The sequence below is a fragment of the Gorilla gorilla genome, chromosome 13 (genome assembly GCF_029281585.2).
Source record: "Gorilla gorilla gorilla isolate KB3781 chromosome 13, NHGRI_mGorGor1-v2.1_pri, whole genome shotgun sequence".
Taxonomy (NCBI): domain Eukaryota; kingdom Metazoa; phylum Chordata; class Mammalia; order Primates; family Hominidae; genus Gorilla; species Gorilla gorilla.
The window spans coordinates 38,965,394-39,109,572 of NC_073237.2; the positions used below are offsets into that span (position 1 = coordinate 38,965,394).

Genomic DNA, 144,179 nt, shown 5'->3' on the forward strand with positions numbered 1-144,179 from the left:
GATAACTCCAGGTATGGGAAGAATCAAGGCAACCAGAGTTTAGAGCAGACCCCCAGCAAACTGCAACAGCCCTATGAAAGACTGGCAGGACTGTTAGGAAAAACAAAAGCAAACAAACAGAAAACAACTAAAACAACAACAATAACAACAAAACCACAAAAAACCCATCATAAGGTTAGCAATCTCAAAAATTGAAGGTAGATAAGCACACAAAAATGAGAAAGAATCAATGCAAAAATGCTAAAGACTCAAAGAACCAGAGTGCCCTTATTCCTCCAAATGACTACAATACCTCTCCAGCAAGGGTCCACAACTGGGCTGAGGCTGAGATGGCTGAAATGACAGAAGTAGTCTTCAGAATATGGATAACAACAAACTTTGCTGAGCTATAGAAACTTGTTGTAACCCAGGGCAAAGAAGCTAAGAATCATGATAAAACAATGCAGGAGCTGAGAGCTAAAATAGCCAGTTTAAAGAGGAACATATCTGACCTATTAGAGCTGAGAAACACACTATAAGAACTTCACAATGCAATCACAAGTATGAATAGCAGAATAGACCACGTGGAGGAAAGAATCTCAGAACTGGAAGACTGGTTTTCTAGATTAAAACAGGCAGACAAAAATAAGGAAAAAAGAATGAAAAGAAATGAACAAAAACCTCAGAGAAATATGAGATTATGTGAAGAGACTGAATCTATGACTAATTGGGGTACCTGAAAGAGATGGGGAGAATAGAACCAAGGTGGAAAACATTCTTCAGAATATCATCCAGGAGAACTTCCCCAACCTAGGAAGACAGACAATCATTCAAATTCAGAAAATGCAGAGAACCCCAGTGAGATACTCAATAAGAAGATCATCCACAAGGCACATAAACATCAGATTCTCCAAAGTCAAAATGAAAGGAAAAATGTGAAGGGCGGCCAGAAAGAAAGGTCAGGTTACCTACAAAGAGAAGCCCATCAGACTAATCATGGACCTCTCAGCAGAATCCCTAGAAGCCAGAAGAGATTGGGGGAATGTTGAATATTGATTCAACATTCTTAAAGAAAAGATTTTCCAGCCCAGAATTATATATCCAGCCAAACTAAGCTTCATAAGCAAAAGAGAAAAAAGATCCTTTTTGTACAAGCAAATGCTGAGACAATTTGTTACCACCAGAACTGCCTTGCAAGAACTCCTGAAGGAAGTACTAAATATGGACAGGAAAAATTGTTACCAGACAATACAAAAACACAGTGAAGTAGACAGATCAGCAAAACAGTGAAGAAAGCACATAAACAAGTCTGCAAAATAAGCAGCTAGTGTTATAATGACAGGATCTAATTCAAACATAATAATACTAACCTTAAATGTAAATGGACTAAATACCCCAGTTAAAAGACACAGTATGGTAACCAGGATTAAGAACAATGACCCATCAGTATGCTGTCTTCAAGAGACCCATCTCACATGCAGAGATACAAATAGGCTCAAAACAAAGGGATGGAGGAAAATTTATCAAGCAAATGGAAAACAGAAAAAAGTAGGAGTTGCAATCCTAGTTTCTGACAAAACAGACTTTAACAAAAATTTAAAAAGTCAAAGAAGGGCATTACATAATGGTAAAGGGATCAATTCAACATGAAGAGCTAACTATTCTAAATACATGTGCACCCAGCCAGGCACCGTGGCTCACGCCTGTAATCCTAGCACTTTGGGAGGCCGAGGTGGGTGGATCGCCTGAGGTCAGGAGTTTGAGACCAGCCTGACCAACATGGTGAAACCCTGCCTCTATAAAAAATACAAAAAATTAGCTGGGCGTGGTGCTGGGCTCCTGTAATCCCAGCTACTCAGGAGGCTGAGGCATGAGACTCACTTGAACCCAGGAGGCAGAGGTTGCAGTGAGCTGAGATCATGCCACTGCACTCCAGTCTTGGCGACAAGAGTGAAACTCCATCTCAAAAAAAAAAAAAGTATATCTGTATACACACACATATATGTACACACACACACACACATACACAAACAAATATATACACATTATATATATATATATATACACACACACACACACACACCCAATACAAGAGCACTCAGGTTCATAAAGCAAGTTCTTAGAGACCTCCAAAGAGACTTAGACTCCCACACAATAATAGTGGAAGATTTTAATGCTCCACTAACAAGATTAGACAGATCATAAAGACAGAAAATTAACAAAGATATTCAGGACCTGAATTCAACTCTGGATGAAGTGGACCTGATAGATATCTACAAAACTCTCCATCCCACAAAAAACAAAATTTACATTCTTTTCATCATTGAACAGCACTTACTCTAAAATTGATCACATAATTTTAAGTAAAACACTTCTCAGGAAATGCAAAGTAATTGAAATAATAACAGTTTCTCAGACCACATAAAACAACCAAATTAGAACTCAAGATTAAGAAATTCACCCCAAACCACACAACTACATGGAAATTGAACAACCTGCTTCTGAATGACTGTTGGGTAAATAAATTAAGGCAGAAATAAAGTTCTTTGAAACTAATGAGAACAAAGAAACAATATACCGGAATCTCTGGAATGCAGCAAAAGCAGTTTTAAGAGGGAAATATATAGCACTAAATGCCCAAATCAAAAAGTTAGAAAGATCACAAGTTAACAATCTAACATCACAACTAAAGAACCAAGAGCAAACAGACCCCAAAGCTAACAGAAGACAAGAAATAACAAAAATTAGAGCTGAACTGAGAAAGATAGATACATGGTAAACCCTCCAAAAAAATCAGTAAGTCCAAGCTTTTTTTTTGAAAAAAAAATAATAAAACAGACTGCTAACTACACTAATAAAGAAGAAAAGAGAGAAGATTCAAATAAACACAATCAGAAATAATAAGGGGGATAACACCACTGACTCCACAGAAGTACAACCAACCATCACATAATACTACAAACACCTCTATGCACGTAAACTAGAAAATCTAGAAGACATAGATAAATTCCTGGACATATACACCCTCCTAAGACTCAACCAGGGAAAAACTGAATTCCTGAATAGACCAGTAATGAGTACTAAAATTGAGGCAGTAATAAATAAACTACCAATGAAAAAAAGCCCAGGACCAGATGGATTCAGAGCAAAATTCTACCAAAGGTACAAAGAAGAGCTGGTACCATTCCTACTGAAACTATTCCAAAATATTGAGAAGGAGGGACTCCTCTCTAACTCATTCTATGAGGCCAGCATCATCCTGACACCAAAACCTGGGTGAAATACAACAACAAAAAGAAAAATTTAGGCCAGTATCATTGATGATTACTGATGCAAAAATTCTCAACAAAATACTGGCAAACTGAATCCAGCAGCACATTAAAAAGCTTATCCATCACAATCAAGTATACTTTAGCACCGGGATGGAAGGTTGGTTCAATATATGCAAATCAATAAATGTGATTCATCACATAAACAGAACCAAAGACAAAAACCACATGATTACCTCAATAGATGCAGAAAAACCCTCCAATAAAGTTCAACATCCCTTCATGTTAAAAACTCTCAATAAACTAGAAAATACCTCAAAACAATAAAAGCCATATCTGACAAACTCACACACTGAATGAGCAAAAACTGAAAGCATTCCACTTGAAAACTAGCACAAGACAAGGATGCCCTCTCTTACCACTCCTATTCAACATAGTATTGGAGGTTATGGCCAAGGAAATCAGGCTAGAGAAAGAAATGAAGCATATTCAAATAGGAAGAGAGGAAGTAAAACTATCTTTGCTTGCAGATGACATGATCCTAAATTTAGAAAGCCCCATTATCTCAGTCCAAAAGCTTCTTAAGCTGATAAGTAATTCTAGCAAAGTCTCAGGATACAAAATCAATGTGTAAAAATCACTAGCCTTTTTATACACCAACAATAGGCCAGCTGAGAGCCAAATCAAATAAACTCTTATTCACAGTTGCCGTTAAAATAATAAAGTACTTAGGAATACAGCTAACAAGGGAAGTGAAGAACCTCTTCAAGGAGAACTACAAAACACTGCTCAAAGAAATCGGAGATGATACAAAGAAATGTAAAAACATTCCATGATCATGGATATGAAGAATCAATGTTGTAAAAATGGCCATACTGCCCAAAGCAATTTATAGATTCAGTTCTGTTCCCATTAAACTACCACTGACATTTTTCACATAATTAAAAAAAAAAAAACTATTTTAAAATTTATATGGAAGCAAAAAAGATCCCGAATAGCCAAACAACCTTAAGCCAAAAGAACAAAGCTGGAGCTCTCATTCTACCTGACTTCAAACCATAACACAAAAGGCTACAGTAACCAAAACAGCATGGTACTGGTACAAGAATAGACACATAGACCAATAGAACAGAATAGAACCCAGAAATAAAACTATACACCTACAACACTCTGATCTTCAACAAACCTGACAAAAACAAGCAATGGGGAAAGGATTCCTTATTTAATAAATGCTGCTGGGAGAACCGGCTAGCCATATGCAGAAAATTGAAACTGGACCCCTCCCTTGCACCATATACAAAAATCAACTCAAGATGGGTTAAATACTTAAATGTAAAACCCAAAACTATATAAACCATAGAAGAAAACCTAGGCAATACCATTCAGGACATAAGCATGAACAAAGATTTCATGACAGAGATGCCAAAAGCAATTGTAACAAAAGCAACTGACAAATGGGATCTAATGAAATGAAAGAGCTTCCGCACAACAAAAGAAACTATCATCAGAGTAAACAGACAACCTACAAAATGGGAGAAAATATTTGTAGTCTATCCATCTGACAAAGGTTTAATAACTAGCATCTCCAAAGAACTTAAACAAATTTACAGGAAAACCAAACAACCCCATTAAAAAGTAGGCAAAGGCCATGAACAGACACTTCACTTAAAAGAGGACATACATGCGGCCAACAGACATATAAAAAAAAGCTCAACATCACTGATCATTAGAGAAATGCAAATCAAAACCACAATGGGATACCATCTCACACCAGTTAGAATGGCTATTATTAAAAAGTGTAAAAACAACAGACACTGGCAAGGTTATGGAGAAAAAGGAACACTTTTACACTGTTGATGGGAGTGTAAGTTAGTTCAACCATTGTGGAAGACAGTGTAGCAATTCTTCAAAGACTTAGAGGGAGAAACAACACTTGACCCAGCAATCCCATTACTGGGTATATACCCGAAGGAACATAAATCATTCTATTATAAAGATACATGTACACATATGTTCATTGCAGCAATATTCACAATAACAAAGACATAGAATCAACCTAAATGTCCATCAATGACAGACTGGATAAAGAAAATGTGGTGGGTATACACCATGGAATACTATGCAGCCATAAAAAGAAACAAAATCCTGTCCTTTGCAGGTTCATAGATGGAGCTGAAAGCCATTATCTTCAGCAAACAAAAGCAAGAAGAGAAAATCAAATTCCTCATATTCTCACTTATATTAATAATTAGAAACTGAATTATGAGAACAAATGGACACATAGGAGGGAGCAAGGGGGGTGAGAAGAGGGAGAGCATCAGGAACAATAGCTAATAGATGCTGTGCTTAATACATAGGTAGTGAAATGATCTGTGCAGCAAACCACTGAGGCAAACGTTTACCTGTGTAACAAGTCTGCACATCCTGCACGTGTACTCTGAACCTAAAATAAAAGTTGGAAATTAAAAAAAAAAAAAGAAAAATCAACTCAAGCTATTTAGAGGCAAAGAGAAAGCATCTATGCTTTCTATGGCTATTTTTCTGCATTTAAAGGTAACTAACAGAAAGAAATAAGAGTTAATAAATGATTGTGCAACATGAAATAAGCATATGATCTTAGTAATGTAAGAGCCCAGTAAAGAAAATATCTTTGTGTAAAAAGTTTTACAATAAAAAACCAAAGTAAATTTTGGACATTATGCTTACTACTCTCAAGGACGTTTAAAACAAAAACAAAATAGGATGTGATGTTGGGTAAGAAAGGTAAAATGACATGACAATTGGCTCATCAAAAGGAGTAAACAAAGTCAAAGAAAGAACATGAGGAAACAAAAGCAGAACAGTCATGAAAACACTTTTCGATGAATAAAGAACAGAAATGATGGTGTTGAGCAAGAGCTTCAAAGCTTAAGCAGAAACCATATGGAGTAGTAGAAAATGCAATTGGATAATACTGACCTGGACTGCAGATAGACTTCTAAGCTGGATAGCAAAGTCAACAACTTTGCAGAAAGAAAATCACAAGTTTAGCTGGATAACACTGAAAAGTGTTTAGTATAAAAGAAAAGTAATTAAAAGGCAAAACACCTGGGAAACATGATCTTATTTTGTATGAGGTTAATGTTTCTTGGCATGTTACTAAAAATCTCTAAGCAAATTTACAGTCCCAGCAATCAAATTACATTATTTGTTTATACAGATTCATTTTATTGCACGGTGTATCACATGAAAAGATAAAACATTTACTAGCTTTTATAGTTTCCTAGGACTGCTGTAACAAATTACCATAAACTTTGTGGCTTATAAACAAAGGAAATTTATTTTCTTACAATTTTGGAGGCCAAACGTCTGAATTCAAGGTGACATCCAGGCCATACTACTGAAATCTCTAGGGGAAAATTCCACCTTATCTTTTCCGGCTTCTGGTGGCGTCAGGCACCACCTGCCACGTTGGCTTGTGGCTGCTTAACTCTTAATTTCTCACTCCTTTGCCTTCATACGGCCTTCTCCTTTTTCTCCCTATCTCTCCTTTGTCTCTTATTCAGACATTTATCATTACATTTAGAGCTTGCCCAGATATCCAGAATCATCTCATCTACAGATCCTTCATTTAATCAACAAAGGCTCTTTTTAAAAAATGAGGTCATATTCACAGATACAGTTGTTAATCTTTTTAGCTACTGACATGCTTTGGCTCTGTGTCCCCATCCAAATTGCACCTCAAATTTTAATCCTCACATTTTAAGAGAGGGACCTGGTGGGAGGTGATTTGCTGATGAGGGTGGTTTCCCCTATGCTGTTCTCATGATAGTGAGGGAGTTCTCGTGAGATCCGGTGGTTTAGAAGTGGCAATTTCCCCTGTCCTCTCCCCTGCTGCCTTGTGAAAAAGGTACCTTCTCTTCTTTTGCCTTCTGCCATGATTGCAAGTTTCCTGAGACCTCCCCAGAATGCAGAATGGTGAGTCAATTAAACCTTTTTTGTTTATATATTACCCAGTTTCAGGCAGTTCTTTATAGTAGTGTGAAAACAGACTAGTACAGGAAATTGGTACTGGGAGTGGGGCACTGCTATAAAGATACTTGAAAATGTGGAAGCAACTTTGGAACTGGGTAATGGAGAGAGGTTGGAATAGTCTGAAGGGCTCAGATGACAGGAAGATGTGGGAAAGTTTGGAACTTTCTAGAGATTTGTTGAATGGTTTTGACCAAAATGCTGATAGTGATTTGAATAATGAAGTCCAGGCTGAGGTGGTCTCAGATGGAGATGAGGAACTTATTGGGAACTGGAGTAAAAATCAATCTTGTTGGGCTTTAGCAAAAAGACTGGCAGCATTTTGTTCATGCTCTAGACATCTGTGGAACACTGAACTTGAGAGAGACGATTTAGGATAATATCCAGCAGAAGAAATTTCTAAGTAGCCAAGCATTCAAGATGTGTGTTGGCTTTTTCTAAAAGTGTACAGTCATATGCCTTCAAAGAGATTATCTGATATTAGAGCTTATATTTAAAAGAGAAGTAGAGCATAAAAGTTTGGAAAATTTTCAGCCTGATCATGAGATAGAAAAGAAAAACCCATTTTCTGGGGAGAAATTCAAGCTGACTGTAGAAATTTGCATAAGTAATGAGGAGCTGAATGTTAAGTCAAGACAATGGGGAAAATGTCTCCAGGGCATGTAAGAAAAATTTGCAGCAGCCCCTCCCATCACAGACCCAGGGGGAGGGAAAAAATGGTTTCCTGGGCTGGCCCAGGGTCTTGCTGCTCTGTGCAGCCTCAGGACTTGGTGCTCTGCATTCCAGCTGCTCCTGCTCCAGCCATAGCTAAAAGGGGCCAAGGTACAGCACAGGCCATTGCTTCAGAGGGTGCAAGCCCCAAGTCTTGGCAGCTTCCACCTGATGTTAAGCCTGTGGGTGTGCAGAAGACAAGAGTTGAGCTTTGGGAACCTTAGCCTAGATTTTAGAGGTTGTATGGACATGCCTGGATGTCCAGCAGAGGTCTGCTGCAGGGGCACAGCTCTTGTGGAGAACCTCTACTAGGGCAATGCAGAGGGGAAATGTGGGGTTGTAGGCCCCACTGGGGCATTGCCTAGTGGAGCTATGAGAAGAGTGCCACTGGCCTTCAGACCCCAGAATGGTAGATCCATCGACAACTTGCACTGTGTGCCTCAAAAAGCCACAGGCACTCAATGCCAGCCTGTGAAAACAGCCATGGGGTCTGTACCCTGCAGAACCACATTGGCATAGCTGCCCAAGGCTGTGGGAGCCTACCTCTTGCATCAGCATGGCCTAGATGTGAGACATGGAATAAAAGGAGATTTTGGAGTTTTAAGATTTAATGACTGCCCAGTCAGGTTTTGGACTTGGCCAATATCTCCTATTTGGAATGGAAACATTTACCTAGTGCCTGTACCCCTGTTGTTTCTTGGAAGTAACTAACTTGTTTTTGATTTTACAGGATCATAGGTGAAAGAGACTTGCCTTGTCTCAGATGAGACTTTGGACTTGGACTTTTGATGCTCATTCCAGTTAATGCTGGAATGAGTTAAGACTTTCGGGGACTGTCAGGAAGGCACGATTGGTTTTGAAATGTGGAAAGCACATGAAATTTGGGAGGGGCCAGGTGCAGAATCATATGGTTTGGCTCTGTGTCCTCACCCATATCTCATCTTGAATTGTAATCCCTACCTGTCAAGGGAGGAACCTGGTGAGAGGTGATTGGCTGATGGGGGCAGTTTCCCCCATGCCGTTCTCATGATAGTGAGGGAGTTCTCATGAGATATGATGCTTTAAATGTGGCAGTTTCCCCTGTGCGCTCTTTCTTTCCTGCTGCCTTGTGAAGAAGGTACTTGCTTCTCCTTCGCCTTCTGCCATGATTGTAAGTTTCCTGAGGCCTCCCCAGCCACGCGAACTGTGAGTCAATTAAACTTCTTTTGTTTATAAATTACCCAGTCTCATACAGTTATTTACAGCAGTGTGAAAACAGGCTAATACAGCTACCATTCAACTCACTACACCAGCTTCACTCTCTTAAACATCTAGGGTAAATATTCTATCCCATACTGTTATTTATCCAACTAGAGGTAATTTTTTTATTTTGATAGGTTATGCTATATAGTAAAAGGACCCTGAGGTTTTGAACCCTAAGCTTATTCTCCTTTTTTCTTTGTTGTCTAGGTAACTAAAATTTATTCTGAATGTCTGTGTGTGTGTGTGTATGTGTGTGTGCATTTTTTTTTTTTTTTTTTGTAGTGGGGAGAAAGGTAGGAATGTTAGTTCTATTATATTTTATAATTCAAAATTACTTCCAGTAAAGGAGAATTGTTAACTGTTTGCCTGCGACATTCATGTTACTCTATGAGTCTCCTTGTGTACTAGCATTTGTAATAAATCACAGCTAGATTACTTTATTCATGCAGAAAATTTAAGGCAATATTGTACTGGTAAGAAATTTTCTTTATGAATATTTCCTCCAAAATATACATATTTTAGTGTTTAAAATCTCATTCTTGCTCTGAGGATCACATTGTTTACATGCTAGCCTATGTTCTATATCTCATATCTATGTCCAATAATTAGACCCTGATGTCAAAAGTAATAAAATCTGACTTCATCTGTGTTAATAACATAGTACAAAATAATATTTATTGAATGTATGACAAATGAATGATTTATTATAGGTTTGGGTAAATAATCAAAAAAGTCCAGGTAAGAGGTGCTTCAAAAAAGATCCAAATTTTCCACTCCCAGAGGAGAAACAAAGCAGATTCTAGAGTAGACTTTAAAAAGCTCAGAAATTCTAACACAATTATAAGAAGACAAATGTCAGTGACAAGTCAGAACAACATTGTTTCAAGAGTCCTATGGTGAGCTGCTTAGTCATTTTGGAAACTTCTAGGAATTGCCCTGCAGATGCTACTCTCAGGTGTTGCAAGGGCTTTTTTTCTATATAAACTCTCAAATTCTATACTTCTATCCTCTCTACCTTCAACAGTCTTTAGGCAAAAACAGAAAATGTTTATTATATCACCTGTCTCCAGGAAAGAAGCCCGTTTTGTTTAGAAAGGGGAGTAAACACAGATAAATTGAGTGTTAGTCAAAGCCACACAGCAGGCTGGCACTGAATTATGACTCCAAACTATACCTTGTAGTTTCCAATAATTTCTACTGAAAATAATAGTGAAACCAACCATAAATGCAATGTGAATTTGTGCCTCATGATAACTGCTGCTGTACTGAAAATTTCCTTTCTCCCATAATGCACAGAATTGGCAAATGTACAGTCAGACCACAAAATATATTAAGGCCAGCGATTCATTAAGTGATGCCGTAGACTGAAGGAAAGATTATATTAAAGTTTATGAGAGGCTTGGGTCCAAGAAGATGCACACATCTAAATTCTGATGGTGCTCAAATGTTTCAGTGCCTTATTAATCTGCTCAGTCTATACTGTCTTTGAGACTGCAGCAAAGAAAAAATATGATTGATTGTCCCGCAAGATACGTGCTTTTTGCATTTCTGTTAACTATAAAACAAGCACCATTTTAATTAAGCTTCTTCCAAGCAATTCAGGTGCTATATAAAAATATAATGAAGCAATTAAGATGTGTTAAAAGTGACTGAGATATCTTTTTCACTTGAAAATGTGCAAGTGGAAGTCAACAGGCTTTTTTTTTTTGTCTTCCTCTACCCTCAAAGCAAGGCCATTTAACCTCAAAAAGAGGAACACTGGATTTAAGTAAAATATAGGTTGATTTAATATATTAACCATTCCTAAATTTAGTGTAAATCTAAATACAAAATAACTTTTTATTATTATTCAAGGTTTGAAGATGCATAAGTGCTGCAAATTATGTTAGGGCTATGAAAACACCCTTATAAAATTTTTATAGAAATATTGTGGTGCCTAAATAGAGAATCGTGAAATTTTAAAAAATCATGTATAAGAATTAAATTGAGACAATGACCCAGAGATTCTATTTACTTGAAAACTTAAGATAGTGAAGAAAATAGATGGGTTGAGATGTTTCTTATCTGATCCATTAATTTATTTGGGTGTGTCAGTATGACCTATGTATAGGATGATGTACTCTCTGCTTCCACAAAAACAAATGAGCTTTCTGTTTCCATTGTAAAACTATTATTTATTAGGTCTTTCCTAATTTCATGTATTATGTCTGCCTCTCATTCATTCAGTCAGTGGGAATCTGTTGTGCCAGATATGACGTTAGGTTCTAGGGATATAAAGGTGGTCAAAAAGCACTAAAATTGCCAATAGGAGGCTTATATTCTAGTGTGCAAGAACTACTAAAAGCAACAAAAAAGTGAAACAATTAAATAAAATAATAACACATTATGGTAACTATTGAAAAATAAAATCATAGGCCTGTCACGGTGGCTCAATCCTGTAATCCCAGCACTCCGGGAGGCCAAGGTGGGAGCATCACTTGAGGTCAGAAGTTTGAGACCAGCCTGTCCAACATGGTGAAAACCTGTCTCCACTAAAAATACAAAAATTAGCTGGGCGTGGTGGCACATGCCTGCAGTCCCAGCTACTTAGGAGGCTAAGACATGGGAATTGCTTGAACCTGGGAGGCGGAGTTTGCATGAGCCAAAATCATGCCACTGCACTTCAGTCTGGGCAACAGAGTGAGACTCTGTCACACACAAAAAAATAGTAATAACGATAAAAACATCAATACTGACTCTAGGAAGCTAGTCAGGGAGGTCACGCTGAGGAGCGGATATTATATAGTCCTGGAAGAAATATCTTTATAGAGAAACTAGAAGAAAGATCAGGAAAAGTTGATATTTAAAATGATATGCAATGAAAAATGTATAATATGTGAAAAAAATCCTCACTTCATTTTGAAAATGTCACTATTATCAAACTCACCTATTTCCCTAGACTAAATTTATTATGCTGCAGGTTTAGGCTATTTCCATCTCAATGGAACTAGATAATTTTGCGTGATTTCCAAAGTATGCCATTTTTGTTGCAAGTCAGAGGAAATGAAGACTGAAACAAATACTGGGAACAATGTAAAGCCGGAAATTAGAAACACTACCACTGGTACAACAGATATCGTTCTTACAGATAAAAATATAGAAAGTGGTAAATTTAATTGAATTGTGTATTTTTTCAGTGGTAGAAAGTAGCAGAATCAAGACAGAAAACTCCAGGTAACTGACTACAAATCTTAGGTAGGGTGATATGAAGGTAGTTGGATAGATAGATAAACAGGTAGATTGACATTCAGTAGTTATATTGCCCTCTCTCATTCTTGTTATTTTTCTATTAGTGGCCCAGCATGAATGATAGCTCTAAAAACTAGAGTTGTTAATTACTGTTGTTCTATAATGCTTTACTTATAATTAATGTGCTAATTTTTTGGTTTATTCCCTGGGCATTTTTATAATGGGTGCAATTTTATAAAGCAACCGAATAACTAAATATATGTTAAAGCTGCCTTCTAGCTAGCAGGCTGGTTCAGATAGAATTGAATATCATGTTCCTGAGTAACTTCTATGTGCCCAATGACAAGAACCTAAGCAAAGGCAGACTGAGATTTTAGTAACTTCATTTCAAGAATCCCCTAAAGGACCATTAGCTATGAAGATGACAAAGGCAGAGTAATGGCCAGTGGAGAGCAACACATCGGTTATTCTCCTGAAGAGGTCAAATGTATAAACTCGTAAGACTTGAATGTTCTATCCTAGACGAATAAGAGCCCTGTAGAATGGACTGCTGAAGGGGGCATTATGAATTGTGTAGGATGCTGGTGCTCTATTATTTAAATTCTACTACTATGGATTTTTTCCTCTAGCTGAGTTAATTTTTAACTATTGGATGAGAGGAACCAAAGAAAGAAAAGTCATTGGCAAAGTGTGCGTGTGTGTGTGTGTGTGTTTGTAACAGAGAGAGGCTGCGAAGACCAAGAATAGGCTTCACCAAGAATTCAAGAATAATGGAAAAGAAGAGTAATATTATGCTGCCTTGCTCTATTAGTACTGTAGAAAACAGGAAAAACTGAGATTTTCCTTTAGAGGTTCCTGTTTCCTACCTTCCTGTGCTACACTCTTTCATGCTGATCTCCTTTGTTGCTTATTATTGTTTATTTATTGTGTACACAGAACTATGCTAGTGTAAATATATTTATATAAGCTACCTCTTAAAATGAGCAAGAGCCAATTGTTAAAACATTAAGAAATTTTGCAAGGTAGTTATTAAACTGCTGGTAGCTTGAAATTGTCCAGGGAAGAGTATTTACACCACTAAAATAGTCCAACCACTAAAATAGTCAAACACACACACACAAAATCACTACTCTTTCTGTCTTTGTTTTTTTTTTTTGTGGAGGGGGGAGCCAGTCCCCTAGCACACCACATGTATAGGTACTCATGCAAGAGTGAGAGTGTGATGAGGGGAGCAGAGCATATAGGAGCTTCAAAAGTTCATGGAAGATGCATATTGTAGAAAAATTATGCATACATTTCGAATTTTTTTCCACCAAAATAAACCTGAACTAACTTGTTATGACATGTCTGCAAAGGGCCTAGCTTGAGGCACTAAGAAAGATAAGACATAAGTTTGAAAAGAGTCCCTGTTAGAGCAACATGAATTCTGCTAAAATTGAAACAATAACAAACATCAAATTTATGGTGAAGCTTAGATGGAAAAATGGTGAAATCACTGATGATTTATGAAAAGTTTATGGGGTCAAATTGCTTCAAATAAAATAGCAATTTACAATTGAATAACTTGTTTTGAGAAGGGACAAAATGATGTTGAAGATGAAGCCTGCAGAGGCAAACTATCCACACCAGTCTGTGAGGAAAAAATTTAAAAATTTACCTTGTTTGTGCCCTAACTGAAGAAAACTAATGATTAACAATACAAACAATAGCTGATGCCACAGGTACCTCAGTTGGTTCAGCTTACACAATTTCGACGGGAAAACTTGAGCGAACTTCCCATTTGGTGACTGCCCAAACCATTGTACCCAGATCAAATTCAGACAAGAGCAGAGTTTTCAATGGAAATTGTACACAAGTGAGATAAATATCCTGAAGTATTTCTGTGAAGAATTGTAACAAAAGATAAAACATAGCTTTACCAGTATAATCCTGAAGACAAAGCACATTCAAAACAATGGCAATCAGGAGGCAACCAGGAGGTGAAACTGGTCCAGTCAAAGCAAAAGTTAACTGGTCAAGATCAAAGCTCATAATAATAATGTGTTGGTACACTTAATGTATTTTACTTGTTGACTTTCTGGAGGGCTCAAGCATATTAACATTTGCTTATTATGATAGTATTTGGAGAAACTTGGTTAAATCTTTAGCAGAAGAAAAGCCAGGAAAGCTTCAACAGAGTTTTTCTTCACTATTACAAAGTTTCTGTTCATTCTTCTCATCAAACAAGAACAATTTTGTGAGAGGTTTTTTTTTTGAAAGTCATTTGGCACCCATCTTACAGTCCTAATTTCGCTCCTTCTGAATTATTTTTGTTTCCTAATCTTAAAAACTATTGTAGAGGGCACCCATTTTTTTAGGTCGTAATGTAAAATGACTACATTGGCATGGTTAAATTACCAAGACTCCCAGTTCTTTAGGGATGGATTAAATGGTTGGTTTCATTGCTTACAAAAATGTCTTGAACCTGATGAAGCTTATGTTGAAAAGTAAAGTTTATATTTTTTATTTTTATCTTTTAATTCAATTTTTTTCTTGAATTTTTTTAAGTTTCCACATATTTCCTTTACATTTGGATAGTTATAACCTAGGAGGTAAACTAAGTTGAGATTAAGGAGAACTACAGTATAAGACTGTGTAAGGTAACTTCTGTTTAGGGGTAAACTGTGAGTAAGGGAATGCAGCACATGGAGAATTTACATTCATTTGGTAAACAGGATATTGGAGAGTAGCTAATCGCTGAATTTGACCCTTTAGGACTAGTAGGATTTCAGTCTGTGGAGGCTTAGGAAGGAGGAAGCAGTGGGAGCAGTGACTGTCCACCAGGGTAAGAACAAATGAACAGAGTCCCTGAGGCAGGAAAAGAACCATTGAATTGGCTATTCATTTGGCTGGAGCATACATGATAAAGAGGGGATTTATGGTAGGATAGAGAGGTAGTTGGAGGGACTTAACTCATAATAGCTATGTAACAAGGTGATAATATTTTATAGTATTGGCTAAATCATTCATCTCAAAAAAAAGCAAAGTGGAAATCCATGACTCCACTAGATGGCTGATCCCCGTCACTATTTTTTTAAACTTCAGAGTCTGTATCTTCAGGTGTAAAACATTGATTACTTGTCTTATAGTTTTTCTAAAGAGTTACAAAGAAAATCTTAGCTTTAGTTTGGAAAGTAAGATTCAAGCTTTAAATGCCATGATGTAGAAATAACTATGGCATTTATTGAGCACTCTCTGGGTTCCTCTAACTCTCAAGAAGGAACCATGTGCAAACGTTAACAGTGTAGAGAAGACCTGGTTTCTGTATTTATTTAGGGTATGTGATGATCTTAAGAAATATTATGGTCACTAGTTCAAATCTCTAACCCTTCCAAAATAAAACGATAATACACATGTGTGACAGAGTGTGTATTTTTTATATTTTGAGGAGTGGGGAAAGACAGGTAATCAGTAGAAATGCTGTTATTCAACAATTTAGAAAGAAGAAAAATATTCATTTTGTAAGGTTTCATTACCTCACATAAGTTTGATGCTTTCCTTCTGATGTAATGTTATTTGGATTTATATAGACAGTCCAATTAAATTAAGAGGTGCATGAACTAGTAAATACTGTTAAATGAGGAAATGCCTAATGCAGGAAATCAGCTTTAATCTTAGCACTAAAACTATAAGTGATGTAGTTTGGAAGATAGAATGTGCAAAGAATTAACTGTTGATAAAGTCAGTGATGTAGGAACGATATTCCTTGAAGTGAAGTTACTCAAATTGGTTTTGGCAAGGAGTTGAAACTTCTTGTAATTTATGTAGTGCCATCATGGATCTAGATTAGAGCTAAGTGTAAAAATGCCCTCATAAATGTGCAAAGATCATCTACTAAACTTAATTTTGGATGTCTTCATCAGAATAAACTTGTGAGTGTGCTTCCTGAGGGTAGGAAGAAGCAATAAGATAATTGCTCAAAGAACAGTCGCTGGAATCAGACTCTGGCTTCAATACATGATTGGCTATTATCAGACAAGATGTTGGAAGAGTAATTTAACATATTTTTGCATTAATTTCCTCATATGAAAAATAGTATCTACCAGTAGGGACATCTTAAAAGTTCGATGAGAATATGCAAGTGGAACACACAGTAAGTGCTATTCCACAAATGTTTACTGAACTCCTCTTATGTTTCAGGTGCATCTTAGTCACTTGGGAGCCCACCTGTGAATTAAGATAGATCTCTACCCTAGTGGATCTTGTATTATACCACATTTTAGTTTATATTGTCATTATTTCTATTGCTATCTTTATTTTTATAAAACCTAGCACAGTGCCTGATTAGTAGATGCTAAAAAAAATTTGCTTGAATGAATATTCAACTAAAACTGTGCTGATGATAAACAGCACCTGTGAGTGAACACAATAAGGGTAAATGCTTTGGAAAGTTAGAAAATTCTACAAAAGAGACTAAACACAGGCAGAGCAGAGTTCTTCACTGTGAAGTACACCAGAAGAAGCTGTTAGAATGAAAATTCTAGTTGTCGCTATAGGCAAATCCTACCTTCAAATCTTTCTTTTCTTAATGGTAAAAAATCTGACTAAAGGAAATTTCACATTGTTTATGAATAATTGTAGAAATATGTTGTTCTTTTAGCTTTATTGGTCTTCGAAATTTATCCAAACCATTCAAGAGTCACAGTTAGTAATTCCAATATCCGATACAGTAACAAATGAGACATTGGTTTATTTTTCACTAAACCACAGCTGATAGAAGCAGCTAAATAGATAAAACCCTAAATTTAAAAATATATTGGTATTAGTCATGTCAAAGCAGATATTTCAGGATGAATTAAGAAACTGTAGCTCATAGAGTTAAGTATGTCTAATACTATTAGGCAAAAGAGAGAAGCACTGCTTAATGGATCAATTCCATTAAGGAAAAGAAAAGCAAAAATTGCAAGTGATTTCAGTTTAGAAAGATAACTATAAAAGTCAGTTACCTGACCACTGAAGTTCTTTTCTCCTCTTCAAATGCCATTTCTGTTCTGTCAGCATTGTCAGTTTATGCAGCTACTGTACTGTGGAAAGTAATTATATTATATGGCAGATAAAACAAGGAGGTATGCATCAGATTATAAATAACTTAATTTTGCAAAGGAATTTTACATCTTAATCTGCTGGACTATCACTTTCACTTAGGCTCTGAAACCAAATTATGTTATTGTGTTCTGTGATATAATTTAATAACTCACCCATAAGGAAATGTCAGGTCGCATTTGCAACAATCCAGGGGCCATTAAGCCAGATGGAAGGTCATTCTGTTTGAGGATTGTAAATGAACCTGTCCAACAAAGTTTTGGTTAGGAACAGCCAAGGACTCATTATGTAGTCAATTTACCCAACTGCTTGCAAGAACCACGCCAACGCCAAGGCTGTTCTGTCCTTTGAAGTTTGAAATGAATTTGAACATACAGGGATTTTTTACTTTCATCAAGCCAGAAAGAAAATTGCTTTTATAAAAGGCAGTCATTTCCATATATTGCTTAGAACATTAGAATAAAAATTAAATGTATTGCTGAAATATCACTGTGAAATTTGTTTCTTTCTTATTCATTTTCCTCTTTACCTTCTAAATTCTGCCTTTCCTTGGTAGTGAAAGACACACACACACATCCACATACACACACATTAATAAAAAATAAACCACTCAAACAAGATAACAAAAATGTACAAAGAAATTTATGCTTCTGAAAATAAAAATATTCACTTAGAATAATAATGTCTTCATTTAATGTTTTAGTTCCTTTAGTTTACAATGAAGTTAACAACTTTTGATTATCCATACTGTGTAATTTAATATGAATACTCCAAAGTGGATAATTAAATGTCAGCTTTATTTAGTTTAAAAAAATGCAGTTTGAAGATCTGGATCCTTCTAATGAGGTTTAAGTTATTCTCTAGAGCAGAGAATCAAAATTGCTTATTCTAGTAAAGCATTATTTTACAGTTAGTATATTTTCATTTTAGAAAATATAAGGTAGTTAACACATTTATTCATAATCCCATATTTATTATAAATTTTGACATTTCTGTCTATTTACATCTTTCAAAGCATGATATTTTACTAATTTGAATTTACTGACTTGTGTTTACTGACCATATATACAACTGATCCTCATTATTTGCAGATTCTATATTTGTGAATTTGCCTACTTGCTAAAATGTATTTATAATGTCAAAATCAATACTAGCAGTGCTTTTGCAGTCATTTGTGGACATGCACAGAAACAGAGAAACATTTGAGTCAGCTATTGGGCAAGTTCCAGCTAAGGAGGAACAAGGCCTTCTTGTCTCAGCTTTCATATAAAGATGACAAGAGGATGGAGAAGGTCACAGGTGGTGCAGTGTAGTACACAAAGCTCTGGTCTCGGACCAGTTGGTCAGTGTTTAGATCCCCACTCTGGCACCTGTTAAGGGGCATGGTTTTATGCAAGTCACTTCATACTTTTGAATCTTGTTTTCTCCTTTGTAAAATAAAGAAAATAAACTATTCCAATTTTTTTTTTTTTTTTGAGGCAGAGTTTCGCTGTTCTTGTTGCCCAGGCTGGAGTGCAATAGTGCAATCTCGGCTCATTGCAACCTCCGCCTCCCGGGTTCAGGTGACTCTCCTGCCTCAGCCTCCCAAATAGCTAGGATTACAGGTATGCACTACCCTGCCTGGCTACTTTTGTAGAGATGGGGTTTCACCATGTTGGCCAGGCTGGTCTTGAACTCCTGACCTCATGTGATCTGCCCGCCTCGGCTTCCCAAAGTGTTGGCATTTCAGGCATGAGCCACCATGCCTGGCCAGGATTTGTTGTTTTTAAGATTTAAGATTATAATCTATGAGAAATGAGTGTGTATATACATACATACATATATATATATATGCAGATATATATATATATATACACATACAATTTCTCCTAGGAACAAAAATTTAGTATTTAATTTAGTGTTCATAATGGCTTTATAAAACATGATTACCATGAATAATGAAGATCAGCTGTATATGTGTATTTATATACATATATATAAATTGCCAATCTAAATTGTGATAAATATCCATATGCTTAAATTATTGCATTTTTAAACTCATTTGAAGAAGCAAACATTTTACTCTGTTGGATATATCATAATTATTTAGTAGGTTAGATGATATAATCATAGTATTTTTCTATTTCCAAATTTATGAACACTGTTTTTAGTTATATTTTCCCTGCAGATCAGGAAGAAGGTAACATGATTCTTCTTTTGGTACAGAACCAGAGTTCAGCTGGAGTCCAGTGTAATAATGCAAGGAGAATCTTGGGATTTTATCTAGAACAACTCTGTGTGTGTGTGTGTGTGTGTGTGTGTGTGTGTGTGTGCGTGCGTGCGCCTTGTATCAGAGAACGGAAAAAACAAGAAAGGCAGAGGCTTTACAGTCTGGTCTAAGAAGAGCAGCAAGGATGGATGAGGAAAGCTCCTCCCTACTTTGGGAATTCAGAGTTCTGCTGCAAACTAGCTAATGGGGATCTTTACTATGACATACTTATTCATACACCTGTAAGGGATTGGTCTTAGAAAATCAACTAGAGTTAATGCTTGCATAGGACGCAGGCCAGTCATTTCACACTCTCAGAACCTGGAACAGCACCTAGAAGGTAGGCACATCAGCTAGATGCCCTAGTAAAAGGAAACCCAACATTGTATTGTAGCCCAAAAACTGGCCAGTTAGTCCTGGGGTCTGATCCTAATTCTGAAAATTGCTAATTGGTTGAAGTTGAGCTGAATGACTGAATATTTGGATTTAATGTTAATTTTAGAGATTCCCTTTATGTTATTTTTTAAAAGTATATTTCTTTGTAAAGTGTGAGATAATGCACTTCTTTAATCGGAAAGGGCTTAAAACAAAATTTATCTCAATGTGAGTTAGTCAACTATTTTATCTTGTTTTCTTATTTCATTTATCCCTTACACCATGAAACAAAGAGCAGTATCTTGATGTCAAAGCAGTTAAGGTTAATATGCCCTCTTACTATGTAGCTCGCTGCATTTTTTTTCCCCTGGTTCCCATCTTAGCCATTTGAGAGAGGTCACTAAATCGTCCTGGATCAAATACTTCCTGTGGAGTCTGTACAGTGGAGTCAAATAAAATAAGATAATTAATAGATTGATAATGTCACAAGGACCTTGAAAGCATGGTTTGTAGTTACCATGCCTGCAGAAAATGGAAATATAAGTATATAATCAAATTAGTATTTAGCTCTATTATGTTATTTATAGTGTTCAATACATAAATTGACAATTCCCTCCTAAATTATGAAACAATAAACCTGCACTATTAGAATGTAAACAATAACAAAATAATTATCTTTCTGATTAATGATAGATAATATTTTGTAACAGAAACAAGCAATGTGTTAAATATATGTTGAAACTTAGATACTAACTCCATCTAGGATTTGAAACTATGATATTGAAAGATGCATTTATTGAAAAATAGTTGATGGGTTAACAGGCTGTATGTTGTTGTTAATGCTATTGCCTTTGTTATATATATGATAACAAAGATACCTCTTGACTAGAAATCTTTCTTAACAATGCTTATATTTGTCAGGGTTTGATCGGAGAAGCAGAATTAGTAGGATGGATATATCTATCTATCTCCGCGTATTTACCCAAACATATATATTTTGGGGTAAATATGTGAGGATATATATATGTAAACAAATCTGAAATCTTTAGAGCAGACAACCAAGAAGGGAAATTACAAGTGGGATGGAGTCCCAATCTAAAATATGTTGTTTACAGGCAGTGTTCTCTTAACTCAGAGAAGGCCTAAACCTTCTTTTAAAGACTGCGCAACTGATTAACTTATAGTTAATTGATCAAATACTTTAATCACATCTGCAAAACTCTCTTTAAAGTAGCAACTAGTTTATTGTTTTATTGAATAACTAGAAGAAGGTATATGCATGCTACAAAATGACGGCTTCCTTCCAATATTCAACTTTTGCAAGAGAACATCCCTTGAAGCTCAGTTTAACTGTAAAAGTAGTAGAAAGGGAACTCTGGAAACTATAGTATAGAAGAGCAAATTTGATACATCAAAAGCCACTGCAGTTCACCTTTTCTCAACTTGACATCTATAAACATATCTTAAAACCTCACTGAATCTCCAAATACAGACAGTAACAGAGTTATACTTCTGCATAATATGATACAACTATCTCATGTTCAGTCAAAAATAGGCTAAGCTGTTCTCCAGAAAAGTATATGAAGTCTTTGAGTGGTTACTACTCTTCTCCTTTGATATCCTGTAAATTAAATACTGAGATAAATAATAAGAAAATCAGAGAGGTGATAAAGCAACAATATTTTGTATATATATATATATATATACACACACGTATATATATATATATATATATACACACACGTATATATATATAAACATATTCATGTCAAAACAAACAAAAAATACTCATGACTATTACAGTCCTCTTTTCTGAAACTGGTCACATGGTTGCACCTTGTAAATAACTATCTTCTTTCAATCTATTTCATATTTCCTTCACACTCAGCACACACCTCAGCTGGTTGTGGTTCTTTGCTCAGTGGAATGACTCAAACATTCATTCCTGAAGGGTCTGAGTCGTTAGTACTGCTGAACATGTAGGAGAATGAAGAGCACTCACATTTCTTTCCTTGGGAGATACTCTTCCCTCGTGAATATTTTGTCACTATATAACCTGTAGTGATAATCTGCATATTTATTTATTTTCACATAAATAAGAACTTAGACCAGGTCTATACTATTGTAGGAAAATAAATACTGAAAACAATTGAGCTGATTATACTTCCTAATACCCGGTTTTATTTCTTATTTTCACAAACTTAAAACATGACTAATTACACAAATGACGATAGGAGTTACCATTAATTCTACTATGTAGTATACAGTATAATTTAGTATATAAACTATTTAGTATATTGCCCCCTAATTTTTGTATGAACTTGTATATATATATCTTTTCATAACTAAAACCATATAAATATAAATGTTTTATATACTAATTTTTCTCACATGAAATATTGGTGGGGTCATATGAAATTAATGTTTGGCCACATACTGAAATTCTAAATAACTTTTACAGAATAACCTGTTGTTCTCTGTAAAGTTTATGAGGGTAAGACATATGATAGAGAAAAGTGACCAGCAAAAGCACAGTCTTTATTCCTACGAGGCTGTTGGCCTCAAGACTGTGTGAACTCATTTGGGCCAGGTAGAGATTGCCCTTTGCCAAGCTAATGATAGAGCAGTAGTCAGACAATATAAATTGCAAAAAATGTACCACAGCATATGTATATTTATTAACATGTACTTTAAAGATATACTATTGTACTGACATTAAAAATGCTAAAGCATTTAATAACAGAAATTTAAATGTAACAATGAAATACTATTTTAAAATTTTTGTCTCTACAAAATTGTTTTTAATATATTATAAATTATAACAGTACCATTAAATAGCAATGAAATTATTGCTTCAATATTTTGTGATATAGCAATCTGCTTCTAAGTTGTTTATTTAACTACATTGTTTGAATGGCTATCATAGCCAAAATAGGTATTTTACAAAGAAACATGGATCCAGAAGGGAGGCTTGCATCACTGACTGCATTTCTAAATCATAACACTCACTACTCAAATCCATTGTCCAGTTATTCAATTGTTCAGGCATACTGTACAGTTTTTTTTAAAAAATTAATTGTGCTTTTAAATAAATCTGAAGGTGTTATGTTTTTATATGTGATGAACAAGTTCATGACTCCATAAAATCATTTAATTTAAAGGATACTAAAATTTTGAAAATCATATTTCCTATTTCTAATGTACAGATATGACTATATAAGGCTAGTCTATTAGTTTGAGCAGCAAATCATATAATGGCAGAAAAACTTCAAAATGCTAGTCTTCAAAATGTACAGTCCATAATATGATATTCTTTCAAAAACAATTACTACTTGCTTACTATTAAAATATTGCCTTTATCTGTTAAGTGGCTAGCATATTACTGGCAGTGCTTGTCAGCAGAGAAAAGTAAATTTGAAACACTTGATTTTTGAAAAAGAACACATACCTTATTCTAAAGATCAGCAACTCTTTTAAGATCTCTGCTGTTTGAATAGATCTGTTTTGATAATTATGTTGTTGATCTGTTTTGATAATTATGTTGAATTTTGATAATTATGTTGAATTTTATAACACACTTATTTAAAGAGTTAACTACATTTAAAGCGGCTTATTTTGATCAAAGAATTAAAACTAATGATATTTTGTAGCACTTTATATTTCTGGCTTAAAATCTCTGCTATGAAAGTTTTCCTGGGCATGATACAGTGAATGAATTCAACTGAAGTGCTAACTCTGCAACATATCACAATGGTTTTCTTTTATTTTTAGTCATATAAAAGCAGCTACAGCACAGTTTTACTATTGTTTTCATTAAGTTATTTCTTAGGGAAATAGTATCTTTCTTTGAGTGCTCATAAAGAGTAGTTTATTCATGTTATAATTGAAAAAAATAATATCTAGCATAATTCAAAGTGTGTAGAAACTTCCTTACTTTGATCCTGCTGTACTGCAAACCTTTCACCCTACATAATTCGCTGTAAGACTGGTTTCTTTAAATCTTCAGCAATAAGGCTTCTACCTCTTTCAACATTATTTACTGACAAAGAACACATCACAATACACTACTATATTGTTTTCCATACATTATTTTAGCCATTTTCAGCATACCAAGATAGATGAATATTTCTCACATGGTATGTGGCTTTAGCCTTCTGCTTTCATAAACCCTCACAAAGTCTTTTAAAAACTTAATCAACTTCAATGTTATTTATAAAGTACTTGATTAAATTTTAGATGACTTAAAACATTAATTAAAACATTGAAGAGGTTTCACTTCATGAATGCTTGGCAAGGCATATAATACAGTAACCACTAATTTACAATTTTGATTATTTTTTACTTATTTCTTTTAAAGCGTGGTTAGTTTTTGCTGCTATGTTAATGGTTAATAAACAGATTTTTTTCTGTTGTTTTTACTAAGATTGCAAACTTTTTATATTCCTTGAAAACATTATTTTTAATAACTGGATAATGTTCATTTTAGTGAACATACCATTATTTACTTTGCTGTTGTAATTTTTTAACATTTAAATATTTTATTTAAAATAGAAACAGAATAAAATTGGAATAAATGCCTCATACTTAAATTTTAGTGCAATATTTTTTAGTACATCTTTAGGATAAAGGCAAGATTTCTGTAGAGTTATGGATAGTCTTGTCAAATTATGTCCCAGACAATTTATGCCAACTTGTATTTCCACCAACAGTGAATAAATGGAGTGTTTTATTTAATGTTTTCTAATAATATATATTTGTTATTTAAAAAAATTTACTGAATTAATGTTTGAAAATGATATTTCAAGGTTAAAATTATCATTCATTTGGTTATTAGTGAGGTTGATTTTTTTGTGTTATTTTCCTTTTGTTTTGACTATTCTTTTCTTATAATCTTTTTAATCTGTTTTAATTTTTTGTACAGTAAGGCTATTAATTTCTTATTATATTTGTCACATATAGTTATCCCAGACTTTTGTCTTTTTCTCTTTGGATATTTTTGATTAAGAGAAATTTTTTACTTTTTATGAATGCAAATGCAACAATTTATGTTTTCTTTGTATGATGAGATAAGCCTCATTGGCTTTATTATTAAATTAAAATTACTCTTTTAAAACGTCAAAAAGTAAAAAAATAGAAAGAAATGACCAAAAACAACTATTAGCAATTTGACATATCCTTGAGTATATCTTCTATGTAATATTTACCAATTTGAAAGTATATTAATAATTTCATATCCTATCCCATTCACAAAATATTATGACCACATCGTATGTCTGTAAGAAGTCTTTGAACCTCTTTGTTTATATGATGAGGAGAGAGTATAATTTATAAAACAAACCATCTTACAAAGTTGTGAATTTTAAAAAACCTATACAGTAGAAGCATGTTTGGATATGCCTTTGTTACATATCAGACTGTTTATTTTTAAAAAGTTTTCAAATTACATTCTTTGTCTCAAGATATGAAAAATAATTTTTAATGATTAAAAATAAAAAAAATAAAGTTTTTCCTCTGTTAAAATTTATTGCTATGATAAGTCATCCTACTGACTTTTTTTTTTTTTTGAGACGGAGTTTCACTCTTGTTGCCCAGGCTGGGGTGCAATGGCGTGATCTCAGCTCACCGCAACCTCTGCCTCCCGGGTTCAAGCGATTCTTCTGCCTCAGCCTCCTGAGTAGATGGGATTACAGGCACGGGCCACCACACCCAGCTAATTTTGTATTTTTGGTAGAGACGGGGTTTCTCCATGTTGGTCAGGCTGGTCTCGAACTCCTGACCTGAGGTGATCCCCCAGCCTCGGCCTCCCAAAGTGCTGGGATTACAGGCGTGAGCCACCACGCCCGGCAATCCTACTTACTTTTAAGAACTAATAATATTTATAAATTAAATCGTTTTAGACTTAGTTGGATTTTGTTTTTGTTTAAGTTATCCCTTTCAAACAGATCACACTCTTCACACACTTAATCATGAGTTGTTCAAGAAGAAGTCTTCTCTTCCTTCATCGATCTTTACATTCTAGTTTGTATGGTATATAAAAACTAACAAGAAAACTTAATTTAATTCAGTTCTAATTTTAACCCTAATATTATTGAGTTGCAAATTCAGTGACATAAATTATTTTCCATACCTCAGCCTGATTGCGTCTTTATGTCATCTTGACAAATCATTAAGTTTAAAATGTAAAGCAAGTAATCTCCTATTACAGCTTTCTTTCCATCCACAAGTATGTCATATTCAAACTCTGCCTCTGAAATACTAAAATTTTGAATAATTTTTGTTCCAAACACTTTCTAATTATTGCTTAGTGTTACAGTTATCTATAATTGCACAGAAAAATCCCACAGCAGTTCTTAAAATTGTATACCACTTAAGCTTATATTATGTCTAGATTCTAGATCTGTGCTTTCCAATGGTCATTACTCAGTACATGTGGTATTAAGCATTGAAATGATACTAGTTCACACTAAGATATGCTGTAAGTCTAAAATACCTGTCTGATTCTTTTCACTTTTCTGAAACATAGCTACTAAAAATTTTTAAATTATATATGTGGTTCATATTATATTTTTATTGGATGACACTGCTGTAGGTGAAAAATTTATTTGACAGTTGCTCCTAACTACCATGTTCATCTTAGTTTTTAAAATGTTCAATTTTGTCTAGAAGATTAAGTTAAATCCTATTTATACATAGAGTTTAAATATGTATGCTATAAATCTTTCTTTCCAGTTTTCTGATTTTTCAATATAGAAGAAAAGGTTGAGAGCAGATGTAAAGTATAAAAAACAAGGCGAATTTTAACTGGATAAGCTAATTAATAAATTAGGTCTCTTTGTCAATACACACAACCTGAAGCAGCATCCTGGAAGTCAGGTGTTTGGGTCCTAGTATCTTAACAAAAATTCAAGGCAAGACCTATCACAGAAATACTTAAGGCAGCTGCTGACTCTAGATGCATGCACTTATTTCTCAGAGCAGCTATAAAGTCCTAGTTGACAATTTTCCCTGGAAGTTTCTGACAAATAGCACACACTGTTGTTTACATTTTTGTGATTTAACATTTCACTTAAATTACACAGGTGCACGTAAATGTGTTCATTTGATCACAGTAATTCTACTGCCACTCACATTAGTAAGTAACTCAATATCAGAAACAAGCTAGTATTAAATTTATTACTCTTCTCCATGGCTAATGTACTTAAATAAAGCTATAGTGATTGGCAGTTACAGTTAATATCACATTTCAGTCTTGGAAGGAAGAAGAGCTGTACAATGCTTCTTTAAGTGGTTTCCTTTTATTTTTTGTTTTATTAATTTTCTTCAGTTCTTTTTCTCCCTACATCTTTCTCATATTTTTACACTAAGTGCATTCCTAAATAGCTACATTCAGTAGTTATGCATCTTTTTTCCCCCTTTTTTACAACATACCAACAGATGCCATATAATTTATGTTTTAAAATCATCGGCAATGATATCCTTTCATATGCACATCAAACATTCACTAATAAGAAAAGAGATATGATACTGAATGTTTAAAACCATTTTGGGGAAAATACGTAAAAGCATTCATCAAGAACCCCATACCCTGGTGTCTTTTGCTTATATCTATATATTAATATATAAAAATACTAGTGCCTTATTGTAGCACTGTGAAATTAAAAAAACAACACCATAAACAGGTGTTTCTACGCCATAAATTCATGGAATATCAGTTACTGAAATACTAAAATAAAATCATATATGAAAATTTTACCCACAGAGATGTAGCACCTCAAGGCAAGATGAAATACTAAGAAGGAAGGAAGGAAGGAAGGAAGGAAGGAAGGAAGGAAGGAGGGAGGGAAGGGAGGGAGGGAGGGAGGAAAGGAGGGAGGGAGGGAGGAAAGGGAGGAGAGAGGGAGGAAGGAAGGAAGGAAGGAAGGAAAGAAGGTCACCTGAAGTTGTGATCACCATGAGTATTTATTGGACACACTGCTATGTTTAACTCTCATAATATCTCATTATATTCATTTTACATATAGGAAGAGTAAAGCTAACAGGAAGAGGTGACGTAACTGGACTATGTCTCCATGGTTAGCACTATAAAGACTTGGCTACCAGGCATTCAAGTACTGTTTTGTGGTCCGTTATCAAGGTGGCAGTTTGAGAAGCGATCCTAAAACAAACACATATATTAAAAAAATTATATGCTGAAGCAAGAAGATCCCTGATGACAAAGCCACAAAACTATAACTGGTTAAAAGCATTGCTGAGAAGAACATGGAAAAAGATAGAGCATCTGTAATATTAATTACAGATTAGATAGTCCATATGTGCTTCTAAACATGATTTATTTCATCCTCCTAAAAATTCTGTGACATTGATATTATTATTACCAATTTACTCATGCTCCTAAAATTTGAATAGTTTACTCAAAGGCAAACAAGTGGTAAATGTTAAAGCAAGGAATTTCTGACTCTCAAATTAGTTCTATAAACCACTATGCTATGCTGTTTCCGAATTAGTTTGTTGTTATCATAAAAAATAACAAGAATAAACCCAAAGAATTAAACAGAGGTGAAATATTTCTTGGCTGCCTTAGTCTAGAAATTCATAGAAAATACTATGTGTATGGGAGTGGAAACTATAAAAATTAATAAGATGTATTTCCTGAAAAACAAATACCGAATCAGGGTTTAACTGCTGATTATATTTTATAGAGGTTCACTCCCAGCCCAGCAAAAATGAAGAAAAGTACGGGGGTAAGGTATGGAAAAACAGCAAGCAAAGCCAGAAGCTTATTACCATACAAGTCAATGATTTACAACGAGCCACAAGGAGACACAGCCAGAACCATTCCTTAAGCAGTCTACCAGGAGGAGTAACAGGAAATTTACCTACGTGGATCTCATTCATTCTGCCCCTGCCCCTCCACCCTTTTTAAAAGTTTGTCCCACAAACTTTGAAAACTGCTCTGCATTTTAGAGTTGCCTCGTCCATTGTAGCACTTCACTAGAGTCCAGAAGTGGCAGAAAAAGGGACCAGGGACTTTGGAAAGTGACTGACTGAGCTCAAAACATTCATGTAGTTGATTGGCTGTGGCTGCAGTGGAGTCAGAGCATGTAGTTGAAGATTTGAGGAGTTGAGACTGAGAAAACTTGTGGAGTAGGACAAGTGGTCTGACACGTGATGTGTCTAAGAAAATTAAACAGATCTGGGCATGGTGGCTCACGCCTGTAATCCCAGCATTTTGGGAGGCCAAGGCGGATGGATCACCTGAGGTCACGAGTTCGAGACCAACCTAACGAATATGGTGAAACCCTGTCTCTACTAAAAATACAAAAATTAGAAAATTAGCCAGGCGTAGTGCTGCACGCCTGTAATCCCAGCTACTCGGGAGGCTGAGACAGAAGAACTGCTTGAACCCGGGAGATGGAGGTTGCAGTGAGCTGAGATTGCACCCCTGCACTCCTGCCTGCGCAACAGAGCAAGACGGTGTCTCAAAAAAAAAAGGAGAGAAAAGAAGATGGAGAGAGTAAGAAGGGAGAAATTAAGGTAAGGGAAAGGCATCCAGAGAATGGAAATTATAAGGCCAGGGATAATATAATTCATTTTATTCTGTATTTTAAAATTAATCTTCATTTTGAGATTATTGTAGATTCACATGTAGTTGTAAAAAATAATGAAGAGAGATCCCATGGTACCCTTTAGTTTCTTGTAATTATAAAATCTTGCAAAAGTGTTGTATGACAGCACAATGAGGATATTAACATTGATAAAGTCAAGTTATAGAACATTGTCATCACCATAAGGATCCCTTATGTTGTCTTTCTATAGTCACACTCCCGTCCTTCCCCCTTCATTCCATTCTTAATGTTTGGTAACTGCTATTTTTTTCTTCATTTTATAACTTTTGTCATCTCAATAATATTATATAAGCGGAATCATGCAGTATATAACCTTTCAGGATTGGATTTTTTATTCAGTATGATTCTCTTGTTGTGTGTATGCATCATTAGTTTGTTTTCTTTTTATTTCTGAGTACTACTCCATGGTAAGTAGGTACCAGGAATTTTTTACTCCTTCATCTGTAGAAGGACATCCAGGTTGTTTCTAATCATTGACTATGATGAATAAAGGTGCTATAAACTTTCACATACAGATTTTTGTGTGAATATAAATTTTCATTTTTTTCTGCATTAAATGCCCCAGAGTACAATTGCCGATTCATAGGGTAGTTGCAAGTTCTTTCTTTTTTAAGAAATTGTTTATTGTCCAGAGTGCCTGAACCATTTACAATCTCACCAGCAATGTATGAGTGATCCAGTATTCCCCCCGTCATCACTATCATTTGGTGTTCTCCATATTATTTCTTTTTGCCATTATGATAGGTATGTAATTATATTGCATTGTGATGTTGATCATCTTTTCGTGTGCTTATTTGGCATCTGTATATCCACTTCAGTGAAATGACTGTTCATATCTTTTGCCCATTTTCAAGTTGGCTCGCTCTCTCTTTTTAAACTATTGAAGTTTGGGATTGCTTTCTATATTCTGGATACTATCCCTTTCTTGCATATTTAATTCGCAAATATTTTCTCTAAGTCTTCAGCTTGTCTTTGATTCTATTACAAGATATTTCAAGCAACAAAGTTTTTTATTTCGATGACCTTCTATTTACCAATATTTCCTTACGTAGGTTATACTTTTGGTGTCAAGCATAAGAATTCTGTTTGGTTCTAAATTCTGATTTTTTTTACATTTTCTTCTATCCATTTTATAGTTTTTTATATCACATTTAAGTCAATGATCCATTTTAGGTTAATTTTTGTAAAACCTATGAGATTTCGGATGATGTTCAGTGTTTGGCTTATGGATATCCAATTAATTGCCTGATTGCCATTTGCTTAAATGGCATTCTTCTATTCATTTAATTGATTTTGCACCTTTGTCAAACATTACTTGTGCACATTTGTGTAGGAATGGGAATATTTCAGGTTGCCCTATTCTGTTTCATTGATACATGTCTATCTCTCCTCCAACACTACAGGGTATTAATTACTGTAACTGTAAGTCTTGAAATCAGGTAGACTAATTCCTCTCACTCTCTTCTGTTTATAAAAAATGTTTTAGCTAATATAGTTCCTTTGTGTTTCCATACAAACTTTAGAAAACTCTTGTATTAATATAAAATTTTTGCTGTATTTTGGTAAAAATTGTGTTAAACTTTATGTCAGTTTGGGGAGAATTGACATCTTTGAGTCTTCCAATCCACAAAAACAGTATGTCTCTCCATTTATTTCAATCTTCTTTGATTTATCACCAGATTATGGATATCAGGATGTAAGACAATAGAAACTTTATTAGACTTACACCTAATTATTTCACATTTTTGAGCAATTATAAATGCTATTGCATTTAATTTCTGTGTCTATGTGTTTCTTGCTAGTTTGTAGAAATACCATTTATTTCTGTATGTTTATATTTCATTCTGTGACATTGTTTTACTCATCTATTCATTTTAGGAGATTTATTTTTAGATTCCATGTAGTTTTCTACACAGAATATTATGTCATCTGCAAATAAGAACAGTTTAATTTTTTTACACTCTGATCTGTATGCCTTTATTCAGATACTTTCTTCTTGTACTTGCTAGAATTTCCAGCACTGTGTTGAATAAGAGTGCTGAGAACAGGCAAACTTGCATTGATCCTGCTTTTAAATGGTCATTCACCATCAACAATCACGTTAATTGAGATGTATTGTACATATCCTTTATAAAGTTGAGGAAGTTCTCCTTTACTTCCACTTTTCTGAGAGTATCTAACGTAAATAGGTGTTCATTTTTTAACAGTTTTCTGCATTGATTTATATAATCATATGATTTTTCTTCTTTAGTTACTCAATATGGTAAACAATACTGATTAATTTTCAAAAATTGAATCAGGCCCAATTTTTGGGATACACTCAATTTTCTCATAGTATATCCTTGTTTTTATTTGCTACTGAATTCTCTTTGATCATATTTAAAAAAATATTTGCATGTATATTTATAAAGGATGTTGCTTTGTAGTTTTCTTTTGTTGTTTCATTTATTTCTAGCTTTGGTTTCAAGATAATACCAGCTTCATAAAATAAAATGGGAAATTCTCCCTCCTCTTCTATTTTCTGGAAGAGATAATAAAGAATTTGCAATGGTTAATATTGAGTGTCAATTTGATTGGAATGAAGGATGCAAAATGTTGTTCCTATATGTGTCTGTGAGGGTGTTGCCAAAGGAGATTAACATTAACATTTGAGTCCGTGGACTAGGAGAGGCAGACCCACCCTCAATATGGGTGGGCATCATCTAATTAGCTACCAGCGTGGCTAGAATAAAGCAGGCAGGAGAAGATGGAAGAGCAGACTTGCTGAGTCTTCTGGCCTTCATCTTTCTCCCACACTGGATGCTTCTTGCCCTCGAACATCAGACTCCAAATTATTCAGCTTTTGGACTCTTGAACTTACACCAGTGGTTTGCCAGGGGCTCCAGGGCCTTTGGCCACAGACTGAAGGCTTCAGCTGGCTTCCCCACTTTTGAGGTTTTGGGACTCTGACTGGTCTACCACTGGCTTCCTTGCAAACGGCCTATCGTGACACTTTACGTTGTGACTGTGTGAGTCAATTCTCCTTAATAAACTCGCTTTCATATTTCCATATATCCTATTATTCTGTCCCTCTAGAGAACCCTAATACAGAATTGGTATTAACAGTTCTTTAGAACAAAGGTTCTTCAAACCTTTGTTAGAATTCTCCAGTAAAGCCATCTGTGCTTATAGAGCTTCATTTAGGAAATTTTATATTATGAATTCAAATTTAATTAATAGTTATATAGCTATTTAAATGGTCTATTTCACATTGGATGCATTGTGGAGTGTGTTCTTCCTGAAGTTGGTTCTTTTCATCTAACTTTTCAAATTTCTGTGTGCAGAATTCTTCATAGTATTCCATTTTTATTCTTTAGGTATCTGCAGGGTCTGTAGTGATAGCCGCTATTTTCTTCCTGATGCCAAAATGTTGTATATTCTCTCTCTTATTCTTTTTCAGTCTTAGTAGAGATTTGTCAATTTTATGGATATTTTCAAAGAGGTAGCTTTTTATTTCATTGTTTTTTCTCTAATATCTATTTTCATCTTCACATGTTTCTTCTCTTTATTATTCCATTCAAGTAGATTTGTGTTTATTTTACTCTTCTTTTTCTAGATTTTTGAAGAGAAAACTTATATTATTGATTTGGACTTTTCCTTTCTTTTCTAATGTAAACATTTAGTGGTTTAAATTTCTCTCACAAAAATGCCTTAACACTATCTCACAAATTTTGATATGCTATGATTTCATTTTTATTTAGTGCCACGCATTTTTTGTTCCCCTTCAGATTTTCTTTTTGATCCAAGAATTATTTAGAAATGTGTTATGAGTTTCTAATTATTTGAAAATTTTTCTGTTATCTTTTTGTTACTGCTTTTTAGGTTAATTCCACTGTGGCCAGAGAGCAAACTTTGTATGATTTCAGGTTTTTGGTGGATTTCTTGAGGTGAATTTTATGCTCAGGATTTCATCCTTCTATCTTGGTATATGTTACATGTGCAGTCAGAGACTCTGTTCTGTTGTTGGGTGCCATGTTATATTAATATTGATGAATATTATTTTCTTTTGTTGTTTCATTTATTTCTAGTTTTGGTTTCAAGATAATAACAAGATATTTGGTTTCAAGATAATACTTTCATCTGAGATTGTCATGATGTTCCTTTATTACTGAAGTATATTTTCAGTGGATATATCAGTGGATATAGTATTGTTGAGTTCTACATTCTTGTTGATTTCTGTCTAGTTCTGTTGATGAGAGAGGGATGTTGAATTCTTCAAGTTTAATAGTACGTTTGTCTAATTCTCTTTTCATTATCATCAGTGTCTGCTTCACATAATATGCAGCTCTTTTGTCTGGTGTTTAAACATTTAGGATTGCAATGACTTCTTAGGGGGTTGATCATTTTATCAATATACACTGTTTTTCTGTGTATCCAGTAATTTTATTTGCTCTGAAGTCTATTTTATCTAATATTAATACAGGCACTTCTCTTTTCTTTGGATTAATGATTGTGCGATATATCTTTTTCCATCCTTTAACTCTCAATCTGCCTGTATGGTTTTATTTGCTGTGAGTTTCTAGTAAATAGCATATAATTGGGTACTATTTTTAAAACTAATCTCTCAATCCCTGTCTTTTAATGGATGGGATTAGACAACCTCCATGTATATTAATTATTGATATGTTAGATCTTAAGCCTGCAATTTTAACTTTTGCTTTCTGTTTTGCTCTTTTTCCTTTTTGTTTCTGTGCTTTCTTTTCCTGCCTTCCTGTGGGCTTCTTAAATATATTCGATAATTACATTTTCATTTACCTATAGTTTTTTAATAATTTTCTTCTTAAATTTTTAATTGACAAGTAAAAATGTATATATTTATTATGTATAATATGATGTTTTGAAATACGTATACATTGTGGAATGGTTCAATTTATATAGTAATTAATATACACATTACCTCATATACTTATTTTTTGTGGTGAGAATACTTAAAATCTACTCTCCTGGTAATTTTCAAGTATACTATACATCATTATTAACTATAGCCGCCATGTTGTATAAGAGATCTCTTGAGCTTATTCTTTTTGTGTAACTGAAATTTCGTGTTCTATGACCAATATCTTCCCAATTCATCTCCTCCCATCAGCCCCTGGCAACCACCATTCTAGTCTGTTTTTATTAGTTGAGTTTTTTTGGATTTCATATCAAAGTGAGATCATGTGGTATTTGTCTTTTCATGCCTGGCTTTTTTCACTTTATATAATGTCCTCCAAGTACAACCATGTTGCTGCCAATGACAGGACTTTTTTTTCTTTTCTTAAGGCTAAATAGCATTCTATTGTGTATTTGAGTATATTTGATGGTCGCTGTAACTATTATATTACATCTACATAACTTATCACAGTCTACTGGTGTTATTGTTTTGCTATTTTGAGTAAAGTGTGGAAATCTTACCTCCATTTTCTTCCTTCTATTCTCCTTCTATTGTAACATAATCATCTTAAATATTTCCTTCATATAAAGAACACATTAAACAGTGTGATATTTGTTGCTTTAATTATGAAGCAGAGCATTAGAAACATTAGAGGAAAAGGTATTATATTTATCATATTTTTCTCTTTTCTTATCTTTGGTCCTTCCTGATGTTTCATGAATCCTTCTTTTATCTTTTCAGTTTAGAAAAATTTTTCTAGCCATTTTTTAGGTATTTTGACAACAAGTTATCTTGGTCCTCCTTCATCTGAGATGGTCATGAAGTTCCTTTATTACTGAAGCATATTTTCAGTGGATACATCCTTCAGAAGGATATAGGGTTCTGAGCTAACAGTTATTTTCTTTCAACACTTGAAAAATACTGTGCCATTATCTTCTGGTCATTATAGTTGCTAATAAAATATTTGCTGCCTTTAGAATTATTTTTCTTTCTATAGATAATATTTTGTTTCTTTCTCATTTCTTTTAAGATGTTTGTTATTTTTGTCTTTATTTTTGAGAAATTTATGATGTATCTTGGTGGGAAATTCTTTGAGTTCAGTCTGTTTGGTGTTTGCTCAACTGTAGGTTTATGTTTTTGACAAACTGGACAAATCTAATATTCTCTGTCTTTCACTCTTTCTCTTCTCCTTGTGGAATTCCAATGACATGGATATAGATTTATTTTTAATAGTTTCACAGGTCCCTGAGACTCTGTTCCTTTTTCCAATCTAATTTTTCAGTCTTACTCATATTGGCAAGTTTTTATTGCTCTATATTCAAGTTTATAGGTTCTTCTTTCTGATCTCTGCATTCAGATGTTGAGCACATCCATCAATTTTTTTTTAAGTTGGCTAATATAATTTTTGGTTCTAAATTTTCCATCTGGTTCTCCTTTATATATTTTATATTTTTGCTACGGTTTTTGATGTGGTCTCGCTCTGTGTCCCCACCCAAATCTCATCTTGAACTGTAATCTGAATTGCAATCCCCATGTGTTGGGGGAGGGACCTCGTGGGAGGTGATTGGATCATGGGGGCGGTTCCCCTATGCTGTTCTCATGATGGTGAGTGAGTTCTTACAAGATCTGATGATTTTATAAGGGGCTCTGCCCCCTTCACTCTGCACTTCTCCCTCCTGCTGCCTGTGAAGAAGGACGTGCTTCCTTCCTCTTCCAACGTGATTGTACGTTTCCTGAGGCCTCCCCAGCCATGCAGAACGGTGAGTCAATTAAATCTCTTTCATTTATAAATTACCCAGTCTCGGGTAGTTGTTTAGAGCGGTGTGCGAACAGACTAATATAGTTCTCTATTTGTTAATGCTTTTTTTTTCATTTCTTCAAGTGCATTAATGATTGTTTCTCAAAACATTTTTATAATGACTAAGTTAAAATCCTTTTCAGAAAAATTCTAATACCTCTGTTATGTTAGTGTTAGAATCTATTAAATATTATATTTTTATTTTATTTACTTAGATGTCTTTCTTTCTTAAAATAAAACTTGTTATTCTGAGCACTATGCTATGAGATTCTGGGTTTTATTTAAGCCTTCTGTTTTAGCTAGCTTCCTCTGACACTGCTCCAGCAAGAGAAAGTGGTGGTATAGAAGTATAGGTTCCCTGCCTGGTTTCTGTTGACATCTGAGATGAGGATGCCTTGTTACCCTTGAGTGAGGATATTAATTCTAGTCCTCCTCCACTAGGCCACTACTAGTACCTTCTTTTCTGGTGAGAGTAGGAATATCCCATTAGTGTCCACATTTGACCTTCACTGACAGTAGAAGAAAGTTGGGAGTGAAAAAAAAATGATGTCTTCATTATCACTGGGTGGTGGTCAAAAGTCTGAATCTCCTTAGGATCTTCTCAAGTACCTCCTTCATAAGGTACAGAAGGGGCACCTCATTACTACTGGATGGCAGTGCTGAATAGATGTCAAGTCTCACCATGTAGCCTCACGAACACTGTAGGTCTGGGGGCCTAATTACTACCCAGTAAGGTTGAAAGTTTCAGTTTCCTTCTAGGTTTTCTCTGACATGAGACCAGTTGTTAGTGGGGTGGGCCTGAGGGGGAAAGTGTTCAAAGTATTTTATTGGACTTTGTACAGATTAAAGTCCAGTATCCCTTCCTGGTTCTCAATGGTGTGGGTGTGGATATGGGTCTTTTTGTGTATGTAATGTTTGGATGGAGAAAACCAGTTTAGTATGGACTGAATGCGAGAAAACCAGTTTAGTATGGACTGAATGCTTACACCTTCCTAAAATTTATCAGTTGAAGCCATAACCCCCAATGGGTTGATATTTAGAGATACAGCCTTTTTGAGGTAATTAGCTTAGACTAGGTAATGAGGGTTTGATATAATTTGGCTCTGTGCTCCCTCTCAAATTCCAACTCCAGTTGCAATCCCTATGTGTCAAGGGAGGGACTTGATGAGAAGTGATTGGATCATAGCGGCAGTTTTCACCATGCTGTTCTCATGATAGTGAGTTATCATGAGATCTGATGGTTAAAAAGTGGCAGTTTTCCTGATCTCTATCTCTCTCCTGTTGCCCTGTAAGACATGCTTTTCTTGTCCTTCACCTTCTGCCATGATTGTAAATTTCCTGAGGCCTCCCCCAGCCATGCAGAACTGTGAGTCAATTAAACCTCTTTTGTTAACAAATTATCCAGTCTTAGTTAATATCTTTATAGTAGTGTGAGAATGGACTAATATAGAGAATTGGTACTGAGAGTGCGGTACTGATACAAAGATACCTAACAATGTGGAAGCAAATTTGGAACTGGGTAACAGGTAGAGGTTGAAACAGTTTGGAGGTATCAGAAAAAAACATGAAGGTGTGGGAAAATTGAGAACTTCCTAGAGACTTGTTGAATGGTTTTGACCCAAATACTGATAGTGATATGGACAATGAAATCCAGGCTGAGGTGGGTCTCAGATGGAGATGAGGAACTGATAGGAACTGGAGTATAGGTCACTCACACTATGTGTTAACAAAGAGACAGGGGGCATTTTGCTTCTGCCCTAGAGATCTGTGGAATTTCGAACTTGAGAGAGATGGTCTAGGGTATCTTGTGGAAGAAATTACTAAGAAATAAAGCTTTCAAGAGGTAACCTGGCTGATTCTGGAAGCATTCAGTTGCATTCATTGACAAAGAGATTATCTGAAACTGGAACTTTTAGTTAAAATCAAAATAGAGCACAAAAGTTTGGAAAATTTGCAGCCTGACCATGACGTAGAAAAATAAAAAAAAATTTGGGGGGAGAAATTCAAGCTGGCTGCAGAAATATGTGTAAGTAAAGAGGAGTTGAAAGTTAATAGCCAAGACAAAGGGGAAAATGTCTCCATGTCACATAGAGATTTTTGAGGCAGCCCTGCCCATCACAGGCCCGAAGGCATAGGAGAGAAAAATGGTTTCTTGGGACACGCTCGGGACCCTGCAGTTCAGTGCAGCCTTGGGACTTGGTGCTCTGTGTCCCAGCCACTCCAGCTCCAGCTGTGGCTAAAAGGGTCCAAGGAATGGTTTGGGCCATTGTTTCAGAGGTTGCAAGCCCCAAGCTTTGGTGGCTTCCATGTGGTGTTGGGACTGCAGGTCTGCAGTAGACAAAAGTTGAGCTTTGGGAGCCTCCATCTAGAATTCAGAGGATGTATGGAAATCCTTGCATGTCCAGACAGAAATCTGCCACAGAGGCAGAGCCCTCATAGAGAAACTTTACTCAGGTAATGAAGAGGGGAAATGTGGGGTTGGACCCCTGACACAGAGTCCCCACTAGGGTACTGCCTAGTGTAACTGTGAGAAAACGGCAACTGTTCTACAGACCCTAGAATGGTAGATCCACTGACAGTTTGCACCATGCACCTGGAAATGCTGCAGGCACTCAATGCCAGACCATGAAAGTAGCTGCAGGGGCTGTATCCTGCAGATCCACAGGGGCAGAGCTGCCCAAGGCCTTGGGAGCCCACCACTTGCACAGGGATGCCCTGGATGTAAGACATAGAGTCAAAGGAGATTATTTTGGAATTTTAAGATTTGATGGCTGCCCTGTTGGCTTTTGGACTTCCATGGGGCCTACAGCTTCCTTGTTTTGGCCAATTTTTCCCACTTGGAATGGGACTGTTATAGTTCTCTTTGTAGAGCTCTTTTACCTCCCTGGTTAGTTGTATTCTCAGGTATTGTATTCATTTTGTGGTAATTGTGATTAGGATTGAGTTCCTGATTTGGCTTTTGGCTTGACTATTGTTGTGTGTACAGGAATACTAGTAATTTTTTTAATGTTGCTTTGGTGTTGTGAGACTTTGCTGAAGTTATTAGCTAGAGGAGCTTTTGGATAGAGACTATGGGGTTTTCTAGATACAGAATTATGTCATCTGCAAACAGGGATAGTTTAACTTCCTCTCTTCCTATTTGAATGCCTTTTTTTTTTTTTTCATGCCTGGTTGCCCTGGCCAGTACTTCTAATACTGTGGTGAATAGGATGAGAGAGGGCATTCTTGTCTTGTGCTGATTTTCAAGGGGAAATGCTTCCAGTTTTTCCCATTCAGTATGATGTTGGCTGTGGGTTTGTCATATATGGCTCTTATTATTTTGAGGTATGTTCCTTCAATGCCTACATTATTGAGCATTTTCAACATTAAGGGATGTCTTAAATTTTATTGAAAGCCTTTTTTGCATCTACTGAGATAATCATGTGGTTTTCGACCTCAGGTCTGTTTATGTGATGGGTCACGTTTATTGATTTGCGTATGTTGAACTAACCTGCATCCCAGGGATAAAGCTTACTTGATCGTGGTGGATAAACTTTTTGATTTGCTGCTGGATTTGGTTTGCCGGATGTTTTTATGAGGATTTTTGCATCAATCTTCAATAAGGATACTGGCTTGAAATTTTCTTTTTTTGTTGTTGTGTCTCTGCCAGACTTTGGTATCAGGATGATGCTGGCCTCATAAAATAAGTTAGGGAGGAGTCCCCCTCCTCAATTTTTTGAAATGGTTTCAGTAGGAAGGGTATCATCTCTTCTTTATACATCTGGTAGAATTCAGCTTTGAATCCTTCCATCAGGGCTTTTTTTTTTTTTTTTTTTTTTTTTTTTTTTTTTTGATTAGTAGGCTATTTATTACTGCTTCCATTTTAGAGCTCATTACTGTCTGTTGAAGGATTCAATTTCTTCCAGGTTCAGTTTTGGGAGGGTGTATGTGTCCAGAAATTTATCCATTTCTTCTAGAGTTTATAGTTTGTGTATATACAGGTATTCATAATAGTTTCTGATAATTATTTGTATTCCTGTAGGGTCAGTGGTAATATCCCCCTCTACATATCTGGTTATTCTTATTTGGATCTTCTTTCTTCCTTTTTAGCCTAGCTAGCAATCTATCCTTTTTATTAATTTTTTTCAAAAAACCACCTCCTGGCTGGGGTGTATGTATCCATTTCTTCTAGATTTTCTAGTTTCTAGTGAGCATAGTGATGTTCACAATATTCTAGTTTCTAGTTTCTAGTGAGCATAGTGATGTTCATAATATCCATTTCATCTAGATTTTCTAGCGTTTAGAGAGCACAGTGATGTTCATAATATTCTCTGATGGTTATCTGTATTTCTGTGGGGCCAGTGGCAATGTATCTTTTGTCATTTCCAGTTGTGTTTATCTGGATCTTCTCTTCTCCTTTTTATTAGTCTAGCTAGCAGCCTCTTTATTAGTTTATTCAAAAAAAAAAAAAAACAACTCCTGATTTCCTGATTTTGTGGATCTTTTGAATGTTTTTCCATGTCTCAACCTCCTTCACTTCAGCTCTGATTTTGATTACTTCTTGTCTTCTGCTAGCTTTGGGACTGGTTTGCTCTTGGTTCTCTAGTTCTTTTAGTTATGATATTGGATGGTTAAGTTGAGATCTTTCTAATGTTTGATGTGGATATTTAGTGCTGTACATATTCCTCTTAACACTGCCTTCCCTGTGTCCCAGAGATTCTGGTATGTTGCATCTTTGTTCTCACTAGTTTCAAAAAACTTCTTAATTTCTGCTCTACTTTCATTATTTATCCCAAAGTAATTCAGAAACAGATTATTTAATTTTCATTTAATTGTATGGTTTTCTGTGATTTTCTTGGTCTTGATTTCTAATTGTATTGTGCTGTAGTCTTAGAGAGTGCTTGTTATGATATTAGCTCTTTTCGTTTGCTGTAGATTGTTTTATGTCCGATTCTGTGGTCAATTTTAGAGTATGTGCCATGTGGTGATGAGAACAATGTATATTCTGATTTTGAGGTGGAGAGTTCTGTAGATGTCTATCACGTTTATTTAATCCAGCGCTGAGTTCAGTTCCTGAATATATTTATTAATTTTCTGCCTTGATAGTCTGTCTAATATTGTCAATAAGGTTTGAGTCTCCCACAATTGTTGTGTGGGAATCTAAGTCCCTTTGAAAGATCCTAAGAACTTGTTTTATTAGTCTGGGTGCTCCTGTGTTGGGTGTATATATATTTAGGAAAATAAGGTCTTGTTGAATTGAAACCTTTACCATTATGTAATGCCTTTCTTTGTCCTTTCTGACCTTGGTTGGTTTAAAGTCTTTTTTGTCTGAAATTGGGATTGCAACCCCTGCCTTTTTCTGTTTTCTATTTGCTTGTTAGATTTTTCTTCATCCCTTTATTTTGAGCCTATGGTTGTCATTTCGTATGAGGTGGGCCTCTTGAAGAGAGCATACTGTTGGGTCTCAGTTCTTTCTTCAGTTTGCCACTCTGTGCTTTTTAATTTGGGCATTTAGCCTTTTTATATTCAAGGTTATTATTGATATTTGTGGATTTGATCCTGTCATCATTATGTTAACTGGTTATTATGCAGACTTGTTTATATGGTTGCTTTAAAGTGTCACTGATCTGTGTACTTCTGTGTGTTTTTGTAGTTGCTGGTAACAGTCTTTCCTTCCCATATTTACTTCTTCTTTCAGGGGCTCTTGTAAGGAAGGTCTGGTAGTAACAAATTACCTCAGCATTTGCTTGTCTAAAAAGGATCTTATATCTCCTTTGCTTATAAATCATAGTTTGACAGAATATGACATTCTTGATTGGGATTTCTTTTCTTTAAGAATGTTGAATATATGCCTTCAATCTCTGTTGGCTTGTAGGGTTTCTTATGAGAGGTCTGTTGGTCTGACGGACTTCCCTTTGTAGGTGACTGAATCTTTCCCTCTAGCTGTGTCTGCATTTTTTCTTTCATTTCAACCTTGGAGAAACTGATCATTATGTTTCTTGGGGATGATTTTCTTGTGAAGTATCTCTCTGGGGTTCTCTGAATTTTCTGAATTTGAATATTGGCCTTTCTAGCTTGGTTGGGGAAGTTCGCATGGGCGATATCCTGAAATATGCTTTCCACATTACTTCCATTCTCCTCATCTTTTTCAGGGACACTGATATGTCATACATTTGGTCTCTTTACATTGTCCCATATTTCTCAGAGGTTTTCCTCATTCCTTTTCCTTCTTTTCTATTTTTGCCTGGCTTTCTTATTTCTGAAAGCCAGTCTTCAAGCTCTGAGATTCTTTCCTCAGCTTGGTTTATTCTGCTATTAAAAGTTTTAATTGCATTATGAAATTTTTTTAGTGTCAGCTCTATATGGTTGGTTATATTCTTTTCTATACTGGCTATTTTGTCTGTCAACTCTTCTATCATTATATTGTGATTCTTAGCTTCCTTGGATTGGGTTTCAATGTACTCCAGCATCTCTATGATCTTTGTTTCTGTCCATATTCTGAATTCTATTTCTGTCATTTCAGCCATCTCAGCCTGGTTCAAAACACTTGCTGGAGAACTAGTGCAGTCATTTAGAGGAAAGATGGCACTCTGGCTTTTTGAGTTGTCAAGGTTCTTGTACTGGTTCTTTATCATATTTGTGGGCTGATGATTCTTCTATCTTTTAAGTTGCCGTCCTTTAGATGGGATTTATTTTTTAATCCTATTTGATGACCTTGAGCATTGATTGTAGTATAAGGTGGGTTCAGTCAACTGACTGAGGATTTCTGGAGGATTTTAGGGGGACATGGCTCAGCTCATAATTCCTAGACTACATTCTCTAAATCTGGGGGACTGTTATCGGACCCCAGCTTTGTTCTCTGCCTCCTAGAGGTTAGGAACCAACCGTGCTGGGTTGGGGGCTGAGATGTTCCTAGACTGCTGGTCACAGCACTCTGATGAGTGGTATTATCCGGAGCATTTCATGGGATCTATCCTTGTTTTCACATGCTAGCAGAAGTGGCAGTGGCAGCACAGTGGGGTGCATGCTCATCAGCTGCTAGCTGGTGCCAGGGTGCTGGCCTCCATGCAGGTGTTCACAGCAGCTGCTGAGGCAGCATAGCTGGGGGGATGGGTGGTCCCTGCTGATGTCTGTGCATATGGTTGCCCTGGTAGTGGTGTTAGCATGGGGGCAGAGTGCTGGTGGGCAGAGGACTGTATGCTTCCTCTGTGTACATTTATGCAAGCAGAAGTGGCCACTCAGGGCAGGGGAGGGTCTGCTGTTCTCCATGCCTAGTTTCACTCCACCATCAGTGTTGGTGCAGGGGCAGGGAGCTGGCAGGGGCTTGACTGGTAAGTTCTGTACTCTCTGTGCTCATAAAGGCTCCCACTGCAATGGCAGGTAGATGGGGAAGGGTTGGGGGGTAGAGTACACTTGCATCCGCAGCAGTGGCAGGGCAGGGGGCATGTGCACACATGCATTGGTGAGGCAGGGAAGGCAAAATCCTCCCATGGACACACATGCCAGTAAAGCAACGTAGGTGGTGACCATGGGCCCATGGGAAGCTACAGTTAGGGGAGGGAATGGGCAGACTGGTGTGTGGTCATCAGGGCCAACCCACTGCAGTTCTCTATTGGTCATATGTGGTCCACCAGTGCAGAAGCTATGATGCAGACCCTCAGTACTCCTAATGGTATACTGCAAGCAGGCACGGCAGAGGCTGGGGCCCCAGGGAAAGACAGGAGATCAAGGGATGCTCAGGTCAGACTGGCCCCATCTGATGGACAAGACCACCCTGCTGAGCTCAGCTCCAATAGTTCCCCTAGGACTAAAGCCTCTTATGAGAGCAAGTCAAGCCTAGGCAGATAGGTGTTCCTGGCCATGCTCCTCTATGACACTCTCACACAAAACCCTCTGGACTTTACACTGGCTGGCATGCTGCCTCTACCATTTCTTTAAGCAGATTTCCTTGCTAACTCAAGTATCCATGTGGTTGAGGGGTCTCATTCTGCCTGGGATTCCAGAAGCCTGTGGAGAGAATTGCTTTTTGTTAGTTCAACTCATCCTTTTTCCTAGAATCACTGTGGGCCAGGAATGAGTCCCAGTATGAAGTAGCCCCATACAGGGTTCCCAGCTTTCTCCTCCTTCATCCCAGCTTGTGTGTCTTCCCTCTGTCCACACTCAGTGCCTTCCCTCTAAAGATCTGTTAATAATGTGCCAGTCATCTTAGTTCATTAGTTCCAGCTCTTTCACCTGGCTATCTCTAGTCAGCCTTGTTGCCCAGTTCCTGTTTTGTTTTGCGTTGTTTTGTTTTAATGTCTCTCTCATTGATGTTTCCAGCTTGCTGGCTTCTTCAGCCCCATTTATAGGTATTTGAGGCAAAAAAAAAAAAAAAAAAAAGTAAACCAGGAGGAAGCTCATCATTATGTAGTGTATTAGTCAATTTTTGCATTACTAAAAGAAATGCCTGAGGCTTGGTTATTTGGCTCACGGTTCTGTAGGGTATATGTGAAATGTTATGCCAGTATCTGCTTTTGGTCAGGGCTTTAGGAAGCTGACAATCATGGCAGAAGGCAAAGGAGAGCCAACACATTACATGGTGAGATCAGGAGCGGCAAAAAAGGAGGAGGTGCCACACTCGTTTCAATAACCAGATCTCATGAGAACGCACCCACCATCTTGAGGACACCACCAAGACATTTATGAGGGATCTGTCTCTATGCCACAAACATCTCACACCAGGTCCCACTTCCAACATTGGGGATTGCATTTTAACATAAGATTTAGAGGGGACAAACATTCACACCATATTATTCTGCCTCTGTGCCCTCAAATCTCATGTCATTCTCACATTGTAAAATACAATCACACCCTGCCAATAGTTCCCCAAAGGCTTAACTTTTTCCAGCCTCAAGTCCAACATCCAAAGTTTTAACTGGAGATGAGTTTCTTCCACCTGTGAGTTAAAGAACTGAGTTATTTACTTCTAAGACACAATGGCTATATAGGCATTGGTTAAATATTATCATCCCACAAGGAAGAACTTGGTCAAAAGAAAGGGATAACAGACCCCAGGCAAGTCTGAAATCCAGCAGAAAATTAATTAAATATGAAAGCTCCAAAATACTCATTATGTCCCTCATCCAAGGCACATTGGTGCAAGGGGTGGGCTCCCAAGATCTTGGGCAGCTCTGCTTCTGTGGATTTGCAGGGTACAGCTCCCATGGCTGCTGTCACAAGTTTGAGTTGAGTGCCTGCAGCTTTATCAGATGCAGGGAACAAACCACTGCTGAATCTACCCTTCTGGTGTCTGTAGGGTGGCAGCTGCCTTCCCATAGCTCCACAAGGCAGTGCACAAATGGGGACTTTGTGTAGGGACTCCAACTCCACATTTCCCTTTGGGATTGCCTTACTAGAGGTTCTCTATGAGGGCTCCACCCCTCTAATAGGCTTCTGCCTGTGCATCCAAGCTTTTCCATACATTCTCTAAAATATAAGTGGAAGCCACGAAGCCTCCTTCATGTTTGCATTCTGAGCATTTATAGATTTAACACCATGTGGAAGCCACCAAGGCTTATTGCTCACAAACTCTGGAGTGGTGGCCCAAGGTGTACTTAGTCCCCTTTTGAGCCAAGGCTGAACCCTGAGTTACCAAGATGTAGGAAGCAGTGTCCTGAGGCTGCACTGGGCAGCAAGGCCCTGGCCCTTGCCCCGGAAACCCCTTCTTTCTTCTGGGGCCTCTGAAACTGTGATGGGAAGTCTCAAAGATTTCTTAAGTGCTTTTCAGGTATTTTTTTTTTTTCATTGTGTTGGATATAAGTACTAGGCTCCCTTTTAGATATGCTCATCTCTCTAGTGGGTGGTTTCTCCAAAGTTTCTCCAAAGTCTGTTTGGATTGTTTCTCTGCCATATGGCCAGGGTACATATTTTCCAAACTTTTATGCTCTGCTTCCCTTTAAGTTCCAACTTAAAGTCAATTATTTGCTCCCACATCTAAGCACAGGTTGACAGAGCAGCCAGTCCACAACTTGAATGCTTTGCTGCTTAGAAATTTCTTCCACCAGATACTTTAGCTCATCACTCTTAAGTTCAACCTTGTACAAAAGCCTAAGGCATGGACACAATACAGCCAAGTTTTTCACTAGGGTGTAATACAGGTAATTATTACTCCAATTCCTAATAACCTCCTTATTTCCATCTGAGACCTCATCAGCCTAGACTTCACCGTCTATGTCTCTATCAGCATTTTTGTCACAAACATTTAACTAGTTTCTAAGAAGCTCCAAACTTACCCCTTTTTCCTGTCTTCTTCTGAGCTCTACAAAATCTTCTAACTTCTGCCCGTTATCCAGTCCCAAACTTGCTTCTACATATTCAAGTATCTTTACATCAACTCCCTACTCCTGGTACCAATTTTCTATATTAGTCGGTTTTCACATTACTATAAATAAATACTGGAAGTGAGTTAATGTGTAAAGAAAAATTTTTAATTGGCTCACAGTTCTTCAGGTTGTACATGAAGTATAGTGTCAGCATCTGCTTATGGAGAGGGATTCAGGAAACTTACCATCATGGCAAAAGGCAAATGAGGAGCCAGCACATCACATGGCTAAATAAGGAGCAGGAGAGAGAGAAGGGGGAGGTGCCAAGCTTTCTTAAACAACCAGGTCTCATGAGAACTCACTCACTATCACAAGGACAGCACCAATCCATTCATGAGGAATCATCTTTATGACCTAAACATCTTTCACCAGGACCCACCTCCAACAGTGGGGATTACATTTTAATGTAAGATTTGGAGAAGACAAACATTCAAACTATATCATGAGGTTTCTTGAATTCCAAAGTCCCTAGCTGGTATGACTTTTTCTCTCTCTGTTTTAGTATTCTTACTTTTGTTTCATATAACTTTCACGGTTTTTAGTTGTACTTGCAGGGAGAAATAGGGAAAAGTACATCTATTCCATCTTCCCTGAAGTCATCTTCAGTATTCTAATTTTCAGATAATTATAATTTGACAAATAAAATATAACTATTGACTAGAGTATATACTTAACCAGAATATTCCATTTACCATACTAGATAATGAGTTTATTAAGTAATGGAAGCATCGCCATACTGAATAACAAGGTAATATTAACTAATATTTAATGAGTGTTCCTTGCATGTTAGATATTCTGATACATTTTTTACGTGAATTATTTAATTTCTAGTATTTTATAATAACCCTATATGGTAGAAACCTTCGTTTTTCTTATTTTAAAGATAAGAAATCTAAGGCTTATGGAGGGTATGTAGCCTTCTTAAGGTATTTCATCTAATCTAGAAAAAGGGACAAACACCCTTTGAACCCAAAGAATCTAACTTCAGAGCTGGTGTTTCAAACCATTATGTTTGTTTACATGTGTTTCCTCTGCCAAGAGAGTTTGATTCCCTTTTCTCCACTTTAAAATCTCATCCTTAAATGATTTCCTTTTAAAACTCAGCCCAAATGTTGTGTTCCTTATGAAATCTTTCTTAAATTCAACCTGGTTCTTTTATCCTTTGTTCTCCTACAACTCTTTATCTACATCATTTCTATGTTCAGACATTTTCATTACACGTTTGGTCTGTTTGCCTGTTTCTCCCATTTTACTAGGATTCCTTGATGGGAGGCATTATAGCTCATTCATGTTTATGCCCTCATTATCTGACAGTATTGTAGTAGGCACTCAATGACAATTTGAATAAATAAACAAGCCATACATTTATCAAACAAAACTTAGCAAAGTGCACAATAGTCTTGTGTTATAGAAAAGGGACCTATGACTAGTGAATTCTGCTCTGACAGTAGAATATAATAATTTGCATAAATGTACAATAAAGATTTACATTGCATAGTAAGCACTTTGAAAATTGAAATAATGTGTAATATAAAGTATACTCTGTTCAATGAGTCTGAGATCTGTATGAGAAGCATGGTATAGTCGAAAACAATCGAAAGCTTTGAAATCAGATATTCCTTGGTTCAAATTCTTACTCTTTCATACTCTAGCTCTGTAAACTTGGCACAGTCATTGAATATCTATGAGCCCCAGGTTCTTCATCTGGAAAAATAGGAATATTTTCTTTCTCAATTTAATTATAAGGATTAAATGAGTTCATTGCGTGAGAAATCATTCTTTCAAAGCAACTTGTCATCTGTTTTCCCACTGACGGTTTTGCAGCCCTAAATTTGTAAGCCAAAGGGCATTTGCTCCAGAAGAATTTTCTGTGAAATCTGATAACAACATCAATAGCAACAACAATTTTCAGTTATAGTAGTTGTACTAGTTGTAGTATTGCATTCTCCAGTGAGGAGACCTAATGAGACTTAATTGGGCTCATTACTCATCTCAACTTGGTAAGTGGTCCTCTCATTTTTAATCACTTTGAATTGGATCACATCCAAATGGTAACCTGTGAGTTCAACAGTTTTGTATTCCACATGTAAGTGAGGGTACGTAGTATTTGTCTTTCTATGCCTGTTTTATTTCACTTCACATAATAAATTGCTATTTTTTCTTTTTTTTTTTTCAGAGTTTTTTTCTTGGAGTCTTCCAGGTTTTCAGGATTATGCCTATAGAAAGATGGAAACTGAGAAGGCTAAAAGACAGGTAGAGAGCAGAGCAAACAACTCTTTGTATTCTTCTGGCTCCTACTTACAAACGTGATACCCTAAGCTCTGCAATACTAATCGGCATTTATGGTTCAAGCATCTCTGTTGACAGAAAGAAATGGCAAAAATGCTATTACACACTGTTTGCTTTTGATGTTGTATTGGTTTCAGGAAGTCTCTTATTTCTACAGGTTCCTGACTAGATAATTGCCACAGGAGATACAAAAGAATAGAGGTCAGACTTTAAGACATTTTATTAGCATTATTTCTCTCTAAAACAAAATTAAATTGCTTTGAGTGAGTTAGTAACCTATGCTTGCATGCTAGCAAATGCCAGAAGGGTCAAGAATAAAATAACAGGTAGCTTATAAGTAAACAGAAATACATTTCCTAGAGCAATTTCCAGGACTGAAAACCAAATGAATTCCACCACTCCGATAGTACTATTACCCTCTAAGGAATTTATGTCCTGTGGTTTACATTACTCTTTTAAGAAATAAATATAATGTAAAAATAAGAATTTCTTCCAGATACCAACTATCATGAAGTATTTCAAATAAAATCTGTACAAAATCAAACATATTTTTTACATACCTATTTCTTCTCCAGGAATCCTCACATGCTATGGATTGAATATTTGTGTTCCTCCCAAAAATTTGTATGTTGAAATCCTAACCACTAAGGTAATGTGATTAGGAAGTGGGATCTTTGAGAGATGGTTAGGTCATGAGAGTGGGGCCCTAAAGAATGGGATTAGTGTCCTTGTAAACGCAACCTAACTTCCTTGTCCACATTATGCCCTAGAAGATTGCCATCAATAAGGAAGCTAGCTCTAATCAGACACCAAACCACCTGGCATCATGATGTTGATCTTTCCAGCCTTCAGAACTGTGAAAGACAAATTTCTTTTGTTTATGAGTCACTCAGTCTATGGTATTTTGTTATAGCAGCCCTAACAGCCTAAGACATTATCTCGCCTAATGACCTTGTCATAAAATCACTTTCAAGTCAAAACCTCAAATTAGATGCATTTTTTAATCATCCTGTAGATCTAATTGTTCACCAAATCTGGCTGATTTCCTTTGTAAACCTTGCTTAAATTTACATGCTATCCTCTACCTGCAGAAACAGCAATTGAGATCGGGAATATAGCAAACCTCACCTGGACTAGTCTCTGAGTGAGATTCAAATAGTCGTCCTCAATATCATTTTTTTTTCTTTCTCCCCCAGCAACAGAAACTGCATTTTAGCTGGGTATGTAGCTATACAAAATAAAATGTTCATTTTCTAGCTTCGCTGACAGCTAGATGAAGCCAAATTCTTGAAGCCAAATTCTTGACAAAAAAAGATATAATTAGAAATGGTGTAAGCAAATTTTGGGACATGTCCTTAAAGGGGAGGTGACATACTTTTCTCATTCTTTCTTTCTACTGGCTAGAATACACATATGATGGATGGAAATGGAACAACAATCTTGGATCATAACATAAATGACAAGTGTCGAGGATGATAATCTAATGATACAGAAAAAGTCTAAGTCTTTGTTGGTTGAGGAACCACTTTGATAACCCTAGACTAAAAATGTTTAAACTTCTTTTTGTTTAAATTACTGTTTATATTTAATCTTTTTCATTGGTAGCTAAACAAAGTTGTAAAAATCAGAGCCCCTTGACAGTTTTCTCTGCTTCACTCTTATTTCTCTCCTGGAGAGAGAAATGCTGCCCTAGCCTGTGATTTCTGAAATATAAATGTGATCATGCTACTCTTAGGTTTAACATGTATCACCTGCAAAAAAGTCCACAATTATTATCAAAGAGATAAAGGTCCACTGTAACATAGTTCCTATCTCTTTTGCCAATCTCACTCCCACTACAGCACACTCATACCCTTCCCTTGGCCACTCTTTGTTTTCTAAACATACTATGCTCTTTCTTTATTCCCACCTTTTCTTAACCCTGCAGCAAGATAATCCTGTTGAAACTTAACTTAGATTCTGTCACTCTTGACTTCAAAATGTCCAGTGTCCTCCCTTCTCACTTAGAGTAAAAGTAAAAGTACTTGCAAAGGCCCTCACCTTAAGCCTTCTCTAATTTAGGACTCCATTATATCTTCTTCAGCTTGTTTGCCTACTCTCTTCTAGGTGCACTTTGCCATCTTTCTGTTCTTTGAACATGCAAGATACTCTCCAACTCCAGGGTCTTTGTACTGCTAGTTCTTTCATCTAGAATGCTCTTTCTTAGATATGTTTCCTGTCATATCACCTGTTAAGCAAGGTTTTCCCTGGCTACCTTATCTGAAATTATGATCTCCCTTCCCTTAACCAACTCAAGTACTCCTTATCTCACTTCATTATTTCCAGCACATATCACTTTATCATCCGATGTAATTTACATTGTTCATGATCTTAACTCTTTCAACCCTTCCGAATATAAGCCTCATTATAAAAACAGATTTTGCCTCTTTTGTTCTGTGCTGCTTCTTCTAGAAAAATGTCTGCCACATAGTAAGTGCTCAATAAATATTCATTACTATTGACTAACTTTCCCATATTTATGATGAATTCTTGCCTCGAATATTGAATAACTCTATGAAGACTACTCATAACTATGTCCCACTTCAACAAAAATTCATAAACACAGTGCTTCCATAACACTTGGTAGGTATTCAATATATATTTTAGCAAAAACAGATTATCAGATAAGTGAAATTTAAAATCATATACAATTTCTAACAAAATACTTATTATTTTTCTCAACAGAGATCTGTGAGAATTAATACATCTTTCTATGTAATAATCTCCTACGCAGATGCTGAGTACCCTCATGTTCATTGAGGGTAATGTTTTTGTATTCATTGCCACTTCTGCTTCTGAAAGCCATTGAATGTGCATTTCATGTCTGATACTGGGCAAGCTATGGTCTGAAATTCTTCTGAATAGTGGCTTCTTTCATGTTCTGCCTGCAGTAGGAAGAATGTGATAGGTGAGTGTTGGTTGTATGAGGGTGGAAAACATCTTCAATGACATTTATCTTATTGTTTTTCTAATTATGTATGTATCTTTATGTGATTTTTATATGTGTATATAATAAAATACATCAATTTTATCTGTGTAATAATGTATATATCTATTTGTTCCCTTATAGTATAAGCTCCTCGAGAGCAGAAATTTTGTTTTTTCTGAATATCTGCAATACACAGCAAAAATCATGTGCATTTAGGATCCGTTTAACTACAAATGGCAGAAAACATAGCTACAAATTGGCTTAACTAATAAAAGGTAAGATGGATTCCAGACATGTGATGCTCTGCAAATAAGTGGGCTAAGTGGTGTTATCTAAGATCCAGCATTTTTCCATCTATATATATTTTCTTATGTTTGGAACAGCTTTATACTGAAGCTGACTCATCTAGTAGTTGCAACACAACTGCCTGTAACATTCAGATTACTAAGATTCCTTGTCCCTCTCCTCTAGGAGAGAGAGCTAGATATGCTCATAGATGAAGAAAAGAACATTCAGAGAGAAAATAATACTCTCCTCACCCAGCAAAGAAAATCAACCCATCCCTTCACTCTGATTGGTAAACTTAAATTACAATCTGAGCCCTGGACCAAAGGGAATGACATAACCTGTTTGATCAACATATTTTCTACAAATGGACAAGGCATAAACATCTGAAAAATTGGTGTTCTTGAAAGAAAAGAACAATGATAAATGTCAGAAAAATCAACATTAATTAAGCAATCAGGAGTGCTCACTAAGCATATAGGGGAATTCAGTTCTATTTGTTGGATGAATGCTCATTGAATACTGCTTGCTCTCAAGGTGTAAATATTTAAGGGCTTTGCGGAAATTTCTCAAACAAATAATACTGATATTATATAACAGCATATTTCAAAATTATCTCTGATTTTCTTATATGTCCATTTATTTTAATATTCTTTTGAAACCATCATAGGTTATTTTAATACTGTGTTACCTCTTTCTGATTACTTTTATATAGAATACACCACATCACATCTTCAAATTAATGTTTAACCTATAAAATGTATATTTATAATTTTGTCTTTTTTCTTTGTAGAAAACTAAATAATGAAATCCATTTGAAATTTCTGTCTTCCCTAACGTCTTAACATGAATTCTAAACAGCATCCCCAATTTTCAGTAACTCTTCACATTTGAGCCACTGAAGCTCCTACAATGCCATTGTTGGGTTATTTTGCAACATCAAATCTTTTTCACATAGAACCTATTTCATCCTTGGCAAAGCCTCACCGTCTTGAAGATTCCAGTACCTGCTATAGCTGACTTGCTTGTTTTTAAGCTATTTATACATAAACTTAGGAACATACTGCCCTCTACCCAGGAACTATAATGCGTTTTGTATGTTCCATGTTTACATGGTTACGTGGTTGTTGCTGCCTTACCTGTCCTGAATCCACATCTCAAGATAATATCAGACTCCACTTAACCCTATGTTATGAGGACTGCATCCTGACTCAGTTTACCTAGAGAATCCATATGGTGCTATCTTTCCTTGGAATTGAACTATGAAATGATTAATCCTTTTTTTTAGTAACATCTACAATTAAAAATAACTGTTGCAGTCAAGTAAAATGATCCCATAAAGATCCATATCACATACAAAGGACATAAAACAAAATTTTTTTCCTTTTATGCATACAGAAATAACCTCTAATTTACCTATCAAAAATAACTGTGTGGGGGAATATTATACCTGAACAATCAATATTACTAAGCAAAGCATCTCTATAATTCAATATTAGAATACAGAATGATAAAATAAAAGACATAGATGTATGAGACAAAAAAAGCCTAGGTTTAAATCCAGGTGATGACTCCTGTAGTTATGTGTCCTCATGACTTATTTCACCTTCAGGAGTTCTTATATTAAAGTAGGAATATAGTTATTCTACTGAATGGCTGTGGTAAAGGTTAGAAATATGTCTTTTGGAGGACATAAAATGGGTCCTGACACAGAGTAGGGAGAATCAAAGAATTTAGAAACCTCAGCTATCACTGTAGTTATTATGATCAAGGTTATATCAAGCTCTTTTCAGAATTTACCTAACGTATTATTGATACAGTAGAGAAGCTTCTCTAGCATAATCCTTTAGATTTCTATCATAGATATCTTCCCATGATAAATCACATAATTTGTACCTTATGAAAAAATTATAACACAAATTATTTTACTTTGAATGAAAACACCATGACATTCACAATGCTAAGTACTACTAAAGTATTTTTAAAGTTTTAGAAGATAAAGTTTGAAATAAATGTAATAAAAAATAAAAATAAACCAGAAACATCATATGTGGGGAAAATTTAAGACTAAAGGTATACCAGTACCAAGTCATAATTTTTCATTGAAATAGTGATTAATTATCAATAAGGAGTTCAATGTTTCAGACTAAAGCTGGGAATAAAATAACAATTTCTTAATGAGTAAGACTCAAAATAATTCAGTTTAGAAATAATGATGGCAATATTGCCTGTTTCTTGGGATCCATCTACATGCCAATGGCATTTTACTGAGTCTTTCATGTTCATCACTTTCATAGTGCAACTATGAGACAGGTGCTGTCATCACCAGTGTACGGAAGACCGTGAGTCTTGGGAAATTTAAGTGACTTGTAAGGTCTAACAAGTGGTTGGTGTTTGGTTGGAAATCAGGAAAACGTGATTACTTTTAGTTACTGCACTTCACCTTTTCAGGTCAAATAATTGAACCAGTCATAGGTGGTTAACATAGGTAGGTTAGGATGCTTGGACAAGCTACCAAGCCAGATCAAATTTTTTATACATTATTTATATGAGGTAAATAATATGTGCATATGTGCATAGTCTCTCTCTTTGAAATGCCTATATGCTCTCTAAAGACATATTTTATAATTAAAAGTAGGCTGTCTTATCTTAGGCCAAATATAGGGATAAAACAATAATTACTAATTAATATGATTTTCTAATAGAATTTTTTACGTTGTTTGCCCATGAGTTGTGTGATCTGTGTTTGCATGTTTTGCCTGGATATAAAAGCATATGAGTGGAGAAGTGGTAGGATGGCTTGCAGGGAATCAGAATCAAGGATACTTTATTTCTAGTGGATCTAAGTTTGTTCAAAGGAAATTATGGACAAACAATTGAGGAGAAAAGAAAACTAGTTAAAAATACATTATTTATAATCCACAAAGGAACAAAGCTGGATAAAAACAAAACAAAACAAATACAACATGGGCATAAGCAGGAAGAATTAAAAGTCTTTTCATTTTTTCCTTTTCTCTCCTCATACTACTATTAAGCAGTGAGTTTCTGTTCAAATTCAACACTCTTTCAAAAAACAAATGGTGTATTTCAGGTTTGCTCTTTATTCTTCTTTTTCATTAAAATAGCACACATTCATTGAATGTCTTTTTTTTTTTTCAAACTTCCTGGAATCAAGGCCAAGGGTTGACATTTACAGCGATAAGTGATCCAAGTGCTACATTAGCATCTGTTTATTAAAGATGATCTTTCCTGTACAGTACAGCTAGGACATTTGGCCTAATTTACTATACTAACATTTCCAATTTGGCTTTGAGTAGGGAGTTGTGCCAATAGAGCTCTGTCCTATGGTGAAAGAGTGCCTAATCAGTATTTATGAATAGGGTTTTAGAAGTCACTAAAGAGCACAGGAAGAGATTTTACCTTCTTAAAGCACAAATAATGCTGAGCTCTGGGAATCTGTATAGCACATTAGGATGGAATAGCTTTCTTTTAAAAAAATTGCAGTTAAAATGTGTAATGTAATACTGTCAGTAATTTAAATGGAGTGCACCTCTTTCTTTCAGACATTAATGCTATTTGTTAAACTTTGTAATTATTATGCAAATGAAGTGCTGTACTTAAAAAATGGCAGTGCCAAGAGTACAACAGAGAAAAACAGTTTGAAATTCAAACTAATACAAAATAACCTTCAAGCCTTGTAGAACTCAAATATTGTAATTTTTTCCTCCTTTGAATGCAGCATTTGGGTGAAAGCAATGAGGACTTGTCTTTGTTCTTAATACGTAGATAGCAAAAGGCTTAGAGCCAGATATTTGAAAGCTCTGAGACATATTAGCTCCCTGATCTTCACAACAGGTGGCTGATATTTTTATCCCTCTTTTAAGGATAAAAAAGCCAAGTCCCAGAGATGCTTAACTCATTTGCTTGGGGTCACTTAAGCAAGCCAGTGACAGCCAGGGAAGGATCTGACTACTCCCCAACTTAAGGCTGCTATGAGAATCCCCAGACAGCAATCACTTGAAAGAAACAGCATTTATGGCTAAAATTATGATTTCAGAATATTAAACACTGAAGTAGTGCAATCTAGTTTCATTTTATGTCAGGTAGATATTTTTAGAAGAAAAGGAGTTTGGTTTCCAGAGAATTAGCTCCTGACAGGTAAATGTCTGTGAGCTGCCGAGCAGCCTATACATGAAGAAAGCAAACGTTATGAAGAAAGTGAGCAATTTTACACATATTTTTATCTCCAGCACCTGTTTCTATGCCTGACAGCATACACAGTCAAAAATATTTGTTGAATCAAGGATTGAATGAATGCATGGCCATTTGTCACTTACTTTCCATTCACATTGTCTCATTTTCCTTTCAGTTACTTTCTCCACCACGACTTCCCAGGTCTGCAAAACAGATAATTGAACAACAAAAACAGTTTTACCTTCCTTTAGAAATTATTCTTTTCCCAGACTATTTTCTTACACTTAAACCTGAACCAACTTTTTTTTTTTTTTTTATATTTCATCTTTAGAGCTTTGATTTTTGCTTGAGGTCATCTTACAAAGAAACTAAGGATTTGGCCTGTTGATAGCAGTGTGTTTTCCTCTTTAGGTGATTCTCTTTGCATTTTAAAAGGAAACCTATATGTTCTTAATCCAAAAGAGTAAGAAACAAAAACTCAAATGCATTGTTGACATTTCTCAGAGACAGTGGGAGAACTGGTAATGACCAGCATTTTGGTGAAAGACAGTGACAGTCAATATATGACAACAGAAGCTGAAAATGTCAGCGTCTTTATATCCCAGTGCTCATTGTGGCTAGAGTATGGATGTGTGACATTGGTTCAACAAGACACTCCTTACCCCACTTTAACGTCAACTTAGGAAATATCAAGCAAAGAATCAGAGACAATGAGAGGCTCATATTAGTGGAAGGCTGCAGTTGAAGAGGCAGCTATCTGAGTTTTCAGGGTAGCAATGGCCAAAGGCAAAGACAGTGTTCAATGCCAGTGGTCCTGGTAGGGATGCAAGCTCCGTCATCAAGTGGTTGATGATAGCAGCAATGTTATCTTCACAGGACTAGTTCTGTGGCATAATTGTGCCTAGGGTCTTGGGAGCTGTTTTTGTTCCTGCTGTTTTTCCATGGCTCAATCTGCAGCCTTGCTAATGATTTGAGGTATCTCATATCCTTTAAAATAAATTTAATTAGTCAGTTTCTGCTGCTTACAATCAAGAATCTGTGCACCATATCAAAGCCAGCAGGGAAGTGAGGTATGGGCTGTATTATTGCGTTTGAGATACTCTGGGGGAAGATCAGGAATATTGATGCATTTGCAAAAGACTTTAAATGTTGGTTTCAGATTCTTGACGCTGCCAATTTACCACTAGTGTGATCTTGTTGAGAAAGTTACTAAACCTTACCCTTCTCACAGATGCAAATGGAAATACTACTATCTATAGTGAAGGCCAGTTGTAAAGACTGACAAAATGTGTAACATGATCCAGAACCAGGGCTGGCATATGGGGGACAATGAAGAATCTTTTTTATCTTTATTATTTCATCATATATGTAAATTGCCTATACTCTTCCACCTACGACGTGAGCTTTCTGGCCTAGATGCTACGAGATATAAAGACAAAAGGAGTATCCAGAAATTAACTCCACATGTTTCTAAAAAGGCAAATAGAAAGAAACCAAATATATGCACATGGGACATTGGGTTACAGGCTAAACTTAGGATTATGGACATTTACTGCTCACATTAGCTATAAGATGAGGTATTACACAATAAAATCCAGAGACGAGGTCTTAAACATGATACGCTTTACTTCATCTTAGGAGTATTATTTCAGTTGTTTAAAGAAGAAAAATAGGAGGCCAACACTTGCTAGTTTGATTAGGAAAGCTTGTATTCTTAAAAGGTATCTAACTGACAAATAGCAGCAGCTTAAAATAAAGGCCCTGAACTATTGTTTCATGTCCATGATTGCTCCAATGGCACGATTGTGACTTTCCTGATATGGAGGAGAAGAGTATTTTGTTTGGTTCTTTTGCTGGATTTTCTGCATAACCCTAGTTACACTATCTTCTGAGACCGCACAGAATTGTTGAAGGCTCAGGCATCACTAGTGTGTCACTGGGAAAGTAATTAACTCTTTCAGGGCTCCATTCTTTTCACTGCTAAAATGGGCATTATGTTTTCTCTCTCTTGGGTTATCATGAGAATTAAATGAGATCATGCATACAAAGTTCTGGGTATGTCTGGCACACTTTTTAAAAAACAGCTGCACTCACAAAGTGAGATGCTCCCTTCATTTTTAGTCCAATAAAATTCATATTCATAGAGAATCAGGTCACATTATTTCTGCATGACAGGTTTCTGCAGGGATATGGGTTTGCCAAATTCACCAGCTGTCTTCACATCTTCCCATTCCCATGAGATTTCTGCACATTTTTCCTGTCCTTTTAGTGGCTCCCCAGAGACAGGCTTCCTTAGGGAGGAATCAGGGTGTAGGCAAATGCTCCATTAATTTTCTTGTTGGCATTTTACAGCCAGTGGTGTGGATGACCCAAGAGCAGCCAGGATGGGAGACAGCTAGACAGAGCCTGCAAGCCCTTCTGGAATACTTTCACTATCAGAACACAATGAATGACAAACCTTTAAAAACTCCTGTGAGTTACAGAGAAAGCTTCCAGTGAAGATGGTGGTATTGGCTGAGTCTAGGAAATGGAAGAAAGGAAAAACAGAATAGCAGGAGCAAAAAAATAAAGGCAATATTCTAGCATGTTAACTATGTGTGTCCTTATTTCTTTCATCTTAAAATTCTAATTTTAAAATGTTAAAAAGATAAATACTATATAACATTATAGGATGTTTAAGAAATGTAATAAATAAATATCACGCACCTCACTACCAAAACACATCATTCATTTTAATTTTGCATATCTCTTCAAGTATTCATTCTTCTACTTTTTTTTTTTTTTTTTTTTTTTTTTTAGACAGAGTATTGATCTGTCGCCCAGGCTGGAGTGCAGTGGCACAGTCTCGGCTCACTGCAACCTCTGCCTCTGGGTTCAAGTGATTCTCGTGTCTCAGCCTCCCCAAGTAGCTGGGACTACAGGAACACACCACCATGCCTGGCTAACTTTTTTATTTTTAGTAGAGACGGGGTTTCACCATGTTGGCCAGGCTGGTCTTGAACTGCTGACCTCAGGTGATCTGCCCACCTTGGCCCCCCAAAGTGCTGGGATTACAGGTGTGAGCCACTGCGCCAGGCCCTAGTATTCATTCTTATAGAACACATAATTTGGGTATTAGTTAATAGTGTTCATTTTTACTTTATGTAATACTAAGTAATTTTCAATGATGTCACCTTAATTTTATTATCATTACTTTTAATAGTTCAAAATTGTGAATCAATTAAACATATTTCTATTATTTATATATCAAATATCATAGCTTGCTTTCATGTGTTTTATTGTAAATTATTCTTAAAAGAATATCTTTGTTCATTGACTATAGTACATTCCATCTTTTGGATAATTCCTTTAAGACAAATTGCTTAGGTTGGTGTTAGTCAATCTGAGGATAGGAATATTTTTAATCTGTATGGAATATGACATGACGAGATTATTCTGATTTCCTACATGTTCAATTTTCTTTTGAAATGCTTTAGAAGTATGGATAAATTTTACAAGTCTCTAAGGTACTCTTGGGAGATAAAGACATAGCAGGTATATAATTTCTGCCTTGTACAAATGGAGAGATTAAAGTATAGAATGTTTGAGTGATTTGCTTGAAGTAACACCTCCAAGGCACTCCGTGTAATGTCCCAGGGCTATGCCAAGCATCCATTAGTTGCAGATCACTTTATTTGCCTTGATCCCAAAGACAGCTTTGCAGACAACTTAATTTCACTGCTCAGAAGTCATCCACAGGATGCTCATTGCTGCCCCAACATACACTGCAACATCCAAACCCTACAGTGGTCCTTACCCTGGAAATACTTTTAATGGATCTTTGTGAAAGAAAAACTCCACATTTTCTTCTTGCTTAACTAACAAATAAAAAGAAAGCCTAGGAAAATTAGTTCAAAGGTGACTGCTATTTAGCAGCCCACATCTGGTTAGCAAATTCACATTGGTTTCTACTGCAAAGTAAACTGTATCTTCTTGTCAATGTATTAACTCAAATTTGCAAAATGAGAAAAACAATTAAGGAATTAATAAGAAAACATGTTTTTATTTGGCATGCTCCCAATTTGATCAATGTCACTGAGATTATATAAACGGTAACTGTTTCAGTTAACATTTTGCTTTTTATTATCTGATAGAGATATGCAAATTATTACAGATTTTAGTCCTTTATGACCTCCAGCAACTCCTTGTGCTGACTATGATTCAGTTTCTTTCTAAAATTTGTTGCTGAAGGTATTTTTAACATGAGAGGAGGACTCATTCTTAAATATAGGGCAGTTCTTTACAGAACTTTCTCTGTTATGCAAACACTTCTGTCTCAGAAAGGTAGAACCTTTCAACTGGGCATGATTTGCAGCTGTAAACTCTTGCTAAGTAATTTCTTATGATTTCAAATTCTGGGTGATTTGTTATTAATTTGCAGATAGAGTCTCAGGGAACTCTTCTGGAATACAAAAGTTAGTTTGACTTATGCTTTCAGAACAGCATTGAACACCCAATGCCTGGAGAGGTTTTACCTTGAGATAGCATGACAGTGCTTTCCATGTAAGACAGAAAACCTATTGATGACTTAGAGTAATTGTGTGTACTGTTTTTCCTGGGCATAAAGGGAGGGTATGTTGTTCAAATCAGAACCTATGTTTTCATTTCTACAACTGTTATAGCCAAAATATTAAACATATTTTACCTAATCTCCATCCTTTTATTGGCATATGCAATGCAGGAGATTCAGTGACATCTAGGCTAACAAACTGTCCTTTGTGGAATCCCCTTATGCTGCTCTTGGTGTGGTAGGCCTGAAAATGGTCACCAAAGATATCCACATCCTAGACCCTGTAAATATATCACTTTACATGGCAAAAGCAGCCTTGTAGAGGTGATTTAAATTAAAGATCTTGAATTGAGGAGATTATTCTAGATTAGTTGGGTGGGCCTAATGTAATCACATGGGTCCTTGTAAGAGGAAGGAAGGAGAAACAAAAGAGGAAAAGGCAATATGACAAAGGAAGAAGAGACTAAAGTTCTACAGCCACAAGCCAAGCTATCCTAGCAGCCTCTAGAACATGGAAGAGGCAAGGAATGGTCTCTTCTCTAAAGGCTTCATGAGAAACCAGCTCTGCTGACATCTTGATTGCTTGATTATAGCCTCACAAGACTCTTTTGGCATTCTGACCTCCAGATCTGTAAGACAATACATTTGTGTGTGTTTATCCACTGATGTGATTTTTTTACAGCAGCAATAGGAAACTAATATGATAGCTTTTGAAAAGTCTGGTCAATAACTACATGGTACTGTCCCATCATGTACTACAAAATTCAAACCTAAATGTGGTGCTTACTCTGAAATACTCTTAACGGATCTCTGTAAGTATCACTTGTTCTCTGCAGTAGTAAATGTAACACATTTTAAATTGTGTAGCATTGTACAAGTATAAGGTTTTTATTGTTAGGGAAGAAATAATTATGAAAAATTAAGAACACAGACTTAAAAATCAATTTTCCAAATTTCAAATCCCAGCTATTACATATATAGTCCTGTGACCTGAGTATGTTACCAAACCTCTCAATACCCTAGTTTTACTCATGTTATATACTGATTAGAAGTGCTTCCTAGAAATACAAATTTATTAGCGATATCCTGGGCTGAAAAATTAAACTTTTCACGACAAAGGTCACGGAAGCTGTATATTTCATAAGTACTCAAGTAATTCCTATTATCAAAGAAGTTGGGGAAAACACCAGTGCTGATTTTATCCTTTGCTACACATATTACATCATTAGCTTCAAAAAAAGTTACATAGAAGAGAGAGGCCAGTGATTCTCTCTTACTTCAATGATTGAACAGAGCACTCTGTTGGCAATTGTTATATTCCACAGCTCATTTATTTAATTTATTTATATATTTATTCACTCATTAATTAACATATCCTTTTCTTTTTCAAGTTATTTATTAACCATCTACTATACACTAGACTCTGTACTAAATGTATGGGATGTAAAGATGAATAAAGTAGTCCTGTCCTCAGAGAAGGTGCTAAGGGAAGTAGGCAAACAAGTTAATATAAGATTACAATTCACTGCTGGATATAAAATGCCAGAGGAGGCTAAATAGTGACAGATAAGAGATAAAAAGAAGAGATAGTAGAAGTGAAGAACACAAAAACAATTTGCCAGGTGTAACTGCGGATAATGCTAAATTGTTTCCCAAGTATTCCATATTCACATTCTCCCAACACAACTATAATATAAATATCAACTCTCATTTTGTAAATGAGGAAACCAATATCAGGGGGCATAGAGATGCCAAAATTCACATCGAGAATCAAATGTGAGTGTTGGCATTGGAAACACATTCTAACTTCAGAAATCTTTCCATTATACCATGTTGCTAGTCATAGAATTATTTCTTTAGAAAATATGCTTAGCCATGTAGGGTTATGAGAAGGCAGAGGTATGTCACATATTCTAGAAACCATGGTGGTTTCTAGACTTTATTGAGACTTTATTCCTTTTACAAAGGTGCCTCAAGTGTCTATACGCTATTCATCTTTGGATCTTTAAAACCAGCACGGGATTTTGCATAAAGTGTCAGCACAACATATGCCACAATATGAATGGGATTGCTGTTTATTCATTCTTTCAAAAATTTTTATCGTACATCTTCATTTTATCAGGGGTAAGAATATCATGTCCTCGGGGATTTAGAAATATAAAAAAGAAAGAAACTTAAGAAAAAATCTAATATATTACTCTCTTCTAGACTAAATATTCTTTTGGAAGCTCTCCAATGATTATGAAATTGTTTCACTCTGATATTGAGGAGAAGCCATCCACCCATCTGTGGGTTACTCTTACTCACAAATCCAAGAAACAAGTGAATTAGAAAACATTAACCAAGTTAAAATATTGGATTGCACAGCAGTAAGTTTGTATGAATATATACCTTTGTTATTTATTGTGCTAACTCTATTATCATCATTTTCTTAACAACATAAAGTTTTTACAGTATTGCCATTTGATCTATATTTTATTTCTTCATTTAACAAATGTCATAAAACAACTACCATATGCCAAAACCTAGACCCTATTGAATTCTACATCTCTAATGTCCATCACAACACCTAACATTAAAATTCAATTCAGTTTCTTGTTTTCTTCAAAGTGGAGAAAGTAGACATATATTGAATGCCCACTCCTCAAAATGACTGACAGAAAAACTTATCAAGGAAAGCAAAGTCTCTCTGACTAGCTGCAGTAAGAAAGAATACTATCCTGATAGGGTCTTAATAAAGTGCGAGAGGAGGGAAGTCAGTGGAGAATATTGATAGGGCTTTAGGACCTGAGTTGGATGATTTCAAGGTGTGTATTGCAAAAGGGGAGTTAGCTGAGATTGGGAAGTGTCTATGACATAATAGCTTTAGTAGCTTGTATTGGTGGACACAAGAAAGTAAAGATCTTGAAGTCACTTTTAGCAGTGAGCTCTTAATTTTGATAAATAAGATCTTGTATTTAATTAACAATCACATTTCTCAGGCACACGTATTTTCTGGGACAAGTAACAAAGTGACTTTTGCTTTCCTATATTATTTAACTTAGGAACAGGAAAGTTCAGGCATAACTCAGAGATATTGTGAGTTCAGTTCAGACTACCATGATAAAGCAAGTCACACTAACTTTTTGTTTTTTCAGTGCATATAAAAATGATTTTTACACTATACTGTAGTATATTTTGTATGCAATAACATTATATCTAAAAACAATGTACAGATCTTAATTGTAAACTACTTTGTTGCTGGAAAATTCTAATGATCATTTGAGTCTTCAATAAGTCATAATCTTTTAGCTGGTGGAGGGTCTTGCCTGGATGTTGATGACTGCTGACTAATGGGGTGGTGGTTTCTGAAAGTTGAGGTGGCTATAGCAGTTTTTAAAAATAAGACAACAATGAAGTTTGCTGCATACATTGACTTTTTTTTTTTCTTTTTTTTTTGAAACAGGGTCTTACTCTGTCACCAAGGCTGGAGTGCAGTGGAGCAATCACAACTCACTGCAGCCTTGACCTCCTGAGCTCACGTGCTCCTCCTACCTCAGCCTCCTGAGTACTTGGGACTACAAGCACACCACCACACCTGGCTACATATATATATATATATATTTTTTTTTTTTGTAGGAACGGACTCTTGCCACGGTGCCCAGGCTGGTCTGAAACTCCTGAGCTCAAGCGATCCTCCCACGTTGGCTTCCCAAAGTGTCAGATTACAAATTTGAGCCACCACACCCAGCCCACTCTTCTTTTCATGAAAGATTTCTCTCTAGCATGTGATGCTGTTTGACAGCATTTACCCACAGTAGAACTTCCAAAATTGGAGCTGATCCTCTTACATACTGCCGCTGCGTTGTTAACTAAGTTTATGTAATATTCTAAATTATTTGTTGTCTTTTCAACAATGTTCACAGTATCTTCACCAGGAGTAGATTTTCTTTCAAGAAGCCACTTTCTTTGCTTATCCATAAGAAGCAAAAGTTTTAAATAGTATGAAAGTTAACAAAATGTGACACAGAGACAAACAGTGAGCATGTGCTGTTGGAAAAATGGAGCCAAGAGACTTACTAAACACAGGATTGTCACAAAATTTCAACTTATAAAAAATACAGTTAATCTGCTAAGTGCAGTAAAGCAAAGCACATTAAAGTGAAGTATGCCCATATATCTAAACACATGAAAATGAAATTATGTTTATTTCATTTCTCAGATGAAAGGTCAGGCTCACATCATGTGATTTGCATTGGCCAATGAAATGTGACTCATGGTGACACCTATCACTGCTGGGTAAAAGATTTAAGAGACATGCATGCCTGACGATATTACCTTTCCATTCTACCACAACATCTAGCATGTTGTAGCTATAGTGACTGCTTTATCAGCCTGGATCCCAAAGGGAAGGTGGCATGACACTGAGCAGAGATCATAATCATCCTGTTACCAATACGAAAAGTGTATAGGAAATATAGGAAATATGCCTTTTGTGTTGTTTTAAGTCAATAAGATAAGGGTTATTTGTTCCAGCAGAAAGATCTAGTCTATTCTGAACAAAAGACATGGTAGGTATATATCTGGTAAATACATAATAGATAAATGAATTAATGTTTATTAGGTAATGCATTATAGACAAACTTCTCAGATTTTCTATTTACATCTCATACAAATGTGCTGCATTTTAAATAAAATTTGACATATAGAATTCTGAACTTAAATAAGGGCACAATTATTTATTTACACTATAAAACATCCTTCCCCACTTGAATTCTTTTATAATAATAAATCCTTGACCTTTCATTCACATGCTTATGACATACAGCAAAGCACATTTACATCCAAATTTGTGTCCTCTCTTTTCTTCGTCAGAATTACGCTGCAAATATCTGCTAGAATTACGCTGCAAATATCTGCTACAATTACTTGTTTAGAAATAACTTTATGCAGCAATTGTTATTGCTATGTAGGTTGTGGTATTTTCTAGATAACTTCTATAGGTAGACTTTTTGGATAGCAATTGAGGTGACTAATTCATTGATGATGAAGTTTAGAATAAGATAAATTTCTATCTTTCCTCTTTGTAATAGCAATCCTAACATTTATTTGACATTATAATATTACAGAAAATTACTACCATAATTATGCACCTTGCTAATGTCTGTATAATTCTAGAATGAATTAATAGTAATACTGCACTAGAAGATTGAGTGAAAAATTCTGAGCATTATTCGTGTCTCTGCCAGCATATTCTTCAGCTAATCATGACAGAACTAGCACAATAGTTTGTCATCTGTAATTGTTTGCTGAATAGTAGGCACACCTCATAACGAAAAAAAAAATGTAGAGGAAAAGAAAAAGTACAGAAAGAGTAAAAGAAAGCAAGCCCTCAGTGTCATCTTTCATTGTGCTCAGTACACACATTGCTTAGCAGACTTGTGTGGGCCGATATTACTATGAAAGAATGAGATGCGTGGCTATATTTTTCTCTATAGTTTTATATTTATGATTTTCAAAAGTTATGACTTCTACATGAGTTTAACTTAATTCGTAGTGAGAAATGGTTATCAAGTAAACCAAATTACACATCTATTATATAACACAGCCATTATGCCACCCTGCCCCTTACCTCATCTCTATACTGAGCACCCACAAATCGCACATTTTTATAACATTTTGCTGCACTAGTAAAGATGGCAGTTAAAGACCTTGAAGAAGTAGAGCCTATATCTTATTGCATACAAATGTGAGTTGCAGATTACAGCCAAAATAAATTATAAAAAAGTAAAGACTTCCTGTAATATCAACATATACGCATGCTATGCAAAATTCCTGATTTAAAGCCTTAAATACTGATAAGAAATTTGCCATATGTGAAATGTAGACTTGGTAAATTTACCGTGAGGAGCTTACCTTTTGCAGTACCCTCACATCCGCATTTAAGCACACTGCATTAACTGTGTTAAGATGTTGTAATTAACCTCTTTGTTTGTAATTTGCTTTGAATTATAAATAAGGCAAAACCCATTACGAGGTATGTGAAGTCATGTGATTATGTATACATCCACTGACCTGATTTTCCTACATACTTCATTGATTTTGAATAAAATGCATTTCAAGAGAGGTAAGAGCTGGGAAATTAACTCAACTCATTTATTTAGCATCAGTTTTGTAGGTTAAAAAACAGAGATCTAGAGAGAAAATTACTTAAAGTTACAAAGTGAGGTTTTGTTTTTTTAATACTCCACTGAGTTGCCTTTAATTAAAAACATATTTGAGAAATCCAAGTTTCCTTTATATTCCTCAGGGGGCAATCATCAAGTCTCAAAGGTAGGGTCATATGCCAAATATCATACCCATCCTGAGATGACCTTTTTGTTGTTTGCCAAACAGTCAGTTATTTTGCATAAAGCCCTCACTAGTGAAATCACTTACCACGTTGTACCCTGCTTCTCTGTATTATAGCCAATGTGTGTCCTAAAACCTGGCCAAAGAATGTCTTATACTTACAAACTATGTTTCTGTTTGGCAGGTCAGGCAGATAGATGATAAGGAGATGGGTGCCGTCTCTTTCTAGAGAACTATTCACTAAGGCCCATCTTCTTTCACAGTTTTCACATGGTTTAATCAGTGCATTTCTTTTACGATTAGACAAGTATTCCTGAAAAGTAGAAAGACTGGAGCCTTTGACTACATCTTATCAACCTACTCCATTCCATCCCATTGTGTGATGATGATGGTAATAGGGATGTGAGGAAGGTTGTATAAAGCCTTCAAATGAGTACCCCATGTAAATGGATCAGACAACTCCTTTTTCTAAATACTTGTCATTTGCTTCCTGCAGTCACTTTTAAACCACCTGAGTAAGTAATGAGGGCATATATTCTTGGCAACCGAAAAAGCTAGCCATATCTGAGAGTAGAAAAAGGAACTAAGAGAGAAAAATTAGTTAAATCCCATATAGGGGTTTGCTCACTCATCAAAATTGCATTGTGGAAGGCATCAAATAGCTCAGGAAATTGAACAAATTAAGGTGGGAGTCATAATTCTATCCCACGCTTTTTACTGGCCCATGCTTCATTCTATAAAAACTGTAGCAGGAAAATCCTGCAAAATCAGAATTTTTGGCCTGAGAGAGGTAGGAAAAGCAAAAAGTTGAGAGGCTTTTATCTGTTTAATAAACACTTTGAATTCACATAAATAAATAAAACCTAGAAAGAGAATTGATTGACTGCACTTTTCAGGGGCATGAACATAATATTTCCTATGTTTTCTGATACCTTGACCTCGGGGGTTTTATCTGTCTATGTATGTATGTATGTATGTATGTATGTATGTATGTATGTATGTATGTATCTATCTATCCATCCATCCATCTATCTATCTGGCATATGTTTATTCATATTTCTAAGCCCAGCAACCACATTCTTACCTTTTTAAAGAAACAAATTTACTTTAGTGTGATCACTATTTCTGAGTTTCACTTTAAACCTGGAACTGGAGCACTCATGAATACTAGGGTGATGAGAGAGAAAGAGAGAACACAAGGAACAAAATTTTAAAAATAGATAAAGTGGACGACATCAAAATTTAAAACTTCTACACATCAAATGATACGATCAACTGAAGGAAAGGCAACCTATAGAATGGGTGAACACTCTGAAAACCATATGTTTGTTAAGGGTTGATATCTGAACATATAAATAACTCTTATACATCAACAACTAAACAAATGACTCAATTTAAATATGAGCAAAGGACTTGAATAGACATTTCTCCAAAGAAGATATGCAAATGACCAATATGCACATAAAATAATGTTTAGCATTACTAATCATTAGGGAAGCAGAAATCAAAACCATGAGATACCATCTTGCACTCATTAGGATATCTGCTATACAAAATCAGAAAATCACAAATATTGGCAAAGATGTGGAGAAATTACAACTCTTGTGCACTGTTGATGGGAATGTAAAACTGTGTGTCCACTGTGAAAAACTTTATGTCAGTTTCTTGACAAGTTAAAAATACAATGAACTTATGATCCAGCAATTCCACCTCTGCATACGTGTCCAAAATAATTGAAATCCAGATTTCAAAGAAATATTCGTATACTCATATCACAGCAGCATTATTCACATAGCTAAAATGTGGAAGCAACTCAAGTATGTTAAAAGATAAATAGATAAACAAAATGTAGTATATACATAACACTGAAATACTATTCAGCTTTAAAATGGAAGAAAATCCTATCACACTCTACAACATGGATAAACCTTGAGGACATTATGCTAATTACATAAGCCAATCACAATCAGATAAATACTGTATGATTCACTTATATAGGTACCTGGAGTAGTCTAATTCAAAGACAAAATGTAGAATAATGGATGCTAGGAACTGGGGGCAAAATGGAATGTGTAGTTTTTTAGTGGGTTTTAGTAGAGGGTTTTAGTAGAGCTCTTAGCTTTGCAAAATATAAAGATTTTTGAATGTACTTAACACCACTGAACTATACACTTAAAAATGGTTAAGATGGTAAACACTGACTACAATTTTAGCTCAATTAAAAATAAAAATATTTTTAAAAGAGAAAAAAATGAACTAGGGAAATCATTAAGTTCTTTGGATAACAAATTTGACAGGAATTTTTTCCCTTTTATTGTTATTATTATTATTTTGAATTTGGAGCTGGAGCCTAACTTCACATAATTACTAGCTATAAAATGAACCTCCTTAGCAGTGCTAGTAAGTTACCTGAAAAAGGGATTAGTAATCTTGGAACCTAAAAACACTTGTATTCCAAAGACATCTCTACCTTTACCATGATATTCTTACTCTGTGAAGGACTGATGGATCTCCTTGTATTAGTTTTCTATGCTGTACAACAAATCATCATAGACCAAGTGACTTAGAACACCCCCTTATTATCTTTAGCCAGGAGAGCAAGTCGGCCAGCAAGACAAAGTCTTACACAGCATGAGTTATTCATGGAATGATATATCCTCTCACCTTTACTGTTCTCTGTTGTTAGAAGCAAGTCATGAGTCTCAGATACAATAAAGGGAAGAAGATTGTGCAAGAGAACATCAGAAATTAGGGACTGTTAAAGCCTGTTTAACTCCTCTACCTATATTTTCATCTCATTCACATTTTTTATATAAACATGGAGTATTCCCATGAATAACACCCCTTGGTTAAACTGAAAGATGTTTACAATTAATCTCTTACCAATGTTGGGGATCTAAATATGTCCATTTTATTGTTTCTACTTCCAGTGTACAACTTTATAAAACTCTCCTCAAGTTTTGGGCCTTTGAATAATCCATAAAGCTGCTGTTTATTTCATTTACCAGTGGATATTAAGCCCAGGACACTAGTTGCCAGAAAATCAGTATTCTATTGTCCTCACTTTCAGCTTTTCACATAGGATCACAGAGTTTAATTTTAATATAAATTTACGTCAATTATTAGGCTGTACTCAAATGTATTCTTTGAAATAATATGTGATTTTTCAAAATCTTAGTTTAGAAACTTTATTGTAACACATCATGGGTACTTCAATACCTTGAAATAGATTGGCACTGAAAGGTCTAGCAAGTTTTGTTTTGTTTTAAATTCTGCCTGTCCAGTGCTTCTGGTGACCCCTTTCTAATGAAGGTAAGCCCTTCCATCATAGTCACATGAGTTAGGGAGTTGCCCTAGTTTTTTGACTTTTCATCTACTTAATCCTGTGTTAAAATCTCTAAAACTTTTTTATGAAAACCTTTTTCTTTCCTGTGGAAAACTGTTCCACTGGGCTTGGTTTCTCTTATGATGATGATGATGATAATATATTATTGGAGACATGGTCTCACTCTGTCACCCAGGCTGGAGTGCAGTGGCGTGATCACTGCTCACTGCAACCTCCATCTCGTGGGGCCAAACAATCTTGCCACCTCAGCCTCCCAAGTAGCTGGGACTACAGGCACACATCACCACACACGGCTATTTTTTAAGTGTTTTGTAGAGATGGGGTCTTAGTATGTTGCCCAGGCTGGTCTTGAACTCCTGGGTTCAAGCAATCCTCCCTCCTCAGCCTCCCAAAGTGCTAGGATTATAGCACCATGCCTGGCCATCTCCTATTAATTCCTTCTTTATAGGTTTCTAAACAAATGCAATCTATGTTGCCATTCAAAAAATGTGTATTTATGACAACTCTTTGTTAAGCTCAACCAGGGTCTTCCCTTGTTTCTTCAAATACTCTCAATCAGTTTTCTGGGCAAAATTCAGGTCTTTACTTTTCTTCTGTCCTACATATTTACTACAAGCTTCTACTTGCTAGACATTTATGGACCATTTTAAACACAATGTTTAAGGTAGTTTTCTATGAACCCTCCTGTGGCTCTAACTAAAGAAAAAAAATCTGGTTCTGATATATTTGCTCTCTAAAACAGAGTACCTTTTTAATAAAAGGATTGTATCCCTTTCTAGTTAGAAGGTCACCAGAAACAATTTATTTTTTATCACCTTCAAACAAAATGTAATAGGATTTTATTATTTGTGGTGTCTGTTGCCCAGGCTGGAGTGCAGTGGCGCGATCTCGGCTCACGGCAAGCTCCGCCTCCTGGGTTCATGCCATTCTCTGCCTCAGCCTCCCAAGTAGCTGAGACTACAGGCACCCACCACCATGGCCAGCTAATTTTTTGTATTTTTAGTGGAGATGGGGTTTCACTGTGTTAGCCAGGATGGTCTCGATCTCCTGACCTTGTGATCTGCCCGTCTCAGAATAACCAAATGAAAATTTTGTCAATTTCTGATTTCTGTTTCTTATTTTCATAAGATATCTTATAAATTTTCACACGAAGCTTCAGCATGTTTGGTCAGTGCTATGGTTTGAATGTCCCTTCCAAAATTCATGTTGAAATTAAACTGCCAATGTAAGGTATTAAGATGTGGGACATTTGACAGGTGTTTAGGTCACGACAGCTCTACTGTCATGAATGGATGAATGCTGCTATAGCAGAAGTGGGTTTATTATCTTGAGAGTGAGCTCCTAATAAAAGGATAAGTTTGGTCCCCTTTTTCTCTCTGTCTTCTATGCTTTCTCACTTCTCACCATGTGATACTTTCTGCCACATTAAAAGCCAAAAGAAGACCCTCACCAGATATAGCTCCTCGATCTTGGACTTCCCAGCCTCTTGAACTATAAGCTAAATAAATGTCTGTAGTATTCCATTACAGAGTAGAAAACAAGCTGAGACACTCGGGTTTTAATACACTATTTTTTTAAGTAGGTGAGTCTATAAAGATAATATTATTTTCCTTAGTGACTAATAAAGGTTGGTCATGCTATATACCACAGACATTTGTTGTTTCATCTTATCCAGGAGAGGATATGGATTTCATTAAAATTTGTTTATATTTATTTAATAGGTAATAAAAGGAGGCTGTAAGATATTGGAAAATTATACAAATTTTTATACTGATTTAAAGAGTTGAGCTGGAACTTGAATCCAGATCTATCTAAACTTATACTCAAGCTTTTGTCATGGAAAATCATAATGCTGCCTTAAAATGAGGCCTTTTTGTTTCTGTAATATGCAAACCTTAAGCATTAGAATTAGATTCCACTCTCTTCAAACAAGTGTACATATGGAGTATTAAAGCCATTTTTCCCATCTAAATGGCTGTAGTGACTACTCTTTTCATGCAAATTTAATTCAAAATAAATTGAATTAAAAAATAAAACTATTAAATTATTAAATTAGTTTTTAATATGTGAAAGACATGGCAGAAGATAAATTTTTTAACAATGTAATCTTTAGTTGCAAACTTTACTTTCTCTTTTTTTATAACTTTAAATTTTTAGAAATTAGGAAATTTTCTCAACAACTTCATTTGTTTAGTTTATTGGTAAATATAAGTTTCTTTAAAAAAATGTCTTTATAGAGGTTACAGTCATTTGATTTCTACACTATCCTTTATGGAATCTAATATTAATTATATTAATCTAGAATGTCAAAATTAAAGCAAGTGACTATGTAACTACCAAGTTGCTTTGGAAATTATCATAGCTCTTCTTTGACTTAAATTCATTTCCAGTTACATAAAATCTAACATCACTTGTTTTACATCTTGTATTTCTAGTTTTCTAAATTGAGGGAAAAATTCACTAGCAATATAGCTACCTTCAGTGATTGAGAAAATGAAATCCATTTATGGACAGCTGCATGGGAAATCTGCATGAAAACTATAGTGCAGCTGAATGTCCAGGAAGAAAAGGTTGCAGGTCTGGTTCACATAGCAGATTTTACCATCAACACCTAGAAAGTACTCGGGATTTTACATAATTCATGCAAAGAAAATAATTAGAATACTTATACACATTTCACTTAATTCTCAAAAAAAACTCTGTCCCTATTTTACAAATAAGAACAAATTGAAGCTTAGGGGTGGTTAAATGAATTGCTCAAACATCAGAGAAAGTAGAGGTAAAGTTACAATTCAAATCCAATGTTTTAAAGTCCCAAAGCTCACTTCTTTTTTTCTTTCTTATTGTGCTTAAGACAAAAGCTGCCATTGTCACCATTGTGACTAGGACAAAGCTCATATTCAGGCTATTTACATACTCCTAAGGCTTGGAATCTATTCTCAGGCATCCAGAAAAAAAAAAAAAATGAGGACCTGCACAGGGTTTAGCTTGAGGCATGGATTTGGTGTGTCATTAATTGCAGAGAAGGATAGAACAATTATAGGAAATTAAGGAAGGAAATAATTTTGTAAAGAATGTTGCTCATATATGATCTATGACTTGATAAAGGAAAGAATATATATGGCATAGGGTCAAAGGGGTTAGACATTCTTATAAGCTTACATAGCATGTAGACAAGTCTTTACTCAGCAGTTCTCAAAAAATGTGGTATTGATACACAATGAAGGCAGAGCACAAGTTGAGATGAACTCAGATATAGTGAGTAACAGATTGGGAGGACAGAGCAGTAGAAAGGAGAATGTGAAAGTGGAACGAGGTAGGATCCCAGGGCTCTTCCAACAGAAAATACATCATCTCAAAGTTATCAACTTGTTGATGAAAAGAGTCAAAATCTGAAAATATTTGCAGACATTTGTTCTGAGCCAATTATGAGTGACCAATGGCATGCAATACAGCCCCCAGAGATTCTGAGAACCTGTGGCCAAGGTAGTTGGGCTACAGCTTGGTTTTATACATTTTAGGGAGACGTAAGACATTAATCAATACATGTAAGATGTAAACTGGTTCGGTCCAGAAAGGCAGGACAACTGGAAGCAGGAGCTTACAGGTCACAGGTGGATTCAAAGACTTTCTGATGGGCAATTGGTTATTAACTGAAGACTGGAATCAATAGAAAGGAATGTCTGAGTTATGATAAAAAGTTGTGGAAATCAACGTTTTATCATGCAGATGTAGCCTCCAGGTAGCAGATTTAAGAGACAATAGATTGTAAACTTAACAGACTTAAAGAGTCTGTTCTATCAGTCTTAAGGCCTTTGTTTTAATGTTAATGCTATCAGCTGTGCCTGAATTCCAAAAGGAGAAGGGTATAATGAAGCCTGTCTGATCCCCTCTTCCCATCATGGCCTGAGCTAGTTTTTCAGGCTAACTTTGGAATGCCCTTAGCCAAGGGGTGTGTCCATCAGTAAGTTAGAATTTTATTTTTGGCTACAAACTCATTTTGGGTAGATTACTAGTCATTTCTTGGATAACACTGCATGAGCTCAGTATTACACCTACCCTCCCCACCCCATGTCCAACTTAAATGTGGCAACTGGCCACACAAAATTCAAGGAAAGCAATCTGGATACATACCCAATAGATAAGGTTTTAACGAATTCAGACCAGCTTCCACCCTTATACTTTATGACTGAATTTAAAGCCTACTTATTTAAAAATTACTTGCCAATTTAAGTTAATCTAATTTTCTTATACCTTGATCTAACAGCTAATCAACATTCTACCAAGCCACTATGGTGAATGAGAAAAGCAGCCATCAAATAGAACAACTAATTCTGATATGATGACTAGCACTATGTGAAGGACAGACTGGACAATAAATCAATGGAATTGAGTGCTTTTTGTCCTAAGCCCACAAATTCATTTACAAATTCCAACTTCATATTTCATGTCTGATAAACAATTCCTTATGCATTGAGAAAATATGTCTGTGAGTATTCATAGGGGGAGAGGTGTGAAATTCAATTGTTGAGAGTTTACCATTCAAGAAAAACTTTACATATACCATAGCAATTAATTTCACACTAACTGTACAAGGCTTTAATATCAGCTCCACTTTACAGAAAATGATTCTGATGTTCAGGGAAGTTAAATACACGTTCCAGGACACAGAGGTGGTAAGTGGCATATCAGATTCCAGAATCTGTACCCTTTTTCTTACAGGTATTAGCCAATTGTGGTGATCATATTTGCAATATTCTCTCAAGTATTTTTATGTTCTCAGATTTCTAAAGCAAGTTTCTTTAAACATACCAATCGATATTTAAAATTAAATGTATCTTTCGAAGGACATGCTATTTTAGATCTACAATTCCGTATACAATTTTAACCTAATTAAAAGATGTTGTTATGCAAGCAGAATATTTTAAATTATTTATTAACAATTAATACTTAAATATTTACTTTCACTCTCTTGGGTATTCTGTTGCTTAGTGTGTAAAAGTTAAAGTTTTAAAAATATAGATGATTTTAAGAGATACATATTTTAAACTGGAACTCCCTAAATAACTTGAAGCTTATCCAGTGAGGACAAATACCACCCCCAGGTTATCCACCCATTTCAGACAGATCACTGGTCACTTCATAGACATGACTGCATATATCCAGCATCACACTCACCCTCCCCACAGTTAAGATATTTGGGTGAGATGAAGGAAATTAACATAATTTACCCCAAAATATATTTGTTTGACGTATTTTGAAATGGCTGCTACTTGGCCGTCCTGATAAAAATGGCCTTGCATAGCTGTCTTAAGTGGGGAAAATTTGCATCTGTAGATAATCTCTATTAATTCAGCCATGCCCCAGGATCTGAGAGAGTAAGAGCCACGTACCTTTAAAAGTCTGAAAAGAAATACAATCTGTTTCTTCTGAGGGAGGCTTCATCTACATAGCAAGGCCATCTTTGCTAGCCAAGCCTCTTTCCCCCGTCCTATAACCTGTACTACCAGAATTTAAGCCCTCATTCTTTCAGTAATCTCAAAATGGTATATAAGTTTCTGTAACTCATAAGGAAGTTAGATCATTGTGAAGTCTCCTGTGTATACATGTTAAATAAATTTGTATGCCTTTTTTCCTATTAATCAAGCTGCCTCATGTCAGTGGTTTTTAGAAAACCTTTACGAGGCCAAGAGCCTGTGGCCCCCACAGACATTTTCATGGTTGCCACAACTATGATCTTCATTTTGGTACTCTGTGTCCCCATATGAAAAATACCCTATTACTCTCCAAAATATACCCAGAATCCCATCTTATCATTGCATCAGGCTTGATCAGATCTAGATCCTGTGCCCCTAAATCAGAAGAGCTAAGATATATTATCTGCAACCCTCTTATCTCATACACTCAACATACGATGGTGGAACAGGGACAGGATAACCACAGTAAACACTTCTATTGCAAGTGCAAAGAAGGGTAGGCCTACAGCTATTATTGATCTTTAGTAACTCTGAGATCCGATTGAGCAAATATTGCCCACTTTCCTTACTCTGAGGATAGAAAATGTTCCTTGATTGGACCTCATTTCAACTCAGTCTATTGTTCTCTGCAGCTCTAGACTTGACTCTGGGAATTTCCACTTTTCATAACTCTCCCTGACCACTTTTGAAAAGGTCATTGAGCATATTTCTTCTTCAGCTTCTTACTGAAGTTCTTTTGTGCCTCATATTTTTTACTACAGGCAGGTGGCACCTTTGCCAGTACAGGTCTTTTGAAATATTGTGAGTTTCCATGTATTTGATTCCAGCCAAATCTGTGTGCCAGAGTCGCTTCTAAAATGCTTTTAAAAATCATCTCTGTTTATCCTTAATTACTGAAAGTTTGGCTACTTCAAGATTCCATGGGCTCATGCTCCTGCATTTCCTAGGAGCCTTATTGTCTGAATTAAAAGATCCATTACATGCACCTTCAACTTTCCATTAGTTTTAACAAGAAGTGTCACAGCCACAGACTGGATTTGGTCTTTGTTCTGAGGTCACAGCTTACTGTAGTGCTCAGAGCACCGTTGGCTCTCCATATCCACAGGTTCCGCATCTGTAGATTCAACCAACTGTGGATCAAAGACGATCTAGCACAGCTACTTTTGTTTTTTGTTTTTTAAGTTTCAATTCCAAAATAAGAAAAAAATGTTCTGTTTCACAGAGCTGAAATAGAATATTATCATATACGTGAAACATCTAATAAAGACAGTGACGTATACATAAATTGCTTCCTTGTTTTCATGCTATGTTAAGTGCCATCCATTGACTGAATAAAATGGAGACTTTTATCTTAAATTTATATATATAATTTTTTTCTTTAACTTATCTCCCTTTTCCCTTTCATATTATGGTTCAAATTAGAAAATTTTTCACACATATTTTTTATTCTCAAAGAATTTATAAAAGTCATAGAGGTAAACAAAATTGTATTACAACATTTTTTTAGAAATTCTAATTCTATTCTGAGTCAAATCCAACCTAAGATCCAGAATGGGACATTTTTCTTACAGGATCATATTTTGCAGGGTTGCTGGAGAAGAGGCTTTTTTGGGTCCAGGTGTCAGGACAATGTTAATGATTATTCCCACTAATAATTAATCCCTGATTCACAGCATTAGAAAGGTTATGATTCCTCACTTGGCACAATTTTATCACTTGAACTTCATCTGTTATGAATTTAGCAGAAGAAAACCTAGGGTAATTTTAGGCGGTTAAGCATAGGGCCAGTTTCTTCTGTTTAATATTCCCTCCCTTCTCTGCCTCATTCAGTTTGTATCTGCTGTCTCACAGGTGTTTTCAGGAGTATTCCCTTGGCTTTTAGAATGTGTGACTTTCAACATGACTATCTGCCCTTCCTAGACAGAAAATTCTATAGGAGAAAAAGGTGAAAATGCATTTATCTGTTTATAACTGTTTTTCATTTGTTTAAGAAGGCTCTATCTGGCAACGTTAGGTGGATGACTTGTTGTCATTCAAGAATAATTTTCTTCAAATAGCAAATGATTTATTTGAAATTAAAATGAAAATAAATGTGTTAATAATCGCTTTAGATTCTGCTGTCTTAAACAGTTTTTAAGTATACATAAACATGTCACTAAATTCATAAATATGTAACTAAAAATATAAAGCAGTAACAAAAGATAAGAGAGTATGGGCTTTGGAGTCAGACTTAAGCAGGGCTTGAGTTTCCGATGTGTGACTCTGGAAATTATACATTCTATGTAAATTCCAGTATTTGTATATTTTAAATGTGGTTAATTCTAGCACATTCCTCGCATGATTAACTCAAGAATTAAGTGAAATAACAGATATTGAATATATTATGTGGCAAAAAAATGGGTATAAAACATGGATAGTATATGACAATTAGTGAGGACTCAAAACATACATATGCATATTTATACCATTGTAGAGGAGGAAAAAGCATTTGCCTCTCCCCTTCCAAATTCTCAGCGGGACCCCTGTAACAAAAGGCAGGTTAACAGGAGAAAAACAAGCAAAAGTTTATTAACATGTGTATCATGCATGTAAAATGGGACCAACAAGAGATGAGTGACTTGAAAAAGTGGCTTAAAACTCAGGATTATACAGCAGAATTGACAAAGAGCAATAAATCTAGAGAAACGAAAGGAAAGCAGTGTTAGGCTTCCAAGGGCAGGAAATTGTAAGAAAGTAGATATGTTGTAGGAAGGAAACCAATGGTAGATAAAGGCTAGTTCGTAATGTTTGTTACATAGATTTACCTGGTATAGTCTCTGGACTGATAAGGGTATAAAAGTGTCTCCAATGATTAACTTTTGCCATTTGTGGTGGAGAGGAGAGAAGGGACATCTTTGAAAACATACTTCCTGTTTTTAGGCAAATGGGGTAGGGTGCAGACCTTTTCTTGTAACTCTTTAATTGCTTTCAAAATAATCCTTATACCAAAGTGGCATAAGGAGTGGCATGTCCATTAATATTCTTCAAACAGGTAAAAATCGTAAATCTTTAGATAAAACAGGCATTGACAAACTTGTCTGTAAAAACACAAGTAGCACATATTTTAAGCTTTGTGGGACATAAGATCTCTGTTACAACTTTTCAACCTTGCTGTTGTAGCAGCTTAGAACCAGAGACCATTTAAAAATGGATGAGTTGTGGCTGTATTTTAATAAAATTTATTTATGGGCACTGAAATTTGAATTTCATCTACTTTTCACGTGTCATAAAATATTAATGTACCTTATAATTTTTCAACCATTTAAAAATGTAATAAATATTTTTAGCTCAATAACTATATAAAAATTGGTAGGGGGCCAGATTTGGCCTGAGAAATACAGTTTGCCTACTTTTGAATTAAAATATTGTGCCAGTGTTGACACTTCTCTTCTACCTCTTATATGTATTTTATTTCATTTAATTTTTGTTTTAATTTTTGCCTTTTTTTGTTTAATCATATTGCTGAGAGGTGACAGCATGCTGGCAGTCCTCAGAGCCCTCGCTTGCTCTCGGCACCTCCCCTGCCTGGGCTCCCACTTTGGTGGCATTTGAGGAGCCCTTCAGCCCCCCCACTGCACTGTGGGAGCCCTTTTCTGGGCTGGCCAAGGCTGGAGCCCACTCTGTCAGCTTGCAGGGAGGTGTGGAGGGAGAGGCGCGAGTGGGAACCGGGGCTGCCTGCGGCGCTTGCGGGCCAGCTGGAGTTCCGGGTCAGTTGGAGTTCTGGGTGGGCGTGGGCTTGGCGGCCCCGCACTCGGAGCAGCCGGCCAGCCCGGCTGGCCCTGGGCAATGGGGGACTTAGCACCCGGGCCAGTGGCTGCGGAGGGTGTACTGAGTCCCCCAGCAGTGCTGGCCCACCGGCGCTGCGCTCGATTTCTCGCTGGGCCTTAGCTGCCTTCCCTCGGGGCAGGGCTCGGGACCTGCAGCCCGCCATGGCTGAGCCTCCCACCCACTCCATGGGCTCCTGTGCGGCCCAAGCCTCCCCGACGAGCACCACCCCCTGCTCCACGGCGCCCAGTCCCATCCACCACCCAAGGGCTGAGGAATGCGAGCGCACGGCGCAGGACTGGCAGGCAGCTCCACCTGCAGCCCCCGTGCGCCATCCACTAGGTGAACCCAGCTGGGCTCCTGAGTCTGGTGGGGACGTGGAGTCTTTATATCTAGCTCAGGGATTGTAAATACACCAATCAGCACCCTGTGTTTAGCTCAAGGTTTGTGAGTGCACCAATCGACACTCTGTATCTAGCTGCTCTGGTGGGGACGTGGAGTCTTTATATCTAGCTCAGGGATTGTAAATACACCAATCAGCACCCTGTGTTTAGCTCAAGGTTTGTGAGTGCACCAATCGACACTCTGTATCTAGCTGCTCTGGTGGGGACGTGGAGTCTTTATATCTAGCTCAGGGATTGTAAATACACCAATCAGCACCCTGTGTTTAGCTCAAGGTTTGTGAGTGCACCAATCGACACTCTGTATCTAGCTGCTCTGGTGGGGACGTGGAGTCTTTATATCTAGCTCAGGGATTGTAAATACACCAATCAGCACCCTGGGTTTAGCTCAGGGTTTGTGAGTGCACCAATCGACACTCTGTATCTAACTAATCTGATGGGGACATGGAAAACCTTTGTATCTAGCTCAGGGATTGTAAACGCACCAATCAGCGCCCTGACAAAACAGGCCACTGGGCTCTACCAATCAGCAGGATGTGAGTGGGGCCAGATAAGAGAATAAAAGCAGGCTGCCCGAGCAAGCATTGGCAACCCGCTCGGGTCCCCTTCCACATTGTGGAAGCTTTGTTCTTTCACTCTTTGCAACAAATCTTGCTACTGCTCACTCTTGGGGTCCACACTGCTTTTGTGAGCTGTAACACTCACCACGAAGATCTGCAGCTTCACTCCTGAGCCCAGCAAGACCAAGAGCCCACCGGGAGGAACGAACAACTCCAGACGCGCCACCTTAAGAGCTGTAACACTCGCCGCGAGGGTCCGCGGCTTCATTCTTGAAGTCAGTGAGACCAAGAACCCACCAATTCCAGACACATTACTATAGAATTTCTCACATAAAAAAACTATATTGATCCTATTATTAAATGGATATCATCTAGGGATACCATTTTCCAATAAGCTAATGTAAAAAATATCCATTCGATATGGGCAGAATTTATTAGTTGGATTAAAAAATAGTTATTTTACAATTATATACGCTGATATGGTTTGGCTGTGTCCCCATCCAAATCTCGTCTTGAATGGTAGCTCTCGTAATCCCCATGTGTCATGGGAGAGACCCCGTGGGAGGTAATTGAATCACGGAGACAGGTTTTTCCCATGTTGTTCTCATAATAGCGACGTTTCACGAGATCTGATGGTTTTATAAAGGGGAGTTCCCCTGCACAAGCTGTCTTGCTTGCCACCATGTAAGACATGCCTTTGCTTCTCCTTAGCTTTCCATCATGATTGTGAGGCCTCCCCAGCCACGTGAAATTGTGACTTCATTAAACCTCTTTTTCTTTATAAATTATCCAGTCTTAGGTATGTCTTTATAACATGAGAAGGAATTAATACATATGAACTCATGCTTTTATTTGATAAACTTTCCTATTATTCCTAATATAGTTTCTGGTTTTCAATTTTTTACTACCATGTTATTTTTGAGTGAATAAGAACAGGTGTAATGTCACTAAAATAAGACACTTAAGTAGCAATAAGTGGAACACAGATCAAAAACCTCAGAAACAAAACAAAATTACTGTAAAAACTGTTTTAAATGTTTATTTGCATTACTTCTAATTATATTATGATCTAACCATTATTTAAGAACTTTACTGAGGTCTAAGAATTTAGTAGTGGTGTTTCTTTTACTTAAAATACCAAGTTAATACTCTAATGGTCAACCTAACCTTGGCCTAAAAAAATAAAAAATAAAAAGCACAGCTCCACAAGTTTTGCCATGCTTCACAGAAAAATCAAAGGCATCAATTAGCCATTTGCAATTCACATGCAGTTTTTTGTTTTGTTTTGTTTTTTGTTTTTTTTTTTGGCTTCTGTGGAACTTCTTTCTATTCTCCAAGAGTCTTCTTCCTGAAGATAACCATTTTCAACTGTGTGGAAAATAATCTTACCCTGAGTAACACAAAATGATTTGTCATTTGCACTGCAACAGAAAACCCACAGATTGATCCTTTTAACGTTAAGAATTATGGCAACATTTATGAAATTTAGTGTTCAGAAAGATTATTTGATAAGGTTGCTAAAATAAAGATTCCCTGGACCTAACACCAGAGAATCTGATTTTAATAATTCTACAAAGAAGTAAGAGAATCTTAATATTTAGCAAGAACACTCAGTGTTTATGATGCAGATATTTCTGGGAGCATATGGAGAAATATTATAGATAGCAGTATGTCATTCTATATACCTTGGGCTTAGAAGGTGTGTCTTCTTGAGGTATTTTCTGACTTTCTTATATATGTGGAATCTTTTGCTGTTTTTGAAACCTGTACTTTATTTGTTAATTTGTAATTTTACAACTATTTAGTTTGATATTTTCCAGACTACATTGTAATCTTTATAAATATGGACCACTTCGTTGTTCCTAATAATTTGTATCCAATATCTAGCATTTAATCTAGTACAAACTAGCCTCTCAGTAAATATTTGTTCAGTAACTATATAACAAGATTCCAAGAAATGCCCAGTTCTTACTGATTTCCAGGCAATCTTCCTTCTTCTCATGTGTTTTGCCAAGGAGATCTGTATCTAAAATGCCTAAAACAAGGCCTGGCATGGTGGGTTACACCTGTAATCCTAGCACTTTGGGAGGCAAAGGTGGGCAAATTGCCTGAGGTCAGGAGTTCGAGACCAGCCTGGCCAACATGGTGAAACCCTGTCTCTACAAAAAATACAGAAATTAGCTGGGTGTGGTGGCGGGCACCTGTAGTCCCAGCTACTCGGGAGGCTGAAGTGGAAGAATCACTTGAACCCAGGAGGTGGAGGTTACAGTGAGCAGAGATCGCACCACTGCACTCTAGCCTGGGAGACAGAGTGAGACTCCATCTCAATAAAATAAAATAAAATAAAATAAAATAAAATAAAAGTAAAATGCCTAAAACAGTGTCAGGCTATGTTCATATTATTCTGAAGTTAAAAAAAAAAAGGCAATATCAGGCACCAAGAAGATATTAATTAAATATATGTTTAATGGATCAATCTATGCTGAAGACAAATGAAACCAATACTTATACCTCATCATGAGTTCTCTAGAGACCCAGATGATCATATACCTCTATTTGTTGTGTACTTTTAAAAGTTATATGTATTAGGCATAATGATGCCTGTACCCCAGAATTATCATGCACTAGTACCTAGACTGCAAATATATTGTATTACAAAGTAAAACAGGGGTAAGCTTGCAGGTGGATTTGAGGTTGCTAATCAGTTTACATTAACAAGATTATCTTAGATTATTCTGGCAGGCCCAATGTATTCACAAAGTATCCTCAAATGGGGATGAAACAGGCATAAGAGCCAAAACCAGAGAAGTAGAATCGTGAAAGGGCCTACTGACTACTCTTGACTTTGAAGATTATAGGGGTCAGGTGTCAAGTAATGTGGGCAACTGCTAGTGGCTAGAAAAGGCAAAAACTAGATTCTTCTCTAGAATGTCTAGAAAGGAGCATAGTCCTGCCAACCCCTTGATTTCTACTTCAGTGAACTATAAGATAATATATTTGTGGTGTTTTAAACTACTGCATTTGTGGAAATTTGTTACAATAGCAATAGAAAAATGGAAACACTGCTTAATGACTTTAAAGACATATAGAATATATAAGGGAAAATAAGAAGAATAGAAAATGAAGAAGAAAATATGCTAACCATGAGGATTAATATAATTAACATGAATCTTTCTGGTAGGAAAGTAAAAAGAAAATTGCTTAACATACTTAGATTTATCATTAAAAAAACCTAGCTATTTTTAATTCAGTTATTTCAAAATAAATTTTAAAATTCCAAGTTGTAAATTATTTAAAAATCCCAATATTTTTCATTCTCAATGCACCTGAAAGCTACAGTATAATGACTATATCTGTAGACACCAAGATGTTAATTCCTGGGTTTAGGAAAAAAGAAAATAAAGGTGCCACATCTGAATCTCTAGCAATAGGATATAATTTGAAAACAAAACACAACAACAACAAATAAAACGAAAGCAACCAGTAGTTGTATAGGTAAATCTGACCTATCTTCCTCTATAGTTGTGAATCAATGATATGGAAGACATTGAATGATAGAGGTGGTGCTTTTTTATATTAGTTTTACAAAAAATAAGTTATTTTACCTCACATTAAAAAAATAAACTGTGATTTAATTAAGATGAATCTTTAAGGGGCTATGTTAATATAGTAGAAGAATAGGGCCTCATGGTGGTTAAATTTTATTCAATGATAGAAGATTAAATATCAAGGTGATATAAAAATTAATGAACTGTTTGTCATCTTGATAGTCTTGATAATCTTGGCTAATATTGTTTCTTTTAATTAGGTATTTAATAAAAGAGAGTATATAGTTATATTCTGTGATATATTATTGGGTTAAGTTTTACTTTCTCAGTTCTTAAATGTCACAACTGTTGACTCTTGAACAACACAGGCTTGAACTGCAGAGATCCCATTATACATAGAATTTCTTATACCTCTGCCACCCCAAAAACAAGACTAACCTCTCTTCTTCCCCTTCCTCCTCAGCCTATGCAATGTGAAGACAAGAGGAAGACCTTTATGAGGATCCACTTCTACTTATTAAATAACAAATAAATTATCTCTTTCTTATGATCTTCTTAATAACATTTTTTCTCTAGCTTACTTCACTATAAGAATACAATATACAATATATATAACATATAAAATATAGGTTAATTGACAGTTTATGTTATCAGTAAGCTTCCAGTCAACAGTATGCTATTACTAGTGACGTTTTTGGAGAGTCAAAAGTTGCCCACGGATTTTTTGACTGTATGGGGGGTTGGTGCCTCTAATCCTTGCTTTGTTCCATGGTCAACTGTATTTATGCCTCTTTTATAGTACAGATTGTAAGTACATGCATACATGTCTGATTTCTTCACAAAGGCACCCAGTTCCTTGAGTAGAGGATCTTGCCTCTTATCTTTTGATCTAATGGTATTACTGGGCTTGATAAATTTGAAGTGAGGGACTGAATGAATCCAATTTCATCAAAGAATTGTAAAACTTAATTCATAAAAACTCTCATAAAGAAGGAATATGACATTATATGCTGACAGTGTTTTTCGTTATTTTGTTGTTGTTTAATCAACACATACAATATTTTGGATGTAAGAATCAGATAGACTTATTCAACAAAATTTTTTGAGTGATAAAGCTGTAACATTTAAGTATTTTTTTCTCACGGTTTATTATGTGTAAATTATTAGCTCTTATGACACACTGTGTATCTACCCTTTTAGAAAAGTCCCCAGAATTTTCTTTTCATTCTAATTCTGATTTAGCCAATTATTACTAAATTAGATGCCATTTTTTTCAATATGTCTCAGTGGAAACTAGAAATATTTTCACCATTGGCTTAAAATCTTAGTGAATCAGGACTTTAAAAGGGCAGGAAATTCACAGATGCACAATAAAAATTTACAGAAAAAGACCTGACATTTTTGGAATACCCTTAGTGAATATTAAGTAGAATCCCAAAGCTAGTATTACCTCTCATGTTTACTGCTTCCTTCTCTGTTGTGACTGGTGAGTCCACAGAACTTTGAGGCTTTTCTATTCTGAGCAGTGCTGTAATGTGATATTACGGACATCTACTCTTCATGTTTACTCTTTAAATTGCTCCAGATATTTTAAAGACTGAACAGAATTATCCATGCAGCAATTTCACTGCTGTATGCTCTTGCATATCCAAGGACGCAAAGCACAGGCATATAAAGCACATTTGAAAAATGTTGTGTTTGATCTCATAAATTGAATGTAAAGTGAGGTGAGAGAAAATTTGAGGGAATTAAACAAATTATACAGAAATTTTCATCATATCCAATCTGAAATATTCTTTAGATTGACACTAAAATACACAGAATAAAAGTCAGGTGAAATACGGTTAAGCGTTTATGGCCTTCTTTTGTCTAAAACATTTAATAAAATCTGGGAATTTGAACACATGATGCCCATAGCTTTCTTTTATAAATTATGAAAACATCTTTGTGTGTTTCCTCTACAGACTTCAATATTGCTTTAGGAACAACCCTTCGAATTTGTTTTCACATAAAGACATTTTGAATATATTATTTTTAACTGATCCTTCTGTTTCCAGTATGGAGACACTTGAGAAAAATTTCTCTGTTTCTTGAATCAGGAACACAAATGTATTTTTAACATTTGTATTTATATACTTTTATCTAGTGGATCAATGTATGGTCTTATGGCGCCTATAAATTATGTTAGAGTGTGTTTTATGCTTTTTCATGCTTGCTGCCAGAAAGCCCAGAGCAAAATCTGTGGTTCGTCTCTATTAAGTATACTGGCTCTCATAGGATGATGCCTTTCTGCTTTCCTTTCCTAAGAAAATATTTTAGGAAATACAGATCTAAACTGGTCAAATTATTTATTTATTTTTTCCTAAGCTGTACACTTACCAATAGAGATGAAAAAGCAGGCTCTGTCTAACCAATGAAGGTATATCCTTAAAAGTGCCTTTGGCAGATGCTTACTAAGGCTCTATGTGGACATTTCCAGTGGTGAGAAAGTAAAAATCATAGAATAAAACCCTTTCATTTTAGTAGGAAGAAAACTTTAACTCTTTTTAGTCCTTAAACCAAAATTGATTTCTGTGCCTCTTTTGAAAACTGAAGGCCTGTCATATTTGAGTCTTTGGATTTACTTTTCTTTTCTTTTTTTTGGTTAATCAAGTGTGAATACTTTTCAAATTTATATGTTGATTTCTAAAGATAGGCCTTAATGAGTTGCGCTGCAAGTTTTTGGATATATGAACATCCAAAAAGTTAAATAAAGGAGGAAGAAGTAAAAATTAATATACTTAGGAAATTTTTTGATGAATTATCATTTTCAAAAGAAAAAAATATAGACCATAGGAGTATATCCTACAAACAACATAAAATACAAAAGATTGCTACAAATCGAAGCATAGTGGAAAACAAAAGCTAATGTATAAACTATTGTTTTTTTTAAAATAGAGCTTTATGAGACACCTATTGTATAGTGTATAATGGATGCATTGAAGAGAGTTGGGATTAGCTGTATTTCTTGGCTAAAATAAAAATATTCACTGGTAGATGCTACATTTCAACATAGGCATGTGTGGTCTGCAAAACTGGGTTAAGGTGTAACCCAGTAGTTTTTAAAACTTTATTTCATACAGTTCAAATTTTTGAAAAAACTTGGCCTTCAATCCTAAACAGGTTGACTATGTGTAGCATACATAGATTTTTTTCAGATGTTCACATTTGCATACAATGGCATCTATATTTGCATCAAATAGAAAATGTTACCAGCTGATGTTCATGCTACTTACAGGACATGGTAGTGGACTCTGGTATAAGTAGTATGCTTTGGATTTATTTTCAAAATTAACATCTTGACATTTCTATTTATAATGGTGATAAAGTTAAAAAATTGATATATCATGATTTACAAATATTAGAATATCAAAGTGTATATTTTTAAAAGTGTTTTTTACACAGCTGAAGTCTGTGGTTTACGTCTGAAGATTGGTAACTTCTGTCAGAGATGGTCAAGTTTTATGCAAAGGAAGTTTGCCTAATCCTTGATGGTTATTGACATCTGTACTCCAAGGGACTGGCACATGGCAGGAGACTTGCTGAGCAAGACATAGGAATCAAGGAATTGTTTATAGGTGACAGCCATTACTAAATCCTAGAGTGGATATTCTACAAAAAAGAAATTTAAAGGAACAATCATTATGGCTTTAATTGAGGTTGTGTGCTGTTTATCTCAACTTCTTGTTTATACTTAATTTGCATTGAATTTTGTCGTTGGATCATTGAGTTAGCCCTCTTTGCAGTTATGTGCCCTCATTGGGGAAAACTGATGTAACACGACGGGATTTTAAAATAAGCTGGGCTGGAAAGGAAGAGAGAAGGCATACTAAACATCACCAATGTGAAACTAAGACCATAGTTAAAATATGTAAATAAAATAAATTTTAAAAATTTATAAAGCTTATTTTTTGTCCATGGAGGATTAAAAAATAAATAAAAATTTTAAAAGCTTGTTTTTTTGTCCATAGAGGATAAAAAAGTAGGAGTGTTTTAGGACACTCTGTCAACATCAAGTGAAAAGCAGAAGTGCGAAATGTTGGAGTTCCTAAAAACACTAATCCATGAATTTTACTCTTTCTTTACCCTCTGTTGTCAGGTGATCTTCAGTCCCATGGCTCTCAATATTTTCTGTTCCTTTAACTCCCTGGCATGATCCTTTACTGAGAGTACCAGGCTGGCTTTGCGAGCTGGATATTTAAAATGTTTCTTAAATTTAGCATATTCAAAACTGTACTATTTCTTCCCCCAGTTCTGTCATCAGCTCTACATTACTCCTTCTTCCTCTAGTTTTTATAATCACAGTAAATTGTATAATCAGACACATACTGTTCAAGCCAGGATATTGTAGTCATACTCAATCCTTTCCACGTCCTTAAATATGACAATAATATTTGTCCTAGTTCTGATTTGGTCTCTTTTTCCTAGTTGAGACCAGCATCAACCCTGATTTGACTGTTACAAAATCCCAATAACTGTTTTACTTATTTTCTCCCTTGCTTCTCTTAAGTTTATTCTCCTTACAGTAGCCAGAATGGCTTTAAAAATAAACAAAAACAAACAAGCAAACAAATAATGAATTTGATTATGCTGCTATCTTGGTAAATTTTTTTTTATTTCCACTGGAATATTTAAAAATTTCAACTTTATTTTTATTTCAACTAGAATGAAACTAATTGTTAGGACATGTTAAACCGATTCTAAGAGGATGAAAATCTTTGTTTTGTCATGCTTGGTTTACCAATTTCCTGTGTCAAAACTCACTGATTTCAAGCAATCAACATGATACCACTGGAAGGAGATGTGTAGTAGCATACCATTGTATTGCATTTCCACTCTACAGATACAATAGATGTCAAGTATCTATTGTGATAATAGAAAACTGCAGCAAAATAATTTTGGAAGTGGTGAGTTTTGAGTACTGATGTTTTTAAAATTAGATTTATTTATTGTAAGCTTAAATAATTTAGCTAATTTAACTTTTTAAAAGTGATCTTGGCTAAAATCCAACTCACAAAATTCCTGAAAGACTAACACTCAGCTCTCACAAAGCTAGTTTGAGCAACTCTATCACATCACTGGATAAAACCCACGACCTTTTCTCTGGCTAACAAAGCTCTTCATAATCAACTGCTACTGCTTTCTCTGTGAGCACATAAAGTCTGATTTCTTGTTCTCCAGCTTACTTGGCTATAGCAAATCACTGGAACACTTGTATAAGGCAATTACTATGAATGGAGCTTGCAGGTCTAGAAGTTGCTCTGGGTGGGTTAGTGAGTGGTGAATGTAAAGCCTTAGGACATTATTGTACGCTACTGTGGACGTTATAAGCACTATACACTTAGGCTATATTAAATTTATTAAGGAATATATTTTCTTTAGCAATAAACTAACCTGAGCTTACTGTAATTTTTTTTACTTTATAAAGTCTTTAACTTTTTGATTCCTTAATAATAGCGCATAAATATGAATGCATTGTACAGCTGTACAAAAATATTTTCTTTCTTTGTATCCTTATTTCATTAGCATTTTTCTATCTTTGTTAAATTTTTTAACTTTTAGAACTTTTTTGTTAAAAATTAAGACACAAAAAGACACATGAGCCTAGGCCTTCATAGAGCCAAGATCAGGATCATCACTATCAGGTCAGTCAGATGCCACCCCGCTATTTCCTTCTTCTTTTATAGATGCCCAGACTATTCAGGTCTAGCATTTGTTGGCACTTTTTCTCCATCCAGTTGTAGTTTGGAGTTCCTGGGGACATCTTGTTGCCTAATTTTGTTGTGAATTGTCATGTGTATTCTTTGTTGTTGCTTACTAGGCAAGAAAATGTATCTTAGAAATGTTTCAATGAGAGAATAATTAAAAGAGTGGTTTGTTGAGCCTTCACTACAAAATATAGCCAGCACAATGTCTTTTTTGAACATTCTGACTTAACTGAGATAAAGGATCATTGGATTTCCATGGTTTTTTTTGTTGTTGTTGTTCTCACTATCTAGTTATTCTGTCCATTTTTATGTTGGTATTCAGAGAGACTGGAATAGTATGATGTTCCTAATGTGTCCATCTTCTGAGAATCTTGGAAATAGCATTTAGAAGCCAAAATGTGAACACAAGGTAAATTCATTGCTACTGGGATATTCTCACTTTTAGGCCTTTTCTAAGATTACATATAGAAACACACACATATGCATACACTCGTATTTTTCTTTCCACCATCAAGAACCCTGGTTCCTAACAATATTAATACATGAATTCACATTTACTCAACTTAAAAATATATACAAATGAGTGTCAGAATTGTTATACTCACTATATTCATAACTTTCTAATATTATGAAAGTTGGCTTTCCTATATTCCAAAAATATTCACTGAGAATCAACAATGTACCAGGAAACATCTTAGGTCCTGTAATTATTTTCTCTCCTATGAATTACAAAACCATCTTGTATCTTGAAGAGTCCATATTATTATCCCAGGTTTCTAGATGAACGAATTGAGTCTCAGAGAGTCTAATAAACACTCCAATGAAAAATGGTAACCCAAGAGTCAAACTTAAGTTTTGCTAATTCTAAATTATTTCCCTTAAATTAATTAACCCCATTCCTTAAAATAATTAATTTGAGTATAATCTTTAATTCCACTTATTTTAATTAAAACTAGCACTGATCATATTTTTAAAATGTATAAAACCACAAAACTTACGTAAATAAATATAAATAAGTAAGTATGTGTGCACTGACCACGTTTCTCTTATAGGGAAAAGATCCCACAGGGGGTGACGTTGCATAGTCCACAGGGAGAGCTTTAACTTCTTAGATCATGAACACAGATGGGTTTCAAAAGTTGAGAATACCTAGTATGTAAAGAAACAAATTTTAAACAAAATTAGTCCTAATCTTTCCATTCTAATCACCGATTTGCAAATTTTTTCATATTTTATTTTAATATATGCTTCAAAAAATTTGGCAACTACATTGTGACATGAATGCATTTAAAACAGATTATTTTTAGGGTTTAAAAATGAAACAAGTGTAAATATTTAATATACCTTTGAGCAGCTCTTATGTCATGGTTGTCAGCCAAGTATGCACGTAGTAAAAAATTAGGAAATCTTGCTGAGATGCAATAAGTAGAGTATGTGTTAGGAGAGAATATGGCAGAATATTAACAAGTCAAAGACAAACATATTTTCAGTGCCAAAATGATTGTGAAAGTCAGCGAGTTGGCAACTGTAGCTTCTCTCTTACTACTGTTTTTGTAATCTAAAGTTCACAATCTAATTTCTTTAATTTTATTAAGGAAATGGTCCTTTGTCTGTGCTTTTTTTTTTTCTTAACAAAGATGACAAATTAGCTATTCTAATTACATCTAAACAATAATACATTTTTACATTTATGAGGCAGTTAATATTAGAGGAATGGGCAAATAAAGCAGGAAATTAATGTTACAGATTTGTTGGGCTTATCATATGCATTGTTATTATTAGATTTTTACAATAAAACTGAAAGAAACGCTACCCAATTATCAATCTTGTTTCTTACTTTTTCTAGACATTCAGTTAGTTTACATTTTCCAGGCTTAATTGGCATTAGGATTAGTCATGTAGCCTATTGATGAGCAAAGGATTCTGGGTCTCTTCCAAGCCTGGCTCATAAGAGACTCAAAAGCTGAGTTGTACATTCTTTTCCCTAGGCCCCCTTGATGTAGGTAAGTTAAACAACCTTGGAAGCTGTGTATTAAAAATAGAAAAGGCCCATGAAGGAAAGAGTCAAGATCCCTCAGTCTTAGCAGTGGATAACTCCCCACCATTTTAAACATAATGTTGTATAATAAATCAATTTGTATTTTACTCAGTCTCCTAAATTTGGGGACTTAATTATTATAGCAGTTAGTGTTGCCCTAAAGATACCATAATCCCCATTTTAACAGCTATGGAAAATTGAAAACTAGATCACAGATAATTTTCCTGTCCTGATATTTAACAGATTCTACTAGACTTTCTCTTTAGACTAAAGAGTAAGAAAATGTTCTTTGATAGACACTTTCCCATCACTTCAAGCTTGTGTGTGTGTGTGTATATGCATATATTGAGTGGTTATTTATTTATTTTGGTTAGTGTAGATGTACACAAATCATAATACAGATAGTCATTATCTACATCCAAATATTAGTTTTCTCTGCATATTTTCACTTGCTTCTTTGATTTTTATTAGTGATAGTCCACTTTGTATGTTTTGCCCTTTCACCTTTATCAACAGAATCTCTGATTATTTACAGTTTTATTTCCTCCGACATCCTAATTCTTTGTCTACCATTTCAATTTTCTTTAATGATTGCCGGTAACATTTGCTAACAGATTATGAATTTTTATCATTGGAAAAAATAAAAGGCTTAAAACCATTATTGGGATGGATTTTATGCTGGGGACTCTGGTAAAGAAGGGACAAAAAGCAAAGAAATAAGGCAATGCAAGAGGTCACGAAGGCTGATGGTTTTATTTGTCATTGATAGACTAATAGATTGCAAACAATTATAGAAAGTATATAAAGGAAATGCCTTCATAAAATTACATAACTTCGCAATAATTTAGAATTGAAGCATAATGAAACCACATATTCTCAATTTGTTTATTGATAAAATTTTCCCCATCAGCATCTTTCTCTTTCTATACTCCATCAGTGGCATAGCGACTTCCTGAGTCAGAAAACCATAATGGATCTCTATATCATACTGAGTTTGGAGGACTTATTCATTTTTCCTGCAAAAGTTAAATAAAGTGCAAAACTTTCAGCCCATCAATCCTTTACCAAGCTGTCCAAGGTGACATTTCATTAGCACATTTTGTCAGTGGATAAATCGTACAGCATGCTCTGAAGGGAAGGTGGAAAACATCTAGTCCTTTTTCATTAGATCCATCTGAAGTTAAACCACTAGAGATTACATACAAAAAGCACATGAGACAGAGGAAGCGCTATCCTGTCTATAAACTGCATTAATCATTCATTCCCTTCAGAGTGTCTTAAGTCAGTGCCATGTCTCTGGTTCAGCCCCAAACTGACTATTCAATTTTGAGTTGCATGACAGATACATTTCAAGGAAAATCAGAGACATAACGACTGCTGCCAGGCTTGATAAAGTCTTCATTCATCAATTAAGAGGTTCCAATAACCTCAGATAGATACAGAAAAATAAGGGAAATTACATGATAACACTGCTGATTTTGTCTCTTCTAAGTTTTACTGAATTCCTGGCCATAGGTGCTACAAAGGCTTGCTGAAAAGCCTAGAATCAGAGGGAAACCCTATGATCTGAGGGAAGAGCTTTCCTTTCTTACTCTGGCTGAATTAGGTTCTATCTGGAATCAGTTGGTATGGAAAAGTTTTGCGGACACCTTATAAATCTCAAGTTAAGAGGTTTTAATTTACGTAAAAAAGTTCTCTATCTCTTTTTGTTGTTGTTGTTTGCACATAAAAGTCCTAGATTATCTCCTAGTCTAATGTTTTCAATTTTGTTGGATCCAGTGCTAGGAATGTTTCCCAGTTTTAAACAGCTACTGTGTCAAAATGTTTCTGAAACATACGTTCAGATATAAATTTTTATTCTATAATACTATCCAGCGTATATTTCAAACCAAGAAATTTTTTGCATATATTAAATGGAGAGAAAATATCTTTATAGAATATAGAGCATTTTCATTAGGCAAATTATCAGAATGAATGAAAACTGACTGTAAATGGAAACTGATGAAACAAAACAATCAATATGATATCTAGTAAATTTCTAAGTGTATTGTGAGGAATAGCCGGTACCAATAAAGAATATTGGACATCACCAGAACTAGAACTTCCAGAAATGAATACTAAATCAATAAAAACTTTGAAAAAAGAAAATACAATTAGTATTGCCTATTCATATAGATACATAGAGCTAATCAATGAAAAGATATATTCAGGATCTCATTGTCACAAAGGCAATATTTGTCAGTTTTTTCCAATTGCATCCTGATTCAACTTTAATTCAAATTATTTCAAAGTGTGTTGTTTTTAATAAATGAATAATTTTCAAACTATGCCCCTAAGGGCATCGCGTGCCTTCCCTTCAGGTGTTTCTGGAACAAAGGACATGGGTGGGTGTTTGTGGGAAGCTCTCCAACATCAATTGAAGCAACTGTATTTTTGTGTGTTTAACATAAAGAACTTTACAGTAAAATTTTCTTTGAACCAAAATTCTGCAGCTAAGGAATATTGAAAACCACTAAAATAATTAAAGTTGCTGATATCTTTTTCCTATCACTGTCACAAGATACAATTTATGTAAAAAACAGAATCAGAAATTTCCATATCTGAATCTTAGCCAACCACTGGCTCAGCAAATTTGGATAAAATGTCTTTATTGTATTGATGGAATTACTGAAATTGGTTTGATGATTAGCAGCATAGCCAACACCAGCCCATTAATTAAATGACTAGCTCATTTTGAGTCAGATATCCAGATGAGGACATCAGGTTAGCTAGGACTGGTGGAGGTGATACAATGATAGAGGCAGGAGGCAGAAAAATTCTAGGCAGAAAAGTAGCAGGTCCCCAGCAAAATCCCACCCTCAAGCCGAAAAGCCTGAAACCCCGGCTCAAAGTGAGAACTTCTATCCTTGTCTTCCTGCTTTTTACCCATGGCCTACCCCATCCCCCATCCTGTGCCTATAAACACTACAGACTCAGCTGGCAGAGGAGAAGCAGTTGGACGTTGGAAACTATGGCTGGACGTGGGAGAGAAGTGGATTAACTTCAGAGGGACAGTTTGATGGCGTGACTTCAGAGAATCCGGTAGAGATGGCCAGATTCCAGGGGAAGATTACCTACCTGCCCCATTCCCTTTACAGCTCCCCATTCTGCTCAGAGCCACTTTCATTGGCAATAAAATCCCCCGCATTTATCATCCTTCAATTAGTTTGTGCGACATTTTTCCTGGATGCCGGACAAGAGCTTGTGAGCCACGAGTGTGGATATAAAAGGCTGTCACGCTAGTCCTTTGCCCCCGCTGGCAGACGGCAGCTTCCTCGTGCAAAAGGGCAGAGGGCCCGCTGAGCTGTTAACACTTAAGCCTTCCATGGATGGCAGAGCTAAAAGAGGACTGTAACATGCCCCCTGAGGCTTCAGGAGTCACAAGCACCCTGCCTGGACACTGCTGGGGGCCTGCACAGAGTTTGCTCCTGCCGGCGACCAAAACTGCTCACACTGGCTCCTGCACCCACCCACTCACCTGTGTGTTCCCTCCCATGAGGGGTGGAGTGCAGCAGGTCCGAATGAGCGGAGTTTGATCCTGCAGGCACAAAAGCAGTTGGCCAATTTCAGTGCTCGTGCACTCCAGTTCCCGCCTCAGTCGCTTGCGCACTCCCTCCCACGAGAAGTTCAAAGTGGTCAGCTGAGTAAATGAGGCACCCCTGTCGGGAGTCCCATGCAGGGGTGGGGGAAATATCCTGCTTCCGACGGGTGGGGCTCAATTTTGCAACCACTAATACAGCTGTGAACATATCCTCTTTCAGCTGAGTGTGTGGGTGGGTGCAGGGACTGGGGCACAGAGAGCAGCACTAAAAGAAAGATACATGGTCCTTGGCTAGGTAAACTGACCAATTTTCTAAAAAGCCCACAGACACCAAAACCTCCTTGATTTATTTAGAAGAACAAACATGTAAACACATACTTGCTCCCTTCATGTAAACTTGCTCTTCCTTATTGTCATCCACATTTCCTAAGGTGTTCGCACTGTGGTAGTGACAGAGAAAAGTACATGGCAAATTGGAACACAGGCTAGTGGAAAATCAGGCTTATAATGAGAAAATCACAACAAATTTGGATAAACTTTGTAATAAAGTTAACCACGGGGTTCTACTGAGGCCTGAGGAGAACTGACTGAAATAGGGAAGTTGAAACAAGGTTTCCAAAGCAAAGATTCTTGAGCCTTCCTTGAGCTGAACACACAACCTAACAGCAAAGTAAAAAAACCCAGTTGTTGGGTATTAAATAAATTAGTTCAGCATTACTTTCAACTGGATAAGCTTTGATGAAAACCAAATGTTTGGGCTTTAGTAAATCCATGGTAACCACAGAATTAACACAATTCTTATTGTGGAGTTGAGGAATTGCCATAGGTGACTAAAACTATCACTGACTGCTCATATATCCACAGAATTAATGTCTTAATCTGTAAACCTGAATCATAATTCTTTAAGTTTATTTTTACTGCATAATTATACTTTGCTTATACATGTTGCAATAAAATTGTGGCAACTCTGCAGATGCCATTTCTCTGCGCTCCTCTTTTGCTTCAATCAGATTATTATGGCTGGGGTTTGGAAAGATGTATTATAATTGTAAATATGAATAAACTACAGTGGAGTTTTATGGAAGTATCTGTATTTTTACAATAATTTACTCTAAGAACTATACATACCACTAAAATATAATAATAAAAAGTATAGTAAAACAAGTAAAAACTCTTGCTTAAGAGTAGATATATCGCATATCATACGTATATGATGTAAACTGAGACTTCATTTCCCGACTCACTAAATTCAAAGACTGTGTTAAAGGTGAAGTTTATATTTAAAGTGAACTTTACATAAAATGTTTTTGAGCTACTGGGACAAGTGTTGGTAGAAAAAGTCTGTTCAAAGAGGAAGAAAATACTATTCATCTTTCAGTTAACACATGCATATTGAGAGCTCACATGTATCTACCATTGTAGCACATTCTACCATTGCATAACTCTAATTTACAATGTTTGCCCTTTATTCTCCTCTCCTATAATATCTACACATCACCTAAGGTGCGTCTTAGTCTGTTCCTGCTGCCATAATAAAATACCACAGACTGGGTAATTTATAAATAATATATATTTATTTCTCAAAGTTCTGGAGGCTGAGATGTCCAAGATTAAGGTGCAGACAGATTTGGTGCCTAGTGAGGTCTGCTCTCTGCTTCCAGGATGGTGTCATATTTCTGTGTCCTTTGGAGAGGATAAATCCTGTGTCCTCACATGGCAGAAAGGGTAAAAGTGTACAAAGGGGCTAGGGCTTTCCTTCGAGTCATGTATCCCTTTCATGAGGGTGGAGTCCTCTTACCAAAAACCTCATCTTTTAATACTATTTATACACATGAATTTTGGAGGGACACATATATTCAAACCATAGCATTTCATCTCTGGCTCCTCAAATTTGTATCCTTCTTACATGCAAAATACATTCATGCCATCCCAATAGTCCTAAAAGTCTTACCATGTTCTGGCACCAGTTCAAAAGTTTAAAGTACAGAGTCTTATCAAAATATCATCTAAATCAGATGTAGGTGACACCCAAAGGTGTGTTTCATTCTGAGGCAAACTCCCCTCTGTCTGTGAACTGTCAAACCAGACAAGTTATGTGCTTCCAAAACACAGTAGTAGAATAGACACAGGGTAGATATTCCCATTCCAAAAGGAAGAAATAGGAAATAAAGGAGTAACAGTTCCCAAGTATCTCCAAACCCCAACAAGGAAAACAGTATTAAATTTTGAGTATAAAGAATCATCTTCTTTGAGTCCATGTCCCAATATAACAGACATACTGGGGTGGGGGTTGGGTCCCAAAATCTCTAGGCAGCCTCACTCCCATGACTTTGTCAAAAAAAAAAAAAAAAAATCATTTTGGAGCTTTAAGATTTGACCGCCTGCTGGTTTTCAGACTTGCATGGGGCCCGTAGCTTTTTGGTGTTGGCCAATTTCTCCCATTTGGAACAATTGTATTTACACAATGTCTGTACCCCCATTGTATCTAGGAAATAACTAGCTTGCTTTTGATTTTACAGGCTCATAGGCAGAAGGGACTTGCCTTGTCTCAGATGATATTTTAGACTGTGGACTTTTGAGTTAATGCTGAAATGAGTTAAGACTTTGGAGGACTGCTGGGAAGGCATGATTGGTTTTGAAAAGTGAAGATATGAGATTTGGGAGGGGCTGGGGCGGAAACATATGGTTTGGTTGTGTCCCCACCCAGATCTCATCTTGAATTGTGCTCCCATCATTACTGTGTTTTGTGGGAGGAGCCCAGTGGGAGATGATTAAATCATGGGAATCGTTATCTCCATGCTATTCCTGTGGTAGTGACTGGGTCTGGTGAGATCTGATGGTTTTATAAGGGGTTTCTGCTTTTGCATCTTCCTCATTCTCTCTCTGCCTGCTGCCATCCGTGTAAGATGGAACTTGCTCCTCCTTGCCTTCCATCATAATTGTGAGGCTTCCCCAGCCACATGGTACTGTAAGTCCAACTAAAGCTCTTTCTTTCGTAAATTTCCCAGTCTCGAGCATATCTTTACTACCAATATGAAAATAAACTAATACACTGTTTTTACGTTTATGAATAGCAATCTGGATTCCTTCTATCCATACTAACCTCCTTATCAAACAGTCATTTGACCATACTCTTGGGGTTTTCTCCTAAATACATTTTCTCATTTTTTATAAACAGAAAATTTTCTAACTAACTATTTATATTATGCTTGTTTGCCTTTTTTTTTGGAGATGAAGTCTCACTCTGTCACTATCTCAGCTCACTGCAGCCTCCTCTGCCACCCAGACTCAAGTGATTCTCTTGCCTCGCCCTCTTAAGTACTGGGATTACAGGTGCCTGCCACCGTGCCTGCCACCATGCCTGACTAATTTTTTTAAAATATTTATTTATTTATTTATTTATTTTTTAGTAGAGATGGGGTTTCACTATGTTAGCTAGACTGGTCTTGAACTCTGGGCCTCAAGCGATCTGCCCGCCTTGGCCTCTCAAAGCAGTGGGATTACAGGCATGAGCCACCGTGCCCAGCTCTGTTTGCCTTTTAATTATAAACATTATCTTTAATTAGTTTCACTCTTCTCACATTTTGCTATAAGTAGTCAAGAGAGGCCATGGTGTACCTTCAACACTTTGCTTGGAGATTTCTTCTACAAGACATCCTACTTTATCACCCACAAGTTCAATCTTCCACAAAACACTAGGACTGAACACAACTCAGGCAAGTTCTTTGCCATTTAACAATAAGGGTGGCCTTTCCTTCCATTGCCAGTACTATGTTTCTGATTTCCCTCTGAAACCTCATCAGAATGACCTTTACTGTGCATATTTCTACCAGCATTCTGGTCATGGCCATTTAAGTAATCTTTAAGAAGACTGAGGCTTTCTCTACAGCTCTCCAATTCTGAGCCCTCACCAGAACATTTCTTTAAGATTCATCCTCTATTACCCAGTTCTAAAGCCATTTCCACATTTTTAGGTATTTGTCATTTTTTCTTAGTCATTTTTCCCTGTTTTTCATTTTGAATAGTTTACATTGCTATGCCTTTCTGTTCACTGATCTTTTCTTCTGCAGTGTCTCTTCTGCCATTAATTCCATTTAATATATTTTTCATCTCAGACATTGTAGCTTTTCTCTCTACAAATTTGATTTTTTCAACAAATTTTGTGTCTCAGCATGCTTGATATTGTCGCTGACATTTTAAACCTTTTGAACGTAGTTATAGCAGCCATTGTAATGTCTTTCTATGTTTATTCTTAACATTTGTGTCAGTTCAGGATTGGTTTCAATGGAGTGATTTTTTTTTCTCCTTATAACAAGTTTTATTTTCTTGCTTCTTTGCATGTCTGGTAAATTTTTATTTAATGCTAGATATTGTGAATTTTTTTTCTTTTTAGGGGCTTCATTTTTTTTTATTCCCTTGAATATTCTTGAGCTTTCTTTTCAGATGCAGTTAAATTACATGAAAACAGTTTGATAATTTTGGATTTTGTTTTTAAGGTTTGTTAGATAGAAGCAAAAAGTGATGTTTAGTCTAGGGTTAATTATTTTCTCTTCTGAGATAAGACCCTTTTAAGTGTTTGACTGAACTCCTGTGAATTATGACATTTCTCAATCTCACCAATGGCAACGGTCATTATTCTCGCTTTTGTGTGATCTCTGTGTACTACTTCCTCTAATCCTTATAGGTAGCCTTATCTTGGTCTCAGATAGTTTCCTTTGTTTGTTTGTTTTTTGAGCTGGAGTCTTGCTCTATCACCCAGGCTGGAGTGTAGTGGCGCAATCTTGGTTCACTGCAACCTCCACCTCCCAGATTGAAGCTATTCTCCTGCTTCAGCCTCCCAAGTAGCTGGGATTACAGGTGCCTGCCACCACGTCCCACCTTTTTATTTTTAGTAGAGACTGGGTTTCACCATGTTGGCCTGACTTGTCTCGAACTCCTGACCTTAAGTGAGCCACCTGCCTTGGCCTCCCAAATTGCTGGGATTACAGCCGTGAGCCACCTTGCCTGCCTCAGAGAGTTTCCTCATAGCCATGCACTCATCACTCTTCTACTGAACACCCAAGGGGGAAATTCTGTGGATCTTTAGAGTTCTGTTGCATTACTCTGCCCTACAAACTTTAGCTGCCTTTGTTTTTCTGAACTCTTCTCCCTACCTCTTCAATTTAAGGAGTCTACCAGGCTCTGCTTAGGTTTCCCTTCCTTGTCCCCGTCCTAATGTGATGGTTAATTTTACTTGTCAACTTGGATTAAGGGATAACCAGCTGGTAAAACATTATTTCTGGGTGTGAATTTGAGGTCTGTTTCAAGAAGACATTAGCATTTGAATTAGCATACTTAGTAAAGAAGATCCACTTTCACCAAGGTGAGGAGATATCATCCCAATCCCTTTAGGGCCCAGATAGAACAATAAGGTATAGACAAAACAAATCCCCTCTTTCTTCTGGAGTTAAGACATCATCTTCCCCTGCCTCAAACATTAGAGCTCCAGATTCTTAGGCCTTTGGACTTCAGGGACTCCACAAGTTCTCCCCATCCCCCACCACCCCAAGGTTCTCATGGGTTTGGTCTTGGACTGAGTAGTACACGGTTGGCTTTTCTTGTGCCAACGGTCCTTTGGATTCAGACTGAATTACACTACCAGCTTTCCTGATTCTTTTAAATTTATTTAAAATTCTTCTAAATTTATTTTTTTGTGGCTCAGCATATATGATGTATCTTCATGAATATGCCATGTGTGTTTCAAAAAAACCTGTAATGTTCTGGTTCTGTAACATTTGTTTGATGTAATGTTCTATAAATATTGATTAGCTTATGGTGGTTAATACTGTTGTTTAGATTCTCTAAATTTCTACTGTGTCTAATTATTCTATTAATTGCAAAAGGAATAGGTTTTTCTAGAATGATTGTTGAATTATCTATTTATTTATTATTGCCATTTTAGCCTACATTTTGAAATTATCCTATTAAGCAGATACAAATTGTCTCGACTTTCTGATAAATTGGTCTTTTAATCATTATAACACACTTTCTTTGGCTTTAATAATATACTATTCTTTGTCTTGAAGTCTATTTTAGTTGATATTAATATAGCCATTGCAATCTTCTTATGCTTATAATTTCTCTGCTGTATCTTTTCCCATAAATGTATTTTCAGTTTCTATGTGTCTTTATGTTGACAGTGCATTTTTGTAGACAACATATAGTTAGATCTTTCATTTTAATCTAGTCTAGTAATTTCTGTGTTTATTGGTCTGCTCATTCCATTAATATTTAATGTAATATTGATATGGTTTGATTTAGTCCTACAAACTTTTATTTTGTTTGTTCCCTCTGCTTATTGTTTCTCTTTCTCTTCCCTCTTCCCTACCTTCTTTTTTATTACTTGAATACTTTAGAATTGTAACTTATTTATCTATTGGCTTTTAGTTACATTTCTTTACATTCATGTTTTAGTGCTTTCTGTAGGAAATATGCTATGCATTGTTAACTCTTCACAGTCTGTTTAGAGTTAATATTGTAGAACTTCACATAAAATATAAAAGCCTTGCAATTTTGTAGCTCCATTTACCCCATTCCACACTTCATGCTTACATTTGTCATATATATATCACATCCACATAAATTCTAAGCCTCTCGAGTTAATGCTTTAAGTTTTTCTTAAACCAGTCATGTGTATTTTAAAGAAATTAAGATGTATTCCTACTATTTCCTATATACTTCCCATTTCCAATGGCCTTCGTTCACTGCAAAAGATTTGAATATCCACTTACCATTATTTTCATCCAGCCTAATAAAATTATCATTCCTTGAAGTCCAGATATGCTAGCAACAAATCCTTAGTTTTCCTTTATCTGAAAATGTCTACCTTTATTTTGAAGAATACAGTGATATTCCACATAATGACATTTTGGTCAACGATGAACTACATATATGACAGTGGTCCCACAAGATTATAAAGGGTCTGAAAAATTCCTATCGCCTAGTGACATCATAGCACAAAGTATCACTCATGTGTTTGTGGTGATGCTGGCATAAAGAAACCTACTGTGCTTCCAGTCATATAAAAGTATAGCATATACAATTATGCACAGTACATAATACTTGATCATAACATGGTATGAGACCACCACTTCTCCTGTCGTCCTTCCCAGTTTCTCCTCAGCCTCCCCTTTTCCCTAGTTTATAAGACAGGAGAAAAGGGAGAAAGCAAAAAGTTGGAAAGAAACAGAAGTAAGATAAATAGCTAGATGACCTTGGCGCCACCACCTGGCCCTGGTGGTTAAAATAAGAATATTAACCCCTGACCAAAACTACTGGTGTTATCTATAAATTCCAGACATTGTATGAGAAAGCACTGTAAAACTTTTTGTTCTGTTAGCTGATGTATGTAGCCCCCAGTCACGTTCCTCACGCTTACTTGATCTATTATGACTCTTTCACGCAGACCCCTTAGAGCTGTAAGCCCTTAAAAGGGCTAGGAATTTCTTTTTCGGGGAGCTCAGCTCTTAAGACGTGAGTCTGCCGACGCTCTCGGCCGAATACAAAAACCTCTTCCTTCTTTAATCCGGTGTCTGAGGAGTTTTGTCTGCGACTCTTCCTGCTACAATAAATGACTATGTTACCGGTGTATGTACTTACTATACTATTTGTTATTATTTTAGAGTGTACTCGTTCTACTTATATTAAAAAAAAAAAACCTGTTAAACAGCCTCATTCAGGTCCTTCAGGAAGTATTCCAGAAAAGGCATTGTCATCATAGGAGATAACAGCTCTATGCATGCTATGCCCTTGAAGACCTTCCAGTGGGACAAGTGTGGAGGTGAAAGACAGTGATAGTGATGATCCTGACCCTGCATAAGCCTAGGCTATTGCACGTTTGTGTCTTAGGTTTTAACAAGAAGTTTAAAAAGTAAAAAAAAAAAAAAAAAAAGAAAAATGAAAAATAGAAAAAAGCTTATAGAATAAGGATATAAAGAAATAATATTTTTGTACAGCTGTATGATATGTGTTTTAAGAAGTTTTATTAGGAGTCAAAACAGTTTAAAAAAAGGAAAATGTTTATCAAGTTAAAATGTCATAAACTAAGATTAATTTATGACTAAAGAAAAAAAATTTTTAAATATAGATTGTGCAACGTGAGTGTATATAAAGTTAATATACCTTACACTAGTGTACAGTAATGTTCTAGGCTTTCACATTCACTCACCAGTCACTCACTGGCTCACCAAGAACAACTTCCAGTTCTGCAAGCTCCATTCATAGTAAGTGCCCTACGTAGGTATGCCACTATCTTTTTATACTATCTTTACAGTATCTTTTTATGTTTAGATATGTTAAATTCACAAATACTTATCATTGTGTTACAATTGCCTAGAGTATTCAGTACAGTAACATGTACAAGTTTGTAGCCTAGGAACAATAGGCTATACCATATAGCCTATGTGTGTAGTAGACTATACCATTTAGGTTTGTGTAAGTACACTCTGTGATGTACACAAGGGCAGAATCACCTAACAATAAATTTCTCAGAACGTATCCCTGTCCTTAAGCAACACATGACTGCATTTTCACTTCATATGAAATTCTATATTGACTGTTTATGGGCCTCCTTTGTGTCAAATGAGAAATCAGTGATATACAAACAACATATTTAATGACTAATTTTGTGTCAAGTACCATATTTACATAAGCCACTTCAAGTCAGTAAGTAATCAGAAGGGGAGACAGTGATTTAAAATAGTGATAAGAGGATAAAAACTTCTAGAATAGTAGAATAAAGAACTCCACAGATGCTCCTCATAGCAAAACATCAATTTAACTGGTGAAAATTATGTGTATAGAAAAAAACAATCATTCGAAATATCTAAAAATTGTCCTAATGGCATACAGAAATAAAGATTTATTCAAGAAAATCTACTAAATCTTGGTGAGAAAAGGAAGAATATATAGTATTCGGACCACTCTCTCTCCTCACCTTTCTGTGTTTAAGAAGTTCTACTACCAGTGTGTATTGCCAAGAAGACAAGGGCTCCCTTTCTCCTTAGCTCTTCCTCTGGGGCTAGGTTTTACTAATAGGGCCAAAGCTCTACTCTAGGCTCAACAGGCCAATATTACTAGAGAAACTGGAAGCCTCATCCACTGCTGGTGGGATTTGAAAATGGTGCGGCAGCTTTGGCAAACAGTCTTGGCTTTCCTCAACCAGGGTTACTGTATGACCCAGCAACTGCACACCTAAGTATATACCCAAGAGAAATGAAAACATGGATCTATGTAAAAACTTGTATGTGAATGTTCATAGCAGCATTGTTTATAATAGCCAAAAAGTGAAGACAACTGCAGAGTCTATCAAATGACGAATGGATAAGTACAATACGGTATATCCATACAGTGGAATGCTGTTTTGCAATAAAAATAAATAATACATGATTTAATAGAGATGAACATTGAAAACATGCTAAGTAACAGAAGGCATTCAGAAGGGCCATCTATTTTATGATTCCATTCACATGAAATAGTCAAAATAAGGAAATTTATACAGATGGAGATACATTAGCGGTTGCTTAGGACCGGCAGGGGCAGGACATGGGGCAAAATCAGGATTGACTATTACTGGGTATGGTATTTATTTCTCGTGAAACAAATGTTTGAAAATTAGATTGTGGTGATTGTTGTGAATAGAAAATAAAACACTGAACTGCATACTTTAAATGGGTGAATTGAGTTGTAGGTGAATTATTTCTAAATAAAATTGTTATGGAATTGATGAAAGCGCCACTGCCTTCAAGCCAAATAAAGAAATAGAAAGAAGAAAGCTGAGCGACATTTTATATCACAATTTTCAAGACATTCAGTTTTAGAGCAAACTTGTAATTTTTAATACAGAGTGCCAAATATTAATCAGCAAGTGTCTATTGAGTGTTCAATCTTATGTAAGCAGTGTAGAGGATATAGGGAAATCTAGATGAAACCCAAAAATCTCATCCAACTATATGTTTTATCCACATGATTGAAAATATCCAGATGGTGAAAGCTACTTCTGAAAATATAAATGCTTATATAAAATCATTCTCCCTTTAAATCTCTCTCTCCATTCTGTTCTCTGTCTGTCAACATTTCACACTGACGTCCAATTAACTGTGCTGCAAAGTCCCATTTGGTAAGCAAGAATGTTGACTTCATTATGTTTTCATTACATTTCCAATAGTTTCTTCTGCAATGGAAATTTAGTTTATAGTATGATCAAAGATGTTAACACACCACCTGTTCTATGTCATAATACTTACCCTGTTTAATGGAATAAAGGTTATGGTGGGAATTCCTTTAAACAACCAAGAGAAGAAATGCATATTATGGTGCAGATTTTGAGACACCTTTCCTGCACGTTAAAATTTTTGTCTCTCTTTTATCTCTTTGCTTCTATTTACCTATTTACTCTATGGATTTTTTTCACCAAAACAAATATTATTTAAACCATTATTGTGGTGAAAAGATTTAATTGAAAATTTATTTTTAAATGTTGCTTAAGAGAATATTGTAAAACTTTTAAAATGTGTTAAAATCATGAAAATTCCTAAATCCTTCAAATTTGGTTGAATATTTCAAATATCTTGAAGGTGTTATATAGCAAATTTGAGAAAATTATTGAAACCTAGGATAGTTTTATATATATATATATATATATATATATATATATATACAAAATTAAGTGAGAATCTTATATAAGCCCTAGTTGATCTTGAAATATATATATGTATTTTTGAAATATATACATAATTTTGAAATATATATATATTTCAAGATCGACTAGGGCTTATGTAAGATTCTCATTTAATTGTGTATTTTTTTATTATAATAAATGAGTTCCAATGCAGATTATTGCTGGGTCTGGCATTTTAAAGAACAAATAATTTGTACTGAGGATAAACTCTATGGAGATGATATCTTATAGGGGTTCAGCAATGATTAGATTAGTTAATGATTTAAAGAAAATTCCTTAGCACAGCACCTGGCACATAGAAAGTATGCAATAAATATGGGTTAGTGTTTACCGTCTTCATATTAATTAATAATATTTTAGCAGCAGTTGCTAAAATTTATAATTAATAAAGTTGGGCTTCCGGGACTTACAAATCCTACTGGAGTTGACATTTCTTGTACCACCACTCTCCCCTCTCACACCTATAATGAATATCACTGATGGATCATAGCACTTTGTCTTTAAGTGTGTCTTAATGTCAGGTTGTTATCAAAATCTTTCTCAACACTGCTAGGAGTAGCCACTAACAATAGATCTAATTTGACACATAAGATGAACATTACTTGCCATTCCCACTTTCAGTTGTAAATAAAGACTTCCAAGCAGTGTGGCAAGCTTGAGGTGGCAGGGGATTTAGTCATAACAGCAGTTTCATGGAGTCACAAACATTTTCCTATCTGAAACTATTTCCACAGTTTTAGGTAACTTTCTGTTTAACAACATTCTCACAATGACTACTGTGGACAATTTAAAAAGAGAACATTTTCCTATTCTATTACAGTTGACCTAATAGATGCAGAGTCAGCTTCACCCACAGTTGACCTAAGAATCTTAAGGTTGTAAAAGAGTAAAACGGACTGTGGGTGGATGGAGGAGATCTTCAAGTTCTATTGACAATTTGGTAAAACTCCATCTGTTTTGATATCCAGAGTAAAAGATGACTCTTCACTGTCTTCCAAGAGAATAAAAATAAACTGAAATGGATCTAATCTTAAAGTGTTCTGACAAATATGGGACTTCCAATCCTGTTTCCCGGCCAAAAGATTGACATTTGGCTAATAAGATAGAGCAAATAAACTATATGAGGTGGCATTAAAAATATAAATTGGAAGTTAATATCCAAAGTCATCACAATGAAACTTTAAAAGCATACTCACATCCTTAAAATCTCTAATGTATTCTAGAAGAAAGACTGTGTTTTGTATCTCAGATCCAGGCTGACCAAATAGACTCTGGAGCACAAGTCTCAGGGTGTAAGTTGACAAGGAATATCTAAAAACCTCATATTTCCTAGGAGACTCTCCTTGTATTATTAGCTTTAAAAATCAATGTTACTTGCCCCAAAGTTTATAAATGAAAGTCAAATAAAAGCATCTTGAGGAATATTACTTGTATATGTGTGTAAATAATACAACCATAAGGTTCTAAAATAACAATATTGTATAAAATGGTTTATATTAAATTGTCTAATTCCCATATCTGCCTCCTGTCCACTCTTTCATTCCCTTACCTTTGCTTCCTATGGGTAACTACTTAAATATTTTCTTATTATATAGTCAGGATTTTCCAGAGAAACAGACTGATATATATATATATTTGTGAAAAGTAATATTCAGAAAATTAGTAAGTGATCATTTGTGTACAATAAAGGGAAAATAAGAATTCATTGCTTTCCTTATATTATTATATGTCTAATAATAATATAATAATATACCTAATATATATTTCCATATGTATCTATGTAGAGAGAGGGGCAGAGACAAATGGAGAGAGAGATAGAAATGAGAAGGGACTTATTAGAGGAATTGGCTCACTCAATTATGGAAATTGAGAAGTCCCACAATAGGCCATATGCAAGCTGGAGAACCAGGAAAGCTGGTAGCATGGCTCAATCCAAGAACAAAGGTCTTAGAATCAAGGAAGCTCATGTTGTATCTCTCAGTTGGAGGCTGAAGGCCTGAAGCCCAGGGGACTGCTGGTGTGAGTATCAGAGTTCAAAGGGCAAAGAACCTGGAGTTCTGATGACTAAGGGCAGGAGAGAAAGTGGGGCTCTGGCTTTGGAAAAGAGAGCCTGAATTCAACTTTCTCCTCCTCTTTGTTTCATCCGGGCCCCCAGCTTACTAGATGCTTCCCATCCACATTGAAGGCAGATCTTCCCCATTCAGTTCACTGAATCAAATGTCAATCTTCCCGGGAAACATCCTCACAGACACACCTGAGGAATGCCAAACCACTTGGTTTTCCTTTTAGCAGAAGAAAGATGGGCTCAATGCCTACAGGAGCATTGAAAAGAGTCAGTGCTTCACCAGCTATTTGGGTATCCCTTAATCCAATCAAGCGGATGGTTAACACCCAACATCAACCATCACAGATATCTTCTCAAGATTCTTTATGCTAATACAACTAAACATAGAAACAAATTCTTATTCTTCCCTTATTGTACACAAATAGTCACTTACTGTATAATTTTCTGGATAATACAAAATAATATATCCTGGATAACTTTTTCCTTTGTCCTGTATCAGCAATCAGAAACATATTATTTCTTTTAACAAGTGTACAGTATTTCATGGCGTGAACGTATATACTATATTAAACCAAACATCTATTGATTGACATTTGTCTACAAAGTAATAGACTCGGACATTGGAACACTAGACATTCAGTCAAAAAAGAATTCTCACAGACTTCTGTTTTCTGGTATGTAAAAAGCTTGAAAGTCATCACTCCAATTCTTAAAATGAGAAAAACGGTGAACAAACTAAAAATCAATGATTTCCTTTTATCCTTCAGAGAATTGAGGTCGTAGGGCAAACTACTCCTCTTAATCTGGAAAGAGAGGCAAATACAGAGAAATGAAGCTGAGATCAATTTTCCTGAAGCCACAGAGCCATAAACTGGTGGGAACACTTAAGTGATAATTTTGACAAACTACTGGAGGCTGTGGACTGGCTTGAGAATGAGAAAGTCCTAAGGACCATTCTTCTCCTTGTTTTTTTTTTTTTTTTTTTGAGACAGAGTCTTGCTTTGTCACCCAGGCTGGAGTGCAGTGGCGCAAATCTCGGCTCACTGCAAGCTCCACCTCCAGGGTTCACGCCATTCTCCTGCCTCAGCCTCCCGAGTAGCTGGGACTACAGGCGCCCGCCACCACGCCCAGCTAATTTTTTGTATTTTTAGTAGAGACGGGGTTTCACCGTGTTAGCCAGGATGGTCTCGATCTCCTGACCTCATGATCCGCCCGCCTCGGCCTCCCAAAGTGCTGGGATTACAGGCGTGAGCCACTGCACCCGGCCAGGACCATTCTTAAGAGAAACTCCCGACTTTCATGAGCTTTAATTTAAGAAATACCACCACATTCTCCCAGGAAAAGAGTCGAGAAAAATCTGCTTGTGTTTCTAACAGGATAAGAGAAAAGTAACTGTTTGAAATACCTCGAGAGAGAGGTAACAAAGGACTCCCTTGCAAGGGAAAAGACTGCACCATAGACTTACCCAAACTGATGGAAAGGCAATTACCCAACTCCAGCCCTTTTTAGCCTTTCTGTCTCACTTAAGGTGGGCAAGCATATGGCTCAGAAACATTTGTGAAGAACATTGATCAACTAAAAGAGTAAGATTGGATTGTAAGATTATAGAATGCTCCCCTCCCCTACACTTTACCACAATAGCATCAGGGCTCTGGTATAATAACAGTGGATTGATAATTAAACAAACAAACAAACAAACAAAAAAAACCTGTTAGAAACAGGTTCTATTTTGAAAACCCAAAGATAACAGAGGAGACAAAAACAAAGACCCTAGAAGAAATCTCCATCATCTGCAGCTGCAGCTAACATTAAATAGATGACAACTTCTAGCCAGAATAACATCAAATTCTACACTCAAGGCCTATTTATATCAGTTTCTATTACACAATACAACGCATCTGGCTTGGTCTTTAAACAGAATAAATAAATACAAAATCTATTGTCAGCGATATTACATTTAAACCACAGAAAACTTAAGGCAAAGAAAAAATCTTGAAAGAAGACAGGAATAAAGCATGTTACCCATCCTGGACTTTTCATCAAAAACCATATAGGCAAAAATAAACTGAAATATAATTTTTAAGGTGTGGAAAGAAAAAGAAACACTACCAAATGTGAACTCTATATAGAGTGAAATTGTCCTTCAAAAGTGAAAGAGAAATATTTTCTCAGACAAACAAAAATTAAAGGAATTCATCACCAGGACACCTGACTTGAAAGAATGTTTTAAAAATTTCTTTAAAAAGAAAAATAATGTACATCAGAAACTCATGTCTATATAAAGAAAGGAAGATGATCAAAGAATAAACAAGTAAGTATAAAAATGAAATGTTTTATTTTTACTATTCTTAACTGTTGTAAGACTTTTTTTCAAAGAAATAATAGCAGCAATGTATTGAGTGATTATAACATAGGGATAAAAATAAATGGTGACAATGATATAAGAGGTAGGAGAAAGGAATTAGAAAAAGCCTTCTAAGTACCTGCATTACACATGAAATGGTATAGTAATATTTGAAAATGAACTTAGATTAGTTGAAAATGTATATTGCAAACTCTAGGAATGCCACTAAGATTTTCTAAAAAGAAGTATAATTGTTTTACTAAGGGAGAAGAGAAAATGCAATCATCTAAAATGTTCTTTTAACATCAGAGAAGGCAGAAAAGAAAGGAAGCTATTAACAAAAAAAGTACAATGATTTGAACAGTTATAAACATGGTAAATGTTAATGTAACCATATAAATAATCATTTTAAATGTGAATAATCTAAATACATAAATTAAAAGACAAAGTCAGAGACACTTTTATGTTAAAAGACACATTTATGTGAAAAGTAAAGGGACTGAGAAAGATACACAATGCTAACACTAATCAAAAGAACTTGAGAGACATTTTATTAATTTAAGAAAGAGACGACTTCAACCCCCCCAAAAAATTATCAGTGATAAGAGAAGCATTACATCATTATAAAGGAGTCAATTTTCCAATCAGACATAACAATCTTTAATGTGCATATACCTAACACCAGAGAGCCAAAATACAGGAGATAAAATTGATAGTACTAGAAGGAGAAATAGACAAAGGTACTGTTACAGTTGGAGACTTCCTCAACCCTCTTTTAGCAGTTGATGTATTCAGTAGGCATAAGACATAAAAAGATATAGTTGACTTTCAATCAACTTGATCTAATTGACATTTATAGAATATTAAATCTAACAATAGTGGAATACATACTTCTTCCAAACTCACATTGAATAATCTCCATGATAGACCCTATTCTGGGTCAAAAGAACATATCACATCAAATTTAAAACCATAGAAATCATACAAATTACTTCTTCAAGCCACAAAGGAATTAAGCAAGAAATCAAAAACAGAAAGATAGTGATAATATTGCTAAATATTTTGAGATTAAACAATATAATTTTAAATAACATATGAGTCAAAAAAGAAGTCTTATGGTAATTTAAGAAAATAAACTAAATGAAAACAGAAATACAACCTATCAAAACTTGTGGGATGCAGAAAAGGCAGTTACTAGAGAAAAATTTACAGCATCAAATTCATTTATTAGGCAAGAAGAAAGATCTAAAATCTATAGCTTAAGCTTCCATCTTAGAATAGAATAAAAATATTAAGACTAAAGCAAACAGAAGAAAGAAACAATGCAAATTAGAAAAGAAAAAATAAAATTAAAAACAGGCAAAATATAGAAAAAGTCAATAAGATAAAAAAGTTTACTTGAAAAGATAAATAGAATGGATAAACCGCTAATTCAGGATAATCAACAAAAAAGAGAGAAGACAAAAATTATTAATATTAAAATAGAAAAGGGGTCATTACTACTTATCTCATGGACATTAAAATGGACAATAAAGGAATATTATAAACAATTCTATGATCACAAATTTGATAACTATGATGAAAGGGACTGATTCTTTGAAAGATATGAAGTACCGAAACTCAAATAAAGAGAAACAGAATAATTAAATAGCCATATAGATCTATCAAAAAAGTTGAATCAACAATTAGTAACCCGCCAAAAGGAAACCACTAGGCCCAGATGGTTGCATTGATTAATTCTACCAAAAATTTAAGGAAGAAATTTTACCAATTATTTGCAATATCTTCCAGAAGATAGAAGCAGAAAGAACACTTGCTAACTCATTTTATGAGGCCAACATTAATAACAAAATAAATTAAATCACAATAATAAAAACTATACACCAATATCTCTAATGAATATAGATGCAAAAATCTTGAATAAAATATAAGCAAATTTATTCTGACAACGTATAAAAATAATTGTATACCACCACAAAGTGGAACATATTCATTTAACATAATCAAGCACATCAGCAGGCTAAGTAAAACTTATAGAATCATTTTAATTGATGCATTAAAAGATGACAAAATCCAACACTCCCTCATTATAAAAACTTTCAGTAAAGTAGTAATAGAGTGGAACTTCTCAACTTGATATCTACCTCCTTCCCCGAAAATCTACAACTAATTTATACTTAATGATAAGAAACTAAATGTTTTCTCTCTAACATCAGGGAAAATACACGGGTGTCCCTGCTCTCTACTCCTATTCAACATCATAATGTAAACCCTAGTTAGTGCAAAGATAAGAGAAGGAAATAAAAATATGTATATAAAGATTGAAAAGTAAGAAAGAAAACTCTCTATTCAAAGATAATATAATTGTCTATATAGAAAACTCCAAAGAATCCACACACAAAATTCCTCAAACTAATAAGCTATTCTATGGCTTAAAGTAAGTACAAGGTTAAAATAGAAATGTCAATTGCTTTCTGTATTATAGTAATAAATAATTGGAATTTGAAATTTAAATCACAATGCCATTTATAATAGCACCAATAATAAAAGACTGAAGTATAAATTTAACAAAGTACATACAGCATCTACAAAATGTACAGAATAGTACAAAACTGATGAAAGAAATAAAAGAAAATCTAAGTAAATGGAGCGATATTCCATGTTAATGGATTGAAAGATACAATATTTCTAATATGTCCATTCTTCTTAACCTGACTCTATAGACTCCACACAATCCCAGTCTAAATTTCAGGAAGCTATTTGGTGGGTATATGAAATAAAGCACTAAAACTAACTAACTAAATAAATAAATAACAACATTGATGCTGTTTATCAAAGGAGCTAATGAGCAGACAGAAAGAAATCTCAGTTTCCAAACCTGAGACAATTTGAGCAACCAAAAATAGTGGTAAGAGCCCAAGGTATAAAATAAATATCCACGAGTCTATACTGATATAATTAAATTAATAAATGGAGAAGAAGAAACAAATCTTTTTCATAGAAAAATTCTAAATAATGTACGTTGATGTTTGTCCTTGATATGGTTCAGCTCTATGTCCCCAACCAAATCTCATCTTGAATTGTAATCCCCATGTGTCCAGGGAGGAATCAGGTTGGAGGTAACTGGATCATGGGGGTGGTTTCCCCCATGCTGTTCTCGTGATAGTGAGGGAGTTCTCATGAGATCTGATGGTTTAAAAGTGGCAGTTTCCCCTGATCTCTCTCTCTCTCTCTCTCTCTCTCTCTCTCTCTCTCTCTCCCCTATTGCCATGTAAGATGTGTATTGCTTCCCCTTTGCCTTCTGCCATGATTGTAAGTTCCCTGAGGATTTACCAGCCATGAAGAACTGTGAGTCAATTAAACCTCTTTTGTTTATAAATTACTTAGTCTCTGCTAGTATCTTTATAGCAGTGTGAGAACAGACTAATACTGAAAATTGGTACCAAGTGTTGGGTACTACTATAAAGATACCTAAAAAGGTGGAAGTGACTTTGGAATTGGGTAACCGGCAGAAGTTGGAACAGTTTGGAGAGCTCAGGAAAAGACAGGAAGATGTGGGAAAGTTTAGAACTTCCTAGAGACCTGTTGAATGGTTTTGGCCCAAACACTAATTGTGATATAAACAATGAAGTCCAGGCTGAGGTGGTCTCAGACAGAGAAAAAGAACTGATTGGGAACTGGAGTAAACGTCATGCTTGCTATGCTTTGGCAAAGAGACTAGTAGCATTTTACTCCTGCCCTAGAGATCTATGGAACTTTGAACTTGAGAGAGATGATTTAGGGTATCTGATGGAAGAAATTTCTAAGCAGCAAAACATTTAGGAGGTGACCTGGCTGATTCTGAAAGTATTCAGTCATCTGCATTCACAAAGAGATTATCTGAAACTAGAACTTTTATTTAAAAGCAAAGCAGAACACAAAAGTTTGGGAAATTTGCAGGCTAACCATGAGGTAGAAAAGAAAAATGCATTTTCTGGGAAAAAATTTAAGCCAGCTGCAGAAATTTGCATAAGTAAACAGGAGCCAAATGTTAATAGCCAAGATAATAGGGAAAACATTCCCAGGGCATTTCAGAGATCTTCAAGGAAGCCACTCCCATCACTGGACTGGAGGTCTAGGGGGATAAGTGGTTTTATGGGTCAGACCCAGGGCTCTGCTACTCTTTGCAGCCTCAGGATATGGCACCCTGTGTCCCAGCCACTCCAGCTCCAGCCATGGCTAAAAGGGGCCAAGGTACAGCTTGGGTTGTGGCTTCAGACAGTGCCAGCCCCAAGCCTTGGCAGCTTCCACATGGTATCAGGCCAGTGGGTGCACAGAAGACAAAAGTTGAGGTTTGAGAACCTCAGCCTAGATTTCAGAGGATGTATGGAAATGTCTGGATGTTCAGGCAGAAGTCTGCTGTAGGGGTGGAGCCCTCATGAAGAACTTCTACTAGGGCAATGCAGAGAAGAAATGTGGGGTTGGAGCCCCCACACAGAATCCCCACTGGGGCATGGCCAAGTGGAGCTGTGAGAAGAGGGCCACTATCTTGCAGACCCCGCCAGAGCAGATCCATTGACAGTTTGCTCTGTGCACTTGGAAAAGTTGCAGGCATTCAATGCCACCACATCAAAGCAGCTGCAGGAGCTGTACCCTGTAGAGCCATAGGGTTGGAGCTGACCAAGGCCTTGGGAGTCCACATCTTGCATCAGTGTGCTCTGGATGTGAGACACAGAGTCAAAGGAGATTATCCTGGAGCTTTAAAATTTAATGACTGCCCTGCTGGATTTCCAACTTATATGGGCCCTATAGACTCTTTGTTTTGGCTAATATCTCCTATTTGGAATGGGATCATTTACTCAATGCCTGTACCCCATTGTATCTTGGAAGCAACTAACTTGCTTTTGGTTTTACAGACTCATAGGCCGAAGAGACTTGCCTTGTCTCAGATGAAACTTTGGACTTGGACTGTTGGGTTAATGCTAGAATGAGTTAAGACTTGGGAGGACAGTTGGGAAGGGATAATTGTATTTTGCAATGTGAGAAGGACATGAGATTTGGGAGGGGTCAGGGTGGAATTATATAATTTGGTTCTGTACCCCAACTCAAATATCATCTCAAATTGCAATCCCAACATGTTGAGAGAGGGACCTAGTGGGAGTTAATTGGATCATGGGGGCAGTTTCTCCCATGTTGTTCTCATAATAGTTAATTCTCATGAGGTCTGATGGTTTAAAATGACAGTTTCCCCTGATCTTGCTCTCTCTCTCCTGTCACCATGTAAGACATGCTTGCTTCCCCTTTGCCTTCTACCATGATTATAAGTTTCTCAATGCCTCCCTAGCCAAGCAGAACTGTGAGTCAATTAAACCTCGTTTGTTTATAAATTATTCAGTCTCAGGTAGTATCTTTATAGCACTGTGACAATTGACTAATACAGCCCTAAAGCAGGGGGATATAACTCCCCACCTCTTATATGTACGTAGTGATACCTTCAAAAAATTACAATATGGAAAGGGGGAAAATAAGAGCACCTTTACAATGGAGAAACACAACCAATACCACAGGTAATTAAGGTCAATATCATCAGTCATAAATCCTTTTGATGGTGTGTACTCTTGAAATGATGTGCTAAAAATGGCACTATCTCTGTGATCATCTTTCTAAAGACTCTTAACCTCTGTCAAATCATGAGAAAAACATCAGATAATTCCAACAGAGAGACATCCTGCAATACATCTGGCAAGAATTCCTCAAGACTGTGCACATCATCTAAAACAAGGAAAGTCTGAAAGACTGTCACAGTCAAGATAAGCCTTAAAGAGATGACGACTAAATGGAATGTGTCATCCTGGATGGGACCTTGCAACAGGTTGAGAACATTAGGTCAAACTCAGGAAATTTGAATAAATTATGACTTTTAGTTAATAATAATGTGTCAATATTGATACATTTTCCTTAACAAATCTGTCATACTAATGTAAGATGCTGATAATAGAGAAAATTGTATGCCAAATATATTGGGAATATATTTACAACTATTTGTAAATCTAAACCTGTTCTAAAAATGAAGTCTAACCAGAAAAAATTCCAGATAATTGAACAGTAGATTTTAAACTTAAGACAGTTTTACAAATGAAGGACAAATGGGTTTTAGTGATAATTCTTCCATTACTTGTAAGCTTTGTCACAGTGTTAAATAACCTAGTTGGAATAGCATATGGTGTTTTTCTGTGTTTATTAACCTTTCTTTCATCTTACATTATTTGGATAGAAATAAGCCATAGGCTAAATTGTGGGAACCCAATATTGACCCCTCCTAATGATTCTTTCCTAAAACCTACAACATGTGAATCTTCAATAGAATGATAGCTTAAATGAAACAGTAACAAACTATAGCGGGTGTATAAAAAGGATGACTTATGAGCAATTCTCACCTTTGTTAAATTTTGTCACAGTGACTTGATATCACTGTTTCACTTATTTGCAAGGAGTCCTATAAAGAAAAAAATCAGCATTTTTTTCTTCTTTATAAGACATGGTTATATTATTTCCACTAGTGTAGATTGCTTTGTCTAATTACTACCAGAAGAAGGACTATAGATCATTGGTTATAAAACTAATCATGATTTTTGGCAGACTTTCCCCAAATTTTGACTGCTTTATGGCTAATAATCTTCATATTTATAGAGCAAACAGAAGAATAAAAAAGCACAGTAGGCTGGGACAAAGAGTCATATGCACTTGATTGACCCTTGAGGCTGTAACTCTGACACAGTATAACAAATGAGCCTCATAATAATAATAATCACAGAGTGTGCAATTAAAAATTGGAAGGGAGCTAAGGAATTGTAGAACCCAAGTACTGACAAATAACCAGCCTACATTCCCAACACACGTGAAGTGTTGAACAGCATTTTGAGGCTCCTTCTCAGCAAGCTGCTTCCTGTGCAGTAGATCAGATATTTCTGCTAGAGGCTCTAGAAGGAGCAGCAAAGCCACAGATTTCTATCATGCCCTCATTGATATTACCTAATACCTCATTTTACTATTTAGGAATCTGGGAAGATCGACTGTGAGTATTGTCTAAAATCAGAGAGCCAGCAGAATCCTTCTACAGAACCTAGCAGTTGTTATTTCAGATTCATCTGATAAATACTGAAGGCCGAGTTATCTGATGTTTTAAAATACACTGTCTCACATCCAAGGTCAGGTCCAAGTGGTACTTTAAAAAGCTCTGACTAGGTAAAAACTGAATGCACAAGTCCCAAATCCCTGAATTGTCCAGATTGTCTTTTGGTTTCTCCAATTGCTAGAAAGGACCCCTATTCAGGGGCCCTTTAAAAGCAGAGGGAGCTAGCATTTAGTATTTTAAAGCTGCACGAGTCTGGTAGTAGGCCAGGCATGACACATAGGTCTTATATATCCCTCACAAAGCAGTTGGAGAATAGTAACATTATTCACCCCTTGAAGATTAAAAAAAAAATCCGAAGCATGATACACTTAAGTAACTTGCACAAAGTCTCACAGATAGAAAATTCTAAAATTAGATTTGGACTCTGGAGAGTTAAATTCAAAGATTGTATCTTTTTTGCTCCATCCTAGTGCCACCTTGACAATGGGCAGAAAAACTCTCCTGATTGTTTTTGAGAATGATGTAAGAAAGTAAAAGTTGTGTACTTAACCTGCTGCTTTCAAAACTTTAATAAATGGGAGCGATTTGGGGAAAGTAACAGAACAAAGATCAATGAGAGAAAGGGACAGCTATAAGGAAACTAGCACTTTCATAATTCTATACAACTAAGATATAAATATATGAAAGCACTATTCTTATTCATAAGAGACAACAGCTTAGAAACAAGAAAGAAAAAACTTATACTCTTCCTCAGAATTTTGGAGGGATCAATAACATTAATATTTATTTTTCAGATAAAGGGATATTTAATCAATCTTTAATCTAAAATCTTTAGACAATGTAAAACTTCCAAAACATTGACCTTGGAAGATTTAATTCAGTGAAGGGTATATGTTTTTGTTATGACACCATCAGCTGAGTAATAGCAGTGGAAATGCAACAAATCACTTGACACAATTTCTTATCAGTTGTGATTTGAGTGAACTTCTTTTGCTGAAAAGCATGTCAATTAGTCACACAAGAAACAAAAGGTGATGATCTTTTGGCTACTTACATGGTATGAAAACTTTGTCTAAAGATCAGGATAAACATATCAGAAATATCTGCTGTTACATCTCATAACTTTGAAACTGATGCTTATACTGTAGTTCTGGGTGAAATAAGCTGATACACCAAAGTTCTTGTTTAGTTAATGGACATGTATTTCTTAGAAAAGCTTTATGTTTGCCTATTTACCACCTTGACAGCATGTTAAATAGAGGAAGTACTGCGGATATAGCCTCATATTTTTCCTCCTGATACTTTCTTTCATTTTTTGTTGTCTATTTTTCAACTTTTTAAAATCTATTTTCTCCTTTTCTATATATTTGATAGATTGTAACGTATCTTTTTATAAGCCTCCCATTCTAACCATTCTGAGATTCCCTCCAGAGATATGCCCTTGGTTGATCCTTTTTGATTCTTGGTTTCTATATAAGTAAAATGGGATAAAATATTTCCTCTTTAATGTTTAAATTTAATGTTTAAATGAAAATTTTATCTCCAGCACATAGTAAGTATGCAAAATGGCTTACCATTATGAGATCCTAGAGATAAAGATCATGTTTTACTTCTCTTTCAGCTCAGTGTTTGGAACGTAGAACTTACTAAATAATATTTCTTGAATGGGTAGGGATGCAGAAAATTTAAAATAAACAAAAGCATAAACAAATGTCTGGACTTCCTGGATTTTAAAGCAAAAAAAGTAAAGGAAATATATGTAGTCGAATAACTTCAATCCAGAAATATGAACAATATAAAATATATATTAAAGATCTATAGAGATGCAGTCATATAAAGGATTACAATAAATTACATTTGCAGTATTTCTTCATTAGGAATCTCCTATGCAGCAATGCATGCACAATGGCGACACGTCCTTTGAAGATCTGCATATGCTTACACAGCCTGATATTCTCACAGGGCAAACCATCAGTAAGGTGTGAGTCTGTGTGTTTGTGGAGAGTTAGGAGGATGTGGGAATCTTACTCAGGCTGTACTCTGCCTATTGTGCTCCCCATACTTCATCATAATCCCTCTGGTTAACTGCATCGAGAAGTCCACGTGCATCGTTTACATTCTTCCAAAAATGAAATTAGGCAACTGGTTAAGGAAGAAGAGAGAGGAAGGCTAATTTATCTCTTCCTTGGATGGCCTTTCTCTAACCAAAGGCAGAGACATCTGCTAAGAATGGTAAATTAAATCCTTATTTGTTCTAAGCATCTTCCTTGAATTTCTCAAGTGTCTTTTTAGAGGAAACACAATGGAGCCACCGTAAAATATGGAACAGTATATCTTCTCTTTTAGGACTTGGCTGTAAAACCCTTAGTTCCAGGGAAGACTGGGGCTTTAAAAACCATTTCCTCTTACGCTTTTAAAATACATTTCCCTTTCTGGAATAGTCATGATGAGATGGTAAGACTTGGGACTTGGTAAAATGTTGGCTTCTAAGTGCTTTTGTTCTCTAAATACCAAAAAACGGACATGACCTAGGGAAAACAGAGATATAAGGGATGCTAAGGGGCTAAATGTAGTTCTAGACTTTGAAGAAAGAAGGCTAGAAGACCTAACAGAGATTCAGAATTGTAACTTTGTTAGAAATATGGAGTATACATTCTGCTGCTGTATCCCCTTGCAATTTAGTTTCAGAGATCATAGTGTGAGTATTGGTTTTGATGGGAAAATGATTTGGCTGGGGTAAGAGAAGCTAACAGAATATGTTTACCACTGCTTTGAAGACCCATCTCCACAAACCACTAGGGACCCATGAGACATCTGACCACCAGAACTTTGGAGACTCTGTGCTTCTAGACTTCCTTGCCCAAAAGATCGCACAGATGGATGCAGACTCTGAAGAACTAGGTGTTTGTTGCCAAAAACAAAAATAGAAAGTGTCAGTGAGATTGATGAAAGATAGGCAGAAGCAGCTCCCAGAACGAAGAACTCCATGAGCCAGTTTCCTGCATTGATACTTTGCACTGCTTTTTTAAAGCATAAAATAAACTTTATTTTTAGAACAGTTTTAGGTTCACAGCAAAATGGAGTGGAAAGTACAGAGAGTTTTCATAATACCCCAGTCCTTTTTCTAATGTAGTATTTGCTACTAAGAGGGAGGAGGAAGGAGAAAATATTCTAAATAATTCACCACTGGAATTTTTGGCTTTTTCTCTGTGCTTATAGTATACTAACTTCCCACAGCATCAGTCAGATAAGGAATCAGAAGGACAGAAGAAAATAGAAGGAAACATAATAAGTATTTACATTGTTCAAATAACACAATACATATATTATCGTCTTTAATCATTATGGCAAAAATGCAAAATTGATACAATCATTTCAATTTTCAAAATAGAAAACTGTAACTCAGAAATAAGTAACTGAGCTAAAAGCCAAAATTCAAAACCTGGGGCTGGCGTGGTGACTCACACCTGTAATCCCAGCACTTTGGGAGGCCAAGGTGGGCAGATCACGAGGTCAGGATTTCAAGACCAGCCTGACCAACATAGTGAAACCCCGTCTCTACTAAAAATACAAAAAAATTAGCTGGCGTGGTGGCGGGGGCCTATAATCTCAGCTACTACGGAGGCTGAGGCAGGAGAATTGCTTGAATCTGGGAGGTAGAGGTTGCAGTGAGCCAAGGTCATACCACTGCACTCCAGTCTGGGCAACAGCGAGACTCTGTTTCAAAAAAAAAAAAAATTAAAACGTGGATTCTGACTCTAAGGGTTGAAATTTAGCACTCTCAGATACTCAAGATACATAAACATTTTGAGGATGAGAGACTCTCAAGATATAAACTATAAAAATGTAATTTGAGATACAGAATTTTACCTTACTTAATTTACATTACTGCCTTAATTTACATTACTTAATTTACCTTACAGAAATTACCTTATATTACGTTACTGGACCTATTTTACACTAGGTCCTCCCAGTTTCATCTCTAACCTGGATGCCTCTCTTCAGCCCAAATAGCTCCAACCTGTGGGTTATTATTCTGTTTCTGCTCTGGTAGACAACTATTTTTAATCCACATGTTCCATATCAGAGCTATTCTTCTAAATTCCTCAATGAAGTCATCACAACTAGAAACTCCAATACTGCTTGATGTTCCTTGCTATCTCTACTCCAAAAGTGTTTTTATTCCTTCTGTCTTTACAGATTCACCAAAATCTAAATTCACTAGATTCAGCATGGCTGCTTCTCTCCTTAGGCAATCAACTAGAACTATAATTTATGTCTTATAGAAAGTGGTATTGGATTATTTGAATTTTATTTGATTGTAACCCAACACTCTTTCAGGCAAACTCCACTTTAAAAATGCCTCCACATATGAGTATTCTTGCTAAGTAAAAGACAAGAGAAGTCCTTGCCTGTGTAGAGCCAGGTTAAGATTCCTATTGTTGCCTCTTACTTTTCTTAACTGAGCTGTTAAGTCACAACTCTCAGTCTATTTCTTTCTTCTGTTCTAATTCTAATGATAAAGCTCAGTTTAATAAACAGGGGCCATACTACAACTCAAACTGCAAATGTTATAGGACCTTGGAGTATTCAGTTAATGTTAGTTTATATTGATTTTAGTATATCTAAATGTGTAACTCTTTAAACATAAACATCAAGTGTGACTTGTGTTTTGTATGACTAGCATTTTTTCACAATAAATGATGATTATTGTAACAAGCTGTTGCCATAGGGGTATTTTTCTTTTGTAACATATGTTAACAGCAGAGGGCGCAGAAAATATGCATAAATGAATGTGGATGACAAAAAAATGTGAGCAAACAATAAAGGAGAGTTCCATACATGCTCCTATTTCTATTACTGCTTCTAGCTCAATAAATGATGATAATTTGACCCAATTTTTTTTGTCCTCATAATAAGTAGTATTTGCCACTGCATTTTGAAAGAGTAAGATTTGGGAACCAGGGTGCATGTGGAATTGCCATGGAAACTGCAGCCACAATCAGCCAATAAAAAGCTTCCTACATGCTCCTTCAACTTCACTTTACTTCCAAATTTAGTGATTTAAAACACCTGTTCTCTAGCACATGATTACGGTGATTTAATGGTGGCTTTTTAGAGCTGTAAATAGGATTTTTTTTATAAAGGTGTTGAATATTGGTGTGCATATCTATTTTTAATAAGGATAAAAATTCTCTCCAACTATTTCCATATCTATACAATTCTTATTCTCTTAAGTTAGATAACTTGAAAGGGTAGAATGGGCAGAGGACTGCATCCTTGATCTTGTTGATACACAAATAAATTTCCTATTTCACTACTACATTTTATCTTAAAATATGTATTTACAATGAATCTCAAGTACACCCAGTGCATTAGATATCAACCCGGCCAAAAGGTACACAGAAGAAAGCTCATTTAAAGTCACCTGTTACTATGTCCACTACCTATCTCTGATCTATACTCCTGTCCAGTGGCTAGGGATGTACATCTTGCATATACATTTTAAATCAGAAGTTGTAGCATGCATTTTCTCTTGTGAAATGCAAGAAATATTTTCACTTTCGTAATTTATTATTTTTTAATTTCAATGCTAAAGTTGTTTTGCAAAGGCCAGTTAATTGTTGCAACTGTCTACCGTATTATACTACTGAACTCTCTCTCTCTAATATATACATATATGTTTGTGTACACACACACATACATATATAATAGTAAGATTACATGATTATATATACATTTATTTTTATAAAATATTTTTAATTAAAAGTAACCATTCTATGCAATAGAAAGAGTTCAGAGATCTAATATATAAAAACATTATAAAATGAACAAATTTTATTTAAGCTATAAGATGTTGGAAATATGTGCAGAAACAATGCCTAATGATGTGTGATATTCACGGATACTAAAACAAGTTTTGCTCTAATGTTACCAAGAAGTACACAATTATTGTGATTCCTCCAAAATATAGGAAAAAACTGATTAAATTACAAATTAAAAAATTTGTAATGTTATAGAAAATTGGAAAATAAGGTTTATATATTAAGAATGTAATAACAATGATTGCATTTACAATAGGATTGTTGGCATTGAAAAATGAATGTTGGCCGGGCGCAGTGGCTCATGCCTGTAATCCCAGCACTTTGGGAGGCCAAGGTGGGTGGATCACCTGAGGTCAGGAGTTCAAGACCAGCCTGACCAACATGGTGAAACCCCGTCTCTATTAAAAATACAAAATTAGCCGGATGTGGTGGCACATACCTGTAATCCCAGCTACTTGGGGTGCTGAGGCAGGAGAATTGATTGAACCTAGGAATTGGAGGTTGCAGTGAGCCAAGATCGCACCATTGCACTCCAGCCTGGGCAAGAAGAGTGAAACTCAGTTTCAAAAAAAAAAAAGAAAAGAAAAGAAAAATGAATGTTGTTCATGTGTATGTTAATTATCCACCTAACTATATAAAATGGGGCTGTTCTTTGACACTATCTCGTTGGGAAATTATAGTATATAACTAGTTCCTTTTTATCTTTTGTAGAGACTAGGACTTAGATGTTTATGAAAAGTAAATAAGTTAAAACAATGAATTGCACTTATAAGGTTTATGGAGTGTGTGACCAAGATTTAGTCTATTGAGATTTTCTGGATGCTAAGCTAATGGCATTTCACAAATAAGAACATTATCCAAAATATTGTTTCTGTATTTTTAGATGGCATATTAAAACATACAGTAAGTCTTGTAAACCCTTACAAACACTTTCACTGAAACTCTCTTCACAGTCTAATTACTGACTAGAAGGAGCATGAAACTCACTACATTTTCTATTACAATTATTTCCTTCTTAAATAAAATAGTCCATTTATTTCCTTGAAATTGGCATTCTCTATCAACTGATTTAATGTCTCCATTTATGGCCTATATTCTAGAAGCCCATTCCTAAGTTATTTCTGTACCCTGTTTGTAAGAATGTATGTTTTAAAAACTTTGCCAAGCATCCAACCAGCATCTCCATATCTCCCACAAATATGTTTTTAATGGGTGCTATGTGCTTATTAATTCTTTGGATGTAAAGATGAATAAGAAAGAAAGCCTGCAAGCAGTTCAGGAGAAATTGCTTTTAATATAATTCTAACAAAGAATCCTTAGAAAACTCTTGGCATTCTTCTCTAAGTGACTAATTGTATTTATTTTGGAGTGTAATCTTGTCCTTATGCAGCTATTTTTAATTATCGAAGAATTAAGAGTTGATGAGGATTGTTGAAAGAATGTATCCATTGTACATGGAAGATGTAATTCAGGATGAAATTAGTATTGCATATCTTTATATTGTGTTATACACTCTATGATTCTTTTGTTCCCAAGCTCTAAACTGAGAAAAGAGAAGATTGGATTATTGATGACCCTTTTATGCTACCACACTACATTGTGACCTTTTTTTTTCCTTGTACTTTACTAGCATGCAGTCTTAATAGAGAAAAACTGTGCTGAAGTTTAGAAAGGCATACTTTACATATGTTGAGATATATATTGCTGTTCGTAGGGATAAACAAATCTGATGGCCACACTGAATTATAGAAGGCAATGTGATGTAGTGGAAATGGACCTTATCTATAAGTTGAGCCACTTCATTAACTTTTTTACTTTGCACTCCTCACTTTAAGACATCGCATTGCTTCTTTGGAAAGTGAAAAAGTCTTCAGGGATTCTATAGTCATTGTTTTTTCTTTCTTTTTTTTTTAACATTTCCCAATATTTTATTTTCTGTCCTTTTGGTTTTACATGAGTACTACAGTTGAGCGGTAGAGGCAGGAGAATTAATCATTGACAGCCATCATAACTAAAAAATCCTGCAAACATATATATAGAAAAAAGCTATTTACATATCATGCAACACAAAACCAAGTGACTTTGTATTACAAGGTTCGGTTCAATTTACTCTGCAGTTTGTACAATTTTGAAGTCTCAGGCTCCTCATTTGATTTTCTTGATTCGTTTTTTCCTGCCATGAAGACCATCCTTAAAAGCATTAGTTGGGTAGACTAGTGATTGAGAAATGGGATTCTGGAAACCTTTCTGTAAATTAGCACTAGGGCCAGTTCATTTTACATTCATTCCACGTTTTGTAGCATTTGAAATATAAAAAGAAAATGCAAAATATATAAAATATAAGAGAAAAAAAGGAAATGTATTTTCGGAGGAAATCCATGACCATACATGAGGAAAACTGAACATTAGTCTGTATTGTATTGCCTAAGCCACTAGGTGCTAACTTTTATGGGTTTTAAATATTATACATAGTAAGAAATACATTTTACAACACAATATATACACATGTTTATATATATGTGTGCACAAAAAATATCAATATGTATATAAATATAAACATAATCAGTAACCAATTTGTTGAAATAATGTTTGCTCTTACTAATTATGATAAACCTAGACATTTTCTAATCTGGATTATTATAACTAATCAAAAGACACTTAGTGAAACCTACTAAACCATGTTAATGATCCAGTAAAGACTTACAGTTTGAAAAACATTGGCCTACAGTGTTACTGTTAATGGTCTCTTTTACTACAAATTGCCGGTGCAAGAAACCCTGAGTGTTTCTCAGCCTTTAGGCCATGCCATCACCCTGGAAGAATTGTACCATGTGAATATCGCCAGATTAAATTTAGGGAATCAATTTCAGACCCTGAAATTTCATATTATTCTACTCTAATTTTAATTTGCCCGATAATCAGCATAAGAATGGGCCTTATTTTCCTTTCTAAAATTCTCTTTCACCATATTTTTTAAAAAATAACATCCCTTATTCTGAATTTCACTGTGATGCATTGACCAGAGCAAAAGATAATCCTGCTCCCAAATACACACGCACACAAACAGATACATCAAAATATATTGGTTTCAGAGAGGTTTCCTTTAATGACTTCAATTTAGATTTATTGTAAATCAGGTAGTGGGATCACTTATTGTCAAATAATGGCATACTCTTGAGGGAGGTTTCACAAAACTAAGAAAAAGTTTCAAAACCAAAATATTGGTAGAAATATTAATATTCAATTGATAAACTCACTTAAGGCCTTGCCACAATAATCATCATTCAATCCTAATTCTCTGAAACAATGTTATATACATTTATTTTAAAATTTACTTATGATGCAAGACACTAAGTATTAAAATAAAATTCTTATAGCTTAGATTACCATTTTATTTACTAAGTACAACCAATGAATCTAAATAACTGTAAATATATCATATAGTTTGATACATAATTATTACATCAAAAAGGTAATCTTGAAAAAAAAGACTTTCTTTTTTTTGAGACAGGGTCTCAAAAAACTGGGATTGTGGCACAGTCTCAGTTCACTATTGCCTCTAACTCTTGGGCTCAAGCCATCCTCCTGCCTCAACTTTTGGAGTAGCTGAGACTACAGGGGGTGCCACTATGCATGGTTAATTTTTGTATTTTTTGTGGAGACAGGGTTTTCCCATGTTACCAAGGCTGGTCTCAAACTCCTGGCCTCAAGCTATCTGCCTGCCTCAGCCTCCCGAAGTGCAGTACTACAGGCATGAGCCACTGTGCCTGGCCGAAAAATGACTTTTCAATAAGTTATGTTGAATTTATATTTTCATTATTTATTAATTTATCAATATTATTTATTGCTAGAATCAAATAGGACTCGAATCAATTCTATTCCACTTTCTCATTTTAATAAATATTAGCATAAGGTGAATTTGTTTTACTAAAAAAGTAGATTAAAATACTTAAAAATGTGGAAGGAGACTATTTTTATAATTACAAAGTTGCTTAGATTTTGAAAACTATCTGAATTACATGACAAAATCCATACAATATGTTATAAAAATGATTTTTAATGACATTCTACTTGATGACTGTATTAGGAAACAATTTTAAATTTTTGGAAGCAATGAATTAGAAACCAACTGAGTTATTAAGTTCATTCACTTTCTTAATTTTGGGAGAATATTCTAAAAAGGATTTATGATTCTCTTATGACAGTTGGGAAAATATTAACTAATTTTAATACATTTTCCGTTAAAATATTTTAATGTGATACTTTAAGTCATCCTATAATGCTTTTCAAAATTTCAGTTGGAATAATCAGTCCTCATTGTAAAAACATCACTTAAATCACACTTACTTTCTATTAGAAAAACATCTAACCATATTTTTTATGTATTAATACATGTTTTGGAGAATATTTATTAAAAACTACTGAAAATAAAGTTTGGAATATTCCAAAATAAAGATCTAAATATGGTTTATTTAATGTAACTATAATTATATTAACATTTAAAAGACAGGCACTTTTTAGCTGATTAATTTGTAATGCTATAAATTTATTATCAGCTGTAATCCAATCTTTATATTTTGTATTTTTATTTTTCATTTCAATTTATTCTTAAATGCCCATTGTCATATAATGTTATTCAAGAGTGATTTTGAGAAATATTTCTAAATTTCTAAACATAATGGAGATTCTCTATGTTTATTTATGTTGCTGATTTTCAGTTTAGTTTCATTGTCATCAGAAATATACTCTTGTTTCAAACCTTTAGAATTTCCTGAGGCTGGTTTTATGGTCCAGCATATAGTCAATTACAAAAAAAAAAAAAAAAAAAAAATCTATCTATGCTTTGCTTTAATGTGTATTCTGTGTCAGCTATGTATAATATTCTGCATAGGTCAATTCAAGCATATTTCTGGCTGGGTACGGTGACTCACGCCTGTAATTCCAGCACTTTGGGAGACCAAGGCAGGCGGATCACCTGAGGTCAGGAGTTCAAGATCAGCCTGGCCAACATGGTGAAACCCCATCTCTACTAAAAATACAAAAATTAGTGGGCATGGTGGTGCATACCTGTAATCCCAGCTACTCAGGAGGCTGAGGAAGGAGAATCACTTGGACCTGAGAGGCAGTGGTTGTAGTGAGCGAAGATCGTGCCACTGCACTCAGTGAGAACTTGTCTCAAAAATATATGTGTGTGTGTGTATATATATGTATATAATGTATATATATACACATACATATTCAACTATGATTCTGAATTATATTTTCTCTTTTGGCTTGGATAGTTTTGTTGTAAATTTTTAAGGCTACTTTTTGAATTTTTATTTGTATAAATTTATGGCATACATGTGAAATTTTGTTAACATGTATATAATGCATAATGATCAAGTCAGGGCATTTAGAGTGTCTATCACCCACATGGAATACATTTGTTTAAACTGTATAGTCACCTTACTCTGCTATCAAACATTTGAGTTTATTCTTTTTTCTAATTATATGTTTGTACTCTTTAACCCACTTGTCTTCTTCCTCCTCCATCCCCCCAACTCATCCTTCCCAGTCTCTGCTATTTTCTCACTCTCTACCTCCATGTGATTCAGGTTTGCTCTCTACATGTAAGTGAGAACAGGTTACATTTGTCTTTTTATGCCTGGCTATTTCAGTTAAGACAATGATCTCCAGTTCAATCCATTTTGCTGCAATAATATGATTTTATCATTTTTTGTGGACAAATATTATTCCATTGCGTATATAGACAATATTTTCTTTACCCATACATTGACGGACACTTAAGTTGATTTCATATCTCTGCTATTATGAACAGTGCTGCAATGAACATATAAATGCATGTATTTCTTTAATATATTTATTTCTATAATTTGGGGTTTATACTCTGTACTGGTTGCTAGATTGAGTGATGATTATATTTTTAGTTTTTAAAGAAATTTCCATACTCTTTCCAGTAGTGGCTGTACTAGTTTACATTCACACTAACAGTGTACAAGGATGGATGGCTTTTCACATCCTCACCAACATCTATTATTTTTTGTCTTTTTATTAATAGCCATTTTGACAGGAGTAACATGCTATCTTTGTGGTTTTGATTTGCACTTCTCTGATGATTAGTGGTGTTGAGCATTTTTTTTATTGCCCATTTATATGTCTTCTTTTGAGAACTGCCTATTGATGTCATTTGCCCACTTTTAAATGGGATTATGTTTTTTTCCAGTTAAGTTATTGTGTTCCTTGTATTAGTCTGTATATTAGTCTCATGTTGGATGAATAATTTGGAAATATTTTTTTCTACCCGCCAGGTTGTGTCTTCACTCTATTGGTTATTTCTTTTGCTGTGAAGAAACTTTGTAGCTTATCGAAGTCCCATTTGTCTATTTTTGTATTAGTTGCATACAGTTGTTCATAATTATCTCTTGATTTTTTTGTATTTCTGTGGCATCAGTTTTAATGTCTTCTTTCTCAGTTTTTATTTTGTTTATTTGGGTCTTCTCTGTTTTTTTCTTGGTGAATTCAGCTAGCAGTTTATCCATCTTGTTTATCTTTTTGGAGAACGAATTTTTCATTTTATTGATTCTTTATATTTTTTTTTCTATTTCACTTAGCTCTGCTCTGATCTTTATTAATTATTTCCTTCTGTTAATTTTGGGTTTGATTTCTTTTTCCTTTTCTTGTTCACTGAGGTGCACTGTTAGATTGTTAATTTGTAATCTTTCTACTTTTAACGTAAGCATTTATTGATGTAAACTTCTCTGTTAGCAATGCTTTTGCTATATTTCACAGGTTTTGTTATATTGTGATTTCATTTTCATTTGTTTCAACAATTTTTTAAATTTACATTTTAATTTCTTCATTGATCCAATGGTCATTCAGAAGCATTTGTTTAATTTTCGTATATTCACATAGTTTCCAAAGTTCCTCTTGGTATTGATTTCTAGTTTTATTCTATGGTGTTCTGAGAAGGTATTCAATATGATTTTGTTTTTTTACATTTATGATGACACGTTTTGTGACTTTCTTTGTAGATTTTATTGTCCAGATAATATGTCTAATGCTTACTGTGAGATGTTGAAGCCACCCACTTTCATTATGTTGCAGTCTATCACTTTCTTTAAATCTAGTATTATTTACTTTATTAATCTGGGTGCTCTTTATTAATCTGGGTACTTTATTAATCTTTGATGTATTTATACTTAGAATTGTTATATCCTGCTGCTGGTTTGATCCCTAAAATCCCTTTATCATTATATAATGGCTTTCTTTGTCTTTTCTTTTTACTTTTTTGATTTAAAATTTGTTTTGTTTTATATAAATATAGCTACTTCTGCTTGTTTTTGGTTTCAATTTGCACGAAATATCTCTTTTAACTTCCCAACGTTCAGTCTGTATATGTCTTTACTGGTAAGGTGAGTTTCTTATAAGCAGCCTGTAGTTGTATTATGTTTTGTTTATCCATCCAGCTAGTCTATATCTTTTAAGTGGGTAATTCAATCTATTTATGTTCAAGGTTATTATCATTATGTGAGGCTTTGTTCCTATCATATAGTTAATTGCTTTCTACTGTTTCATATGTTTTTTGTTCCTTTCTTTTTCTCTTATTCTTTGTCATTGTGGTCTGATGGAGTTCTGTAGTGATACTCTTTTGAGTCTTTTCTCTTCTTCCGTTGTGTGATTGCTATATCAGTGAGTTTTATAATTTAGTGTGTTTTCATGAAAATGAATATCATTCTTTCACTTCCAGATTTGGTACTCCCTTGAGTATTTCCTCTAGGTTCCTGTCTAGTGGTAGCAATTTACCTCAGCATTTGTTTGTTTGGGAAAGACTTTATTTTTCCTTATTTATGAAGAATAATTTTGCTGGATTTAGTATTCTTGGCTGACAATTTTTTTCATCACTTTGAATACATCACCCCATGTATTGTACTGCCCTGTGAGGTTTCTGCTGGCAAATCTGCTTTTACTCTGATGTGGTTTCCTTTATAGGGGACTAGATGCTTTACTCATTTTGTTATTAAAATTTGCTCTTAGTGTTTGACTTCATTGACTATAATGTGCCAAGGAGAAGACTTTTTTCATTGTATGTTTCTGAGAATATCTGAATTTCTTGTATCTGAATGTCTAAATTTCTTGCTAGATATGAGGAGTTTTCATCTATTATTTCATTACATAGGTTATTTAATCCTTTTATTTTTTAACCCTTGGGGATACCAATAATTTGAGTATTCAGTCATTTCATGTTGTCTCAAATGTCATAAAGGCCTTGCTTTTTGCTTTCTATTCTTTTATTTTTTATTTTTGTCTGACTGGATTATTTCAAAAACCTGTCTTCAAGTTCTGAGATTCATTCTTATGTGTGAACTAGTGTATTTTTGAAGCTTTCAAATGTATTTTGTATTTCCTGTAATAAATTCTTCTGTTCCAGAATTTCTATTATGTTCTTTTAAAAAATATCTATCTCTGGTAAATCTCTCATTCATATATTGAATTGTGCGCTTTTTTTCTTATTATTTTTATATTTGTTCAGTATCCTCTTATGTTTCACTGAGCTTCCTTAAAATAAATATTTTGAATTCTTTAAGTGAATTCTTCACGTGGGATTTTGAAAAAAAAAAATCCATTCCTGGAGAATTGTGTTCCTTTAGAGGTGTCATATTTCCCTGCTTTTCTATGTTTCGTATGTTACTACATTGATATTTTCACATCTGGTATAATAGTTGCTTCTTCCTATTTTTAAAATTTACTTGCAATGGGGATGACCTCCTGAAGATTTATCTATAAAGTTGGGTGGGTAGGGCATTTTACTTTGAATCTGGGTGCATACAGTAATGTAGTCTTTGTATGATTTCTGTGGATGTATACAGCATTAGTGGTATTTGTGATTTCCTCAGGAGGTTAGGGTGCATTTATTAGTAAAAGCTGTGGTAAATTGGTGCTGGGTACTAGGATGCCATGTGTGCCAGTCTTCAGGCCCTAATGTTGGCATTAGTAAACTAAGTGTGTCTATTTTTGTGCATCAGGACACTTTATGCTGCCACTGGTATTGACAGTTACTAAGAGGTTATTTGTCCTCCAGGTGGCTTGCTCAGATGCCAGTAGTGGCAGTGGTGAATTGGGAATGTCAGTAGGTTATCAGTCACCTGGGAAGCTGGCATGGCATGGGCAACAGCAGAAGCAGTAGAGGGATGATTTTTTGGGTCCTGAATGGTGTGTGTGTATTGATGTTGCCAGTGGCTGTGATGGGCTAGGTGGGCCAGTCTCCAGGCCTGCAGGTGGTACTTCCAGATAAATGCCACTGTGGTGATAATGGCTAAGAGTTTAGGCCCAACCTCGGTCTCCCAGGGGGAGTGCTCAGATACCCAAGGTGGTGAATTGTGTTGGGCCATGCCCAGTACATCAGGTTATATACTCTGTCTTAAGGGGTAGGAGTCAGGGAAGAAGTTGGTCTTAGTAATCTTGTTCTCAGGTTCCCCAATGGCAAGAGAAGGCACTAGCCATGGTAGGCAAGAGCAAGGTATTCTTCAAATCCCATGTAGAGTGCTTGAATGAGGGGTGGCAGCAGCTATTCTAAAGCCCCACCACTTGAAAGGGTGAGACCTAACTGGGTGGCCACAGCCATGGCGAGCAGATGGGAAATGTGTGTCCCTCTCACACCCCAGTCCTGGTAGAGCTTGCATCCAGCCCTGGCAGTGGTAGCCTGTGCCTAGCTCATGCCTAAGCCCCAGTTGCAGGAATCTTTGCCCAGTTCATGACTAAGTTTCTGTGGCAACTCACACACTGTTCCCACCCCAGTTTCCATCCCAGAAGCACTCACTTTCCAGTGGTGGCAGCTGCAGCCCAAGCCTTGCTCACTTTCATCCATGACTTCAGGAGTTCTCCCAGAATGAGCCCCAGTCTTAGCAGTGACGGCCCAAATTTCCCTAACACCTCAGTCCCAGCACTGCTGGGCCACAGGAGAGCGTGCAGCCTGACAAAGTTTAGGTTTGAAAATGGTGCCTTGTTGTAGCTATTTAGGTATCAGAAAGGGTATGGAACCAGCCTGAACTCCCTCTCTGGAGCAGTTCCATGCTATGGTCTTCTGGCAGCTCTCTGTGTTAATTTCATGACTTGACATGGGCAAGGGTCTCTTACGTGTTCAGGATTGCGTGATTCCATGGTAGGGATGTGGGACACTGAAAATCTCTCATTACCCTTTCTGTACATTGGGAAGTCACTCCTTGCCAATACTGGCCAAGCAGGCTTCTTCTGTTCCTTTTTCTACCTTGCTCTTAGTCATCCTGTTACTTTTCTGTTAAATTCCAGTGTTCTGTCTTGGATAATGTATTCTAAGTGCAGTTGTCTATACACTATTTAGGTTTTTCTAAGTACAGGAGGTGGGCATAAAATGCTTCTAGTCAGCCATCTTAAAATCTCTCTGAGACTATTTTAATAAATGTATGTATATTTACATTTAGTATCGTCCTGGTTAATTAAAGCATTTTTCATCATGATTCATTTATAGTTATATAAGTTATCTAGTTATGGTTATTACAGTTATTTAGTTATAATTTTGCTTTAACATCTATTTTGTATTACTAATGTAATTATGTAAGCTTTGCTCTGGTTAGTGTTCACCTGGTTTATCTATCTACTACCTTCTAGTTTTGATATGATCGATGATCTTTTATTTATTTTTATTCCCTTTATTAGTTTGATAGTTAAATACTTTTTTAGTTATAGACATTAAAATTTAATCCTTGATTTAACGAATTCTAATGTTAATTGGTAATTTTGCCCTTCTTTCAAAGTAAAATGCAGGGATATTTGAAAAGTTTAATTTTATTTTTCTGCTTACAACTTATAAGATATTATTATTAGTGTTATAAAACATGAAATGTGATTTTTATTTTTAACAATTCATTCTCACTTAAAGTTATGCACATAATTTTTGTATTTTTATTTATTTATTCCTGTGTGCATTTTCTTTGCCTTCCTATATATTCCAGGCTGTGTATCCTTTCCCATTTGAATGTATTTTCCTTCTGATTAAACTCAACCTTTAGTATTTATATTTTTGTAAGTTTCTTTTTGTTTCACTGAATGTATATTTCATTTATCATGATTCTTGTATATTTTCAGTTAGTGTAATTCTAAACTGGCAGATATTTTCTTATTTTTGTTTCTTTTCTTTTATATAGCCTTTTTTTAAAGAGCAGTTTTAGGTTCACAGTAAAACTGAGTGAAAGATACAGAGATAGTCCATATGCTCCCTTTCCCCACAAATGCACCGCCCTCCTTCATGACCAACATCCCGCACCAAAGTGGTACATTTGTTACAGCTGATGAACCTACAGTGACACAACTTTATCACCCAGAGCCCATAGTTTTCATTAGGGTTGACTCTTGGTGTTGTACATTCTATAGGTTTAGACAAATGTATAATGACATGTATCTGCTATTATATGGTATCATACAGAGTAGTTCACTGCTCTACAAATTCTCTGTGCTTTGCCTACTTTTCCTCTTTTTTCCCCAACCCCTGGCAACTGCTGATCATCTTACTGTCTCCATAGTTTTGCCTTTTCCAGAAGGTCATATAGTTGGAATCATATGTAGCCATTTTAGAATGGCTTCTTTTGCTTAGTAATATGCATTTAAGTTTCCTCCATGTCTTTTCGTGGCTTAATAGCTCATGTCTGTTTTAAAGCTGAACAATATTACATTGTATAGATGTACCACAGTTTACTTATCTACTCACATATGGAAGGACATCTTGGTGGCTTCCAAGTTTGGGCAATTATGAATAAAACTGTTATGTATATCCCTGTGCAGATTTTTTGTAGATATGCTTCAATTCGTTTGAGTAAATACCAAGGAATGCCATTGCTGGATCATACAGTACAGGCAGGTTTAGTTTTGCAAGAAATTTATAAAATGGCAGATATTTTATTTGCCTTTTATGGCTAAAAGTGAAAAACCACTTAAAAGTGTAACCTGATGATCCTTAAAGAGAATCTTTTTAATATTTGGCTGATTTAAAGGTTTTCACCTTTACCCCTCACTCCTTAATGTCTTTGTTTTTAGCACGTTCACTATAATGTTTGTAGGTAGAAATATTTTATTTATATTTCTTGAAAATTATTGAGGCTTTTGAATCTCTGAATGATAGCATCCATCAGTTTTGGAAGATTCTTAACCCTTGTCTCTTCATGTTAACCTCTGCCCCATTTCTCCTTTTTAATATTTCTGAGTCACTAATTAAATTAAGCTTAGGTTTACCTGGTCTATTTTCTCTTATTCTCTCTTACATTTCTTCTCCATGTTTTGTGTGGGATAGCTTCTTTCATCTAATCTGCTGTGTAATCCACCCATTGGGTTCTTAATTTGGATTGTTGCATTTTTTTAAGTTTTAGAATTTTTAAATTATTTTTATTTTAAAATTCTGAATAGTACCTTATATAATTTCCAATTTCCTGCCGACATTTTTAATATCAGCTATTATTTCCCTAAGTATATTAAGTATACCTATTTCACTATCTATAATAGTAATTCCACTATTTGTAATATGTGATGTCTGTTTTTATTATATGTTGTTTGTGTTGGTTCTCATTTACCTTGTTTTATTTCTTTATAGCGTTGGTTATATTTGAGAGGGTAGGACAATGTGTTTGAAAATACAAATGTAAGTAATTTGAGGGTTAGGGTGATGTTATCGTCCCTCATATAGATGCATATCAAATTTGTTTTATTCCACATACATCTGGGAGCACTGGCAATCTGGAATCATCACATTTGAAGGCTTGAGATTATTCTAGGCCATCCAAATGATTCAAAGACCAGTCAAGTTAATGTGAATGTTGATTAGCTTTCAATTCACATTAACTTCTTTAGCCTTTCAAGTTCCCAATACTAAGTTGGATCTATTTAACTAGGGCCCTCATTGTTTGCAAGCTCTAGGTGCTTTCCAGAGCAAGGCTCCCAGAGATTTGCTAAGTCTCTAAGCCACTTTTTCTCAATCAGAAAATCTTCTTTCTAATAATAGTTTTTGCCTGCTTACCTGTCTAAATTTTCATCTCGTAGATAGTGGCACAATATTTTCATACATTCCTAGTATCTGAATCAGTTAGGCTGCTTTGACAAAATATCATAGACTGATAGGCTTAAGCAACCTAGAAATTTGTTTTCCATAGTTCTGGAGGCTAACAAGTCTAAAATCAAAGTGCTGACAGATGTGGTGTCTAAGGGAGGGCTCCAACTTCACAACCTCATCTGAACCTAATCACTTCCCCAAATCTCCACTTCCAAATATCATCCCATGGGGGCTAGGGACTCAACATATAAACTTTGGGGAGGCACAATTCAGTTCATAGCACCCAGTAACTATTTTATGCTTCTAGGAAGATGTGTTTATATTTTATATAACTTACCTGGTTTCCGTGCTTCATGGAGCATGAAGGTTAGTCAAAATAACTAAGTTTACCATTACTATGAAAAGAAGTCTCCCTCATTCTTTTTACCTTTCTTGGGTGTAAGGAATCATTTTATCTTACTTATATGTCTCTCAAGATGCCTGTAAGAGTGTATTTTATTATATTAATTTATTCAAAATTAATATAATACATTTTATAAGAAGACTTCTAAAAATATGGATAAAAGTGAAAATAAAAACACTTGCCAACACACTACCAAGTAACAATTATTACCATATTGTAATTTATTATGATAGCATTTTCTGCATGAATATATATACATTTCTTCCTTTCAAGAATAGATTTTTACTCATGAATCCCTTTTCACTTAAAACATCATGACTTTTTAATGTCATTAATATTATCTTATAATCTGCATTAGAATAACTATATATCACTCTATGAATGCACCATTAATTGACCCCAGTTGTTCATTTAGACATTTAGAGACTTTTAATGAGTATTCCTTATCATTGTGTGTGTATGTTATTTCTCTGTTTAAAATGGGGGGTTTGCTTCTGAATTTCTTTGGGAACTAAATTTAATAGTATATTACTAGTAGGGTTTCAACTTTTTAATTTACTCATATATTACAATTTCAAATTTCAAGAAACAATAGGAGTTAGGTTTTGGTTGTGTGAGCATAATAAAAGAAGGTACACCACGAACTCCTCACATTCTTACTAACTTATAGTCCTTTGCATTTATTTTGCATATGTTTTTAAACAAAAAAGGAGTTTCTTTCTTATTGTCAAATGAATATATTACGCAGTATCTTCAAAATAAAGTACTTTTGATCAGCCACATAATATAATATGTCCACTATGATCATTTTCAAACAACGAAGCATTTTGTTCAGCTCAGCAAATATGACTACAAGAAATGTGTGGCTTTATGGAAAAAGCTTATTTAAAGCTCCTTTGACTATAAAAAGATATCCTGATCACCACCACCACCATGTTTCAAATCAATAAGTCCTGAGATGCAAATAGAAGAGTTATTAAAAATTAATCTCTACATTAAAATGCCTGTGTGACTAATAGTGAGTAAAAAAATATGGTGTCATAAATCTCTGTACTTGCACTAAACCCCTATCCTCATAAAAACATTGTGATTTGCATGCACTGGTTATGCATTGGAATTTATGAACAACAAATATCAACACGACAGGAAAAAATATCATACTATGAAAGAATGGAGAAAGCAGAAGGAATTTAAATAGCAGAATTGGCTCAAGGTGGAGATGGACTTAAAGCAGACCTTTAACTCTCACAATTCTGTTTCTTTTCTTGGGTGGTACAGTTAAAAGATCATAGAGACGTTAAATAATTTCAGTAATAAAAGCATCTGACAGAAAGATATTATCACATACTTTTTTTTCAATTCCACTATATTTACAGGAATGTTAGAGAAAATAATTTGGTTTAGGACTAAATCATGAGGATTACTACAAAGAAAATGAATAAACATGGGTGAGAAGTTGAAAGTCATAGTTTTCACACATAAGCTCTGTAGATATGATTTACTGTAAATTTCTTAAATTCTTTAACATCCTTGTGTGTGTAACTATTTAAGGGCAGAAGAGGATGGAATGATTAAATAGAGGAAACCGAGGCTAACCACATTCATTTGGTTTTGTAACAGAGTACTTCTGAATTGTTTAGTCGATCAGTTAAGATATTGTTGTCTTCACTGTAAGTGACTAAAATCTGATTCAAATTGATAGAAAATGAATGTATTTGCTGTATAATCAAGACACCTGTGGATAGATCCAATTTAAAATAGGCTTATCCAGGAGTTCTCTTATCTCTTAGTTCTGCGGTTGCACTTTGCCTTTCATGCATGGTGTCTCCCAACGATTCTAATCTCACATTCCCCCTGTTAAAAAAAAGTGCCTGGAACATCTCCCAACAATCACAGGGGAAAGGCTCTTTATCCTTTACTGATTCTGAATGTGTACGATTGACGTGTGTCTCCTCAAACTAATCATAGAAGAAAATCTATGGAATTACTCAGATCTGAATCCCATGTTCACTATCCAATTCAGGGATCATACCAACTCTTCAGAAATGCAGAAATGAGAATAGAGAAAGATGATCACACACACACACACACACACACACACACACACACACACACACACACACACACACAGAGAGAGAGAGAGAGAGAGAGAGAGAGAGAGGAAGGTAATGAGAATGGGAAATATGTATTATATATAGAAAAAACGAAGTCCATTGCATCCACCCTGAAGACAGCTCAACATTTTCACATGCCTTCTTGAAAAATATGCAAACACCTTTAAAAGTCCCACATTTATATGAGAATACGCATTGCAGCTGAAAATAGAATCACCACTTTTCTAAACAAAGAAAATTCCAGATATCAATTTGTTATTCGATCCAGACCTAAACCTTGGGTCTTTATGGGATATATATTCCTCTTCAAAGAGTTTGGATACAGTATCTCATTATCTAAGTAAAACAATCATTTCCACTACACCTAGTATATATTGGTAGAAAAAAAAAGATGTGAAACAAATGCTGAGAAATTAAAACAAATCAAACACTAATAATACCAGCCACTCTGGGATGTGCCAAAAGATATTATTTCTTTTCAATCTAAAGATGTACCTAATAAGGAGAAGTATGTATGCTTCTTGTTATCTATCTATCTATCTATCTATCTATCTATCCTTTCCCCTTATTAATGCAGAGATAAAATAATAGAGGATTTAGTTTCAATTTTTCTACTTCCTTTTCTCAGAATAATACACAGTTTCATGGAACCTAAAGTCAGGGTCAGGAACAGTATTTTAAAACCGGTCAGATGAAAACTTGAAATAAAATTATCTGTTTAATTTATGAACCAAAAGGTATGTACCTTATTACATTTATATAATCTGAAAAAGTTATATGTCACTAAATGAGTAACATCACACCACTCCTCTGCTTAATAGTCTCTAATAACATCCCATTCATTCCCAAAAGGGCAACATCTTTACATTATCTATAAGCCCTACACAAACTAGACTTTTAAAATTGTTCTGACTTCTTACTCTCCCCCAGCTACAATGTTGCCCAAGCCATTTCACACACTTGCCATGCTACCACTCACTCAGGCATTTGCCTGAAGTATCTTCCTTCATATATTTGCACAACTACGTCTCTTGTTTTTCAGGTCTCTGTTGAAATGACACCTGCTCAGTAAAGCTTTCCTTGAAAATTAAATCTCACTTCTAGAAATCTTTGTTCCTCTAATTTTCTCCATAATTCTTATCACCATGAAGATACTATACCTTTCCTTACTTATTTTAATATCTTTCTGCCTCCATTATACTGAAGCTTCTCCAGGACACACATTTTTGTCAGTTTTGAAATTGCTGTATCTACAGTGTCTAGAACAGTCCTTGAAAGAGTATCGATGTTCAATAAATATGTATTTTTAAAAATTATATTATCATTGTTTTATTGAAGATTCAGAATTATGTAAGAATCCCTACATATAGTCTCATAAAACAGCAGGTTACTCAACTTTTATAATACTTAATTTTGATATTTTTATAATGGGAATTATATTTACTTTACTAAATTTGTACAAATGTTAATGAGATATATTTAAAATTTTGTGTAAAGGATATGACATATTAATATATATTAGTAAAGTTTTAAATATTAATAGATTATAAACATTTTAATATAAAATTAATAAATATTAGTTTATTTTCTTTTTTCCCGTTCCACATCTATTAAAAATCATCTGCATTGATCACTTAATATATGACTGTTTTAGTTTGCTAGCACTGTCATAGCCTTGTCCCACAAACCAGGTTGCTTCAAAGGACAAACATTTATTTGTTCAAAGTTCTGGACGTTAGGAATCTTAAATCATATTGTCATTAGGGTTAGTTCCTCCTAGATTCTTTGATAGAGCTTCTGTTTGTACTTCTCTCCTAGCTTTTGGGGTTACCAGCAATCTTGGTATTCCTGGGCTTATAGCTGTACTGACATAATCTCTGACTTTAAGGTCATATGGCGTCTTCCCTGTATCTCTGTGTCTGAATCTTTCTCTGCTTTTTCTTTTAAAGATAGCAGTCATTGAATACAGTGCTCACCTTAATTCAGTATAACTTCACCTTAAATTAATTACACCTACAGAGACATATTTCCAAATGAGGTCACATTTACAAGCGCTGAGGGATAGAACTTGCATATATCTTTTTGAGAGACACAATTCAACCTACTCCACTGTCTTCCCCTGCGTATCTCTCTATTGCTGAATCAATAAGGTCACCCTCTCAGTATTATCCCTCTGAGAACGACTGTCGTTTCTCCAGGACGGTGAAACTAGAAAGTTAAAAAACTAGGTAAGATATAAATTTCTATCAGATACCATCAACTACGTTTTGTATTCAAAGGAGCTTTTAAAATTCATGGCTGCCTTTGAGAATTTTTCTGATATAGATATGATAAATAAATACACACATTAAAAATTTTCTTATAAATTTAAATGTACATATCACACAAATAAAATATAGGTAAATATTCAGCTTTGCAAGTGGTAAAAGAAATACAAATGAAAACCGTCTTAGTATGACTTTTTTTTTCACCAAGAAAATGACCAAAGACCAAAAAGAAGAGACAGAATCTGCCAAGTTATATAATCTTCCTCTCTTATACATTAGAGTTAATGTAGAACAAAAGTTTTTGAAAGGCAATTTGACAATACACAATGAGAATTTTAAACAGGAATCGATCCCGGCAACATGACCCCAAATTTACAAAAAGGTACAAGATAGTTTGATTACAGTAGCAAAAATCCAGAAGCAAATTAAATATTAAAATATAAGAGACTAGTTGTATAAATTAGGTTAGGACTTTATGGTATGCTATTATGCAGGCAGAAATTTTATTCGTGGATGCTTTATTTCAAAATAAAAATAACTTTATAATTTCCTTAGTTTAAATATATCTTCGTATAAAAAATACACACACAATAATTCTGTCTAATATTGAAATAGAAAAGTATTCATAATCCCATGTTCAGAAGTACTCACAATTAATACAGGAGACAATTGAGATGTTTAATGACAACAGTGACCCTTGTTTTGGTACACAGGTGGATTACTTTGGTCTAAAATCACATCTAAAGAGCAGACACCAACTGAGTCAGCATTTAAGTGTTTTCTTCTAAACTTCCAGGAGTATCGTCTTTTAAAATTGACCTGTGTTTTAGCTTCACAGCTATTTCATTTAGAAATCAGCTAAACGAAAGAGGGATTCAGCACCTCTGTCAACTTGAGCAAGGCCATCAAGACAGGTTTTATTTTGTTTATATGTTTGTTTACTTTGTTTTGAATATAAATGTTACATGAGTTCACATTAAAACATTTGGAAAGTATGTAAATTTCTAAAGAAGCAGAGAAAAAGATTTTGATCCTCATAATTAATAGATAAACAATGTGATAATTCTGCATAGCTGCTTCCTCGTTTGTGCTTATAATTATTGATCCTCATAATTAATAAATAAACAACGTGATAATTTTGCATAGCTGTTTCCTCTTTTGTGCTTATATTTCTTATACTACTAAGTTTACCTTTCTAGACTATTACTGTCGGATTCTTTCTACTTAATATCATGGACTAGGAATTTTCCTGAATTTACACAAATTGTGCCATATCATCTTCTAAAATATCCAGAGATTAGAATTTTAAATTCCAAAAAGCTAGAAAAAGTATGGTCATATTCATTTGGACATGAACATTTCATAAATATGCTTTATCGGATAAAATGAATACATAAGATAAATAGATAAATAGCGCAAAGAGTATTTATTACGATGTTTTTCCCTACGATATTTATAGTGAATAATTTTTATAAACACTAAATGTTCATAAATGAACAGTGCTTAGTTATGACAGTCTACATGTAATAAAATAAAACATATTGTAAATAATTTTATATTGTCAATGACAATCCTCAAAATACACACTGTTGCCTGAAAAAATCCGGTTGAAAAAACAGCATATACAGTTTGGTCTTACTTTAACATATGGGTTTAAAGTGTATATGTAGTCTTCATCAATCACTGTTTTCTTCCAATTTTAGGTGATTATGACCTCGTTCTGCTTGGCTTCACAGTTCTGATCCTTTTCTCCACTTTTGGACTTTGCCAAATTTACCTCATCGGTATCGACTTTTCCCTTCCTCCAGCTCTCCCTGTTCTGAATGATCCTGCTAACCACATTTGCATTAACCCACATTCATACTTGTGAACCCCGCCAGGCCATTAGCTTACATGCATGGCATTCCTTCCAGGATTGCTTCAACCTGTGTAGAAATCTATTTTAAGAATGAAATTGCTTACAACAGAATTTATTTAAGAGACTGGACCCCTACTTAGTTATCACTACCAACAGTAACTTTGTAAAATAGTTATTCAGAGTATGCTTCAATTAAGAAAAATATTGCAGCAATCATTGACAATTCTACATGGATGCCCAAACAAGCTAAATGTTCCAATTCAATCATCTGTGATGTTTACACTGTGTTTTACGAACTTTTTCTTTCTGAAATTAGAAAATTACTCGTCTGAGATAGCTGATGAAATTCACTATAAGCACATTTTAAAGAACACTTTTAGTCTTTCTTTCGATTATGAGTCCAATCAGTATAGTGGACACCTTTTGATAACTTTATATGAATGTAATTTGTTTATTTAAC

At 35.3% G+C, this 144,179-nt stretch overlaps 1 long non-coding RNA gene across 2 annotated transcripts; it reads left to right on the forward strand.

The window, feature by feature from the left end:
- The first annotated feature begins 7,169 nt into the window (after positions 1-7,169).
- Positions 7,170-59,146, forward strand: LOC129524506 (uncharacterized). Of its 2 annotated transcripts, XR_008668254.2 has the most exons (7): positions 7,170-7,205; positions 8,701-9,155; positions 28,847-29,679; positions 48,998-49,074; positions 51,884-52,057; positions 52,220-52,353; positions 58,910-59,134. It is a non-coding gene; the product is annotated as an uncharacterized lncRNA (long non-coding RNA). The 2 variants fall into 2 exon arrangements; XR_008668255.2 differs by having other exon boundaries at positions 48,998-52,057; positions 58,910-59,146.
- Positions 59,147-144,179: the final 85,033 nt, after the last annotated feature.